The sequence below is a fragment of the Lissotriton helveticus genome, chromosome 3_1 (genome assembly GCF_964261635.1).
Source record: "Lissotriton helveticus chromosome 3_1, aLisHel1.1, whole genome shotgun sequence".
Lineage (NCBI taxonomy): Eukaryota > Metazoa > Chordata > Amphibia > Caudata > Salamandridae > Lissotriton > Lissotriton helveticus.
In genome coordinates this window covers 363,606,573-363,750,751 of record NC_136061.1, presented here as the reverse complement: position 1 = coordinate 363,750,751, position 144,179 = coordinate 363,606,573, and positions in this window count along the sequence as shown.

Genomic DNA, 144,179 nt, shown 5'->3' with positions numbered 1-144,179 from the left:
CCATACTTTTCACACATATACTAACACATACTTACTCTCTTATACAATCACTGATACAAGTACACATTAATATGCACAGAGTCACACACCTCCCAGCCAGCCACACACACACTCAGTCTTCCATACATCCACTCATTCTTCAATATGTAAAACATATTTAAACTTTACAAAAACACACAGACACTAGATGATGTCATCAGTGATGTCATTTGAGATGTCATCAGTGATGTCATTTGAGATGTCATCAGTGATGTCACTGACCATGTCATGAATGATGTAATATGTGACATCATCAGCAGTGGATTGCGGGTGCGCGATATATAGTTAGTGCAACTAACTATATATGGAATTTCATTGGTTTTATGTCAATAAAATGTCCAGCTAACTATATATGGTCTCTAACCTATGGTTTTTTCAGTGAATATATATATATATATATATATATATATATATATATATATATATATATACATATATTGCTCTCTATCTCCCCATGGAACCTAACTAATAGGTCCCCAAAAATTGTTTCTTACAGCAAAAATGTATCTAATGAGCAGGTGGCAGGATCTTCTTGAAGTAACACGAGGTATCCTTAAGGAGGAAATATGATTAATTAATACAATTCTGAGTTCATTAGTCACCTAAATCCCACTTCTACTTCCCAATACTGAAAACAACATTACACTTTGCAGAATGTACTACTCTAAATAAATTGCGAAACATAAAGTCTAGAGGTGCACGACAAACAGCCAGGTATTTAAACACAAATGTTGCTCGGAAGCCGATGGAGATGAAATCGAGACAGTACAATAAAGTTCTTCATTCTTTATTTTTGCTTCTTATGAGTGTTCTTAAAACCAGACAACATGTTTTGTCCACTTAGAAAACGGACTTCGTCAGGGCAAAAATAATATTTTTTCTGATCAATGGGAAATCAAGTCCTGTCATGACCTCGATAAATAATAATTTTCATAAGGAATTTACTTTCTAATGGTGCAAAACTCTATGCTAGCTGCTTGGCAATGTAAGTACAAAGTAGAGGAGGTGAACTATCCCATCCATGTACACGGAAAAATCATTAGTATTCCTTATCGTTATTTTGTACGGCGCAAATAACGCCTTGTGCAATGCACTTTATAAATTTCGTCCAGCTTCCCCCGAGGTGGTTTCTATAATGCCACAAATGATAAGGCAAGCAAAAATTGCATTCTGTTTCCACTTGAGCCATAAAACTTAACATGTATAACTGTGTCTAAAGAACTCTCAAGTCAATAGGAAAAAAAGTTTATGTGCATAGAAATATATGACCATATTTCACAACCCCCCTTTTTGTAGGAGGACAATTCTCTAAAACAGTTCAACAGAATTTGGCCTCATCATTTACTTCTTTATATCTTCATTGTAACCTTCCCTATGATCCTCAGAAGGAGCAAGCATAAAAGTATTGGAAGTGCCTATGTTTTTCCAAAAGCAGAGGATGGTGCACTTTATTAATTTTATTGATAAAAGACAAACGCATTTAATATTATTACAATGATTGATTCAAACGGTTTAATTCCCCAGGATCCACAGACTCCCTCCACCCAAATCCAGATGCTGTTGAGACTTAATTCTGTCCTACTCTCTATCTTGTGTAGTTTCCTGGCACTCTCTGTAATGTTAATGTATGCTAAGGGAGGTTTTGGACAGATGGGTGCAACATTCAGTACCTACACCAGCGCAACCCCCCGGCCCCTTTAGCCAATAAAACGTAACCTAATGCTGTTCTGTTTTGAGTTAGAATCTTGGCATGGGTGTCTAGTTAATCTATCACTACTACTAAAGCTGTTGAGGTGGAATAAGCATTTTTTTCTAAGATGTCTGCATTTCTTATTTCATCTAAATCAACAGTTATTTCATGAATGGGAATTAAGGCAAAACAAAATCCAGTAGATGTTAAAACAGCCGACCTACCCCTCCTTCATTCTAAAGAATGATCTTCAAAGTGTCTTATACTGGTAACAATCGAAGAGCAGTCAAGGGTAGGCTTGAGACCTGCACATGAAATATGCTTGACCTTCTTGCTGGTGGCACTCACAAAGCAACAATCCATAAGGAAAACTGTACTCCATAGGAGGTAATTGCTCAGTCTTGCTCAGTCATTGCAAGCTAAGTCACATCTGGCATGTCCTGGTTCATGACAGTTGGTAACCATAGTAGAAAAGATGAAGGCAACTGTCTTTATTACTGATGGGTACTACAATAAAAGAAATGCTAACCCTGCATCAATAGGAGGAAAAATGGATTGTCTGTCTGTGCTTTTTCCAACATCAATAGAAGTTACTTCTATAGGCAGAGCAATGGACTAAGGAAGGGAAAGTTCAATACAGTTCCATCTCAGAATAACTCCCATAGTACAGCAACAATGTATCCCACTACCAACCAGACACTCACAGCAGGGGCAAAGATAGCAGCCCAGTCCCACTGTGGAATCTGGTACCTAGAATGAGGAGGCCACTTAGCTTGGGCGGAGTTGGTAACGATCAGAGGTTGTGGGGTCACATCAGGTAGTGGTGGTGGAGCAGGCAAAGAACGTGGACACGAAGAACTTGAGCCACCAGCATTCAATCAATCATATCATTTGTAAAGCGCACTACTCACCCGTGAGAGTCTCAAGGCGCTGGGGTGGGGAATGCTGCTAATGCTCGAAAAGCCAGGTCTTGAGGAGTTTTCTGAAGGTCTGCGGTAGGGAGGGTGTTCCAGTTTTTGGCAGCGAGGTGGGTGAACGATCTGCCGCCGGATGTCAGTCTTCGGAAGTGGGGGACTGTGGCGAGGGCGTGGTCAGCAGAGCGGAGCTGGCGGGTGGGGGAGTAGAAGCTGAGTCCTCTGTTGAAGTACGTTGGTTCGGTGTTGTGGAGTACCTTGTGTGCGTGGGTGAGGAGCTTGAAGGATATCCTCTTGTTTACTGGGAGCCAGTGCAAGCCTCTCAGGTGGGGTGTAATATGACTGCGGTGAGGGATGTCGAGGATCAGGCATGCAGAGGCGTTCTGGATGCGTTGGATCTGTCTCAGGAGTTTGGCCGAGGCTCCTTGGGTAGAGGGCGTTTCCGTAGTCCCACCTGTTGCTGACGAGGGCCTGGGTGACTGTTCTTCGCGTTTCAGTGGGGATCCACTTGTAGATCCCGCGGAGCATTTGGAGGGTGTTGAAGCAGGAGGGGGAGACAGCGTTGACCTGTTTAGTCATGGAGAGGGTGGAGTCGAGGATGACCCCTAGGTTGCGTGCGTGGTCGGTGGGTGTTGGAGCGGTTCCCAGTGCGGTCGGCCCCAGGAGTCGTCTCAGGCCGAAGGTGTGGATCCGAGGATGAGGACCTCCGTCTTGTCCGAGTTCAGCTTCAGTCGGCTGTTCCTCATCCATTCAGCGACGGTCTTCATTCCTTCGACAAGGTTGGTTTTGGCAGTGTGGGGGTCCTTGGTGAGGGAGAGGATCAGCTGGGTGTCATCGTCGTAGGAGATGTTGTTGAGGTCGTGCCGACAGGCCACGTGGGTGAGCGGTGCCATGTGGATGTTAAACAGAGTTGGGCTGAGCCCTGGGGTACGCTGCAGATGATCTCGGTGGCTCCGGAGCTGAAGGGGGAAGGCAGACGCTCTGTGTTCTGCCAGAGAGGAAGGAGGTGGTCCAGTCCAGGGCCTTCTCTTGGTTCCCGGCGTGGTGGAGGCGTGTTCGTAGTGTGTGGTGGCAGACCGTGTCAAAGGCGGCTGACAGGTCCAGGAGGATGAGGGCCGCCGTTTCTCCGTTGTCCAGCAGGGCCTTAATGTCATCAGTGGCGGCGATGAGGGTAGTCTCGGTGCTGTGGTTACTGCGGAACCCGGATTGGGAAGGGTCCAGGATGTTGTTCTCCTCGAGGTAGCGGGTCAGTTGTTCATTGACGGTCTTCTCGATGACCTTTGCCAGGAACGGGAGCAGGGAGATGGGCCGGAAGTTCTTGAGGTCCTTGGGGTCTGCCTTGGGTTTCTTGAGTAAGGCGTTGATCTCAGTGTGCTTCCAGCTCTCCGGGAAGGTTACTGCCTCGAAGGAGGTGTTGATGACTTTCCGGAGATGGGGTGCGATGGCTGTGCTGGCTTTGTTGAAGATGTGGTGTGGGCATGGGTTTGATGGAGATCCGGAGTGGATGTTGTTCATGATCTTTATGGTGTCGTCATCGTTGATGTTGTTCCAGGCGAGCAGGCGGTTGATGCGGATGGTGGAAGTGGGGCGGAAGTCTCAGTGGTTGTCAGGGCAGTCGTGGCATTGAAGCTGTTGTGGATGTCTGCCATCTTGCAGTGGAAGAAGGTGGGCAGCAATATAAAAGGACTGCAGCAGGAACTGTTTGACAGGGAATCTGATGCCTGCACAGGTCCTGAAGCAGAATCACCATTATCTCTAGGTAGAGCAGCTCACTTTGAGTGAGATGAGTGTATCCAAGTCATCAGACCATGACATTTGACAGCTGAGTTTGTGATAAGCAGGATCTGACAACAACCACACCAGCAAGTCTGCAATATGATATTCCTCTGTTTTATACTGACATTAACCCACTCATCACGCTACAGAGTGGCATCCATCAGTGTGATACGAAGGTATGGTTGGCTGAACCTGGGGGGTGCTAGTGGACGCAGAGCAGGATGGCTGCACCGTAGTGCAGCTCTGTCGGCCGTCTCCACATTCCTTCACCCATCCTGCTCCCTGAACGCCATCCATGCCTGTTAATGAGAGGCAACTAAGCTGTACTGGCTGGCAGTCCCGCTCAAGGCTTCTGGCTGCAGTTGCGAGCCCCTACATGTGCATAGCGGGTATTCTGAAAGATATTAGGGGACAGCTTGCAAGGATAGAGGCTGCACTAGAGGAGCTTGAACATGAATACATGGCCAAACTGAGTAACACCAGACTTTCCCGCATCCATGAGCTGATTTTAGAGCATGATAAAATAGCAGAAACCGAGGTACGATATCTCTCACGTAGACATGTAGCTCGGGCCTATGGAGAAGGCGGTCAAATGTCATGCTGAACATCACAAACATAGTGGATACACAAGACGGGGAACACTACACACCCCAGGATATAGTGGACCAATTTCGTGATTGTTACGGCACCATTTATACATCACGAAGGACAGTGCCGGCTCTTGCTGAATATTTTTCAGACTTTGCTTGTACAAGGTTAGCGAACAGCTACCATGATTACCTAAGCCAACCAATTGAAGCGTCTGACATCCAGGCGGCGATATGCGCACTACCGAATAAAAAGGCGCCAGGCCGGATGACCTCACTGCCGAATTCTATTTGTTGAACTATTAATGCCCCATTTGCTAGAGGTATATACCAAGGCACATGACACTGGTATATTGACGCCGTTGCTTCGGCAAGCTCTGATTATTACATTGCTCAAAAAAGATAAGTCACCCGATCACTGTGAGTCATATTGCCCCTTATATTTGATTAATCTAGATACAAAAATACTTTCGAAGATCCTGGAGACCTGGCTTCAGCCCTTAATGCCCTGTCTGGTCTTACCGGACCAATCTGGTTTTATACCAGAGAGATGTATGTCACATAATCTACTAACTATATTCCCAATGTTTCATGTCTTGAACCCTGATCAACCCACTGCTGCGGTGATATTGGATGCGGCAAAAAGCATTTGACTCTATAGAGTGGAGTTATATGTTTCAAATCTTACAACGTATGGGGTTTCCTGAGTTGTTTATTGGCTGGGTGCGATTATCATACTCTGACCCTGAGGGCATGTGTGTGCGCAACATGAAACTTTGAAAAATGCACAAAAGTGCTTTTTTCAAAAGTTTTAGCAAATTACCATGAAGTCCAACTTCATGGTAATTTGCTCCCCCTGTTAGCGAATTCGCTATTTTTTTGACTTTCATGCATTGCATTTAAGGAATCTCAAGGAATCCCAAATTGAGATTCCTTAAATTGTGATTTTTGCATTTGGGATGATGCATCCCAAATGCAAAAATACCGGGAGCAAAGGGGCAGATTCTGAGAATCTGCCCATTTGCTCCCGGTATTTACTTTGATGCATATGCCTGATTAAGAATTTAGTATTTTTTACCGAATTCTTACCTACATCTGAAATACCGATTTCTAAATACCGAATCGGTAAAATTCGGTATTTAGGAATTGGTATTTCCCTTTTACCTACATCGGGCCCTTGGTATATTGTAAAGAGAACGTTGAATTATATGCAGAAGAACTTCCATCGTCGTCTAAACCTAAAGATATCTGGGCACCACTGCATCAATATCTTCAATCACAGTCCCAAAATTGATCACAATCTGATGTAGAGTGATGTTAATTTGTATATGTATCCTTTTCACTGCAGATCTTGTCAATGTATATTTCCAGAAGTTTATGACTGGATGTATAGACTAAGCGGTCAATCACATGATGTTTTGTTCTTTTTGTTTATTGTTTGAGCTGCCTTGCATGGCAGAGATGCTGCATATGTCATTTTGAAACTTCAATAAAGAGTATTAAAAAAAGAAAGGTTGGTTGCACCTGAGAATAGACACTGTAAAAACATTGTTTAAGATTTCTTTAATATTGTAAAACTGCATCATCATCTAAATTTAAATCCAGCTTGGCAGTAGAGACTGGGGATTTGAGGGAAACATGGTTAACCTATGATTATTTCATATAGGCTAATTACTTTATTCTGGGAGGAATTGGTCTGAGGGACCATAATACTATGGCAGGTAATCTGTCCATTTTAACTGGGTTTCTGAACATATCCTTGACCTTGATGTCTGGTCCTCAGGGGTGCATTATTTCTTCCATCTTGCTTGAGGACTCAGGGTGATATGCACAATGAAAATGCTGGTCGATGCCTAAACAACTGGTCTATGCCTGCGCCACTGTTGACACAAAGCGAGTTCTCCGGTGACTACGGATTCAGTATGTTACCTCACGAGAAGGTTAAAATCTCTGAGTAATCTTGTAGGTACTGTAATGGCATCAGCACAAGTACAGGGATACACTTCTACCTATCCTGAGAGCATATACACAAGAACTAAGGCATTTTAATAAATTGCACATGTGGATGAATGTCCAATGTGGTTGTCCACAAAGGGTTCCCAAGGAGGAGTGTGAGCAGCGGGGTGGCCTTAATCCCTGTTCTGATATTGTGTAACCTGCAGATGGCACAGGTTTGACAATAATTCTTGGCTACTGAGGAAAAGGAGGGAGCATACCATTAGGTGGCTGTGGCATTAATTATGCCACCCCTACAGATATTGGCTGCTCCTTGAAACAACCCAGCAAGGTTGGTGGGTAGAAATTTCAGGGCAACTTCACGCCCAGTGCGTTCTCTCCATATCCCGTCAGGGTCACCTATGCATTACTGCTTGATCCTAACCATTTTTTTTTTATTTCAGAAGCTTGTTCCTGCAATTGAGACAAGTCTTTTAACATTGCTACAGGAACCAGATCAGTGCTCATAATATAGCCTTATAGCCGTCCGTAGCAGGCTATACCAGCTATTAAAGGCCCGCTCCAGCATTAACAAGGGAGTGGGACTTTAATAGCCGATATAGCCCAGCTATGAAGGGCTATAAGGCTATTAGAACATTCTGCCACTAGATGGAGGATAAATTAAACAAAGACCTCTCAGAGCCCACGGGGATAGAAATCGAATGTTGCTCTGCTGGCCTTTACCAGACTATAGAAGCACGGATCCCTCCATTGTCTGCAATGGAGTGCTCCATATTCCAATGTTCTAATAAACATTGCAACGTTAACAGCCTTAGCCAAGGTGGTAGTTTTAGCAGTTGGATCAGCTACAGCATTGCTCCTTGAGACATCATCCATCATGAGGATGATGCTGCGCTGCACACTTTACCAGTAACACCCTCTCTGGTAATTATAAAACATTGACAGGTTTTAGGACATATTGTCCTTTTTAATAGGGGTTCTGGCTGAGGTTAAGAAACCTGTTAGAATCAGTAGGAGCCCAAAGTCATGTGCTTCCCCAAAAGGGTACTTTGAGTTCATGTATACAGTTGCAGTCTTTTCATTGGCTAGGAGGCAGGTTCAATTGAGATCATTAAGCTTTGTGACTTGAGCCAATTTAACATTTGGTAGATGACAACTGATAGGTTTCATTTTCCGATGCCCCGCCCACTTACATTTACATTTATGAGTTAGCATAATGTGTCTAACTAATGATGTATTCATTTATGCATTTACGTTTATATTCTCCATCTCATTATTCATTTATGTGTGTGACATTATTCAATTTTCTTAGCTTAGCTTGTGTGCCACCATTTTGGGGTGCTTCTCTCTGCGTGCGAGTCGCACTCGCTCATTCCCCCTCCCGTAGGAATAGGAAAAACCCTAGACGCAGCAGTTTTCGTTTCTTAGCAAACTGTGATCGAACTAATAACAAAAATCCTAATCAATAATGTTCTCATGCGCTGGAGATGCTGAGGCCCGGCTCCGCGGCCTTGGGCAGAGATAACCAAATGTTGCTATAGCAGGTGCAGATGCCTCTTGTGTGAGGCCATTGTTCGCCCTTTCTGGGGTCCAGTACTTTTCCAGTATGAGCGTGTTTTACTTTGCTATGCCATGTTATAATGCTTTGCTGTGATGAGATGAGTCAGTCCTCTCGACGCACTCCTATGGGTGAGGTCGGACAGGGCCCTCTCATATGGGAGTTTGTGGCCTAATAAAATACTTTGTTTATTCTTCTCCACTGTCCGGCTGACTTCTTACTTGGTAATTATAGGTGAGTGCAGTAAGTCACTCGGGTGGATTTGAGCCATGCTTATCAGATGGCGCCCGAACAGGGACCCCGCGATAAGGATCTTTCTCACCCGTAAGTGGGCAGCAGAAGGCCGGGGACCCTCTGGTCGGCACGGTGGATGGATGGATGGGTTTTTATATAGCGCAATATCACCGCCAGGTCTCAAAGCGCTTTGCATTGGGAACCCGTCCTGTTTTTTCCCTGTGAGATAGCCCCTACTGGGTATCCCCAAGGTGAAAGCCAGGCATCCCGCCGCGGGGGGGCCGTAGTGGAGATTAAGCAAGCTATTGCCCAGAGTTGCAGAGTGTGAACCTGTGATTCGAGTAGGCACCGAAGCGAGAATTACTGAGTCCGTGGACATTTTGGGCTCAAGACCCTGCCTCGTCGGGAATTGAACCCTGGTCCCAGGTCTGATCTCAGCGTCCGGATCTGCCTCCTCTAACCAGTGAGCCACACTTCTCCACGGTGGGTCCGGGTACCCATTTGATGCCGAGCTTGGTTCTTGCAGCGCTGCCCCACCCTGCTGATCGGGAGAGGTCCCGGTTCATGATCTTGCGCCGGGGTCCGGAAGGCGGAACTTTGGAGCTGACCGCGTTGGTCCCAGCAGCCGGCGGTGGAGAACGGTAGAGGTCGGTACCGCGTATAGAAGGTGAGTGGTCCGACTGTTGATTGAGGGAGCTGGGACGCTCCAAGAGACTGGTGTGTCTCTGAGACCGGCGTGTCTCTAGTGGTTGGAGGAGCCCGTGTGCTCCTGGGGATAGTGTGCTCCGGGGAACTCAGAGTGCTCTAACAGACTTGGCGGAGGCTGGGTGGACGTTTGTTTGTGGTCATCCGACCGGGTGGTACTGCGGTCGAGGCGTGGCTCATTGCGGGCGGATTCTGGGACTCACCCGAACCCCTAGTGTGTGTGGTTTGTTGGGAACGGGTCCCGGGTCTCCCATGGTAAAGTGCGCAGCGATCTGTAGTGCCGCTCGGGTGGCGGATGTGATCCGCAACCTCGGAACAGTGAGTGTACTGTTCGGTCTGCGGTAGGGTCCAGGTTCCCCAGGTTCGACGGGCCTTGTCCCATTTTGGTAACACGTGTTTGGCAGGGATTTGATGCATAGGAAGCGCGAATATATGTGTGTGTCTAGTAGTGATTGTGCGGTCTGAGTGTTGGTGAGAGGGTGAATGTGAATTTTGTGTTGGTGTGTGATTGAGTGGGTGAAGATGCCGTGTTTCAGTAAGCTACGGTGCCTCGGGTGCTGCTGCGACGCCTCGGACACTAGATTGGCTGAGAGCCAACCCGCCCCAGTGGAGGGCTCACCTAATTTTGAGATGTATGTTAAACATGGATTGACTCCAATTTTGTTTAATACTTTGTGGCACAAGTATACCAAGGGTAATGTAGATTTGCAATGGCCGTTGACTGGTTCTTTCGATGTGGCAAAACTAGATGATTTGCAGGACAGATTATTTGCTAAGCGTAGCCGCCAGAGTATGTTCGATTCCCTGAAGATGTAGCAAAAAGAAGTAAGGGAACGACAGATGAGAGAGGAGAAGGTGGCTCAGAAGAGAGCAGCGCAGACGATGGCACAAAAGGCGAGAGAACATACTAAGAAAGAGAATGAGAAACAGATTGAGCGCACAGACAGACTTCATAGGTTACAGACGGATAAAAGCTATGTAGTAAGAGAGGAAGAGCAAGATGAGATGGAGGACATTTTGAATGTTCGGCCCCCTCCCCCGTATGCTCCGCAATCATTGTACCCCGTGTTGACAGGTTCTGCTTCTCCTGCGGTGGTTTCAGTTCCACAAACGGTTGCTCTTCCCTTGTTCGGCACTTCCTCTGTTTCGGCCTCTACTTTGTTGAGAGATGTTGTCATGTATTCCTATAGGTTCTGAATCGATCCCCCTATTCCTGACCCTATTCTGGTTAAACTAACTATCAAGTTAACTAACAGTCAGCCCATGAGGCAAGAAAAGCCCCCATGATGCAGATACCGTTATCTGACGCAGTCACACTACGGCACAGGAACGTGTTATCTGATTAGGTCATAACGCTTGAGATCTAATTAGACAAGCGACATTCCTCCAGCCCCTGATAAGGCATACGACGTTCTCATAACAAATCAAACCTATGACAACCTGGAAAATCCGTGCGGCCATTGTTTTGATTTCACAGAGAACTTTAGTAAAGAATGTGCTAACGAGCAAGTCGTATGACATCTTTATTGACGTATCTATGTCCATCCTTACGTCAATCTCGGCACCTTTAAGGTATAAATATTGCCGATCTTGCCCTATGCAAACACACGCGTGGTGACGAGACGGAGCAGCCATACTTGCCGTAGCCGAGAGCAGAAGCAGACCCCGCTGGCAGCAGCCCCGCCTTCCTGACGCGCTGAGAGACGCGCTGCTATCTCAAGCCGAGAGACCCAGCACCGGCGCTTCTGGGCAGCCCTCGCAGGCAGCCTGGAATATCGATAGCAGAGAAAGAGATACCATTCCTCATTCATCCTAAATTCCAGGTACAGAACTGAATAACCCCTCACAGAGAATTCTTTAGTTATTCACTTGGCAAAAACAAACTTAACTTAAACTGTAACTTTCTATTCCCGCCCACGCATTAGACTTAGGTCAGGTACACGGGGTAGGCGTATTTAGAAACACCAGTTGAGTACGTTTAGTCAAATGTATATGTGTATGTAAATATATTTTAATCATTTTAAACATCATATGGCTCAGAAACCATATCAATGTTTTTACAGTATTATTTTATACTATTGCTTTTAATGTATGCACTTTACTTAACTATAAGTATTGCAATAATATCGATCCATTTCTCTTGTACGAGAAAAGAGACTGATCAATAAATAACACCTTTTTATTGAACACGCCCGTCTCTTCCTTTTCTCTACAATCTGATGAGACTAAGAATGCACGTACTGACTGAGTAAAATAATTGCCTTGTGCTCACACGACTCTCGAGATTGACTCTTGATTAGGGGAGAGCAAAGTTGTCATGTTCTATGGTTGTCAGAAACTAAATCCCTTCTTGTCTAATCAGGGGAGTTAATTCTTTCCTGAACATTCGAGAAAGTTTCTAGCGAACTCTGAGCTACGCTGGCAAACCCAAAACTTAAGTCTAGTATCGACAGTAGTAGACCTAGTTAACGTCTGGCCTAGGCCTTTACTGCTGTAGGTATTATTCCAATGTGCAGAGCCTATTGGGAAGATAGGAACTACACTACATGGCGCCCAACGTGTTTGGAAAGGGCGATAAAACTAACGTAAGACATTTAGATTAACTCAGACCCCTTTTCCCAAATACTCCAAAGACGTCTGGAGTGGGTGAAAGGTAATATCCTCCAAAACCTCGCAGGAGGGAACTCCTATGTATGGTTCTTGGTACAGTCAACGTTGAAGGATACACTGTTCCAAAATATTGTGCTTCTAATCTCTGTTTCCATAAGAAACCTGATCTGCAAACAAAAAGAATAACCTTTCTAACAGTAAAATGTCAGGAAGTGATGACGAAAGAGAGGCAGTTAGATTAGCAACTGAACTCGTAGATGCTGATGCTACCATGCAAGCAGCAGACGCGGATATAATACTCATTCCGGTCATCAAAAGAAGATCTATAACTCTAAAACTTATAGAAAATGGACTGACACCTAGAGGTGGCACAGTCATATTCGTAATTGAGGCACACGAATATCGGCAGACAGAGGTATACTATTCATGGATACATTTTCCAGCAGCAAATGCTGTAACAAAGTACTTCCACTATTACAAAATAGAGGAACGTCCTAATGAGTACACTCCTTTCGAGGAGGTGGAAGTACCACTCAAATTCCAAGAGCATTTGCTCTTATTTGATGGCGCCCTAAAACATAACAATCACATTACAAGGCTCGGTCCTTTAGGTAGACCAGGAGCAACGTGGCTGGTCTTAGCCGGATACACACCACACCCAGACATCGAAGGAATGTCTACAGGAGAGCTGTTAATACAGCTAAAACAATTACTAAAAATTCATAGACAATTAGTTCAGTATGTAATGCGGACTTCAACAATTCAGCCAGCGATTAAACTACCACAGCTGACCCCTCACCAGGGGAACACAAATAAAATCACACCACAGAACATCCAATCCTGCCTAGGTAAAGTTCCGGCTAAACGGGAACAGATACCATTCTGGTTGGCACAGAAAATCACCCAAATAGAGGCGGTGTTTCCTGACACCACCCCGCTAGAAAAACACAGGATTCTGACTATATGTCTCCCAATGGGAATCGCACCACACATAGAGGACTGTGACACTTGGGGTACAGTCTTTGCTTCCATCTACACAAAAACGCACGGTGTTCCATCCATTTCGGTGATACCAGATGTGCTAAAACAAATTCAAGATGAATACGGTCCAGAACCAGCTTTAACTCTTGGTATGAAATTACTGAAAGACTTCAAGCAGGTCTCGGCTATATTACTAGCCAACATAAAAGGTGAAGCAGCAAACGTGGCGATCCGCCAGAGGTTAAAAGAGACAGATATAGCAGACCAACCAGCTGAAATTGCCAGAATCATAGAAAAATCCTATGAGGAACTAGGTAGAGATAGTTTAGGTGGAATACCAGTAAAACCGCAACTGACTGAAAGTCCAGAAAAAATATTTTTTAATAATAATTCACCAAAAAAGAACTGGGATGGAAACAAACAATCCAATCCTAAAGAAAAGAAATTCCAGTCCAGAGGAAGGTCTCCTAGGCGAAGAGAAAAATCTCCAAACCGAAGACAGAGGTCACCGCAGAGTGACCCCTCTGGGAATAGATATAACCTTAGAAATAGGGATAATATTAAAAAACCTGATAGATATCAAGACATTGATACACGTCCCTCTCAATCTTTTCAGACTTCCTCGCAGAAATCGGAAAGAAGAGGACGATCAGAACAAAGAGAAGAGCACGCCAAGTCCAAAGACAAGGAACCTGCTCAGCTAAAAAAGAAATTACAATTTCCAAAAAAGAAGGTAGCCAGTATCAAGGTAGTTAACAATGCCGAGAATACTGAGGACACAACTGAAAAACGGAGAGTGGGCTCAGACAATGCTAGACAGCGCAGCAGAGGTGAGCATAGCTCGCAAAGTCCTTATGAATCATCTGGAGACAGTGGACACGAATGAATATCTTCAAGTGGAAACTGCAGACACCAGAGTTAGCAAACCCCACAAGATATACGAGATAACATTACGTATAGAGGGAGATAAGACTAGGAAAATAAGGGGACTATTTTGGGATAATCTCTCCAAGGGCTATGATATCCTTCTAGCTGAAAAAGACTGGCCACCAGAGTTTGTCAGGGAGTGCCCTCATGGCGAAGAAGTAATTATGCCTGCCTTCTCGAATCAAATCCCGATTCATAAAAAATACACACTTGCTAGAAAGTGGGCAGTGGCCTTAGCACCTGCTTTATATAAAAATCATGTAGGATGGGATGAGGATTCTCCTCCTCACAAAATCCAGTTAAAATCACAACCTACTGCACAAAGGCAGTACCCAATTAAGCAAGAAGCTAAAAAACAGGTAAATGAAATACTAGATCAGCTAGAATACCAGGGGGTGATTGAAACTTGCACCTCACAAATGAACAATCCTTTGTTTCCGGTCTCCAAACCAGACAACTCATATCGTCTAGTTTTGGATTACCGACACCTTAACACATGTTGCAAAACCTTTGCAGTGCAAAACTCACACAGTGCTGCACTAATGAATAACATAGTGCGCAAAAAATACAAAACAACCTTGGACATCTCCAATGGATTCTTTTGTCAAAACATAGCACCTGAGAGCAGATATTTAACTGCATTCTCAGTAAATGGCACTCAAAAGCAATTCTGTCGGTTAGCCCAGGGGTACAAGAACAGCCCGGGGGTATTCTCAGCGAGAGTAACAGAATTACTACAACTATATGATGATGAAGCATTATCTTATGTCGATGACATTTACTTAACAGATGATGACTTGGATACTCACTTGAAAAGAGTGAACTCCATAATACTTGGGTTCGCAGCAGAGGGTTACAAATTCAACTTTAAAAAGTCCAGAATTGCCCATCTGACAGTCCTGTTCTTAGGATATGAGTTATCAAGTGAAGGTAAAAGCCTGGCAGACAATTTCCTAGAGAAATGTGCCGTAATCCAAGCTCCTAAAACACTAAAAAACCTACAGTCAATTCTAGGCTTCCTAAATTTCGGAAGAACATACATTGCAAATTACGCAGAAAGGGTCAAACCCCTTTATGATCTAATTAAACCAGACTTTAAAAGATCCAATTGGACTCAAACACACACAGAAATTTTGAGATCCTTACAAACAGACATGCTAATTAAAACAAAATTAGAAACACGTGATAACACACGCAATCTTGTGATTCGAGTCATCCCAGGGAGATGCGGATTCACATACCTGACCTCTAATGAGGGAGAAAAGGTACCAATTGCATTCAAATCACACTTGTATACAGAAGCTGAACAGAAATTCAGTAATACAGAAAAAATCATTCGTGCAGTTCAAACCGCAATAGCTAGAGAAAAAGACATAACTGACGGTAGACATATCACAGTAAGAACAGCAGAATCAGCCTTTGAGGCATTAACAAAACCGTGTAATTTACCAACAACAACATTGAATCCGGAATGGATACAATGGGTGAATTCAATCACAACGGACAAAGTATACTACTACTTTGATCCAGAACTAGAAGAATTAAAAAATCTAAAATATGAAAAGACGTATCCTCTGCCAATCGACATTCTGCCTCTAAGACATTACGCCTGTGTAATCTATACAGACGGACATGCTCAACCCTCCATTTGGGGAGAACAAGCATACAACCCCACATGTGAGATTACAAAAGAAGTGTGGCGCGGAGGTATATTAAAACCTCTATTAACAAAATCACACTCAGTAGAAACTAATTCAGAACAACAAACTGAAATAATAGCATTGAAAATGGCGCTAGATAATGCGGATCGCGAATTCCCGACACTTATAGTGTCAGATTCATATTACTGCGTCAAATCATATAACAACGATTTGCAGACATGGATTCAAAACGGTTACAAAGATGACACAGATGCACCAATAAAGCAGAAACTGCTCTGGGAACAAATAGCTCTTTTACAAAAAGAACTACCAATGACTCACGTGACTCACTCACTGAGTCATCAGCGTGATGGCGTTCACGTTGTAGGGAATTCATTGGCTGAAACAGCCGCAGCGGCAGCCACTAAATCGGCTCCCGTAGTTCGAAAAAAGCGTACATTAAAATACATTGACGGTGAAACAATGCTGGCGGTGAAAACGTCATCAAAAGGCGACTGCTCAGCGTTACCGATCAACTATCCACTCAATTATACATACATAATCGATGCAAACTCCGTCCCTTTTGCTCGAATCCCTGGAGTGGGGGATAGAGTGATTCCAAACATGGACAGGAGAAACTTGTTAATCGCAGACGCACACATGGGCGAGGGTCTCAGACACCTTAAACTGAAAGATTCTCTGGAAGAATTACAATCACGGTACTGGTGGCCAGGCATGAGCCTGCATTACACCATGTTTGTAAAAAACTGCCCAAACTGCAACAGAGATCGCAGTGGGGAGAGAAACAGTTTAATACCTTGTCGTATCAAGGCAGATAATATGACCAATAAAAAGCAGGGCTTGCGATTAACATATACAGGCTAGTTTCCACTTATAATGTAGATCACCAGCACTCGGCTGACGTCCGGACTATTATACAAAGATTTGCGAGTCTAAATGGCATATACGCTAAGAGCATGCTACGTTCGACCATTGTTTTCACTCAAGCCCACCAGCCTGGGGGGAAACATGGCCGAATGAGCACAGTCCAGCGGGAATCTTCTCACTTCCTTCCTGAGGGTACGGGATGGTGTAAAGAAAAAACCAAGGCAGAAAGCAATCTATAATGGAAAGGATATTAGGTTCGGGAGCTGGGTGGGTCAAACATCTAATAAGTGTCCAACGTAGTTTAAATAACTTGCCAAGAAATTCTCTGAAGGGATTCAGTCCGTACGAATTATTATTTGGAACTAGAATGATTATCTCTGACCTCGACAGTCAGACTTCAGTGGTTAAAGAAAAAAGCTTTGATGTCAAAGACCGTTTGGCTATTTTGCAGGACTTAAACAAAACAAGAAAAGACCTGAGCAACATACAGTTGAAACAACAGCCAACAACCACTGAAGAATCACCACCTGTCCCAGCAAGACCTGTCTGGATTCCAAAAGTCGGGGATCTAGTCAGGGAGAAGATCGCGGTAAAGAAGGAATTTGGGCCTTCTTACAGAAAAGCAGTTCCTGTCTTGTCTGTCAACGGGACAAGATCAGTTGTACTACCGCCACTTGCTGGTAAAAAGGAGAACCGAGTTGTATCCATCGACCTGGTAAAACCACAACATGTGGCCGATAACAAACAGTAGGCCAAGTGGACTCCCAATAAGTAGCAGAACACCAAGGTTTGCTACCAGTACAGAGGTCCTAACAAAGAGGCTCATCACATTCGAAACGCCTACAGAAGAACAACAAGGACTATGCAACAATGCAATAGAACTCAGACCTCTGACAACCCAAATAAAAACATTTAGCAGAGACACACCAATCTACAATGAAGTACCAAGTGACAATGCAAGAAACAAAAATCCTGAACCAATTGGAACAATTGACAGAACTGCATCCGGCTACTTCATCAACTTCGATGATTCCTCTGAAAGCCTCAGTGAATCAAAGACACAGCCATCATCAAAATCCTTTAAAGACAAAGCTAAGGAACTATTGAACCAACTGAAAGAAACATATCTGATTTCTCCATGGATTGAATTTTGGGTGGGTTTTGGTGCATTTATCCTCATACTTTGGCTCATCATGGTATTTACTTTGGGACGCTTCATTGAGGGAAAATATGCTAAAATGGACACAGCAAGTCAGAACATCAATTTGGTCCTCAAACCACACACATCTTCACACGTCGAGAAAAGAGAACTTTCTTCAGCCAACTTCACAGCCAATCCGATACCTGGTGGGGTAGCCTGGGACAACACTGACTATGAAATTTATGGTCCGGTCGAGATCCTGAAATATCCACACCAAATCAAGATCTCCTTGAGTGACTTTGCAAAACCAAACTCATTTGCTGATGATTGGGACTTCGAAAACATTAATAACATGATGTCTGACTTAGTAATGTCTGCTAAATTTACAAAACATGATTATTTGCAAGGTTCTACAAATTATGATAGTATGTATTGCTATAACCACTATGGTAACCACTTTTTACATAAATCTGCACAACCTAGAAATGTTTTAAATTATAATCAATGGGAACATTGTGCTACACCTCCAAAAGGGAGCTCAAGAACCGTTTATGACAAATATTCATATTTTTCAGGTTTTAACACAAGTAATGCTGAAACATTTTATTTTAAAATGTCAAACAAGACAGGGATGAAAACCATGATAACCAACACAAAATTGATATATTCAGATTCATTCTTCGAAAAAACGAATACTTTTGGATTTGATTATTGGGACAAAAATGTTGATTTGAAAAGTGTTTGGGGTACAAAAGATTGGCAAGTACAGGGTTTAGAAGCTTTGTTTAGAGCCTGCATGATCCCAGAACAAATGATATTTTTAAATGACACTGTTCAACAAACCACCTGTCTTGGCTTAGCCAAAATCAAAGATTTAAATAAACCGTCTATTCCAAAGCCAATAATGTTTAGCAATAACTCTGTAACAGATGAAGAGATAGACGTAAACCATATATTAAACCAAAACAGAACACATCCTGATTGGAAACAATGGTTGATCTGGCCCACAGATACAAATAACTGTCAAGATAGATTCCTGAATAAAACACAGGGTTTCAAAATGACCAGGCCAGACCCTAGATATCCCCAAAGACATCACCCAGGGATAATAACAACCTACAGTGTGGGCAAATTATGCCTTCAGTGGCTACAAACTTCCACACTGCCTGAAATTAAGCAACACCTAACTTTACTTACTGATGGTGCTGACTTGCGTGATTTCATACTGGGACCACGCAAACAGCGTCAAAAGTGTTTCATAGCAGCCTCTGTATATGCAGCATACAATGAGGCCTGGAAGGTTACTCAAATTGAGACAGCAGAGAGAATACGGGAAATTGACCGTATTAATTTGGAAAAATCACTTTCTGTAGTGGACAATGGGTTAATGACTCTGTCCTCCAGAATTTTTTCTTTGGACAGCATTGTGTCTTCAGCAATCGACATATTATCGCAAGACTTACTGTTATTACAACATGGTCAGTCACAATTGCGTTCTATTGTACAGCTTGGCTGAACGTTACAAAATCTGCGTTCAGGCTATGTGCCTTGGCGTTTAATCAACACAACGTCACTATTCCAAATCTTTAACCTTACTGATAGACAAATCGGTATGGCGCAAAAGGGTGCTGATTATACAATCTTGAGCATTGAAAAACTAGAAAGATTACCAATGACAATGTCAGAACGACCTGTCAGTGAATGGATAATCCACGGAATCATAAATATTCCAATCTCAACCTTCAGGTTTCAATACTGCCAAAAATATATACAGGCTGGCATGTACGAGAAATTGGGAAAGGGGTACCTTAAAAAAACTTGGAACCTGCCCTATTCACATGCATGTGTCAGTAATAAAGGACAGAAAGTGTTTCTTAGTGGCAACAATTGTGCTATGTCACTAAGCGGCACGCTTCTGTGTAACGGAATTAGTTTGCATGGAGCCTGTGAAGGGAATTCATACAACCTTTCATGTCACCAGCAAGGCGCACCTGCAACTGAAATAGAACCATTCTTTCAAAGACTCTATAATGGGAGTTACATTCTTATTGTAGACCGCAGATGTTGTAGTCTTATGCCCGGGACTCCTTATCTAGTCACTACGACTGCGAAGGTCAAGTGCTGTGGACGTTCTTTGTTCCCCAGCTCCTTTCCAGACAGGGAGGCAAGGGCATGGCCCAATTTGAAAATTACTTCTATTCGAATAGATACTTTAAGCAGAATGAAAACAGTGCTTCTTCAGACGCCTACAAGGCTCACGTCATCAAAAGAAACGTATGATCTACAAGTCGCAAGGACGACTGCAGAGATACATACATTATTATCGACTAATTCCCCCGTACATTTCGCGGAAATCCTGAGCGAAATCTTAAATATTTCTGATACCACTGGGGTCTCAAAGGTATTTAAGACAGTATTTTCGATGGCATTAACACCATTCAAAGCCATACTGGGTATTTTTCCAGATTTCGTCCATTCGATTTTTGGCTGACTTCCCCTGATCCTGGGACTAATTGCAGGAATCCTATTCTTAGTCCTTATTTTTCGTTATGGCAACCCATGTCACAGATCAAACTCTCGCGACAATGGAAGATACGATCCTAGCCATTGGATACCGGGACCGGATATCAAAAATCCTGGGACTCTCCCGGCTTAGAGACCTAAACATGACTTGGTTTCTATCATTTCGACCAATGTGGCAAAGGTGTGTTTTACCTGTACTAAGGTGTCTGCTATGCGGAGAAGAATGCGTGTTAGACACCTGTCTGACGCTACAATCGGATGCGCCAGTGGATGCAGATACATTGTTGGTTCCTACCAAGGTTCACGCTTTGTGCTGCCCTCAAAGGCTGCCAATCCTGATGACGGCATTCGTGGAATCTTCACCACTACGATTGAAGAGTAGTGAAGTACAAGATGAAAGCAGCATCGAACAGGTACGGCCTTCTGTCAGCAATGCGAATCAGAATGTCAATGCAGACAATCATGCGCACGAATGCATGGTTACACCTATTTCCGACTTAGTGGAACTTTCCCATGAAGCTGTTGACAGTTTTTTCGAAAGCCTTAATGATATGATGTTCTCTCCAGAACAGAAATAGAGACTTTTGAGCAAGCTCGCACACGGCGTTCCCTGAATTCGGCCTTCAACTTTAAAAATAAAGTCACATGAACAATTTTTCCCACCAGTTCACGGACAGCAATTTTTTAGCAGCCCAAATTATTTTTTACAAAATTTTCGGGACACTTATCTTCTGCTTAAAGTAAGAAACTATTCCTAGAGAACTAAGATTTCTATTTTTAGTTACTTTATAAACTTTAGTTGCCCGCTGGGATGTTCACGAATATTTTATTATGTGATGAAATGGTCTCGCACTTCCTTTCTGTATAGCTATATTAAGGGCCATTTCATGTGTATTTCTCATATACCAAATAAGCAATAATGCATACAAATGCGTGTTTACTTTAGCGTTTAATTCATAGCTTAAGTGCATACAATATATATGACTGCAATTTTTCAGTATATTTGAAAATTTCAAAATGCATTAATGTATTTTGGGGTGGTAAGGTATACACTATACTCTATAGTATGTTGTACTATGTTATACTATGCATAGATTAGTAAATATGACCATAGTTAGCGTGGAGTGGGTGTCATGTATTCCTATAGGTTCTGAATCGATCCCCCTATTCCTGACCCTATTCTGGTTAAACTAACTATCAAGTTAACTAACAGTCAGCCCATGAGGCAAGAAAAGCCCCCATGATGCAGATACCGTTATCTGACGCAGTCACACTACGGCACAGGAACGTGTTATCTGATTAGGTCATAACGCTTGAGATCTAATTAGACAAGCGACATTCCTCCAGCCCCTGATAAGGCATAGGACGTTCTCATAACAAATCAAACCTATGACAACCTGGAAAATCCGTGCGGCCATTGTTTTGATTTCACAGAGAACTTTAGTAAAGAATGTGCTAACGAGCAAGTCGTATGACATCTTTATTGACGTATCTATGTCCATCCTTACGTCAATCTCGGCACCTTTAAGGTATAAATATTGCCGATCTTGCCCTATGCAAACACACGCGTGGTGACGAGACGGAGCAGCCATACTTGCCGAAGCCGAGAGCAGAAGCAGACCCCGCTGGCAGCAGCCCCGCCTTCCTGACGCACTGAGAGACGCGCTGCTATCTCAAGCCGAGAGACCCAGCACCGGCGCTTCTGGGCAGCCCTCGCAGGCAGCCTGGAATATCGAGAGCAGAGAAAGAGATACCATTCCTCATTCATCCTAAATTCCAGGTACAGAACTGAATAACCCCTCACAGAGAATTCTTTAGTTATTCACTTGGCAAAAACAAACTTAACTTAAACTGTAACTTTCTATTCCCGCCCACGCATTAGACTTAGGTCAGGTACACGGGGTAGGCGTATTTAGAAACACCAGTTGAGTACGTTTAGTCAAATGTATATGTGTATGTAAATATATTTTAATCATTTTAAACATCATATGGCTCAGAAACCATATCAATGTTTTTACAGTATTATTTTATACTATTGCTTTTAATGTATGCACTTTACTTAACTATAAGTATTGCAATAATATCGATCCATTTCTCTTGTACGAGAAAAGAGACTGATCAATAAATAACACCTTTTTATTGAACACGCCCGTCTCTTCCTTTTCTCTACAATCTGATGAGACTAAGAATGCACGTACTGAGTGAGTAAAATAATTGCCTTGTGCTCACACGACTCTCGAGATTGACTCTTGATTAGGGGAGAGCAAAGTTGTCATGTTCTATGGTTGTCAGAAACTAAATCCCTTCTTGTCTAATCAGGGGAGTTAATTCTTTCCTGAACATTCGAGAAAGTTTCTAGCGAACTCTGAGCTACGCTGGCAAACCCAAAACTTAAGTCTAGTATCGACAGTAGTAGACCTAGTTAACGTCTGGCCTAGGCCTTTACTGCTGTAGGTATTATTCCAATGCGCAGAGCCTATTGGGAAGATAGGAACTACACTACAATGTTGAACAAGCATTGTCTTCTGTCACCTCTTCCGTGACCGCGCGCCTTCAGACCCTCTGGGTGAGTAGTGCGCTTTATAAATGCCTGAACTTGAACTTGAACTTTCTTTGCGGCGAGCCCACCTGCCCCTTCTGCGATCTCTTCTGCACTTCCCAATGTTTCTGCTAGCACTACGCCCCAAGGTGAGTTGACGACCCCGACTCGAGGTGCCGGAAGGGGGATACTTACCCAAGTACGTAAGTTGCTCACACGCTCTACTGTTGGGTTGGATGAAAAAACGATAGAGTCCTATTTACGCACTGGAAGACATCTGCTCCATAATGAAGGATTATGAGCCTCTGATGCAGAAGCATGCTTTATGGCATATGTCAACGACGCTGATAGCGTTGTGGGAGCAGGGTTATGGTGGAACGGCGCCCCAGGTTCTTTATGACATTAAGGACAGAGCCTATAGGGCTAAAACTAGTGTGAGGGATGTGTTACAGAATCTGCGGATTTTGCTGGAATATTGTCCGGAGCCTCGGTCCAATGCTGGACCAGGTAGAGGTAGAGGTCGTGGTGAATTTCGCAGGGATGACAGACAGTTTGATGAAGGAAGGCGACCAGGGAGAAATTGCTTTGACGGAGAGAGGGATCGACAACATTTTCAAACTGAGGGTAACCATGACAGAGACAGACAGTACTACCCCGACGCATACGCATTGGATGACATGACTGGCTTCTCCCATAACTAGGACAGCGTAGGACAGAGCATGGGACCAGTCTCTGTGGATGTTGATCAACGAGGACCCTATGTGACTGCGGATTTGTTGGGGTCTCCTCAGAAATGTTTGGTGACACGGGTGCTATGAAAAGTTCTGTAGCACGTTCTCAGGTCCTAGGGGCGGTTCTGTCTGGCAGGAATAATGTTTCCGTTGGGTTCTCAGGTACTCCGGTAATTAGCCCCATTTCTAAGCCTCTTACACTTACGATTGGTCCTTTCACCGTTGACTCTCCTTTCCTTTTGACTTCGAATTGTGGCGAGAATTTGCTGGGTTTGGATTTGTTGAAGAGATTGTATTCCACTATTTACTGTTCTCCGGACGGTGTGTACGTCACTTTGGGTCCTACTGTCGCGCGTGCGCAACAGTGCTTCTCAAAAGACGAGCCTCTTCCAGCTGAGTTTGTGGGGATTCCGGAGACTTTGTGGGCCAGTGGTGATACTGATGTGGGAAAGGTGGATATTGCCCCCGTGTCCATCAAGGTTAAGGTGGGAGCCCGATTGCCCTGAATACCGCAGTATAAAATATCTAGGGATGGTGAAACGGCTTTGCTACAAATAATACAGGATTTGATACGGTCGGGTGTAGTGGAGGAGACGGCCTCTAACATTTGTAATAGCCCTATTCTCCCGATAAAAGACCCTCTGCTGATGCAGGTGATGGTGCACCTGATGTTTATCGTTTTGTGATTGATTTACGCCACATTAATAAGGTGGTTGAACCCCAATATCCGGTGGTCTCTGACATTACAACGATTTTGACAATGATCCCTTCCACCGCCAGATATTTCTCTGTTTTGGATTTGAAAAATGCTTTATTTAGTATCCCGGTACACCCTGACAGCCGTCATCTTTTCGGATTCTCATTGGCTGGCGGCAGCTTCAGATTTTGTAGAATTCCCCAAGGCTATACAGAGAGCCCCAGCATTTATAGTCAGGCTTTGAAGGCTCAATTGGATGATTTGGAACTTCCTAAGGGCAATGTTTTATTGCAATATGTAGATGATCTTTTAATAGCATCTGACACCGAAGATGGGTGTCGAGATGCCACGCTTAAATTGTTTCACCATTTGGCTCGAAATGGACACAAAGTGTCCCTTTCTAAATTTCAATACTGTCGACAGGAGGTTACCTACTTAGGTCATCTCCTATCGAAGGAGGGGAGGAGGTTGACACCGGAGCGCATCAAGGCGATAACTAACATAGCTGTACCTAACACACAGCGAGAGGTGCGCGCGTTTTTGGGCATAACATCGTATTGTCGCCAGTGGATACCTAATTATGCCTTACTAACCAAACCCCTCCTGTATCTGACTACTAAAGAGGTGCGCGAACCCCTACCCTGGACTCCAGCATGTCAAGAAGCTTTTGAGTCACTAAAAACTGCTTTGTGTTCTGCACCTGTTTTAGGAACTCCTGATTACCAGAAGCCTTTTGTGCTTTATGTACATGAGACGGAAGGTTGCGCGTTATCTGTCCTAACTCAATGTTTTGGAGGGAAACAGAGACCTTGCGCTTATTTTTCTGCTATGCTTGACAACGTGGCGAGAGCGTTGCCGAGCTGTCTAAGGGCTACAGCGGCTGCTGTGGTCTCAATTAGACAATCGGCGGGGCTCGTGCTGGGTTCTGATTTCACAGTAATGGTACCGCAGGCTGTGGACATTTTATTGAACAGAACGCAGACGCAGCATTTAACTAGTGCTCGTCTTACTGGTTATGAGATCACATTATTCGCACCCCATGTTACGATTAAAAGATGTGCCACTTTGAACCCGGCCACGTTACTACCCATCCCTTCAGATGAAAAGGACGATGAAGTCCATGATTGTTCGTTTCGGACAGAGGAGGAGACGAAGGGAAGGATAGATTTAATGGACACCCCCCTAAATGATCCCGATGGGGAGCTGTATGTTGACGGTTCCTGTTTTAAACTTGCGGATGGTACCTCAACTGCAGCATACGCAGTCACAACATTGAAAACAGTGGTGGAGACTTCTAGGGTCCCGTACCACTCAGCACAAGCTGCAGAAATAATAGCATTGATGCAAGCGTGTGAATTGAGTGAAGAACTGGACGTGAATATTTACACTGACAGCCAATACGCCTTCGGCGTGGCTCATAGCTATGGGCGACTGTGGGCAGAGAGAGGGTTTTTGACATCACACGGACAAAGGATCCAGAATGGTCCCTTGATATTATGACTATTGACAGCATTGACGCTTCCCAGACGACTGGCTGTGATCAAATGTAGTGCACACAAAGCGGTGGTGGATGATGAATGCATTTGCAGATCAGATAGCTAAGGAGACAGCTAGGACAAAACTCTCACAAATGTTTGTGGCAGGACCAGCTAGGTGGGTACCGGACGTTGACATGTTCATGAATACTGTACAAAGTGTGCGGAACATACAAGAAAAAGCGACTGAGGATGAGTGGAGAACATGGAAGGATGGTGGGGGACGGTTGGACTCGGATGAGTGTTGGACGGATGTGTCAGACAAAAGACGATGGTTACTCCTGGACGCATATGTCCTCCCAGTGGTGACAATGGCTCATGGGCCAGCTCATATTAGTGCGAAAGGAATATGTAAATTACTAGACCCAGTGTGGAGTAATAAGAACATTTCCAAGATGGCAACCCATTTAGTGCAGCAGTGCATTGTTTGTTTAAGACATAATCCTGGAAAGGGAACACCTGTTCCGGTTGGCAATTTTGCTCCCCCTTCTTTTCCTTTTGAAGTGATCCAAATGGATTATATTGAAATGGAGAGAGTCAATAACCCTCAAGTACGTCCTGGTGGTGGTATGCTCCTTTAGTAGGTGGGTGGAGGCTTTCCCAACTAAGGATTGTACGGCTATCTCAACAGCTAAGATGTTAATAAAGGAATATTTCTCTCGCTACGGATTGCCCCGGGTGATCTGGAGTGATAACGGCACATCTTTTAATGCCGAATTGATGAAACAGATATGTAAGGGACTACAGATATCACAGAAATTTCATGCAGCCCGACACCCCCAGGCTGCGGGTTTGGTAGAGAGGTTCAATGGGACTCTGAAGTTAAAGATGGCCAAGATACAAGAAAGTACAGGGTTACGTTGGCCAGACGCACTCCCCCTGGCTTTGCTTTCCACTAGAGTGACAGCCAATTCCACGACAGGTGTCTCACCCCACGAGGTCATTTTCGGCTATCCGGCCAACGTGTGGGGTGTCCCTAGACCTAAATGTTTCTCGGAAATAGAATACCCTTTGTTGATAGATTACCTGTATGCTTTGACTAAAGATCTCCGTTCTGTTCATCAGCAGGTAGCAGACACCCTGAAGCCGCTGCCGGAGGGGAAAGGACACACTATACAACCCGGGGACTGGGTTGTCGTTAAGATGTACCAGCAGAAGTCCTGCTTGGATCCAAGGTGGTCGGAGCCGAGGCAAGTACTCCTCACCACCCGCACCGCACTTCGGATCCAGGGCCGCAAGGCGTGGACACATGCGTCCCACGTGAAGTGCGTCCCACTGCCACTGCCTTATGATGAATGGGTGAGAAACGGCGTCGCTGACGACGAATGTGAAGTAGTTCCTCGGTACATACCCTTCTTGGATGCTTTGTTGAGGGGTGAGGAGCCGGATCAAAGAGAGGAGAGGCCGGCTCTGATTGCAAGTGGTGAGGCCTCTCCTGATCACAGTGAGCAAACGTCAGCGGATAAGTCCCCTGCCATTGAGCCCCCCATTCTGTTCACAGATCCAGAGGTGCGAGGGAGCACTCGTTATAATCTGTGGCCCAGGAAGGGAAGGAAGAAGAACTGAGCACTGGAAGAAGGGCTGAGCTAGGGATTTAGAAGAGAACAGTGCTGAAGAATAGTTAAGTGTTAGGGACGGACTGCTGGTAAGAGCCCTGGTGCACTGTCGAGACATTGTCAGATGGGACACTAGGATTGCGCCTGGGCCCGGATTAAGTGCTCCTGAGTTGCAAAAGCTGTTCGACTCCGTCGTGGGATTAGGGAACGAACAATAGAAGCCTGCCTGTGAGGCTTTAACGGACACAGGGAGAAGATCCCTTCTGAGGGTGAAGAATCCCCTGGCCGGCTTCGGTGTGACTGTGACGTTTGATTACCTTTTAGTTTAGTTTTGGACTTTTAGTTAGGGAACATGTACCACTTTGGCCGTCCCATTCCTGAGGAGGAGCAGCCTTTTGCAGCTCCTCGTAGACCAGAACCCGACTCTCCATGGCTCGCTCTGTCACGAAAAGGAAAAATTGTGGCCATTGTAATATTCATCATTGTATTTCTAATAATTCTTGGAATACTGTTTTTCCTAGATGAAGCCTATCCTGTTCATATGTTTATCCCTACCCCTTCTGCCCTTCCCGAGCACCATATGGTTACTGTTGATTATGGTGAACAATGTTTGCGAAAAGGTTACCGTGATAATGTTTTTATCAAGACTCTACATCATGCCCATGCTGTGTATAATGTGACAGATTGTTGGGTTTTTGGGTTGCTACCTTCTGCTGCCTATAAAAAGGATAGATTGCTGGCACTCCCTTTAACCCCTGTGAATAGTTGTGTGGGATGGTACTCTTCGATTGGCATGGTGAAATTCTTTCAACAACCTGATTTTCTACATCCTCGATTACCTAGTAAAGGATCTACTTTGACAATGCGAGTACGCCCTATGCCCACCTCTTCTCTTGAACAGTTGTTTACTGACGGACGTTTTGATCAAACATTTCTGGAAACATGCTTGAAGAAAGTGGGACGATTTGTGACTCCTAACGACACTGACAAAGTTAGGGAGAGTTTCCTACAGTTGAACTCTTCTCTGGCTTATAGACACCCTCCTGTGATAAACGGTAGTAGTCATTCTTTGGTGCCCCTGGCAGTTGTTGGGCCCTCACTATTATTCTGTATCCTGGGGAGAGTCCCTATAAAGGTTGGGAACAGTTCTTGCAATGTGACAGTTTCGATTCGCTTGCTCCTTAGTCCTTCTTTGGTCACTCCCCCGAATATCTACTTTGTTTGTGGAGATAATGGATACCTTTGGTTGCCTGAGGGTTGGAGTGGGTTCTGCTATCTGGCTTATCTGCTTCCTCCTATCTATGTAGCACCCTCAGACTATCATAAGACTCATCGTCGGTTTGCTATAATGCCTGGACAACGTAAAAGGAGGGCACTCCAAGTTGAGGATGTAGATCAGACTGATACTTCTTTGCAGCAATGGACAGATTTTTCTAAGGGTTTACTGCCGTTCTGGGGTCCTATATTTAACAGTAGGGCTATTCGGAGACTGTCAAGGGGGATGGAGAAAGTAGTGAATACTGAGGCAGACATTGCAGCTAATATGTCTGTTGAGATGCAGGCTATGAGATTATTTACGATTCAGAATAGGATGGTGCTTGACGTCATTCTTGCTGATAGGGATGGAGCCTGTCGCGTCATCGGGATGTCTTGCTGTGTGTACATTCCTGACTCGGCCCCCACTGTTAACTTAGCTGTACAGAAACTTCATAGATTAGCGACTGAACTTCATCAGGACACTGGTACTTGGTCACTACAGAAATGGCTGCGGGGTGTTTTCTCCTCTTGGGGCTGGAAGATTTTGATGGGTGTTGTAGGAGTAGTGGGTGTATTGCTAACTTGTTGCCTATGTGTTTATTGCCTTCCCCCTTGTTGCTCCATATGTGCCAGTAATTTGCTATATCCTAAAAGACCGACCCGCCAGTATCCTGTTTCTAATGACATGGAGCTCCATGATGTTAACTGGTTGATGTTTATTGATGATGATGTTCTTGATTGATATGTTTTCCCCGTCACTAGCATGATGTGTAAAGACCTTATCTTTTAGCTAATAAAGGCTACGCCCATGTTAGCCACATAATGCTAAAAGGAGGGACTGATAGGTTTCATTTTCCGATGTCCCGCCCACTTACATTTACATTTATGAGTTAGCATAATGTGTCTAACTAATGATGTATTCATTTATGCATTTACGTTTATATTCTCCATCTCATTATTCATTTATGTGTGTGACATTATTCAGTTTTCTTAGCTTAGCTTGTGTGCCACCATTTTGGGGTGCTTCTCTCTGCGTCCGAGTCGCACTCGCTCATTCCCCCTCCCGTAGGAATAGGAAAAACCCTGGACGCAGCAGTTTTCGTTTCTTAGCTAACTGTGATCGAAACTAATAACAAAAACCCTAATCAGTAATGTTCTCATGCGCTGGAGATGCTGAGGCCCGGCTCTGCGGCCTTGGGCAGAGATAACCAAATGTTGCTATTGCAGGTGCAGATGCCTCTTTTGTGAGGACATTGTTCGCCCTCTCCGGGGTCCAGTACTTTTCCAGTATGGGCGTGTTTTACTTTGCTATGCCATATTATAATGTATTGCTGTGATGAGATGAGTCAATCCTCTCGACGCACTCCTAGGTATGAGGTTGGACAGGGCCCTCTCATATGGGAGTGTGTGGCCTAATAAAATACTTTGTTTATTCTTCTCCACTGTCCGGCTGACTTTTTACTTGGTAATTATAGGTGAGTGCAGTAAGTCACTCGGGTGGATTTGAGCCACGCTTATTACAACTGTTCACAAATTGATACACAGTACACACAGCATAACCAGCAACTAGGACAACATTAATATTTCTGATTCTTGAGACAACGGCCCATTAACAAAAAATGAAATACAGTTGTTCTGGATACATAAATCAGTTCCATAAACAGATTCAATGATCAGAGTTTTCAATTTTATTACCATAATTCGATCAAAAAATTTAATTACCCCAGCCGGAATAATTTCAAAAACCAAAGATCAAGAGCGCAAACAAACAATGAACTAAAACAAACAATAGCCCAAAAAAAATAATGCACAGAAAAACAGGTGTTACAAACTGACAATGAAAGACATATAAACACATACAGGCAGGAAAACAGTGACCAACATTAATACACTCAAGTCAATTAGGGCCATATGTATCTAGCCTTTTCCCGTTTGCAAACGGGCAGATTCTCAGAATCGGCCCGTTTGTAAATTGGAAAAAGCCTTTTGGGATGGATCATCCCAAAAGGCCATCGCAAAACAGAGAATTGCAAAATTTGCGATTCTCTATTTTGCGAATACAATTAAGGAATTGCAAATTGCGATTCCTTAAATGCAATTCTGAAAGCACCAGAAATTTGCTATTTGGCCTTAAGGAATTGCAAATTACCAAAAATTTCAAGTTGGTGGTAATTTGCAATTGACTTTTTTGATTTTTTAAAAGAGCCATATGTCGCACATACATGCCCTAGGGTATGTATATGCGCAAAAAGTGCACACATGCATATTTCAGGGGTGCAACAGGGTGTCCTTTTGGCACCCTTTCAACCTTGAAATTGCATTCTCAATTTGCAATTCTCTAATTGGTAATCACAAATTGAGAATGTCTTCCCATTCATTCCTATGGGCCTCCTAACCCATATGAATGAATGAGAAGGTATTCCTTATTTGCGAATCTCAATTTGTGATTCGCAAATAAGGAATATGTAGGATTCACAAAAGTTTTAGCAAATCCTACATACACTGCAAATTCGATTCTCTAATTGCGATTCCCTAAAAATCGCAATTTGAGACTCGCAAAACTCTTTTTTGATACATATGGCCTTTAGTCCCTCACGATTTTTGGGTTTCCCTGTGTACATATACTACTATTGATATTTCTGACACATGACTTTTCAACAAATTGCATTATTTCACAGTTAAAAACTGCCACTTCCCTTAAATTAATATAGGATTTGGAACCTTGGGTAGTGACGAAGATACCATAGTGGGGCACCCAATCTTCACTGGTGGGCATAAACGAAGCAGGGCTCAAAGCGGGGCACTGGACAAGGATGATATGGGAAGCAGGCAGCACCAGTATTTTATTTTGAGACAATCATACTGTAAAGAGGTGCTGGTTTTTTATACTGAGGAGCACAACAATAGAATGCAGCACAGTAACAGCTAAACTTTCAGATGCTTTAACAATATTTGTAGTAGCCGTCACAGACCGTAAACATTGTGAGAGCCCAGCCACAACTGGATCCAGAAGTGGAGTATTCATCTATGGGTTTTTGTGATCCAGGACTTTGTACCAACACTTCACTTGCAAATCCATTATGTTTATGACAATACAAAGTAAAACATTTGGTATAATCTGGGAGTCCTAAAGCAAAAGCAGAAGTCAATGCTTGTTTAGTTTTCGCAAATGCATTTTTGGCTTCTTTAGACCACTGCAAAGGTTCAGGGATGTCTTTTCTGACATAATCTTTCAAATGCAAAGCCCAGGATCCACTATTTACAATACTCGTCCCCTCCCAAAAAGATGGATACCTGGAAGATGGTTACAGTGCGGGGTAAGATACAGATGGCTTCACACACTCAGTGGACAGGTGACACTTACCAGCTGAGATTTCTTGACCGAGGTATCATGCTTGGTAAATGCAGAACTGCCCTTTCTCATTTGAATAACAATAACAATGGTAACGGTTATATAGGAGCGCACAGCGTGTATAAGAATGTACGTATAGAAAATAGTAATTTAACCAGTTGGTGCTCAAGGCGGAGTTGAGTAGGTTAATGAGCCAAGGCTTAAAGTAATTCAAAATTCCACCAAGCACTCAAATTGTAAAGTTCCAATAATCCAAATCAAAGAGTATCTCTGAATGATCAAGTAGTGTTCATTTCTTTGCTTTATTCCAAATTTTCAGCGTAGCTTTCGAGACACAGCCAACACGTGTTTCGTCTTGTCAGTCACAGACAAACAGACTTCTTCAGGGCTGTAAACAAGTACATTAACCAATATTCAAATATCATCGCTAGATTAAACAATATCGTAATACCACCAAAATTCACCACGTAGTGTGAAAAGTAAAAAGAGTAAAAGAGCCCTACACCAAGAAGAGAGCTAGAATCACCTCAGATGTGTCAAAGGACCAAAGGACAGTACCAAAGTACATAGTTCTATAAGCAAATATAAGTTGACTAGTAAAACATACCACCAACGAAGGTTCAAAATTATTCAATTTTCTTCATTGACTTCAATAAGCTAACCGCTGTAGAGTATTCTAGATTACACAAAGGAAGTAAAAACAAAGCCCCGGTCACAGATAGGCTCTTCCGAAAATAACAAGGACTAGTATAAAAAGTAATTGTAGATTGACTCACCATGTAAGTATATGATAAGTCATGTAGCACGAATGGTAAAGTTATGGTAGCAAGTTCGGTAGTTTCCAACTAGTATTATAGTAATAGGGTAGCAAGTCCCGTAAATTCCAAATAGTAGAACAACACTCCACTCTGTAACCAAATAAATATCATATAACAGCCAAATAAACATCAGAGTATGGGTCTCAATGGCCATCTAAAAAATCATAATCTTACCCGAGTCAAAGCTCTGTAAATCATCCAATTCACAAATAATCCAATAATCCGTCAATAAATCCAATATCTAGAATAGTAAATAGTAGAATCCTTAGTATCAGATTCCCAACAGTATACTGGCATATAAGTCTACCGGCATATAAGTCTATACCAGCGCATACCGCAGAAGAGAACTCACCGCATATCTGCTATAAGTGTTCGTAAGAGGCTCCGCGTGCTACACGGGCGCCATCTTACAATGGCAATTTATAATAAGTCACTGTGCGCGCCATCTTAGAACGGCTAAAATAATACCTTATTACAGAGCGCAAAGTGTTGTAACATACTTATGCTCCGTGAGTACATCCAATTTATAAAACTATGTATAATGCACTGAGCAAACGTGATCCCTCAAATCACAATAACTTACAAAAACTAATAGAATAAACACCGGACGCGCCTTGTTTGCGTAACTAACATGTCGCGTAAAGCACCACGGCATCCTGAAAGTAGTAAGTAAATAAGCGCCATCTTGGAGTGGTAAATAATAGCGCTCAAGTTAAACCTTCATATCTAAATCGAGAGCGCACCTTCTCTAATGTAGCCTGATGCACCAAGGTATAAAGCTACACAAATACTAACTTGAAGGGCGCCATATCAGAACGATAAATGATAGCGCTAGTAATATCCTTAAATAGTAATAACAAATTCTCTATATCATCCTAAGAAACCTGGTATTTATCGCTCAGTGCATAACAATTAATAGTTAGAGATCAAAAGTCATGATACTATAATAAGTATATTCAAACTATGCCCAGTAATAGGGGCGATAGATACGTCGTATGGATTAAGTAACTGTAACAGAATACAATACGTCCTCAATATTCCAAAAGTGCTTATCTCCCCCGGGGGTGTCAGATAATATACAGGGAAAGTAAGCAGAAAATCAGAAAGAGGGGAAGGAAAAGTAGCAAGGCAAAAAATATTGCATGCATATCAGAACAATTCCAACTCACAACAATCAGTAACCTTAGATATACAGTATGACCACTGTCACATAAATACATTTTTTCATAATTTACAATTTCAATCATTAGGGACAGTTAAAACTAACAGCAATCAGTAGCTCTGGATATACAGTATGAAAGCTGTCACATGATGTTGTACTCATATTGATAACAGTAATCATTGTTTACAGTTTCAATCATTCCCTAGATAATATTCCATTTCTTGATCTATATTTAAACCCAGCTCAACCGCTTTAAGTTTCATAAGCCACAGTACCTCTCTACGTCTCAGTTGTAACTGTCTATTCCCACCTCTTGGGTTTCTTACGATATGATCAATACCATGGTAACTGAACTTATGTTTCTCTTTCTCATTATGATGTTTAACAATGTGAGAAGCAATGGGATAGCGGGTATCGCCTGTTTTTAACGCTCTGAAATGTTCCACCATTCTTTCTTTCAGTTTCCTGATGGTGCTGCCTACATAAATTTGTTTGCAGGAACACACTATAACGTAAACCACAAATGTGGTATCACAGTTAATAAACATATTTATTGAGTAGTCGCCAGTATCATTGTAGTTAAAAGTCTTCACTTTAGTTTTCGCCCATCTACAGGAACTGCATTTACCACATTTGTGGAAACCTATTGTCCTTTCAGTAAGCCAATCAGGTTCTATTTTCTTTACTGGGTAACTGGGACTAACAAAGTTAGACAATGTGCGTCCCTTCCTAAAAGTCAATCCAGGTCTATTTCCAATATGGGACTCAAGGTCCTTGTCCATACTCAAGAGGTGCCAATGTCTATTGAGTATACTATATAGTTTGGCACTATCACTACTGAAATTAGTTATTAGGCGGATCCTTTCATCCCTGTTCCCACAGAGTTTTTTGTCTAAGGTTTTAGATCTTTTAAGTTTTTTAGCTCTTAATAGAGCATTATCAACCACTTTATTTGGATAACCTCGTTTAAGGAATCTCCGTGACAAATCATTGAGGTTTTTATCAAATTCATTATCCATTGAGCAATTACGCCTTGCCCTCACCATTTCTCCATAGGGAATAGCATTTTTTTGGCTAGCTGGGTGACAGCTGCGGGCATGTAGAACAGCATTGCAGCTGGTAGGTTTTCGATACATTCGGCTGCAAATCTTGCCCTCTTGAATATATAATTCAATGTCCAGAAATGTGATGCTATTAGCGTCATAATGTGTAGTAAATTCAAGATTAAGTAAGTTATCGTTAAGGTAATCAAAAAAACCCTTAAGATCATCCACCGATCCGGTCCAAATTAAAAGGCAATCGTCTATGTACCGCCCCCAATAGTAAATGTGTTGTATCCATTTTTTGCCTGATGGGCCCCAGATTTTCTCCGCCTCGAACCACCCCATGAAGAGGTTCGCGAAGGACGGAGCAAATCTGGAACCCATCGCAGTACCAAGACGCTGTCTGTACCATTTACTATCAAAGAGAAATACATTGTTTTGCAACACCAATCTTGTCATCAGTAGTATCATCTGATTATGATCAAAAAATTCAGCAGGCCTGTTACTGAGAAAGAAATCAATAGCACTAATACCAAGTTCGTGATCTATGTTGGTATAAAGTGATACCACATATAATGTAACCAATATCATTCTCTCATCCCATGTTACATCATTCATTAGATTCAATACATGTTTAGAGTCTTCAATAAAAGACGGTAAATTCTTCACATACAACTGCAAATAGGTATCCACATATTGGGATAAGCGTTCTGTAGGCCCCCCAATACCCGAAATAATCGGTCTTCCAGGTGGTTTGACCCTGGACTTATGAATTTTTGGCAGTATGTACATGCACGGTGCTTTAGGTGTAACAACCTGTAAATAAAGGTACTCATCGTGATCCAGTAACGTCAAATCATACCAGGTTTTTAGTTGGTCATTAATAGTTTCAGTAAGAGATAGCATGGGATTAGCAGATAATTTTTCATAGTATTTGTTGTTATTCAATTGTGAATAAACTTCATCATTATAATCAACAGTATTAAGAATAACAACGTTCCCACCTTTATCTGCTTTTCGTATTGTAATAGAAGGATTACTCATAAGTTCCTTGAGTGCAAGCCTTTCTCCGGGTAACAGATTATCATTATACCTCTTGTTTTTCTCACGACATTTAGCATCAATAATCTTATCAATATCAAAATTGACTGCTCTGTAAAATGCCTCTATAGTATTGCCGGAAGAAATTGTGGGTGTCCATTTTGATCTTTCTTTCAACCCACTACCTTCAGTAAGAAATCTATCTATCTCAAGGTCATCTAATAGCTTGTACAAAGTCACCGGGTCATCTTCCTTCTCAGTAAGGGATAGTAATAATTGAGTCTCTTTAAGTTCTTGAATTGTGATATTGCTCAAAGGTTTTAATTTCTCATGTTTACTTTTCTCTGGTACATTGGCAAAGTACTTTTTCAGTTTAAGTCTCCTAACGAATTTAAACAAATCAATTTTAGTTAAGGACCAATCTGCTTCGGTCATAGGACAAAAACCCATCCCTTTACTGAGTAAGCTGTTCATATCATCAGATAATACAATTGAAGACAAGTTCACAATTTCAATATCCCCACAGTCATCAACATCTTTTTCAATTATGGTTTCCAAGATCTCGTTCGCATCCCTACCCTTCCTCCTAGACCTCCTCCCGCCTCTGCCGCCTCTCCTGGTTTTTGTACATTTGAAACTCGATTCCTTTCTGAATCCCTGTTTCCCCGGCGTAACCTGTGCACCTCTACTAAAAAATTATTCTCAGGTGTGGGGAGGGAAGCGGAATCAGGAATATCATCAGTATCGCTACTAGAGATATTACTAGAGCCAGGGTCACTATCACTGGCTGATGGGGTGCCACTCTTCTGTTTTCCTGTAGGTGTTTTAACCATCAAGTAATCGTATTTCCTTGCGAAGGTATAGACACGACCAGAGCGATAATCTCGTTCGTCGCGTTTGATTTTCCTAGCCTTCCTTTGTTTGATGTAATTCTGTAAATCTGTAAGTTTTTCATCTAAAACAGTATAATTTTTAATAGTAGCCTCTGGCAGGTTCATCTCCTTAATTTCATCCTCAACCTTTTGAATCTCAATTAACAATTTAGCTATTTTCCTTTCCGCATTTTCAATCAGAATGTTAATAAGATTTCTAGAGCTAGCATTAAGTTCTTTCTCCCAAGTCAAGTAAAGGTCAGGCTCTAAATCCTCATAAGTAGGAATGATTTGGGATCTCAATCCACGCGGGATCCTATTAAGTTTTAAATACTGTCTTAGAGTCGCAGCATCCCACCATTTATTTAGTTGTGTGCGTTTGAGGGATTCTAGCTTCACAAACTTGGCTCTAAGGCCTTCCTTCTTAGTCTCTTTAGCAGGTCCCATGGCGGCTCCTATTGTTCCACCCGCCACTAAGTTGTCAAAAAGTAATTCCGCTTCTTTGTCTCTATTCATGTTCACTTATGCGGCTGCTCCTAAACCACAATACAATAACAATAACAATGGTAACGGTTATATAGGAGCGCACAGCGTGTATAAGAATGTACGTATAGAAAATAGTAATTTAACCAGTTGGTGCAGATATGCGGTGAGTTCTCTTCTGCGGTATGCGCTGGTATAGACTTATATGCCGGTAGACTTATATGCCAGTATACTGTTGGGAATCTGATACTAAGGATTCTACTATTTACTATTCTAGATATTGGACTTATTGACGGATTATTGGATTATTTGTGAATTGGATGATTTACAGAGCTTTGACTCGGGTAAGATTATGATTTTTTAGATGGCCATTGAGACCCATACTCTGATGTTTATTTGGCTGTTATATGATATTTATTTGGTTACAGAGTGGAGTGTTGTTCTACTATTTGGAATTTACGGGACTTGCTACCCTATTACTATAATACTAGTTGGAAACTACCGAACTTGCTACCATAACTTTACCATTCGTGCTACATGACTTTTCATATACTTACATGGTGAGTCAATCTACAATTACTTTTTATACTAGTCCTTGTTATTTTCGGAAGAGCCTATCTGTGACCGGGGCTTTGTTTTTACTTCCTTTGTGTAATCTAGAATACTCTACAGCGGTTAGCTTATTGAATTCAATGAAGAAAATTAAATAATTTTGAACCTTCGTTGGTGGTATGTTTTACTAGTCAACTTATATTTGCTTATAGAACTATGTACTTTGGTACTGTCCTTTGGTCCTTTGACACATCTGAGGTGATTCTAGCTCTCTTCTTGGTGTAGGGCTCTTTTACTCTTTTTACTTTTCACACTACGTGGTGAATTTTGGTGGTATTACGATATTGTTTAATCTAGCGATGATATTTGAATATTGGTTAATGTACTTGTTTACAGCCCTGAAGAAGTCTGTTTGTCTGTGACTGACAAGACGAAACACGTGTTGGCTGTGTCTCGAAAGCTACGCTGAAAATTTGGAATAAAGCAAAGAAATGAACACTACTTGATCATTCAGAGATACTCTTTGATTTGGATTATTGGAACTTTACAATTTGAGTGCTTGGTGGAATTTTGAATTACTTTAAGCCTTGGCTCATTAATTTGAGTAGTGGTAACCTACTCAACTCCGCCTTGAGCACCAACTGGTTAAATTACTATTTTCTATACGTACATTCTTATACACGCTGTGCGCTCCTATATAACCGTTACCATTGTTATTGTTATTGTATTGTGGTTTAGGAGCAGCCGCATAAGTGAACATGAATAGAGACAAAGAAGCGGAATTACTTTTTGACAACTTAGTGGCGGGTGGAACAATAGGAGCCGCCATGGGACCTGCTAAAGAGACTAAGAAGGAAGGCCTTAGAGCCAAGTTTGTGAAGCTAGAATCCCTCAAACGCACAGAACTAAATAAATGGTGGGATGCTGCGACTCTAAGACAGTATTTAAAACTTAATAGGATCCCGCGTGGATTGAGATCCCAAATCATTCCTACTTATGAGGATTTAGAGCCTGACCTTTACTTGACTTGGGAGAAAGAACTTAATGCTAGCTCTAGAAATCTTATTAACATTCTGATTGAAAATGCGGAAAGGAAAATAGCTAAATTGTTAATTGAGATTCAAAAGGTTGAGGATGAAATTAAGGAGATGAACCTGCCAGAGGCTACTATTAAAAATTATACTGTTTTAGATGAAAAACTTACAGATTTACAGAATGACATCAAACAAAGGAAGGCTAGGAAAATCAAACGCGACGAACGAGATTATCGCTCTGGTCGTGTCTATACCTTCGCAAGGAAATACGATTACTTGATGGTTAAAACACCTACAGGAAAACAGAAGAGTGGCACCCCATCAGCCAGTGATAGTGACCCTGGCTCTAGTATTATCTCTAGTAGCGATACTGATGATATTCCTGATTCCGCTTCCCTCCCCACACCTGAGAATAATTTTTAAGTAGAGGTGCACAGGTTACGCCGGGGAAACAGGGATTCAGAAAGGAATCGAGTTTCAAATGTACAAAAACCAGGAGAGGCGGCAGAGGCGGGAGGAGGTCTAGGAGGAAGGGTAGGGATGCGAACGAGATCTTGGAAACCATAATTGAAAAAGATGTTGATGACTGTGGGGATATTGAAATTGTGAACTTGTCTTCAATTGTATTATCTGATGATATGAACAGCTTACTCAGTAAAGGGATGGGTTTTTGTCCTATGACCGAAGCAGATTGGTACTTAACTAAAATTGATTTGTTTAAATTCGTTAGGAGACTTAAACTGAAAAAGTACTTTGCCAATGTACCAGAGAAAAGTAAACATGAGAAATTAAAACCTTTGAGCAATATCACAATTCAAGAACTTAAAGAGACTCAATTATTACTATCCCTTACTGAGAAGGAAGATGACCCGGTGACTTTGTACAAGCTATTAGATGACCTTGAGATAGATAGATTTCTTACTGAAGGTAGTGGGTTGAAAGAAAGATCAAAATGGACACCCACAATTTCTTCCGGCAGTACTATAGAGGCATTTTACAGAGCAGTCAATTTTGATATTGATAAGATTATTGATGCTAAATGTCGTGAGAAAAACAAGAGGTATAATGATAATCTGTTACCCGGAGAAAGGCTTGCACTCAAAGAACTTATGAGTAATCCTTCTATTACAATACGAAAAGCAGATAAAGGTGGGAACGTTGTTATTCTTAATACTGTTGATTATAATGATGAAGTTTATTCACAATTGAATAACAACAAATACTATGAAAAATGATCTGCTAATCCCATGCTATCTCTTACTGAAACTATTAATGACCAACTAAAAACCTGGTATGATTTGACGTTACTGGATCACGATGAGTACCTTTATTTACAGGTTGTTACACCTAAAGCACCGTGCATGTACATACTGCCAAAAATTCATAAGTCCAGGGTCAAACCACCTGGAAGACCGATTATTTCGGGTATTGGGGGGCCTACAGAACGCTTATCCCAATATGTGGATACCTATTTGCAGTTGTATGTGAAGAATTTACCGTCTTTTATTGAAGACTCTAAACATGTATTGAATCTAATGAATGATGTAACATGGGATGAGAGAATGATATTGGTTACATTATATGTGGTATCACTTTATACCAACATAGATCACGAACTTGGTATTAGTGCTATTGATTTCTTTCTCAGTAACAGGCCTGCTGAATTTTTTGATCATAATCAGATGATACTACTGATGACAAGATTGGTGTTGCAAAACAATGTATTTCTCTTTGATAGTAAATGGTACAGACAGCGTCTTGGTACTGCGATGGGTTCCAGATTTGCTCCGTCCTTCGCGAACCTCTTCATGGGGTGGTTCGAGGCGGAGAAAATCTGGGGCCCATCAGGCAAAAAATGGATACAACACATTTACTATTGGGGGCGGTACATAGACGATTGCCTTTTAATTTGGACCGGATCGGTGGATGATCTTAAGGGTTTTTTTGATTACCTTAACGATAACTTACTTAATCTTGAATTTACTACACATTATGACGCTAATAGCATCACATTTCTGGACATTGAATTATATATTCAAGAGGGCAAGATTTGCAGCCGAATGTATCGAAAACCTACCAGCTGCAATGCTGTTCTACATGCCCGCAGCTGTCACCCAGCTAGCCAAAAAAATGCTATTCCCTATGGAGAAATGGTGAGGGCAAGGCGTAATTGCTCAATGGATAATGAATTTGATAAAAACCTCAATGATTTGTCACGGAGATTCCTTAAACGAGGTTATCCAAATAAAGTGGTTGATAATGCTGTATTAAGAGCTAAAAAACTTAAAAGATCTAAAACCTTAGACAAAAAACTCTGTGGGAACAGGGATGAAAGGATCCGCCTAATAACTAATTTCAGTAGTGATAGTGCCAAACTATATAGTATACTCAATAGACATTGGCACCTCTTGAGTATGGACAAGGACCTTGAGTCCCATATTGGAAATAGACCTGGATTGACTTTTAGGAAGGGACGCACATTGTCTAACTTTGTTAGTCCCAGTTACCCAGTAAAGAAAATAGAACCTGATTGGCTTACTGAAAGGACAATAGGTTTCCACAAATGTGGTAAATGCAGTTCCTGTAGATGGGCGAAAACTAAAGTGAAGACTTTTAACTACAATGATACTGGCGACTACTCAATGTAAATGTAAATGTATTTGAGCTTGTAAAGCGCACTGCTACCTGTCCATAGGTTTCCTGGCGCTGTATAACTCTGGGGAACCCGTCCTGGCTTTCCCTGTGGGATGGTCCCTGCTGGGAGTTCCCAAGGTGGAGCCAGGCATCCCCGGAATTGATGGGGCCGTTGTGGAGATTAGGCAAGCTAATGCCCAGAGTTGCCGAGTGGAACCCCTGATTAGAGTAAGCACCGAAGCGAGAATTATCAAGTACGCTGACCCAAGTTTATTAACTGTGATACCACATTTGTGGTTTACGTTATAGTGTGTTCCTGCAAACAAATTTATGTAGGCAGCACCATCAGGAAACTGAAAGAAAGAATGGTGGAACATTTCAGAGCGTTAAAAACAGGCGATACCCGCTATCCCATTGCTTCTCACATTGTTAAACATCATAATGAGAAAGAGAAACATAAGTTCAGTTACCATGGTATTGATCATATCGTAAGAAACCCAAGAGGTGGGAATAGACAGTTACAACTGAGACGTAGAGAGGTACTGTGGCTTATGAAACTTAAAGCGGTTGAGCTGGGTTTAAATATAGATCAAGAAATGGAATATTATCTAGGGAATGATTGAAACTGTAAACAATGATTACTGTTATCAATATGAGTACAACATCATGTGACAGCTTTCATACTGTATATCCAGAGCTACTGATTGCTGTTAGTTTTAACTGTCCCTAATGATTGAAATTGTAAATTATGAAAAAATGTATTTATGTGACAGTGGTCATACTGTATATCTAAGGTTACTGATTGTTGTGAGTTGGAATTGTTCTGATATGCATGCAATATTTTTTGCCTTGCTACTTTTCCTTCCCCTCTTTCTGATTTTCTGCTTACTTTCCCTGTATATTATCTGACACCCCCGGGGGAGATAAGCACTTTTGGAATATTGAGGACGTATTGTATTCTGTTACAGTTACTTAATCCATACGACGTATCTATCGCCCCTATTACTGGGCATAGTTTGAATATACTTATTATAGTATCATGACTTTTGATCTCTAACTATTAATTGTTATGCACTGAGCGATAAATACCAGGTTTCTTAGGATGATATAGAGAATTTGTTATTACTATTTAAGGATATTACTAGCGCTATCATTTATCGTTCTGATATGGCGCCCTTCAAGTTAGTATTTGTGTAGCTTTATACCTTGGTGCATCAGGCTACATTAGAGAAGGTGCGCTCTCGATTTAGATATGAAGGTTTAACTTGAGCGCTATTATTTACCACTCCAAGATGGCGCTTATTTACTTACTACTTTCAGGATGCCGTGGTGCTTTACGCGACATGTTAGTTACGCAAACAAGGCGCGTCCGGTGTTTATTCTATTAGTTTTTGTAAGTTATTGTGATTTGAGGGATCACGTTTGCTCAGTGCATTATACATAGTTTTATAAATTGGATGTACTCACGGAGCATAAGTACGTTACAACACTTTGCGCTCTGTAATAAGGTATTATTTTAGCCGTTCTAAGATGGCGCGCACAGTGACTTATTATAAATTGCCATTGTAAGATGGCGCCCGTGTAGCACGCGGAGCCTCTTACGAACACTTATAGCAGATATGCGGTGAGTTCTCTTCTGCGGTATGCGCTGGTATAGACTTATATGCCGGTAGACTTATATGCCAGTATACTGTTGGGAATCTGATACTAAGGATTCTACTATTTACTATTCTAGATATTGGATTTATTGACGGATTATTGGATTATTTGTGAATTGGATGATTTACAGAGCTTTGACTCGGGTAAGATTATGATTTTTTAGATGGCCATTGAGACCCATACTCTGATGTTTATTTGGCTGTTATATGATATTTATTTGGTTACAGAGTGGAGTGTTGTTCTACTATTTGGAATTTACGGGACTTGCTACCCTATTACTATAATACTAGTTGGAAACTACCGAACTTGCTACCATAACTTTACCATTCGTGCTACATGACTTATCATATACTTACATGGTGAGTCAATCTACAATTACTTTTTATACTAGTCCTTGTTATTTTCGGAAGAGCCTATCTGTGACCGGGGCTTTGTTTTTACTTCCTTTGTGTAATCTAGAATACTCTACAGCGGTTAGCTTATTGAATTCAATGAAGAAAATTGAATAATTTTGAACCTTCGTTGGTGGTATGTTTTACTAGTCAACTTATATTTGCTTATAGAACTATGTACTTTGGTACTGTCCTTTGGTCCTTTGACACATCTGAGGTGATTCTAGCTCTCTTCTTGGTGTAGGGCTCTTTTACTCTTTTTACTTTTCACACTACGTGGTGAATTTTGGTGGTATTACGATATTGTTTAATCTAGCGATGATATTTGAATATTGGTTCATGTACTTGTTTACAGCCCTGAAGAAGTCTGTTTGTCTGTGACTGACAAGACGAAACACGTGTTGGCTGTGTCTCGAAAGCTACGCTGAAAATTTGGAATAAAGCAAAGAAATGAACACTACTTGATCATTCAGAGATACTCTTTGATTTGGATTATTGGAACTTTACAATTTGAGTGCTTGGTGGAATTTTGAATTACTTTCTCATTTGAAGCCTTGTGCCCTTTATTAGCCAATTCAATGAGGAAATTGCATAAGTCCTCCTTGCAATAACCTAGACCAGGGTTCTCCAATGTTGATCCTGGAGTGCTGGATCCCTGCAAGATTTTTATGATAACTACATTTATCTAACTGTGGATATGCTACAAATCTGCCATTGATCTGGTCCTCCAGGACAGACATTGGAGAACCCTGCTCTAGACCAACAAATGGGAAAAGTAAGTCAACACATTGAATGTAAATAGAGCACCAAAGGAAAATCAGTGTATCCTGATCATTCTCCAGTGCCTGGGAAAAGGTTGAGGGAGACTCCCTAATTCCTTGTTGAAGTCAGGTCCATGAAAGCTAAGATCCTCACAATGTGAACAAGGAGAGATATTGACGCTGCTCATTTGTGGGAATGGAGAGGAAAGCGTCCCAAAGCACAACCATTGCAAGCCATTAGTTGTTTGTTTGGGTGCAAGAAATGGTTGTGACATGGTTGGGGACCATATAAGCTTTTGATAACCCCATTATGAATGACCCTGAGGCCCTGGGGCGTGGCTACACGGGTAATGGAGTCAGACGTGCTCAGTTAGAGCTCCGTCGCTGGCTCCCCTTCCCAACCACAAATATCTGTCATTTCAGGAGCCTCTGGGTCGGGGCTAGTTCAGTCGAGGAGAAGACCTGCCTGGCCGGTGCAGTGAAGATTATGATCAAAACGGGCGCCAGGGTCCGGAGCCGGACCACAGCGGAAACACCGCACAGGACGACAAGCAGCCCTGAAGCCGACATTACGCAAGCCTGGGGATGTGCCGCGCCCAGCAGGCCGCGCAATATGGTGGCAGGTGGCGCACTAATGACTCACCCCTGGCAGACGGTGAACAAAGCCTGTAGATAATAATTGGCTGACACCCCAGAGGATCTGGCATACCCCCGACCCCAGCGTGTGTCTACTCCTAACCAAACACGGATGGCATTGTGGAACCTGTCGCCACTACAAAACCCGGCACAGCTCCATTGTGAGACGCCTCACCCCAGAACTGAGTACAAGACGGCACAAGAGACGAATGGGCACTGGGACCGATCACTGTGTCTGATAACCGCCGAATCTGCAGGAGGTTCCGTCGAGGATCAAGAGACGGTGATCACTCTGGGGTGAAATACAGGAAGCTTGGAGGTCGCCCAAGTGTACGTCTGAGGGGGGCCACCACCCAACAGACCAAAACACAGAGCAGTAAGTGGTACTGTTCAATCCCAGGCCCCAGCAGACGGCTGCCCAGACCCAGGGGAAACATGAAACAGCCAGGGCGAGACAACACAAGGGTGACACTCCACGAGGCATGCAAGGACCAACCTAGACCGCAACGCTCCCCTGCGGGTCAACTACAAATCTGAGGGTGCACAGGAAATAATACCGGGAGTGAATTAAGGCCTAAGGAACACCTGACAATGGGTGAGCAGTGCTTGGCGCAGTTACACGAATGGTTGCTAGTGGATGAGTAGAGAAAGCCATGTTTACATCATACCAGGCGAAAGCTCTGGAGACTGGAGAAGATAATTCAAATATATTTGTGCCCTGGCAGCACATGAGACTATCGCTTGCAGTTTGGCAAGTACTTATGGCCAAAAAGGTGCTCTTGTATGTGATTTGGGTGACTGATGTAAAGATGAGGCCCATACAAGGAAATACACTGTGTACTGAACGTTAGAAGAAGATCATATACTTTGGTGCCCACTGTTGCCACTTGGATACAACCTTGAGAGCTGGAACCAGCTACCAGATACCCTGGGGTGGTTTGAGTTGCTGAGGGGGACTGACTGCTTGTTTAAATCATTGACTGAGCCTAGGAAGTCATATTGAGGAGAACATTGTGACCCACTTCACTCTGAATCTATGTCGCGTAGTGGAAGAACATAAACCGGGCACTGGGGAAACACTGACCAAACCTCCCTTAACCTGCACCCAATTTGATAAGATGCCTGGAGAGGGGACACCTGACCCGATGCCTAGCAAATTAGATGCTGTGTTAGCAGCGGTGGAAAAACTGGGCGAAACTATGAATCAGACCCACACTTCTCTGGAGAGTAAGATAGACAAGGTGGCTATTGACCTGAATCTTTTGCACACAGACCACTGCAAACTCGCAGACAGGACATCTGTAATGGAGGCCACCATCACAGAGATCTCTCCCATCAAATTACAATGGCAGAGAAGCACATTACCGAACTTATGAATAGAGTCGAATATCTGGAGGGCAGGGCTGAAGATGCGAAAGGAAGGTTGAGAAGCAACAACGTACATGTAGTGGGCGTTCCGGAAGGCACGGAAGGCAGAGACCCGGTAGCCTACACTGAATCCTGGCTGCGAGCATTACTACTCAAGGATACACTCTCCCCACATTTCATAGTAGAAAGAGCACACAGAGTGCCGGCTAGGCCTCTGCCTCCAGGGTCCAATCCCAGACCTCTCCTGATAAGATTGCTGAACTATAGGGACAGAGACACTAAACTTCAGGAAACCAGGAAGCTGCAAGAAGTGCAAGTAGACAATCATAAAAGTATGTTTTTCCCGGATTTCACGATAAAGGTACAGAAGCAGCGCTACTCTTACATGGCAGTAAAGAGAAGGCTCCGGAAACAAGATTTGCAATATTCCCTGGTGTTTTCAGCCCGTCTGAGAGTGGTGGCAGGTGGCAAAACTCACTTCTTCAATACCCCAGAGGCGGCAGGGGATTGGTTGGACTTACATGGAGCTGCGGGAAGAACTACTGTGAAGACAGGAACAACCGACTCTAACGCTGGCAACCCTCACAGACGCCGATGGAAGGGGAAGAATCATACGAAGCTTCAAGCATCCCAAAACCTTGGACCCAATCCAGAACAGATGCTACAGGATCAACGCAGAGCTCTTCAAGCGGTCGCAGACATTGGAGGAACACATGGCGAGACAACCTCGGTACCCAGCCACCAAGAACAAGATAGTGAGGAGAAACTTCCCGACGAAGTCCTAAATTCACAAAACTCGTGGGAAGGTCACCCTGCAGACGGCGGACGATATTGCTTAGCTCCAGATGTAGAATACAGGACAGACTTCAATTGAACCATATTGCTGTACACACAAGTATAATAGGATCTCATTATTGCTGCCTCATAGTTCGGATATGCTGCACAGTATATGTGGGTTGACATTCAATATAGCGCATGAAAAACACATGAAGATGGGGTTGAATACCTGGGCGGACTCATGCTGTGCGGGGCGGCATGCGCTCCCCGGTGGCACAGACCTACATTTTATCACTTTAAGACCTTGAACTGTGCTAACTAAATCGGGGAACAGAGAGCCATCTTGATACCATATCTTTTGTTTAGCAAACACTCTCTGCTTGCGTTAGAACCCCTTCCCTGTCATTGCCTAAATGTTGTTTTTGTTTCTTGTTTGGATGATTGTTTGTTGCATGTTCACCCTTTTGGTATTTTTAGTTTTAGTTAGTAGTATTTATGCCATCACACACTCACAGGGTCTAACAACACTGAATGCTAGCCATGTAATAATGTGGCAATAGTTTTCATTCCCAACAGACATCTTCCTGATTAAATCAAATGCCAAACCACCAATGGCATATACGCCAGTAACTAACTTGATACTATGGCACCAATTAAATTATGTATTGTAGTGATTAATTGGCAAGTGCACAGCTGGGTTCGCTAATAGTTTAACAAAGTTTTTGTCTATTAAGTCGGTGCTCCTAAGGTGTCGTCTTCCACCCGGGAGACGAGTGCAGAATAAATGAAGAAATGTGCTGTCAATTGAAAATTGATGGCATCCCTTGGGGCACACGAATATCAGGGGTACTATTCCTCTTTCCAATGTTAATGAAATAAATCTTGATCAGTTGATTCAAATTCATAAAGCTTTTTAATTGGTTATCATCATTGTCATATGTTTCTTCACATACTTTTTTTTTATATTTCTTTTTATTGAAAATTAACAAAGAAAACAGCAAGGTGTCAGATAGTTACATCAAGCAAAGAGACTGTGCAATGGCGGATCCTTAAAACAAGCAGCATGTCACTCAAAATTAATAAAGAAGGGGTAAGGGGAGGAGAGGAAGAAAACAAAAGGAAGCATTCAAACATCATATAGCGTGATGGTCAGGGGGAATGTGGGAGATCAAATATCACTGTTTCAGGTGGTATACATATATCTCCTCTATAGCGATTCCAGTTGGCCCAGATCTTCTGCCACCTCCGGGGGCGGCCCCGAGCTACGTACACTGTCTTTTCCCTAAACATGCACCAATCCATATCATTCATCCAACCAGGGTCGGCTCTAGGCTCATGGTGGCCCTGTGCAGGGAGCGTAGGTGGGGGCCCTGGAAGAGGGGGTCCGGACGGGGCAGAGCTCAGGAAGGTGTTTTACTAATAATACGTCCAGAAAAGTCGTTAGATAATTGACCAGTACCTGAGCGGCTGCTCCTACCCTTCCGAATTCGTCTTAGAACGATACAATTTAGGAGGAGGAGGGCATTGTGACACACGGCCTGAGGGACTGGGCGCACCAAAAAAATTTATGGAAGGAAATTTCTGAACCGAAGAAAGAGCTCCTCTAAAGTCCTGTACACTCCCATAGGCCACAGATTGGACCCTCACTGTTCTCTTGTGTTATTACAAAAAATGGAGACATGCGACTCTCATATTTGCAAGGAAAAATAAAGTAGGGAAACTCGAGTTCACACACTACTGAACGTGCACTCTTAAGTGCATCAGCAGTGCACTGTGAATCGGAGCGTTTCACAGGCCTGTCACAGATAAGAAATGCTATCAAAACAAAATCTTACAAAATAATATACTACTAGCCGGCAGCAACTCATACCCGGACAACGTTGGGACGGGCTGCTATTAAATATAGTTTGATGTGATTGCTAGACTGCAGTGACCTTAGTGGTACTTCTGTTTCTTCAAGCTGGTGATGTCTGGGCAAGAATGATATCTGTTTTTTTTGTCTAAAACCTTTTAATAAAAACACATTTTTATTTTCCTCCAGTTTGCAGTTTGGCCTTTTTAATGTCTATCTTAATACAGAACCATTAGTTGGGGTGACACAAGGAACAGTCTTACTCTCTTCTCAAAAGCAATTCAGGCACCTCACACATACACACGTGAACATGCATATTGAGATGGAGTTTCCCAGCGTATGCCTGGCAGTTTACATGCTGCTCTATGGTGCTGGCACATAACTCACTAATCTCACCATTATATGGCAGGAACCCTCATTTTTGTAACCAACAGGTAACTGAAGGACCTATTGCAACAACAGCAGCAACACGGTGGTCAAAAACATTCAAATCTATCACCTGCGTGTTATGCACTGTGCGGGGGAGCAGGCACATAATCCCTCCATGCTAGCTTATGGTGAAACCTGCTATTCATCTGCATACACCCCTCCAGGATTTAGAACGCACCAGAGTGGTTGGGGGTATCTATGCTAATAAGACGTTATTGCTACCCAAAGGAACCCTTTTAGCAACCTTAGAGTAATGACAGATTGAGAAAAAACACATTAAGGTTCTAAACCTTTGTCTTGCAGGTTACATGCAACTCCTTGATGGAGCTTCATAGATCACTGCAATATTCAAAGGATTGGAATTTATGAACTCCAAGTACAAAAGCATCTCAGTGTCAAAAGTAGTTACACACTTCCCTAGAAATATAAAATACAAGTACATGATCTGCAGGCTTCACAACCTGATTTGCAGTAGGCATGTTAAACGTATAAGCTACTATGACTCAGAACTGCATGAGACAAAACACATATCTCTTCAGCAAGTGCATTTACCACCAGTTATTTTACCGTTATTAGCCCTGGAAAATCGCTGGGCACACAAGATCTCTGCAGGCTCAGGTGCCCCAACCCATAAAGTATTTTTCTAAACATGGCCTCTTTGTTATTCACAGAGAACAGGTGCACAGTCACATTTGTACTTATTGTCAACTATTTCTTTGCTGTAGAGTTTTTTTTTTATTATAAATTGACTGTCAGACTCTGTTCTCGTGACCCCGCCCCCTTTCCACCGCCAGACCTTGAACCCCAATTTATGTCTTCCCAGACCCGGAGTAAATGTTTTCCATTTCCGGCACTGCCCAACACCCCCCATTTCCACATTATGAGAAAAGTTTCACCAGACTGCAAGACACCTTTCTCTCTTTCATCTAATCAAACTAGTTACCTTAGAAAGAAAGTCTATGCAGAATATGTATTTGCAAGTTTACCTCTTGGACAGTTTTTTTTTAACAGAATGGCCTTGCACAATAATAAGTGTTTACTTGGGGCATGTTTTATTCCGTACTACTATGTTAGTGTTAGATAGGAATACGTGGGCAATTACATTATTGCAAAGGTTACGGCTTCGACACTAGTAAGTGGCGCTATGAAAAACTTTGAAGCATAACTTCAGAGCGGTTGCCGAAAATAACAAAAAACAAACTTTGTAGCTTTGCACACCCATTGTGTTTTTGCCTAATGTGTGCGCCTTCTTTCAGCCAGACTTTCGATTGCAAAATGTTTGTAACTAACCACGGAAGAGAGCCGTCGTTTCCTTTCTGTGGTGTTTACTACTTTTAACCACAGTTTGAAAAGCAGCTGCCGTGGATGGGGTAACACAGTGACATTCATAAGATCACACTGTGCGCTGACGGCAGGAAGTGCATGCATTAATTCCGGAGCAGGCTTTCTCCAATGTGACTGGGCCTGTACTTTATGGGGAAAGGGGTTATACGGGGAGTAGAATCCGGAGCCTGGCCTGTAGCTGGAGCCCCCCAGGCCCCCGAAAGCATGCACCCTCTGCAGGTTTGCTTACCAGAGGGTTCCCGCGCTCCCTGTGCTGAAGGATTCTGAGTGAATCAAAGCTCCTCATAGTTGCCAAGGTTTCAAATTGCTATGGGTGACATTTTCATAATTTCAAAGTAATTATGAGTGACATTTTAACGACTATGACTGACACATTCTTGCGTGCAAAATAAAGCCACAATCCAAGGTGATCAAGTCTGGGCTAAGTCTAACTTTGATCCATATAGGAAATCTGGTAGCCTGTAAGTGGTATGTACATGGGACCTCTCAGCTCTTTGGGTATGAACATCATAATATAAGGACAGTCATTATGTTGTCTGGGGAGTGGGGGCCAGGAGCATGAGAACCATGTTAAAGGTATGCTCTTGCTTGACTTTCCTGTGGTGCCCCACAACAAAATCAAAATCATTCAGGATCCTGCACCCTGCCTGGTTCGATAGGGGGAAGCACCTAGAAAGAACGTCAGCAACACATGCAGAGCACTAAGCAACTAGACACAGAGGTACAAGGCGTGTAGAGTAGTACTATAAGGTACATTATAGGACGATGTCTAGGGTTAAATCAAATATAGGGTTAGTGATATTGCACATGTTACAGTCTGTTCAAGGCTTAGTGTAAAGATTTATAGTTCACGTGTGGTTAAGGTTTGAATTTGGATGGGTTTTCAGTGAAGATGATTAAAAATATATGTTACAGAAGAGTCAGTTGTAGATTGTCCACCGTGGTGGGTAAAGTAGTGGTAATTAAAACATCGGTTTAGAGCCTCTTTGTGACGGATTCTTAGAAAATTGCCTCCTGGGTAACGGCCTCCTGGAATGATAAGGACCCCTTGCACAGTGCTGCTCCTTCAGAAGACACACGGCCGAAAATGTCACCTGACACATGTGTTTTTCCTCTGCACTTAACTTTCCATTTGGAGTGCTCTGACCCTACTGTCCGAGGTGCTAGTTGTAGATAAAGACACTACGTGGACTAAAGTAAACCCCGAAATAAGGACAAAAAAGCACACAAGCACTGCATTTAGACCTACACGAACAGCTTCCACTCGTGGTATGACGTAATAAGCCACCGGGGTTCCAGCGTAAGACAATTATTGTCAAGCAATTGGTTTGCCTTTTGCTGTCCCGATTTCGCCACAGGCCTCAGAGAACTTACTTACACAACAGCCGAAACACTCCCTCCCCTTCTCCTCCCCTCTGCCACTCTAACCGTCAGGAGACGCTGGCTGTCACTGACTCTCTGCTGTACTGTCCCCAGTGCCCACTCACCTCTCTGCTGGCCTCTGTACCCAGTGCGGCTGGTAAACGCGGTCGCAGGTGCGGCACCCCTGCTAGTAGTTTGCCAATGCCATCATCATACTGCACGAGTAGCCGGCTAGTGAGATGGGATGGGGTAATTTCAATATTTGCGGCCACTGCCAGAGTGACGAATCGACGCACTTAGTCTTCCAGTGAGGCGGGTCGGAGCGGCACGACCACAGCACCGCGACGCGTCACTGCTGAGCGGCTAAATTGCGCACCGCGCACAGCGCGCGGGGGCTGTCCCAGGGCCGTCACGTCATCGTAGGGCTAAGATTGACGTTGACGGCCCTGGGACCCAACTGTCTGCTGGCTGGCTGCCTGGGGGGGTGAAACCAATTTAAACAACAACGCTCACACGCGTCGCTGCCATTGCCCGGAGGCCGCCAAATCCTGCCAGGGGGCCGCCAGTGATCCAAGTTCCGATCCGATCCTCGGCTCGTCCGTCGGTCGTCGTGGCGGCCCCTGGGGTTTGGCGGCCCTGTGCAGGTGCACAGTTTGCACATGCCTAGGGCCGGCCCTGATCCAACACTCAACAGTACGAAGTCGTTGGGATCCCCACAGCTGTGTAATATTACGTTTGGCGATCATTGTTCCCAAGGCTACCCACTGAGTTTGGGCTACATTGTGATCGGTGGGCTCCCAAACATTTAAAATACAACGTGTGGCTTCAGGTAAAAGTGCGATCCCCGTTACCTCCTGGAGTACCCCGTGGATCCTACGCCAATAATCAATGATGCGGTCACACTCCCAGATGATGTGCAGAAAAGTGGCAGCCGGCCACACCCCAGCCTACACGGTCCCTCTTCCGAAAAACCCATCTGCACCAAACGAGGGCCCGTGACGTATACTCTGTACAGTATTTTAAGTTGCACTAATCGAAGGCGAGCTGGTATCGCCACCTCCTTCGGGGAGGAGATCGCTGACTGCCAGTCCTCATCATCAAGTTCAAGGCCATCACGGGTCCACTGATCCCGCAACTGGGCGAGAAGGTCCACTCTATGATTAATCCATTTTTTATACACCAGAGAGTAATACTATCCGGTATATTCCCATCCAGCACACAATCCTCCAGCGGGGCAGATTCAGGTATCTCCGTCCCTTTAGGAAAGACCGCATCAAGTGCATGACGAATCTGAGCATAACGGAAGAACTCCGATCCACCCAGTTTGAACTCGGCCTGTAGGGCCACAAAGGACTTCACCTGTCCCTTCGCCCAGAGGTCCCCCACCTTGGAGATACCAATGAGGTCCCACCTTCCTTCGTATTCCACAGTTTGCCAAGCCGATCCGATCCAAACAGCGGGGTAGCCAGGGTCAAACGATCCCTCCATCCCAATGAACAAGTGGCAACCTGCCAAACACGCACAGCCGTGCGTGTCGGCCCTGTCAGAGATCCCACTACCGATTTAGAATATAATGCCCTATTGTAATTACCTCCGGGAAGCAACCACCTGTCCATAGCGAAACCCGGGTGAGGCCCGGGACAATATGTACCATGGTTTATAGCTCCCAGCTGCGATGCCCAATAATACCGTTTAATATCAGGAAGGGCAATACCCCCATTGTACCAGGGGAGTGTCAATTTGGCAAGAGCAATTCGGGGCCTACCATCCCACAATAACTCCCTCTGTAGACCCTCAACCACACGGAAGTAGCTACCAGGAACCAAATCTAGAGTATTTTGCAAGGCATACAAAAAACGAGGAAGGGACATCATCTTAAAAAGGGCCGCACGCCCGAGCAGAGAAAGCGGGAGCTTTCGCCACCCCGCCACATCCCGTCTCAACTGCGCCAAAGGTGGGAGGAGGTTTTTCTCATATCGGATCAAAGGGTCCATGGAAATAAAAATACCGAGATATTGAAACCCCTGTTGTGCAATCTGAATGGGACAACCATGCAGCAAAACCGGCGCATGACCACTGAGTACATAAAGGGAGGACTTCGCCCAATTGATGATCAAACCCGAATTCTTACCAAAAGAGACCAAAACGTCACACAACACTATCAGGGATTTTCTGCGGGAAGTGAGATACAGTAGGATGTCATCCGCATACAAGGAGATACAATCTTCATGTTCCGGGGACCAGTAGATACCTCTCATGGAAGGTTCCCAATGGATCCACGCAGCCAGGGGTTCGAGCGCCAACGCGAATAGGAGGGGAGAAAGCGGACAACCCTGACGAGTACCACGCCCAAGAGCAAATGTGTCAGAGGCGTGGCCATTAACCACTACCTGAGCGAGGGGGTCAGCATAGAGAAGTCGTACCCAACTGATAAATTCAGAGCCGAAGCCGAACTTGGCCAAAACCGCTCACAAGTACGGCCATTCCACCGTATCAAACGCCATGGTGGCCTCAAGAGACGCCAAAACGGCCGGTTCACGCAGCGTCCCTGCCCTAGCGATAACACCGTGCAACCACCGAAGATTCAATGCAGTATTTCGGTGCGGGATAAAACCGGATTGATCTGGGTGTACTAAATCACTAATAACCTTAAGCAGTCTATTGGCCAATACCTTAGCCAAAATCTTCGGCTCGGCATTTAACAACGAAATCGGCCGGTATGACGCCATTTATTCCGAGGCTTTCCCTCCTTATGTATAACAACTATAGTGGCCAGCCATTGATCGCGGGGGAGAAATCCACTATCGCGGGATTCCTTGAACATATCCCTCAAATACGGGGCAATACTGTCGGGTCGAAGCTTGTATAACTCAATTGGCAAACCGTTAGGGCCCATTGCCTTACCCGAGCGCAAGGAACGCAGAGCCAATGCTATTTCGTCCGCCGTAATCGCCGAATCCATTAAATCCCTATCGTCCTCAGAAAGACTTGGGAGGGCAATATCCCGAAGCAACAAACGAGAGTCTTCCTCTGGCCTATCAGACACAGAGGAGTACACAGTGCGAAGATGGGTGGCGAAGCACGCCACTATCTCCCGCGGGTTAGTAACTAAAACTCCCTCTTCCGTCTCGATTTCTGGCACCACACGACTTGCTCTATCTTTCCTATCCAACCAAGCAATCAATTTACCGGCCTTGTCTCCAACATCATATATACGTCCCTGTTGCTCCCGGCTAAGAGCCTTCGCCGCATCAGACGCTAATGATTTGTATTCAAACTGCTTCAGTTGTAAAACATGCAGTTTTGAGTGGGTCACCTCTTGTTCCAACGCCGATTCCAAATCCAGTATTTCAGTCTGTATCTTCACCACTTCCTCCTCTTTTTGCTTTTTGGCGCCAGAAATCAACGATAGGGCCTGACCCCTCAAGACGGTTTTAAACGCCTCCCACAAGGAGATTGCGGAAACAACCGAGCCTACATTTTCTAGGAAATAATGATCAAGCGCTTTCACCAGGTCAGTACGAATTTTGGGGCTACGAAGGTACCAAGGGTTAATCGGGGCCACCCGACCCTCGGCACCCGGGACCAGATCCAGTCGAAGCCATAGTGGAGAATGATCAGAGATCCCCCGAGCTAGGTGGCGAGCCTCTACAACGCCAAAAGCCTGCGCAGCCGGCACTAACAAATAATCAATCCTGGAGAGACTACCATGGGCTCCAGAGAGAAACGTATATTGCCGCTGAGTAGAATGGAGTAAACGCCAACAATCCACCAGACCCAACACCTCGATGAAATCAGACAGCCAGCTGTGCGACCCTTTAAGGTCCCTGGGTGGATATCTATCAAGCCCTCCGGAAACCACTGCGTTAAAGTCCCCACCCAGGATCAAAAGCCCAGCGGGGAGATCAAGTAACACCCGCCCCAATTCAGAGAAAGTAGTCGACTGTAAACCCGGGGGAACATAAGCAGAAACTACGGTGAGGATGCGACCCTCCCACCGCCCAGAAATTGCCACATAGCGGCCTCTTTCATCAATGACAGTGGAGTTCACTTCAAGCGGGAGAGCAGTCTTCACAAGGATCCCAACCCCCCGCGAACCAGAGGAGAACCCAGCATGCGCTACCAGCCGATATCCCAGTCTATTCAGAGCGTGACATGTGTGCCCGACCAAGTGTGTTTCCTGAAGAAGAACAAGATCGGGTGAATGGCGTTTCAGGAATTGCAGTACCACCCCACGTTTAATCTTGTCCCCCAACCCATTAACATTCCAGCTAATCAACCTCAATCCCCTACCCCCCATCATAAAAGAGAAAGAAGATCCAGCCAAGAGCAAAGCCCAATGCCTCAATGAAATCGTTCAACAATATGGCACCCTGCAAAAACAACAAGCAAAACAACCAAACCCCCCCCCCCCGGTCCCCAAACAACCCATTACAACACCCCCCACCCTGCACCCCTGTGCGAGACACTAGAAAGCCACCCCAACTTGCAGTGTGCCTGTCGCCCTCAGACCCTACTAAACTACGAAAAGTAAAGCTGAGGAGGAATAAGCCCCAAAGATATCCCCACAACCCCCAAGCAAAATAATATTGACAGTAACAGATCAGGTACGGAATCATCACAATAAAAGTTCTGTCATCGACCCCGGTGGAGCCTACTCTTGTTCTTCAAGTCCTCCCTCGGCACCGCCCTCGGGGAGTCAACGTGTCCAACCAGTCCGCCACAACTTCAGGCTTATCAAAAAAGTACGTTAGTTCGTTATGTTCAATTCTCAGTTTGGCAGGAAAGAGCATAGCGTATTTCATGTCCATATCCCAAAGACGTCGTTTGACCCCCAGAAAACTGAGACGCTGCTTCTGTACCATCTGTGTGAAGTCTGGGTAGAAGCTGATGGAAGAGTTTTCAAACTTGAGAGGACCTCCCACACGAGAGGCCTGCAGGATAGCATCCCTATCCCGAAAATTAAAGATCCGTGCTATCAAAGGCCATGGCGGGGCTCCCACCTTCGGTTCGGCCACCTGCGACACCAGCAATGTGATGTACCTTTTGAAATGTCCTTGTGGAAAAACTTATATCGGTAAGACTGAGCAAAAAATCAAAACACGTCTAAATGAGCACAAGTCAAACATTTGCACTAAGAATATAAAGTCGACAGTTGCGACCCATTTCCATGAAATGAATCACAACGTCTCTCAACTGAAATACATGATTTTGGAAGTAATTGAATAAATTGAGCGAAGAGACAATAAATAATAAGTATTTACTTCAAAGAGAAAATCATTGGATATATAGACTCAAATCTATGAAACCATTTGGTTTAAATGAACGGATTGAATTTTCTTGTTATCTTTAATACTGTGTGACATCCCTGACATGGGATCATTTGTTCTGAACTGTTTACTTACTGCCGTACCATGTGTTTATATTTTATCAAGACTATTTGTGATTTAATATTTTTGCTACGGTTTTTTACCCTACACAACTGTGTTAATAACATTTCTCCTTATTTTACTTTTTTCGTTTTCACCACCATCACTACCAGTCCTCTGTTTACCTCCTTTGTTTACTCTCACACTTCCGATCATGTGATCGACATACCCGTTTGGTTTATAACAGCCGCGCTAGTTCGGCGTCTTTAACATACTAACCGCCCAGCGTTTGAGTCATCAGGAATTCACTTACAACCCACAGCTTATTCTAACCCCTGCCTTCGAGCGTAAGTAACCTTTCATGGACTACATTGCATGCTCTTTACACCGAAGCCCAAAACTGCTACCACAAACTCGTTTTCTTTTCTATATTATCACGGAAGCTGCATGCACCCATTAATCATCAGTCACACTTCAAACCATTGCGCAGTGAGATTGCAATCATTATTTATGTTCCAATGTATGTTGAACAGCGTAACTTTTTCACTTCGATTCTCCCATCACTAGCTGCATAACTGTTTCATTATTAACACGAACTTTTTAACAGCATGTTACATTTTCCTTTGGTACACAATTTTTACATTCGAATCATTGTGAGGATGAATTAAGACTTTTTCTTGACACATGATGACTTTATTTAGTAAAACAGCATAGTTTACAGCTTTGTTTTAACAAATAGGAAGAAATTATAAGCATGCTTTATGTCGTTTTTTTAGATGCTCCCAGATGAAGGGCAGTGGCCCGAAATGCGTTGGGGCAGGAGGAAATAAATTGTGGATATTGAAAGCTAAAAACTTTATTAACTACGTCAAGTATGTGAAGAAACATATGACAATGATGATAACCAATTAAAAAGCTTTATGAATTTGAATCAACTGATCAAGATTTATTTCATTAACATTGGAAGGAGGAATAGTACCCCTGATATTTGTGTGCCCCAAGGGATGCCATCAATTTTCAATTGACAGCACATTTCACCAATTAATTTATGCACATGGAATTTGAGAGGCATTCATAGCCAGTCCCACAGATACCTTATTTATTCATATCTTAAAAGACACCATGTTCAGATTGCTCTCCCTCAGGAGACTACCCTACCAAGGCCTGAGATGGCACATTTACAGAGGAGATGGAGGAGTCAGCTGTATGCTATGGGCTACTCAGCATATGCTAGAGCAGCTCTAATTTGGGTTAGACTAGGGACTCCGATCAGCATAGAAGATTCACTTATTGACGTAGAAGGCCGTTATGTAATAGTAAAGGGTTAGCTAGATGGCTGACCTGTAGTCATTGCATCCATATATGCACCAAACTCTGATCTAGCTGCCTTCCTGGAGTTACTGTAGTGTAAATTAGCCGTATGGCATAGCGTCCCAATGATAGTGGGGGGTGATTACAACAGTGTTCTTGATGTTTCATTAGATTGATCCTTTCCCATGCTCCCTGGAGCACCTACATACGCCACCATGAAGTGATTACCCAAATTGGGTATACAATGGCACTTAACAGATGTATGGAGGCACAGAAACCCACATGAGAGAGTGTATTCATTCTATTCTGGGGCACACGGACTGCATGTTCGACTGACCATAAAATGGTATCAGATGACCTCTTGACAGCTATTTCCTAACCACAATGCCTTGGTAGGACACATTCTGATCATAACCTGCACACACTGAATATAGAGTGGATTAGTGGCACACCACCCGTTCCAAGATGGAGTATGCAGCCTGACACACTACTAGATGCAGCATTTCGGGAGTCACTGGCAACAGCTGTGACACAATATATTGAAGAGAATACAAACACAGCCTCGTCGCCATTAACAGAATGGGACGCCTTTAAGGTAGTCACTAGAGGGAATTGTCTAGGCATGCAAGCTGGCATGCGCAAACAAGTGGAGACAGACCTCACTGCTATAGAGAGAAAGCTAGCATCTAACAAACGAGAGGCAATAGAGGGCTTCAATAGACGACTGACTCAAGATAGGGAGGAACATGCCCGCTTGCAAGAACGACTTTGCTGTCTTAATTATGCAGCACATTCTGCAAACATGCACCACATGGGAGACAAAGCTGGTAGATTATTAGCATGGCTGATACGTCAAGATGATACAACATCACTCGTCGCATCCAGACGTTCTACGCAGGGCGCTTTAGTATATTCACCACAAGATATACACAGGGAGTTTATGAAACACTATGCCTCACTATTTGAATCCCATACCTTGGCCACTTCACCAGAAGTTTGCAGGTACCTGGAAGATATTATCTTGCTACAGATCACACTCGAGCAAAAACCTGAGTTAACCGATCACATTCTCTTAGATGAAATTAGAGCAAGTATACGTTCGCTAGCTAACGGTAAGACGCCAGGCCCAGCTGGCTTGCTGGCAGAGTTCTACAAAGCTTATACAGAAGAGCTGGCACCCCAACTCAGGAAAGTATGTGAAACCGCAATAGGTGAATCCACCCTTTCAGACACGCAGAATGAAGCGCTACTGATTTCTCTCCCCAAGCCCGGCAGGGACCCAGAATCTCTGAGCTCATACAGACCACTGGCACTACTCAACACAGACTACAAGGTTCTCGCATCTATTTTGGCTGCGCACTTAGCTCCATTACTAAGGAAACTGGTAAATACGGACCAGAATGGGTTTATCCCCACGAGAAGTACGGCGCTCAACATACGCAGGCTTTTCAGGGTGCAACGTTATGCGATAGATAGATGGTCACGTTCAAGTTGCCTGGTCTTAGGCCCAGAGCAGGCCTTTGATTCCCTGGAGCAGCCATACCTCTTTGAGGTACTACGGAAATATGAACTGGGCGATGACTACCTACAGATGGTCCAATTACCATACAAGAGCCCCTCTGTCAGGGTCCGAACAGGCCGACTTATATTGGACAGTATACAAATCAATAGAGGCACCAGACAAGGTTGCCCATTATCCCCGCTTCTCTTTTTTCTAGCCATGGAGCTATTAGCTACACGTCTCCGTAGGGAGGGGGAGACCTGGCGTATCCATCTAGGAGATAAGCTGCATGCTGTCTCACTGTATGCAGACGACCTGCTGCTATACCTACAAGACCTGCCGTGTTGGAGGGAAATCTAATTAGAGCTATATCTGCTGTCAGAGCCCAGATCCAGTTCTGGAAGTCACTTCCATTGAGCATGATGGGCAGAATAACCCTAAAAAGATGATAATATTACCAAAACTGCTGTGTTATTTCTCGAACCTCACGGTATATGTTCCAGGCAAAATATTTTGGGACCTTGAGCAGTTACTCCGGGACCTTATTTGGAACAAAGGTTGACCTCGTATTGCATTATGGAAACTTCATGCTCCTGTCAGTAAAGGAGGCCTAGCGGACCTAATATGGAGCTATACTACTTGGTGTCAGTTACAATGGGTAACTAGATGGCTGGCAGGCATGGTATTGGAAGACACAGCCACCGGACATCCTCCCTGGTCTCAATCTCAAATATATAATTCATTCCACCCTATTGCACGACGGCCGCGCCCATCACAAAACTGTCTGGCCTGGCACACTGGTGTTACAGGAGGAGTCTATACCTAACCAAAGCTACAACTCCCTATGCCCCGTCGATGCCGCTGGTGGGAACACCCAGAGGTAGAATGGGCACCACTAACAAAGCACTTGCGAGCTGGCACGAAGTAGAGCTAGATACACTGGGTTACCTCTATGCAGATGTTGCCTTGGTACCGTTTGAGACACTGGCGGCGGACTGCGGCCTGCCCGCAGGGCAATTCATATTGCACACCTCAATCACAAGGTCACTGACAGCGGCATGGGGAGACATAACTACTGAACCAGAAACAAATCTCTTAATGCAATACTTACATGTTTTGGGCAGAGGCTCACACATTGTACACTGGTTAGTTGAGGCATTACTACACAGACAATGAAACCCATGATGGACCTTCAGACACAGTGGGAAACAAACAGAGGTCAGCAATGGACAGACCAAGAATGGAATACATTATTAGGTTGCTCCACATACATACCAAGAAGCTCAAAGTTTAAACTTATACAAACTTATATAACACATAGGGATTACCTCTCTCCGGACAAAATAAACAAATATTTCCACACTACCACTTCGGCATGTCCACACTGCCTACAGGTAGATTCAGATATCCTACATATGTTGTTGTTTTGCAATACCCTAAACACATACGGGCAAGCGGTCACTGAGACACTTGAAACCTGTACTGACCAGCCAATAGCACACACCTGGGAATCCTGAATACTGGGCCTTTATCCTAGATCTAAGAAGAATAAGGTCACCTCTAGATTCATTGATATAGGACTGATTGTAGCATAGGGGCTTATTACCAAGAGATGGAAACACACTGACCTGTATTTGTTAGTTGGAAAAAGTCGCTCTTACTGTGGCGCCAGGCAGAAAGTACATAGCTGCATAGAGAAGAAATAGCTGGACTGCGTAAATACCCAATAGCACAATACTGGGTCACTATACTTACAGAATGTACGAGTACAGACAGGGAAGCCAGAGGCACTTCATCACAGGAGGGTGAAATGGGAGGTGATGATGCAGCGATTTAGATGCACAATACTCTGCACATATGCTGAGACAAAAGACCAACAACGAGATGTAGAACGCGTTTAACAGCATGGTTTCTCAAGGAAAGTCTATCACAGCATGTAGGGCGTAGTGAATCCGTAAGAAAGGAACGATGAATGAGATATGTATATTACATACACCTTGACCCAGGTGTGGAAAGTAGAAGATAGCACTGTCATTAACCCCCTCACTGCGGCGGCTATTCCGCCGCAGTGCTAAGTGGGTGGGGCGGCCGTGCCGCGGCCGCAGGCTGGTGACGAAACCGCTCCGTCACCAGCCGCAGTTGAGCTGTGCTGATGATGGAGCGGTTCCGTCATGGCCCCGCCCGCTCAATAGAACGCCCAGCGCAGGCGCAGAATCCGCGCCACGCAGGCGCGTCGGGCGGGCCATGACGGAACCGCTCCGTCATCAGCACAGCGCCACCGCAGCTGATGACGGAGCGGTTCCGTCATCAGCGTGCAACGGGTTAAGTTCACTTAAACAATATATCTTGTCTTGCCTTCTCCTGTTGTTTTATTGACAAGTTCAGAGGCAGATATTTGCGAATACTCTAAATTGGACGCAATGATGCAGAAACATACCAAAACAGAGGAGATAACTGTTGTGTTTCTTCAGGCAGAACTTGCAGATGTAATTTCCTGGACAGTGATATGGGAAAAAAGGACACATAAAACACGTGGCATAAATATTTACGTTGATATCTGAAACGAAAGTAGAAATAACATACGGCATGTACATGTGGTGTAAAACCAAGAGTTGAAAGTTAATAACCTGTAATATGAAGAGTATTGTCCTCTAGCGCGTTTATGTATGTAATCATTTGTAACTCTGGAATAAGTTTGTAAAAATGCATTAAAGATATTTAAAAAAATATGAATGACCCTGAGGCCCTGCACAAACATGATGACTTTTCTCGACATGTGTATCAGGAGATTCAGGGTATTACATCTACTAACAAAAATGCTAGAACCCCTTGCTTAATCAATTCTGCTATTACTGGACGGCTTCCTTCCTCCACCTTCGGTTTTAGTGAGTACAGAGGTATCCTGCATTTCTTCTTCTGATGGTCGACCTTTACATTTACAAGTTCCATTGAAGGGATGAAGCCCACATTCTTGGCACTTTTGGACCACAATGTGGACAGGGCCTATGAAAGCAGTTGAGTTAAACAGGGGACATAACAACTATACCCACTTTATTTGGGCTACATACGCTTTCATGTTAAAGTGTAAATACATGATTTCCCTGTTGATAAGATATATTTAAGAACAACTTCTCCGGGGTAAAAAACATAGGCAGTTGATCTTGGACAGTATGTCCCCTCCTAACTAATTTGTCGGGGAAGCTGGACTAAGTAATAGGATTTTAGACAGGAGTCAGCCCGAACTGGTGAACGGGATGACAACAACTTTGGCTGAAAGGTAGATCTTGGTCAAGAAACATCTCTTTTTGTAATGTGGTATAAATCTGTTCAGTAGTTTTAAATGTATTAATAATTAGGAACGCTGAGGTTCAGCTGATCCAATAGATCTCATGCTGCTGTCTGATTGGTTACCACCACTTCAACCAGGAAGTGGTGGCAGCCATCTTGGGAACTGACCGAGTCCCAAACAAATGCAAAGAAAAACAAAACAGCAAGGGAGCAGTGTAGGAATACCCTGATTTTGTAGGCCTAATCCCACAGGGACCACACCTGAGGCCAAAAATCTTTTTGTTTTCATTTTGCAGCAAATTCGCAGAGGATCCGAAGCAAAATAAAAAAAGCGCAGTATCCTGCACTTTTTTTTTAATGCCCTCTGCGTAGGTCAGGCCCCGGGAGCCTAGCTGTAATTGACAAGAGTGGGGGCATTCAGCCCCCTCCCGAGACAATTTTGGTCCCTGGTACCTCATTCCCAGGGCCCAGCTGATTTAGTAATAGAGAGGCGGATGCTCAGGCCCCCTCCCCAGGCCGTTTTCAGCTCAGGGAACCCCATCTCCTGAGGCCTGGCCACAATTTTGAAAGGGAGGGAGGCCACGCAGCCCTCCTTCCAGAGCCATTAATAGACCTTGGGACCCCACCCACTAGGGCCGACTCCTGCTATATCCCAGGGTGCCCACTCCATGGGAGATAGCGGTTCCCCTGCCAGCACTGGCACAGGAAGGAAAACCTGTGTTTATTCTTGCTTGACGGGAGGAATTCCAAAACTCCTGCCAAGCATGAGCAAACAATATGGGCTTTATTATGAGAACGGAGTTCCTCAGCACCATTGTACTTGTGGTGGTGGTCCGACCACCACAGGACCTCTGCCTCTGCCGGGATCCAAGATCCTGCAGTGGTGGTGGTGCGGACAGGGGAAGTAATATGCTGGCGGTGCCGATGCTGGCACCACCCAGCATATTACGACTTTTCTCTCCTCCACCCTTTCCATGGCAGGGAGCCTGCCATGAAAGGGGTTGCTGAGATGAAGTTACGGGGGCTCTGAAAGGGCCCCAGGCCACATATGGACTGGGGGGTGCATGCGGGGGCCCATGTTGTGCCCACCCTACAGTTGCACCTTCTTACCTGTATGGTGTGGTATGCACATGCCACACCATGCAGTAATGTGCAGTTGGCACTCTCGTGGCAGCAGTATGCATGGTAGGCTCTCCTATGAGCCTAACATACCACAGCCACAGCATCGCCTGCCCGCCCTGGATTCAGCTAGGATTCCAGCAGGCAGGTGCAAAACTGCCTAGGTGGTCCTCCTGTTGGCACGGCGGACCTGCAGGAGGACCACCAAGGTTTTAATAAGGCCCTAAGTGGTGGGAACATGCTCCCATCCAGTGAGATCGGACCTTTCATCTGTTTCCTTGCCCACACTGAAGTTTCCATGGTCTGGATAGCAGCCTGTCTGTCTCAAAGAAAAGTAGTATTTCCTGAAGCCTAACCTTGGGAACAAATGATGCTTACAGACCTTCTCAGAATAGAGCCATGGTGTTGTTTAATTTTTTTTTTTCAGGCCCCAAGGTTGCACAGTGTTTAGAAAATACTAGATTTCTGACACCCTACTTGCAACAAAAAAACCAATTCCTCAAAACATGATTGAAGGTCCTGGAGCTGACCTTGAAAGAACAATTTAGTAGCAATTAATGGCACAGTAGTTTAAAGGGTTATTGTGTCTGCTGCACAGGCCAAACAATAGTAGATGAATACTGTGGAACAAAAAAATTAACATGACATAAAACATTAAAATAATACAGAACATCCAAGAGCAAAAAGTAAAAAACAAATTGCAGTTTTGCTTATTTTGACGTAGTGTTAAATAAGAAGGTAAATGCCAAAATGTATTTTTTTCTATGCTTTATCTCCCAAACTCGTGGAGCAAGGGGAGTTATATAAAGTGAGGCATGGTGTGCAGTAACAGGCCTAGTGCGCGCCATCACGAGTTTACATGCCCATTTACCAGCAGCATTTTTCTAGTGGTAATTGAGCAGTGTATTTGCATGCTGGGATATCATTTTACCTTGTTACTGATGTAGCAAAACTGCCTCACACAATTGTTTTTACGGCTTAGCTCTTAATGGCCTCAAATGGAAATATGGAAATATGTACAGAAATCCTTTTCCTGCACATAGTTGACATGATTTGCATGACCTGTAAATGAGTGCAAATGTGAAGAAAGATAAATAGAATTTTCTATCAATTATACATTGGACTTGCAGGCAAACAAGGTAATGTTAGGGTTTCACTGCTCTCAATTATAAACGGAACTAGGACATGTTAAAAACAAAATACTAAGGGCCCTATTAGGATGCGGTAAGTAATAGGAGCCATCCTTACTGCGTCGTAATCTCCTGTTTGAAATAAATTCTGACCAAGCCATTTTGATTGAGACTGTCGGAAATTATTACAAATAGGAGTTCCAAGGGCTGACGACGGGCTCAGAGAGCCCTCCCACTGTTCGGAAGGCCTTCCTCAATCCCTCGGCTGTCTCTTTCTGGCTGAGGGATCATGGTGGCTGTTTCGCACTGCCTTTCTGTGCTGGCATTTCCGACACAGAAAGGCATTGGGAAGCTGTCTTTGGGGGCCCCCAACAGGGCCCCATGGGTACAAGGCCGCCGAATGGCAGACTAGGGACCACCTATGATGCCCTCCTGTTGATCTCTGCACCCGCTGGCAGGCACCTAAGGTGCCTGCCAGCGGGTGCAAGTAAAAGGACTGGCCCTTTTACTTTGGTTATTACACGGTACGTCTTCATTAGTCTGTAAGCACATTTTTCTTTAATGGGTTTCTTATACTGCAGGAGAGTCTCTCGTGGGCAGTTGGCTTCTTTATTTAACTAGTATCGAAAGGGGAGCTCTTCAGGGGCCATGGGATACAGAAAGGGGCAACTCAGCGATGCCTTTGTTGTAAATATATCACTTACTTTCTCAACTCTATGATCTCTATTTATCTATGCTCTGATTCTGTATTCTAGAACTAAATTCTCACAATTCTCACAATTTTAGTTTATGTGTACACATTATGGCTCAACAGATAAATATTCCCATAAATGTCATTCTTCCACCTCCTTTTTTGACTGATGTTGGAAATCCACGAATTCCATGTGAGGATTGGTTTATCATATTTGACAATTACCTGGAAGCATTAGATGGGCAGGAATTTTCTGCAAAGCGGAAAAAAGCCATTCTACTCAGCTCATTGGGCAAAGAAGGTCAGAGAATTTTTCGGTTTTTGCCTATAGCTCTACAAGCGAATGGGCAGGCTATGCCCGATGAATACAAAGAAGCCATTGCTAGGCTTGAGGTAAGATTTTCAAAGGAAGATAATCTTGTGATGAACCGTTATAAGTTTTATACACAACATCAAAGAGAGGCTGAATCTGTAGATGACTTTGTGGCACGTCTAAGAGAATTATCTATCAAATGTAAATTTGGAGCCATGAATGATGAGCTCATAAGAGATTAACTTATGGTTCAATGTGCTAACAAGAAAATTCAAGAGAGATTATGGGCAGCTAAGAACCCGCCATTGAAAACAGCCATTGATTTGGCCAAAGTCAGAGACTCCCATAAGAAAAGCACATCACAACAAGATGTCTCTGAAGTTTCTGTTAAAAAGAGCAATCCGGAGTGTGAGCATTGTGAGGAAGAATCCATTGCCGTTGTTAAAAATAAATCTAAATATTTCCAGAGAAAGAACATTCCCAGCAACAAACAATGTTCAAGGTGTGGTAGTTATAGTCACTCCTCTGAAGCAAGATTTTGCTTTGCTGCGAACAAAGAGTGCCTCAAGTGTGGCCGTGTTGGACATTTCTCAAAAATGTGCAGAGCCAAGACCAAACAAAGGGTAGCCGTTGTGGAAGACTATATACGTGAAAATGGTAATGAGAGAGACAAGCTTCTTGTTGTCAATGATGTTGTCACTGTCAGTGAAGAAAAACGTCAGAACAGACCCAAGGCACTTTTTCTCATTGATAAACACGAAGTGTACTTGATGGTAGACACCGGATCTCGTTACACAATCATACCACAGGATTTGTTTACAAGCATATGGAAGAACAAATATCTTGTTCAGAGTGATATTAATCCTACTGGTTTTCAAGGAGAAAAAATTGACATTATTGGCTATTTTGACTCTGACATTGTTTTTGAGAAAAGATCTATCTCTGGTCGAGTGTATGTTTCGGTGGATGGCCCACCCATCTTGGGATGGGTACATCAGTACGATCTGTATATCATTATTAATCCCAGAGCAAAAAACCAAGTTATGGTCATTGAGGATGAGAGTGTTGACAGTATTCTAGAAGAAGTTAAAACTGTTTTCAACAATGAATTGGGTGAACTTAAAGGATATTCCCACTTCATTAAACTAAAGAAAAACAGTATTCCAGTTCAACACAAATTAAGGAGGGTACCTCTGTCTATAAGGGATGATGTGAAAGTTCTGATTGATGAAATGCTGCAGAGTGGTGTGATTGAGCCAGTGGAAGCCTCTGCTTGGGTTTCTCCTGTGGTGATTTGTAAAAAATCGGATGGCAAACTGAGGTTCTGTGTGGACCTCAGGTCATTAAACAAGTGTGTGGTAGCAGACACTTTCCCCTTGCCCAATATAGGAGAAATGGTATCTACTCTTCAAGGAGCTAAGTTTTTTTCTAAGCTTGACTTGAAGAGTGCATATCATCAAGTGAGACTACATGAGTCTTCCAAAGAGCTCACTGCTTTTGTGACTACGGAGGGAATTTTCCAATTCACACGGCTCCCTTTCGGTTTAGTTTCAGCAGCCAGTGTGTTTCAAAGGATGGTGAGCGAGATCTTCAAGGGAATACATAATGTTATCTTCTTTCAAGATGACATTTTGTTTTTTGGTGACTCTGTAGCTGGTCACAATCGTGTACTCAGGGATGTTTTGCACAGAGTTAAGGACACTGGTCTCACATTACGAAAAGAAAAGTGTTCTTTTCTTGTCCAGAAAATAGACTACTTGGGCCATGAAATATCAGCCGATGGTGTCAAACCTAAAAGAGATCTTTTGGAAGCCATACGGTTGGCTCCTAGTCCTGCAGACAAAGACCAATTACGCTCTTTCATGGGTTTAATTGAATACTATTCACGATTTGTAGAGAAATTTTCAGAAAAAACCATACCCATGAGGGAATTATTGAAAAAAGGGTGTAAATTCAATTGGGCAGTTGAGCATGAAAATTGTTTTATCAACATAAAAAAAGATATTTGTAATGCAAACATTCTAGCACCTTTTGATACCAAGAAAATGTCGACACTGTTGGTTGATGCTAGTGCCACTGGCATCGGTGCTGTGCTCCTTCAGAAACACAAGGAGGGTGATCGTCCTATTGCATTTGCCTCACGTACTTTGTCAGCTTCTGAAAGAAATTATTCGGTCATCGAAAAAGAGGCATTAGCAGAGGCATGGGGTACACAATACTTCCGTACTTATCTTTGGGGTGCCAAGTTCAATTTAAAGACTGATCACAAACCACTTGTCCGTATTTTCTCACCTGTTGGTGCCACTGGTGGTTCTCCTAGGCTTGCTAGATTAGCAGCGAAATTACAAGAGTATCAATTTGACATATCACATTTACAAGGATGGAGAAATTTCCAGGCAGACTGTTTGTCAAGATTATCTGTTGACACTCAGGATGTTAATAATACAGATTTTTGTTTAGAGAGTTGTGATGACAACATTGCTTGGATTGATGATGTTCTTCATTTGGGTGAAGGGTCTTTTTCAAAAGATGAGTGGATTGATGCCATGTCAAAGGACAGTGTCTTAAGAGAAGTTGTTGAGTTATTGAGAGTTGGTTCCAGACGTGAGAGTTGTGTTAACATTAGCGTGAGGCCATTTTTAAAAGTTATTGATGAACTTTCTTTATATAAAGACAATGTTTTGATGCGTGGAGAGAAATGTATTCCGCCCTCTACCCTGAGAACTAAATTAATAGCCTTAGCACATGAGGGTCATTTGGGACAGACGTTAACACAACAAAGGTTAAAAGTCAACTTCTGGTGGCCTGGTCTGGACTCTCAAGTTTCTTCTTGGGTTGAGACATGTACATATTGTAAGGAAAGTGAGAAAAGGTTGAAAGTTGCTGTTGGATCTAAAATAGGAAAATTACTTCATCCTGAGTTACCTTGGCATACTTTATGTTTTGATTTCATTGGCCCCATGGAGGAGTTGCCATTGTCTCAACGCTTTGCTATAGTCTCAATTGATGTTTTTAGCAAATGGCTTTCAGTTGAATTTTTAAGAGACATTACAACAGACACAACTATTAGACATTTGAAGACTTTGTTTCAACAAGAAGGCTCTCCTAGCGTTGTTGTCACTGACAATGGGACACAATTAGTTTCTCAGTCCATGTGTTGTTTTTTGAGCAAATTTGGCATTAAACACCATAGAACCTCTCTCTATAACCCACAAGGAAATGGTTTGTGTGAGCGCTTAAACAGACTTGTGAAAGGCACTATTCAAATGGCCATCACTCAAGGTGTTCCTGTTAATGACTTAGTACAACAAATGGTTTATGCTTATCGCACTTCCACTCATGGTTCAAACAACAAATCTCCGTTTGAAATCATGTGTGGCAGGGTTCCTAGTACTAAATTAACACCTTCGTGGCTCAAAAGCTTATTATGTGATAATATACTTTATGAGGGTATATCCAATCCACTACCTAATTCTTCCAAAATTGAAGAGGGTGATTTAGTTAAAGTGAGACCTGGAAGATTCACTAAAGGCTTGTCAAAATTTAGAGGTCCTTTTACTGAAAAATATGTTTTTCCTCATTACCTTACTCTAACCAATGGTGAGAACTGGAATTTAAGGAGAGTAGCTTTATACCAGAAAAAGTTTCAAAGTGGTACTGTGTCTCTTGAAAATAATATTATCAATGGGGGGAATAGTGGTTATATGTTTGCTTCATCAGAAGATTCTACTGTTTCTAATACATTTCCAGTCCAGAGGCAGTGTGACGGTAGTGGTGATGCTACTGACTCGCAATGTGGTAGTTTTTTTAACTCTACTTCCATTCCTTCTGTTGCAAGTTCCGTAATCATTCCTGGGAATGTCAGACACTCAAGGTACCGCAAACCACCTGTGTACTTGAATGATTATTGTTGTGATTAACTTGCTAATTTCTGCTTAATAGTTTTTGTTTTATTAATCTTATGTTTTCTTTTCTGTATTAATGAGAGAAGATGTGTTGTAAATATATCACTTACTTTCTCAACTCTATGATCTCTATTTATCTATGCTCTGATTCTGTATTCTAGAACTAAAGAGGCTCTGACTCATATAGAACCTTAGTGGAGTCAGATTGTGCCTGACCAGCAAGCGTTTGGTAGACTGCTGTTTGTGCTCCAAATAAATTACTTATTTATTTATGAATAAGTTGTCACTCCTTACATACAACAGCCTTCAAGCATTTGGAATGCAATCGGTCTCGCATTTGTGAGAGTTTAAGATAGTGACATTGTAAATGGCAATGCCTTTTATTTATGTTTTAACCCCTTTGCGGCGGCACGAATTTCGCTGCGACGTGGGGGGTGAGCGCGGTGCTGCTGTGCTCATGACGGAACCATGCCCTCATGAGTCACAGGGGGCATATGCTCATGACGGCGTGGTTCCGTCACGGCCCCGCCCGCTCATTAGTTCGCCTGCACAGGCAGGGAATTCATGCCGTTTGGGCGGAGCAGCAGCCGCATGACGGAACCACGCCGTCATGAGCACACGCCGCCCGTGGCTCATGATGGTGTGGTTCTGTCATGCGCAAGAAAGGGGTTAAAAACCAAAACATAAATAAAAGGCATTGCCATTTACAATAGCTCAAACTCGCATAAATGCGAGACCTATTGCATTGCAGATGCTTGTTATCCCCCTACTGCTTTGTTTCTTTTAACATGTTTCCTCTTGTCCTTCCTTGTTTCTACCTTTTGATTGTGGATGACTTTAACCTCATTGTCCTATTTTAATGTAACTGTATCCCACTGCTTCCTCATTCTACCCTTCCCTGCTGAATTTGCCTGTCTCTAATCTGTTGCAGTGCTATGCCCCGGCACACAAGATGCAAAAGTTTGAAAAGTGCTTGCTCTGCCAAAACTGTTTGCTTTTTTGTTGCTTTTGAATGGCATCTACTAACGCTCATGAGCTCAGCTAGGCACCTGCGTATTCTTTTGGTAAACCTATTGGTTTGTGATCAATACTAAAATGTGTTTGAGAATATATTTAGGCTCTGCCTCATGTGAACAACTTTATTCCTATGGCCAAAGTATGGAGGGCCCTTGTCTGTAATCTCTGTACTGACAGACTAATAATTATTACAATACTTTTTCAGACTTAACCAAAAACGTTAGAGGGAGTTTTTTATACACTCTTCTTTTTCCCATCTCCTATGTTTCCTTATTTCTTTCTTTTTTATTTCCTTCTCTATTTCTCGCTCTGACATTCTTTCATTTTATTTTCCGGCTTCTGTCTACCTTTGTCCTAAAATGCCTTATTTCCATTTTGCGTCCTCTTTTATTCCTTTGTTTTTCCTTGCTTCTTATTTTCTTAATTTTCCTCCCTCTTTATTTATCTTCCCTTTTCTATCATCCTGCCTTCCCCTTTTTACATTTTCATCTCTCTTCTCATTTCTCTCTTTTTTCTGCTTTTCTTCCTTTCTCTATTGCTTCTCTGTATATTTCTCTTTATTCTTTCATTTTAACACTCTTTCTTTTATTTTTTGTTTTTTATTTTTTTGTCTTTTGTCATAACTTTCTCTTTATCTCTTTTAAGTTAAACCTTCCATCCAACCATATATCTTTTTTTAATGTCATTTCTGTCTCAACTCCTTTCTCTTCTTTTAGTCAGTGCTTAATTTGAGCTTGTAAGTTTACCACATAGTGGCGCTGTGCATATCTGGGACATTCTTGCAGGTTTGGGTGCCCAGGAATAGTCCATATTGACACATTTGTAAGAGTGTGATTGTAGGCAGTGTTGGTACTGGCATTTGGCAGAACTGACATGGACAGTGGGTGGTGCAAGCTACAGTGGCCTTCTGAGAAATATCTTGGTCCTTGGCACTTATGTTATTTACAAATTAGGTACCACTTTTCTTTTACAATCTCCTTATCACCTTTTCTTTTTCTTCATTGTTTTTTATTTTCTGTCACTTTTCTGTATCTTTCTTTATATGCTTAATATCCCTGTGCCTACCAAAACAAAACTTAAATGAACGTCCTTGAGAAGTCTAACTGGTTCCCATGTAAAGCATTCCAATACCTTTGGTTCGAGTTTGTGCTATATAAAACTGCAAAAAAAATGAAAACCATCTCTTTTTAAACTGTCTCAAAGCCAAGAAGTCAATCCTGAGAGTGTTATCAACCTGATCTTTCTTGACCTTTCTCAGTCTTTGGTCTTTGATAGCTGATTATGATTTAGACTTCAGAGCACAGTTTTGCATTGACTCAGGCGCTTACTTATTAACTGACCCTCAGCACTCACCCCTTTCTACAATCAAATCTGCATCTATCCATAAACTTTTTTTGGCTTTGCAAAATCTCTTGTAATGAAAAAAATAAATATTAAAGGGGCTTACTGTCTGCCCAATACATACCTTTACTTACCATTGGTTGAGTCCAACGTTGCTCTAATTTTCGTGTATGTGATTGGTCACCTTGTCATCTGCTTTTATTTGTCAGGCTTCCTACTCTGCTTTGCCTGTCCATGCCATGGTGTCGAGATTGGCCCAAGTACAGCTTCTGGGAATTAGTCACTGGCTAGTGGCTAATGTCCTTCCACTGGCTATGCACTCTTGAGGCACTTTTTTGTTTTGTTTAATCAAGCACTCCATACGAGTGCATCTTCAGCCCATCTTCTCTCCTCCCTGACTTGTTAACCCACCGTTGTTTTTAACGAACCCCCAGCTACTTTTAACCCACCACATCCTCCTTCTTGCTCTATGTTCTTTTACTGTCTTCCCTGCCCCAGCCACCCCCAGCATTCTCACTTGCGTCCACAAAGATATTAGAGAGCTTTACATAAGCATTATTTTGATTACACTTAAACACTTCATTTTTTGCACACCATGTTCTCTCCGCCCTAGCATGTTAACCCACCACCTCTTCCCGCCATGCCTATTTTTAAACTCTGAAAGGGTATTGTTTTGGCTTATACTGGGTGCTCCTCCCTTGTGTCTGGACAAAAGCTATACCTCTCTGAAGAGCTCTAATGAGAGTGAAACACGCATCAGGGGTTGCTTTTGTTCCTTTCAGGTTGGCTTGGTTGGTATTGTACCAATCCAGAGCTGTAATACTGTGCCTGGATTGGTAAAAGGGCTTTCATCATTTTACAGCTCGGCATGAATAGCACTGTGCTAATCCCATGCGTAAAAACGTTGTTGTAAAAATGGGATTTTATTGGTATCATCAATTACTGAGACAAAGCAGCACCCACCAGAGGGTAAAGAAAGCAAGCGCACTCCAAATCCCAGCATGCAACCCACCAGAGGGAGTAAAATATTACCTACTAGAAATGCCTACTGAGGCGAAAGGTTTTAAGGCTTGCCACGTGACGCTTTGAAGCTGCAGAGCCTCAGTGAACGCCCGTGAAGAAGGAGCAGGAGGCTCCGAAACCAGTCAGCGTTAAAGAACTGTGCCAGCAAGTTGTTTTCACCTCCGAATAAAGGTTCTTCAGAACAGCTACTGTGGTGTGCGTTCCAATCTCCTTTGGGAACTTGTTGTATATATTTATATATATATATACATATATATATATATATATATATTCACTGAATAAAACATAGGTTTCAGGGATGTTATAGTTAGAAATAGTTAGAAATTAGCATTTACAAATCCTTTGAAATTCACTTAAAAAAACATAGGTTTTAGGGACATTATAGTTAGAAATTAGCATTTAAAAAAACTGGGACGTTATAGTTAGTTGGACATTACACTCATACAAAACCAGAGAAATACGGCTGTTATAGTTAGTTCAGATAACTTTAACTTCCGCCACTGTAACTCTGTGCAGAGATGTGTGAGTAGGTGAATCACTGGGTGTAAGGGTTCAAGAGTGTATCTGTGAAGGGCTGTATGGGTGGGTGAGTGTGTGTATGGGTGTGTTAGTGAGTGAATTGATGTCTCAGTGGTACATGTGTGAGTAACTACATATGTGAAAGGCAGTATAAGTTGGAGTATATAAATGACTTTATGTGAGAGTGAGTGATTGTGAGAGTGGCTGTATGGATGAGTCTGTGCTTGTGTCAGTGATTGTAGAAGAGAGTAAGTATGTGTTAGTATCTGCATGAATAAGTGAAGTGGTGTGTGTATAACTGTGTAGGTGAGTAAATGGGAGTGTGATTGATTCTTTGCATGACTGACCAGGTAACTATGGATGAGTGGGGGTATTTCAGTGTCTGTATAGGTGCATGAGTGCATATGATAGTGCTGTATTGATGAGTGACTGCATGTATGAGTAACTGTATGGATGAATGAGTGGACATGTGTGAAGACCTAGGAATCAGTGAGTGGGTATGTAGTAACTGGTATTGATGTGTTTATGGTTTCGAAAATGGTAGTCTGTATTTTAGAGTGGGTGTATTAAAGGTTATATTAGGGTATGAAGAGGTGCATCAGATTATCATGTGGATGATGTCATCAGTGATGTCATTTGAGATGTCATCAGTGATGTCATCAGTGATGTCACTGACCATGTCATGAATGATGTAATATATGACGTGATCAGCCGTGCATTCCGGGGCCTCGAGTTATAGTTAGCTGAACTAACTATAACGGCGGAATTTAAACCAAAGTTGAGAATAATTTATAGTTTGGAAAAATATAATCAATATTTTTTTATATGTTTGACAGAAGTCGCGCACCCTTCATGATGGCTGTGCACATCTCACTACCGCACATTTTAGAAGTTGCGCCGGGGTGGCTACTTCGGCGTAATTTGAAAGTATGAAATATCATTATAGAAATTATCAATACATTTTTTGTTATAGTGTTTGACTAATTTACTTAAGAAAACTGTTTATAAACTACTTTTTTCAGTGTAATATTGAGGATACAAAATTTTATGACACCGTGACGTATGTGCGTACGGTGCGCAACCCCTCCTCGCACGTATTTCTGGGGTCGTGCCGGGATCGGGCCGCGTCGTGGCTTCGCCATATTTTCAAAGTTTTAAATATTGCTATTGAAAATCAGAATACCAAATTGAAATAAAGAGTTTTACTAATATCCCTTTTAAAATAGTGTATAAACCTTTACCTACAGTCTATAATTATGTATACTATATTTTACTGGTGCGCAATGCGTAAGCGACGGGTGCTCACACCCAACGTGACTTCATGTCAGCAGAAAAAGAAAGAATCTGATTGGTTTAAATCATTGTCATTCTGTAAGGGGAGGGTCCATCCTTGTGATATTCCTCTTATTATTTGGCTTTGTTAGTGACAAGACCTGCTTCTTGTAACTCATCTTTTTTTCAAATTGTGTGTGTTTCTGATTTTTTTTTCAATACTATGGCTTCTAGTCAGCATGATATCAACCCCTTGGATGTGGGGGAAGAAGAAATTATTGAACCCGTGAAGGAGAGGAAGGATAGTATTGTATGAGTCTTCTTCTCAGTACCAGAGGGCGAGAAAAAAGTGAACACCCGTAAGGTCACTTGCACAATCTGCCAACGCATTTTATCCAGAGGGTCAGAAAAAAAATACTCATGCGGAACCAGCAGCATGAAAAAGCACCTGGAAACTCTGCACCCGGTTCACCTGGCTAGAGAGGAGAGGAGGAGAGAACTTAATGAGGCGGCACAACAAGATCCAAACACCCCTTCTACCTCTTCGCAGCAAGTTCCTACAGCGCCAAGACCCCAAATCATCCCTGAATTTTTTGAAGTGGCGATCAGCTGTGAGAAGTGTGACACCAAACTCTGCATTGCAGAACAATGCATCGATGTTGTTACAGCTGCCATAAAAGCACATAAAGGTAAAAAAATGTTATAATGTGCTTTTCTTTTTGTGAAACAGCTTGTTTGCTGTTTATAATTTTATGTTCTTAAAAAAATTAAAAACACACAAAAAAAGAAAAAAGGTTTAAAAAATACAAATTTGTTTTATAATTGTTTAAAAAAGAAAAAAAACGATTCTTATGGTACCACATCTATTGGTTCACCCCTTCGACGCTCATGACGAGCCCAGCTCGTCATGGAGTTTCCATTGACTTCAATGGAAATTACATTCAAAGCCATAAAACACCTTAGCATCCAAGTGGTTAAAGTTTTTATTTACCTGAGTGATTGCATGAGAGCAAGGACACTGTGTGGGTGATTGGAAAAGTTGAAAGGAACTGCGTTGTTATTTTATGAAGGTTTGGGTAGTGGTGGTATGATCAAATGATTGTATGGATAATGGTTGGGTGATTGTAGGAGTGCATGGGTCGTACATAGGTAATTGAAGGAGTGAATGAGTAGTGTCTAGGTGATTAGAGGACTGCATGGGTAGTGCACAGGTGTTTGTAGCACTGCATGGTTAGTGCCTGGGTCATTGGATGAGTACATGGGTACTGACTCAATGATTAGAGTACTGCAAGGAGAGTGCATGGTGAATTTATAAGTGCTTGGGTATTAGTGGAGTGATTGGAGAAGTACATAGTAATGACTGGGTAATTGGAGGAGTGCATGGGGAGTGACAGGGTGATTGCTGGAGTGCATAGGTACTATCTGGGAAATTGAAGGACAGAATCAGTAGTGTGTAGGTGATTAGAGAACTACATGGGTAGTGCACAGGGGATTGTAGCAGTGCATGTCTTAGTGTGTGGGTCATTACATGAGTACACGTGTACTGACTGAATGATTAGACTTCTGCAAAGGAGAGTGCCTGGTGAATTTATAAGTGATTGGTTTACTGCATGACTACATGGGTTGTGCTTAACTGATTGGGAGAGTGTATTGGTAGTGCCTGGGTGATTTCTTCATAACTGTTTAGGTAGTGGCAGAGTGATTTCATGAGTGCTTGGAAACTAACTAGGTGATTGCACAATATGGAATCAGTCAATCATTACTCAAGTAGCTTTAAAATCACCTACTCACTACCTTTACACTACTCTAATTGGTCAGGCACCTCTCAATATATTTTACTAGGCATACATATGACTATAAATACAATCTGAACACATAGATCAGTCATTACATATTATCTAGTTAAGTAGATAAGTACAACATGCCGGCAAGGCTAATATGTGGCTGTTTACTTTTGAGCTACACCTTGACCATTCTATCTACAAATATGTGACATCATTAAAGTATAACTCTCAAAGGACTTAAATAAAAAGGGTAATTAACAACACCTTTTATGAGCATTTTTAAAACTACACTTTTATTCTACATGTTCACCTTTGTATCTAAAATTATATGGCATCATTGAACTATACCTTCATTTAGACTACAAAAAGAAGGCTAATTTACAGCAGCTTTCTCCACCATTCAATCTTAAAATACATGGCATCATTTAACTTTACCTTTGTACAAACTAATAAAAGAAACGTTATTATTAACACCTTATATGATCATCTTTTCTAGCATGGGTACATGGGTACTGACTGAATGATTTGAGTACTGCAAGGAGAGTGCATGGTGAATTTATAAGTACTTGTGAACTGGCGGAGTGATTGGATAAGTACCTAATACTGGCTGGGTGATTGGAGGAGTGCATGGGGAGTGACAGGTTGATTGATGGACTTTATGGGTACTACCTGGGGAATTGAAGGAGCGAATGAGCAGTGTGTAGTTGGTTAGAGGACTGCATGGGTAGTGTACATAGGATTGTAGCAGTGCATGTGTTAGTGCCTGGGTCATGTAATGACCCAGGCACTAACACATGCACTGAATGATTAGAGTACTGCAAGGAGAGTGCATGGTGAATTTATAAGTGTTTGGGAATTGGTGGAGTGATTGGATGAGTACATAGTACTGACTATACCAAAAACAAGAGAAGAAAATACCTTAAGACAACACTCCACTGAATGTGCATTAAACATTCAAATTCACAAAGATGTCTATGATCAAGTGTAGAAGTATGGAATGAATGTAGGGTCAGTGATTCCCCCTTAGGTCTATATTGATCATGTTCTGGGACTTGAGTCACATGGTGTTAAATCATCGACTGTGCTCCGGGTGTCACCGACATTACAACAGAGACACATCCATTAGTTACTTCCTTGTCCATCCCAGGACGAAACCACACCCAGAGCCCCGGGGTCATTGTTCACACCCCTGTGCTGGACTGGCATATGCCAGGCCAGGCCAGCCCACTTCGCTTATGCGGACAATGGTGTCTTTCCAAAAGTCAAAACCATGTCTAGACAGTTGGGCAATAAAGTATACAGAATAAATCTGTTTTGTACTTGTTAATATACATCTCTAGGCATTGCAGATTTGTGCAAGAAATGATGACCATAATTGTTATACCAATACATTTGTTCATAGTCTGATGAACCCTCTAAATATTCATGATTTGTGAATACTGCTGACATTTCTAGATGAGACATAATATTATTAACAGTCTCGAAGTCCCAATCATCAGAAAAGGTTGCTTGAGGTAATAAAGTCACTTAATGAAATCTTGAATAAGTGTGGAATCTTCAACAGCTCCGACAGACCAAAAATGTCATATTCAGTTCTGTACCAAACTACACCATCTGGTATAGGAACGGCTGTGATGTTCACTGCTGACAAGTATCTTTGTTCACGATGGGATGATTTGTGTGGCTGGAGAAGTTCACTTTTTTACTGGCTGTGTCCATTTGAATATATCTTCCATTTATCAGCATACCCAGAGTTATTACCAAAGCTAACCAAAGTAGAAAGAAGAAAATTCCCAAAACAATCCATAGTTCAATCCATGGTAAAACCAGATAAGTCTTTTTCAGGTGATGAAAAAGGTCTGTTGCTTGTTCTTTGAAAGTTCCTTGTTATGGCGTAATTTCAGTTTTGCTGGGATCCTCAGAAAACGTATCAAAGTTAATGAAATAGCCTGAGGCAGTTTTGTCAATGGTTGGAATTGCATCAGGATTCGTTGAAATAGCTGGAACCATTTGATCACTTGTTACTTCGTTGTAGACAGGTGTATCAGAACGAACTGTTATTTGGGTCTCAAGAAGAACTAGTGCCATAGCTTTGTTGCGTAGTCCTTCTATTCTCACTGTAGAATCTTTAAAGGTGATGAGTCTCTCAGTTTGAACCTCTTGTATTGTAGCTAGCGGAGTGCGTCTGCTACATTGGCGGACACCACTTGGCCTACTGCTTAGTATCAGCCGCATAGTGGGGTTTGATCAGGTCAATAGACACAAATCGTCTCTCCTTTTTACCAGCAAAGGGCGTCAGTAAAACTGTTCTTGATCCGTGGATTGCTAGGACAGGTACTGGTTGTCTGTAAGAAGGCCCAAATTCCTTCTTGTCCATGATCTTTTCCCAGACCAGATCACCAAGCTTTGGGATCCAGACAGGCCTTGCTGGGACGGTTGGTTTTTCCCCAGTGGTGGTTGGCTTCAGGAACACGTTGCTTTGATTCGATCTTAGTTCATTTAAGTCCTGTAAAACAGCCAAACGATCTTTGATATCAGATTTCTTATTTTCCACCACTGTTCCATGACAATCAAGGTCTGGAACCAACATTCTTGTCCCAAATAGGACCTCATATGGAGTGACACCCCCTAGAGAACTTTTTGGCAAATTGTTTAGACCATCTTAATGTTAATGTAAATTATACATTCATACTGGTGGAGGCAGAGGACATTCGTGTTCATATTGCAGGAATGCTTGTGTTCTCAAATATCGATCAAAAACGTATTCAACATCAGTTGCAGCAAGAGAATTAACCCATTATATCCATCCTGGATGTAAAACTTTTGCATTTAGAATGCTAGCTTTTGTAACTGCCTTTCAGGCTGGTACAGGAGTTATGACCATAATGCGTTTCCCCTGTGCTAGGACTCTTTCATTTGTTTGTGTATACAAATGTGATTTGTATGCAATTGGTACTTTTTTACCTTCATTAAAAGTTAAGTAGATGAATCCGTATTGACCTGGAATGATTCGGATCACTAAGTTGCGTACGTTTACGCGTGTTTGTACATGTTTTGTTGCTAACATGTCTGTTTGTAGCGAACGCAAAATTTCTGCGTGTTCTTTTATCCAATGTGTGATTTTAAAATCAGGTTTGATTAATTCGTTGAGAGGTTTCACCCTGTCTGCATAGTTTAGAATGTAAGTTCTTCCAAAATTCAGGAAACCTAGAATTGACTGTAAGGTTGTCAGCGTTTTTGGAGGTTGGAGCAGCGGACAGTTTTCTAAAATGTTGGCTGCCAGGTTTTTCCCTTCACTTGTAAGTTCATATCCTAGAAAAAGGACGTTTAAATGGGAAATTCTTGATTTTTTAAAATTGAATTTATAACCCTCAGAGGTGAAGCCCAGTATAATGGTGTTCACCCTCTTCAAGTGCCTGTTCAGGTCATCGTCTGTCAGATAGATATCATCGACATATGACAATGCCTTGTCATCATAAGTTTGTATTAACTCTGTTACCCTTGCTGAGAATAACCCCAGACTATTCTTGAATCCTTGAGGAAGATGACAGAATTGACTCTGAGTCCCCATTATTGAGAAAGCGGTCAAATACCTACTTTCCGGTGCACTGTTTTGACCAAAAGAAACCGTTTGAAATATCTAATGTGGTATTATATTTTTTACGCAAAATGTTATTCATTAATGCTATGCTGTGTGCATTTTGCACTGCAAATGTTTTACAACAAACGCTTAGGTGTCTGTAATCCAAAACTAGATGATATGTATTGTCTGGTTAGGAAACAGGAAACAAAGAATTGTTCATTGATGAGGTGCAAGTTTCAATCACCCCTTGGTATTCAAGTTGATCTAAGATCTCCCTGACCCGTTTTGTAGCTTCTTGCTTAATTGGATACTGCCTTTGTACAGTTGGTTGGTTTTTTAACTGGATTGTGTGGTGAGGTGAGTCCTTATCCCATCCTACATGATTTTTGCATAATGCTGGGGCTTACGCAACTGCCCATTTCCTGGCATAAATATATTTTAAATGTACTGGAACATGGTTGGAGAAGGCTGGCATAATGATCTATTCACCATGTGGGTACTCCCTGACCAATTCTGGGGGCCAGTCCCGTTCTGCTTGAAGTATATCATAACCCTTTGAAAGTCGCTCTCAAAAGAGTGCTTTCACTTTTCTTGGTATGTCACCCTCCATCCGCAGTGTTATTTCATATAACCTATGTGGAGAACTAACCCTGGTGTCTGCAGTCTCAACTTGAATGTCTTCATTCAGGGCCACTGTCTCCAGAAGTCCCTTCAGGTTCTGGCGAGCTATTGTTACTTCTGCTGCGCTGTCCAACATTGTCTGAGCCCATTCTCCGTTCTTGAGTTGTGTCCTCAAGATCCTCGGCGTGTCTGATCTTTAGACCTTCTTCCTTATTGGAGAATTGAGGTTTTGTTTTGTTTTTCTGAATGTGTTGATCGTCTATGGACTTCACGAGTTCCTCTTTTTGATCTGACCATCCTCTTCTTTCGGATGTCTCTGACGATATCTGAAAGGTACCAGAGCAACGTGTAACAGTATCTTGATACCTGTCAGGTTTTCTCAAATTATCCCTATTCCTGAGGTTATACCTCCTTTCAGAGGGCTCCTTTGGAGGAGAACTACCTCGGCATTGAGAGTCTTTCTCTTTTGGATGTTTGTTATTTTTCACTTCTTTTTAGAAGAGGTAGGAGTGTTTTTAGTAAAGGCCTTTTCAGGACTTTCAGACAGTTGTGGTTTAACTGTATATTAATCTTTGGATATTACTAAGTAATTCATCGTCCGACATTTCTTCAATGTCAGGGTCAGGTATATAGCGAGCTAAAACCAGCCATGTTGCTCCAGGTCTGCCTAGTGGACCGAGCCTGATACTGTGATTTAAATGTTTTAGGTCACCTTTAAACCAGAGCTCATGCTCCTGGTATGTAAGTGGAATTTCGATATCCTCGAAAGGAATATATTCCTTAGGTGGATCATCTTCTTTGTAGAAGTGAAACACATGTGTTACTGGATTTGATTCTGGGAATACTATCCATGAATAGAATACCTCTGTCTGGTGATATTCATGTGTCTCTATCACAAAAACTGCTCTACCACCTCTTGATGTTAGGCCATGCTTTATAAGTTTTAGGGTGACGGCTCTCCTTAAATTTGGAGGAATGATTATAGCATTCTCATTGGTTTCATTAAAACCTGGTAAATTAAAAGCTGGTACGGCGTCTCCTGTAGCTCCACCGGTTTCTGTGTTATTGTCCTCGGACATTGTTAAATGAAAATTGCAGAGCAAGATTCAAGGGAACAAAGATAAGGTGCACAATATTTTGGAACACTGTACCCTTCAACGTTGAACAAACCAAACAGCTAAGACATAGGATTTTCGTCCTACTCGGCTATGGCGGATACTATCCCTACCCACTTCAGACGTCTTGTGGAGTTTTATGAGTAGGGGTCTCTGAGAAAAGCACGACTGAGTTACTTCAGTATCTAGCGTTAAATTAGTGCCTTACCAAACCGTTGTGCGCCGTGTAGTTCCTATATCCCTGATAAGCTCTGCGCATTGGAATAATATACACTATAGTTTTGACATAGGACTGAGGTCAGTATGTCTCTATCGTGTACATTACACTTAATTACTTGTGTGTGCCAGCTAACGCAGAGGTCACTAGAGACTTTCTCGAATGAACATGAAGCGATTAGTTTCTGACAACTGCATAAACATGACAACTTTGTTTCCCCTAGAATCGGAACAGTATCTTCAGAGTCGTGGAAACAATAGATAACCGTTTCACTCAGTCAATTGTGCATTCTTCGTTCCTACAGAGTTGCACAGAAATAGAGAGACGGACGTTTCAATAAAAAGGGTTTATTGAACAGTCTTATTTCTCATTCAAGAGATATGAACTGCTAAAATTGTTTGACAGAATGCGAAGTATAAAATGTACAGTGTTAGCAGATGGATAAAATAATACTGTAATAGCATGTCTTGTAGCTATGACATATATTCATTAAAATACATACATAAATAAAACAGGCTAAAATACTCAACTGGTGCTTCTAAAATAATCCTACCCCAGTGTACCTAACCTAAGTGTAGTACGAGGGTAGAAGTAGGTGCTGTCTTAGTCTGGTTTAGTTCTGCCAAGAATTGCCAACATTTTCTCTAAGTTCTAATCAGCTCCATACCTTAGAATGAGAGAGGTTGGTATCTCTTTCTCGGGACTCGATCTCTAACACCTCGCAAGGGGAGTCAGAAACACTGGAGCTGGATTCTCTGCGAGGAGGATGAGAGTGTCTGGTCAGTGCGTCAGTTGGGGACTTGACTTCCTTCGGGACTTGCTGTGGCGAGCCGCGTCGTGCAAGTTGGTAGTTGAACCGCACCGTGCCTTGCCATAGCAAGTGAAGGCATATTTATACCTCGAAGGTGTTTAGGAATGTCAGTATTGACGTAAAAGTCGGGCATAAGAACGTCATGAATGAATCCCTAAGGAATAGATGTTTATGAATAATAAATTAGTTTGTGGAGAAATCAATATCCAAACAAGGGGAAATCTTAAAGGCTTAAGAGCCTGGTTTTCCAAGAACTTGTTGTGACGAAGAGGATCGGATGTAGTTGACCATGCCTGTATTTGGTTAGCGTGAGCAATGCCTAAATAAGGACTGGATTTCTATGCCTAAATAAGGGCAATGTGAATTATACCTATATAAGAGCATGAATCGGGAAATCTACAATATCTAAATCGACACACAACAGTTGCTTTTGTGGACATGCATCCAAGACATGTGTGAGGAAGATTAATAGGGCTGGCTGTAATACTACTCTGACTCTGGCAGTTGTTGGTTGGAAAGTACCAGGTGCAGCACAGCCAGCAGCTTTGTCTGTGGGGGGATGTTAGTTGTCCGCTGTGTTGGTACCGTCAGCCTGTGGGCAATGTGGCAGTGTGCACCAACTTGCGAATGGGGCGATCATTCTTTCTCCACTTTTGCTCCGTGAAAGGGCCGATAACTCGGTGCTAATCCCCACTGTTGGGTTATAGGGTGGCTCTAAAACAAGCCCTTGTGTTTATTAGACGTTTGTTGGAGCTACATGAGAATCACAAGAAAAGAGATAAAAAAAAGGTGCAAAAACCAGAAATGTGGGCAGCATACAAACACCCAGACCCCCTAGGCCTGCTCAGGGGATCCCACAAGGACCCACAGGGCCAAAAAAAGCAATTTAAAAAAAAAGTGTTCGAGTTATTGGCACTTTAGTGGTGAAAGAATTATTGTTCCATTCTCAACCTGATGCAAACTGCCGATATCGACAGTTTTCCAGCGATAGCTTCCACAAAAAACATTGCCACGGAAGAGAGTGACCTCTAACGCTAATGATATACAGCGTAGGCGTTCCTGCGCAAAAACAACACGAAAACACCACTTCGTGATTTTTTCAACGGCCTGCCAAATCTGCGATGCGATCCAAAAACAGGCGATAAGCCGCTTTAGCAGTAGGAATCTAACACCTGCCTTTAACTTGTACCCCCGACTACCACTGAGGCAGCACAGAACAGGACAGCAGACAATACGAAAACAGCATGGCTCCTCAGCCACACAATAGCTGAATGCTGGGAGAGGTGGGAACTAAGTATGTGGGAAGGAGGCAAGTCACCCATATATAAGAATGCACCCAATGACAAGTGTGGCGGTGATGTGCTGGACAGCCCTCACTATGCAGAGCACAGACCTCTCCATGTGGACATATAGTGCTAGTGCTTGTAGTGTTGAGGACAGTGGACACAACCATGTTACCTCAGGCAGTGGGGATGATCTCAGTCACGTAGCTGTGTTGTCGTCCCCTGTAAGCGTAAACAGAGTGGGTTGAGGCAGAATTCAGTAGGCAGAAGACATTGCTCCCAGGGCGGCCCACCCGGACCTCTCATCATCGCTGGCTGCACAGAAGCTGACTGCTTCACGTGGCACTAACTCAGTGCACCACAAGTCACCACCACGTGGCCTTATTGAGGCAGAATTCATTAGGCAAAAGACATTGCTAGCAGTGCAGCCCGTCCAGGCCACGCATCATCGCTGGCTGCGCACACGCTGAGTACTTCAGGTGCCACTAACTCTGTGCAGCTCAAGTCAACGCCACGTGGCTGTGCGTCATTGCTGACTGCTGACTCCGGCTTACACTGCGGTCATCAGGGCTCACATTCAAATTCAGTCTTGATTCATTAATTGCAGAGTCCAGTAGGCAAAAGACATTACATCCAGTGCGGCCCGCCCGGACGACATATCATCGCTGGTTGCGCACACGCTGAGTGCTTCAGGTGCCACTAACTCAGTGCACCACAGGTCACTGCCATGTGGCCTTATTGAGGCGTATTCATTAGGCAAAAGAACACTCGTTTTAGACTATTGTTCGTATGGAGCCTAAAACAGGTAACAGCTGCCTCCATAAGATTTACAAAGGAAGAGTTGTATTTTTACCTTTAGATTAAAAAAAATCTTGAAACTATTGGTGTAGAGAAAAAGGGGCTGAGTCTGTAGTTATTCTAGTTAATGGTGTTCCTACGAATAGTCGGAAAATATGGCAAGAATTAGTCGATCAAAGCGATACAAAAGGGGATGATGGACGGAGCGTTTGAGCATATCAAACACTCACCCCCAGTCAACTGATCTGGGTTTAATCCATCACCATTCTTTAGCCCACTCAGCCACCCCATTTCAGACATGGCTATATGCAAATCAGTCTGACCCTGTGCCTCATGGGAACAGTCCAGCCCGAACTGCCAAGCCATGTCTTCCATGGACCGGAAACAAGCATCCTGGGACCGGTTTCGGATTCATAATCCTCATCAGCCAGGCTATCTTGAATCCAGTGGCCAAGTGAGCAAGGGACTCACGTCTGAGCATACCCTGCCACACTTAGGGCGAACAAAGCGATATAAAAGGGGATGATGGACGGAGCGTTTGGGCAAATCAAACACTCACCCCCAGTCAACTGATCTGGGTTTAATCCATCACCATTCTTTAGCCCACTCAGCCACCCCATATCAGACATGGCTATATGCAAATCAGTCTGACCCTGTGCCTCATGGGAACAGTCCAGCCCGAACTGCCAAACCATGTCTTCCATGGACCGGAAACAAGCATCCTGGGACCGGTTTCGGATTCATAATCCTCATCAGCCAGGCTATCTTGAATCCAGTGGCCAAGTGAGCAAGGGACTCACGTCTGAGCATACCCTGCCACACTTAGGGCGAACAAAGCAATACAAAAGGGGATGATGGACGGAGCGTTTGAGCAAATCAAACACTCACCCCCAGTCAACTGATCTGGGTTTAATCCATCACCATTCTTTAGCCCACTCAGCCACCCCATTTCAGACATGGCTATATGCAAATCAGTCTGACCCTGTGCCTCATGGGAACAGTCCAGCCCGAACTGTAATTTATGAACATTATAGTGTACACCCTTTACATTCAAAGGAAGTGATTGGAAATAATATTGAATTATTTCAAATGAAGAAAGCAAAGGGAACTCCCATGGGTGTTTGGGAAAGAGGTTTGGAAGCTCGTTGTTTTCTACAGCTCTTCCCCACTGGAAAAGGTGGACGATATGACAAACGACCAGTACAGATTCCAGCATCAGCATATCGTACAACAAGTTTGTACTCAGATGATCGAATAATTCGACAATGTATTCCATATATAGTTCATCTTTTGTTCCATACGTCTACACTGCGCTCCCAGGGCTCACAATTCAAATTCAGTCTTGATTCATTAATCGCAGAGTCGCTGCCTGCGCACAAGCTGAGTGTTTCATGTGCCACTAACTCTGTGCAGCTCAAGTCAATGCCACGTGGCTGTGTGCCCTTGCTGGCCACTGCCTCCGGCCTACACTGCGGTCAGCAGGGCTCACAATTAAAATTGAGTCTTCATTTATTAATTGCAGAGTCCAGTAGGCAACAGACATTGCATCCAGTGCGGCACGCCCGGACGACGCATCATCACTGGCTGCGCACACACTGAGTGCTTCAGGTGCCACTAACTCTGTGCAGCTCAAGTCAATGCCACGTGGCTGGGCGTCCTTGCTGACCACTGTCTCCGGCCTACACTGCTGTCAGCAGGGCTCAAAACTCAAATTAAGGCTTGATTCATTCATTGCAAAGTCCAGTAGGCAACAGACATTGCATCCAGTGAGGCCCGCCCGGATGACGCATCATCACTGGCTGCGCACACACTGAGTGCTTCAGGTGCCACTAACTCTGTGCAGCTCAAGTCAATGCCACGTGGCTCTGTACCCTTGCTGACTGCTACCTTCGGCCTACACTGCAGTCAGCAGGGTTCACAATTCAAATTCAGTCTTGATTCATTAATTGCAGAGTCCAATAGGCAACCGACATTGCATCCTGTGCGGCCCGCCCGGACGACGCATCATCGCTGGCTGTGCACACGCTGAGTGCTTCAGGTGCCACTAACTGTGCAGCTCAAGTCAATGCCACGTGGTTGTGGGACCTTGCTGACCGCTGCCTCCGGCCTACACTGCGGTCAGCAGGTCTCACACATATCCAATCCAATCCTGACCTACAAGGACACGCCATCATCGCTGGCTGCGCACACCCTGAGCTCTTCAGGTGCCACTAACTCTGTGCATCACAACTCATGGACCCTTTATGATTGACATTCATGCTGTAGACACCGGACTCAACAATGTCACCTCAAACAGCAGGAATATCCCAAAGGGTCATTAACAATTTCTTCACATGACCACGCTCATCTCTGGTGCCCCTACCTCAGTGCACCACAAGTCATAGACCCTTTACGATACAATCTTTTGTGTGTGATTTAAGATCTGGTGCCCCTACCTTAGTGCACCACAAGTCATGGACCCTTTATGATTGAATCTCTGTGTGTGATCCGATGATCACTGTTGTAGTTGTTGCCAGCACCACCCATTCCCTGAGGGCTGGCTTACACTCACCCCACACGCATCCAGCACAGGCGTCACTGGACATGTGACCGTGGTAATAAAAAAGGGGACAGGCGCACATGCCCGTAGCCATTTCCACTATCTATCTAACTGTGTCCGTGTGTTCATTATGTATGCATGATGGCCCCAGGCCCTACCACATTACATTGTGCTGTGGACAGCGGATTCAACCATGTTGCCTGTGGCAGTGGGGAAGACCTCGGTTATGTAGCTTTATCCCCCCCCCTGTAAGCGTAAGTGGAGTGAGCAGAGCCAGCGAACGCCAGTACATTGTAAGGGTGTGCAGAATTTGCCCAGGGCTCTGGCCGCGGTTCAGTTTTGGGCTCAACAAGAAAGTAACTAATGCGTGTGTCTGTGTTATCATGTCAGCACCACCTGGCACACAATCGACAATGTTGCAATGTAGCATGCACCTGGAGGGCGGGCTCGCACAAACGGAGAAATGAAGGCAAGCAAGAACGCTCGGGATCTTGGCTCATACATGCCAAGTGCTGTGTGTATCTGTATTGAAGCAGCATGAGCCACATGCCTAGCCCTACTCACAGTGTAACTTCAGCCAGGCACCAATTCTACATCTGTGGCCACCCTATCCTTACCATAAGCTTACACTCATGTGGCCGCCTACCTTCAACGGCCAACATCAGTGTGTCATTGCGTAGAAAAGCATGACAATGGTGTGCCGTAGGAGTGCAAGTGATGCAACCGCGCAATGCTCGGAGGGAGGGAGGAGCAGCTGTGAGGCAATGTGACACACAGTAATGCCGCACATTTGCCACATGCAAGACATGTCAAACATGAGTTCCAAAGTTGCACACATTCTACCCACCCCCAACAAGCCACATCACATTGCCTGAATGCAAGCAGATGACAAACTAACATTAGGGTTGAAATCTCCTTTGTCTGAACCATCAAGCAGCAGCACATCTATTGGTTACACATAATAACCCTTAGCAACTAACTTCTATCCCCATTCTGCTTAATGCCAGTTTCCTTAGTAACAGTTCATGGAACATTCAACTGAACTGACAGGTCGCAAGTTAACCATATTTTCAACTTCACCACACAACGTTACAAATGCAAACAGCAGGTGTGGTTGACTTTGTGAAATATGACTGTATCCTTTCTTTGTACCTTTTGAAACATTTTTTATTAACCAATAAAAAACCTCTTTTTAAAGAAAGTAATATGCACCCTATTTTTGAATACACAAAGTTCTTAAACAGTCAATTCTCTTCTTTCTTGAAAACAGCTTCTTGTCCATCATTTTAGATGCCTCTCATTCAACCAACTGACTACTTCAGCTACAGACATCTTTTCCTTCCTTCCAGTCATCCCTTCAAGATTATCCCTGGGTGAAGTACTACGCTACCCTCGCGTAGTTTGCGAAGTTTGTGCTACTTCGGACTACGCGAATTGCACGTAGCACAGTGCAAACATCCGTAGCGTAGTTCAGCCGTCATTTTTTGCTTGCTCGGGTCCTCAATGGCAAGTTGGGAACTGCAAGTGAGGAAAATGACATCCCAGCAAGACTTTTTCCTCGTTCGCGATCAGCAACATCAAGTTGCCGATCGCGAGCATGGACAATAAACCTCCCGGCGAGATTCTCAGTGCGGGGAGGTCAGGTTTCTCATTGCGGGTGGTCACGTATGCTCGCAATCGCTCGTTATGAGAAACTACCAGTCCGATTGAGAAATCTGCCGCTCGAGTAGAAATCTACTCGAGCGGCAGAAAAAGATCGCTTGCACTGTGCAAGATGCGGGTTGCACTGATTGCACAGTGCGGATAAGCATCAGTGCAATCAGTGTGAACAGCATTTTGCACAGTGCACTACGCAGTTCGCGTAGCTACGCTTGGCTCGCGTAGTGCACTTCGCGTAGCAACGCGTGGCGCTACTATGCGAACTACACCCAGGGTTATTCATGATGTTTTCAGTGTGAATTGTTGGGCACAGCTATGTTTTCTGGTGCAAAAGGTATGCTGAACGCAGAGGTATTGACAAAGACCTAGCTTTGTCAAATGTAGACATTAAATGGGTTGGACAGAGACGATTAAAGTGGCATCAATTGATGCCTTTGGATAAAACCTTTTTGCATCTCCAACCCCCTGACCTCACGATTGTACACTGTGGTGGCAATGACCTAGGCACATTGACTGGGGTAGGTCTGGAAATGCTAATGAAGGACACCTTTTCAGAATTGATGTTGCTTTTCCCCAAAACTGTCTTTGTATACTCTAACATATGCCAAAGACAGAAATGGGACTGCTCCAATCAATTTTGTCCTCAGATTGAGAAAGCTAGAAAAAATGTCAATAAATCTGTTTCTGCTTACCTCAGAGACCATAGGATGGGCTCCATCTATAACAACAATCGACATTTCCATATGGATGGCATCTACAGAAGTGATGGAGTACACTTCACTGATCAAGGCAACAGTGTGTTTCTCAACAACCTGAAGCTCTGCATCCGCATTTACATGTAGCTACAACAATCTTCCAATGAAAACAAGGGCTCTTTTTAGAGCCACCCAATAACCCAACATATAACCAAGCTTTTTAAAAAAGATCGTAATTATTTTTGCTTGGTGCCGCGCACCCATCGCGTTCACATTAGGGGACCACGCTGAGCTCCACGCTCGGGGTGCTACTCGAAACATTGGTGAATAAAAATCATCTACTTCCATTAAATTATATTCGACCTGGGGACCCCATCACCCAGGGCACCCCCAAATGTTTATTTTTTTTATTAAAATGAGAGTAGCCGAGTGGCCTCCCTCCCGGGCCATTTTTGACCCCGGGATCCCATCACCCGGCCATGGCCACTCGTTGAGGACCGTGGGGGGAGCCCCAATGCCCCCACGGTCCCGCCGGCGCCCCGCCTCCTGCGGGAGCCGGCAATTGCTTTTAAGGAAGGGGAGCTGCTCACATGCAGCTCTCCTTGCCAAAAAGCAATCCTTCTTAGCTTCATGGGAGCGAGACGAGGTTTTCCTGCTCTCGCTTCAATGAAGCAAAGCAGAGTTTGCTATTGCAGGGCATGAGCCAAATGGCTCCTGCCCTGCCATAGCAAACAGCTGTGTCCCGGCGGTGGGCACCCCAGGACATTGTAGGAGCCGGCCCTGGTGGGTGGCGGTCTACAGGGCCACTATGGGCTCCAGGAGGGGAGCCATGCAGCCCCCCCTACCAACATTTCTTATGCCCCTGGGAGGTGGTGGTCCTTAGGGCTTAAAGGTCCGTAACGGACCTCTGAATTTCAATTTTAAGTGCCCCGGGGAGGTGGTGGTCCCAGGGGCATGTGGGGGTCTCTTTCCCCCACACACATAATTTTTATATTAATACTGAGCCCCGGGGAGATGATGGTCCCCTGGACTGCGGGGGAGACCACGTGCCCCCGCAGTTTATTATCAAAGCCCCGGGATGTGGTGATCCCCAAGTCATGCACCCAATGCAACTTCTAATTTTTTTAATAAAAAAAATTAATTATGAGAGGCCCTGGGGGTCCTTGTCGGTCCCCCTGAGCAGGCTTAGCGGATCACGGTGTTCCTATCCTGCCCCCTTTTCTTCTTTTTCAACCTTTTTTCACAGCCGGCAGTGGAGAACAGTGGCTGTCGGGTTCCGCGAACAGGAGGTGAGTGGTCCGACTGATGATTGCAGGAGCTAGGGTGCTCCGAGGGGCTAGGGTGCCCCGGGGAACTCAGAGTGCATGAGATGCTCTGACAGACTGTTTGTGGTTTGGTGGAGGTTCGGGGGGGCATCTGATGTTCCTATGTTGTGGAGCATCTGGCAGACGGTACTCGGACGGTGTAGCGGTTGATCTTGGTGAACACTGGGAAAGGACCCAAGCCTAGCCCGGAAGGGGGGTTTGCTGGAAGGGCCCCAGGTCTCCCAGGGTGCATCCGTGTAGTGGTCCGTAGTGCCGCCCGTGTGGCTGACCTGTCAACCGGTCTCCGGAACGGTTTCTGCACTGTTCAGTGTTTATTAAGTCTGCGGTAGGGTCTGGTTCCCCAGGACTTGGTCGACGGGCCTTGTCCCATTGTGGTAACACGTGTTTGGCATGGTGACTCGATGTATGCCATAGGAAATATGTGTATGTAAGGACATGAGTGGTTGCTTGTGGAAATAGCTGTTGTGTCCCTTCTTTGTGTCTGGGTGCATGTGAGTTCTTCGGCGGTGTCTGATTGTGTGAGCAAGATGCCGCGTTTTAGTAAGTTGCGATGTTTTGGGAGTTGTTGTTGTTCAACTGATGCTAGATTGGCTGAGAGTCAGCCCGCACCTTTAGATGGCACTCCCAATTTTGAGATGTGTGTGAAATAGGGACTTACCCCGATTTTGTTTAATACTTTGTGGCACCGGTATACCAAGAGTAATGTGGATTTGCAATGGCCGTTGACCGGTTCATTCGATACAGCTAAGTTAGATTACCTGGAGGATAGATTGTTCGCTAGGCGCAGTCGTCAGAGCATGTTCGATTCTTTAAGGATGTGGCAGAAAGAGGTTCGGCAAAGACAGATGAGAGAGGAGAAGACGGCCCAGAAGAAAGCTGCCCAGTCAATGATACAGAAAGTGAGAGCCTATAATAAAGCAGAGACAGAGGCAGGGATTGAGCGCGCAGATAGGCTTCATAGGTTGCAAACAGATAAGAGTTATGTGGTAAGAGCTGAGGAGAAGGATGAGATAGAGGACCTTTTGGATGCCCGACCCCCGCCCCTCTATGTACCGCAATCAATATCTCCCACGCTATCTACTTCTCCGACTGTTCTGTCGGCTTCTGACTCTTCACAGGCACCCTCTTCCTCTGACCCTCCCGCTATGCTAGCCTCTGCTTCTAGTGTTTTGAAAGATGTTGAAGCTGCATTGACTTCCGTAACCTCGCCCCTCGTTTCTCTATTGTCTGCGGGAACTTCAGTCCCGTCTGCCCCCCTCGTGGCTACACCACTATCTGCATCTGTGCTACCTACGGCTTCGGCGAGTGATACCCCTCTGACTATACTTAAGACTCCGACTCGAGGTCGAGGGGGGTTGGATGGGCATACGATATTCGACCATGTGCCTGAATTGCTTATGCGTTCTAACGTGGATATGGAAGGGAAACAGGTTGTGGCTAACCAAGCATGTCACTGGGCTCGGAATGCTATTTATACAGTGGAGGATATTTGGTCTACGATGAAAGATTATGAACCTTTGATGCAGCAGCATGCTTTGTGGCATATGTCAGTGACGTTGATATGGTTGTGGGAGCAGTGCCCCAGATTATCTATGATATCAGGGACAGAGCTTACAGGGCTAATACTAGTTTGGGAGAGGTTTATGGGAATATGCGTACATTGGTTGGCTACAGAAATGAATTGCAGTCTTCGGATTCCTCTACGTATGGGGCACACCCCATGTGTGAGGTCCACCCCGTCTTTCACCCTGAAATAACTGAATAGGTGGATCCAGTAACACATGCAGTGACAAGGGCGCAAGTAGAGGCTCGCTTTCAGGAGCAATGGGTTTATGTCCTCTGGAAGAGGAGTGAGGTGTTGGCACTGAAGGGACAGTTACCTGACTCTAGAAAGAATCCGACTGCCTATTATAAGGAATTGACTGAGGAGGCTACTTCAACGGTCATGACATTTGCAGACATAGATTTATTCTTTGGCTTATTGGTTCCAGTGGATGTATGGAGACAAGTGAGTGGTACTGATCACGCAGCTGAGCTGGGGGGCACATGGCAGGAGTTTAAGGATTGGGATAAAGAAAGGAAGTTGGAGATAAACCGACACAGGAAATTTTAGCCCTGCCTGGACGCATCATTAAGTATATGCATTCCCTTCTCCCACCGAAGAAAGTGGACTGGGATAAGTTGACTGCATGTCGTCAGAAGAAAGAGGAGAGTATGTCTGACTTCTTTACTTGCTTTGAGGAGGCATTCCTGGATTTCAATGGTCAGGATTTGTCGCAGGATGGTGGGGTGCGACTTTTTGTGAACAGATTTGTGCATAATTTGTTACCGGAAATATCGGCCCGGTAGCAAGCTTCTGAGAGCACGTGGACCACGTCCACCCCTTCTGGCATTTTGAGTATGGCTCAGTATTATGAGAATAGAGAGAATGAGAGTAAAGATAAAGCAGAGAAGAAAGCAAAGGACCTGAAAACGAGAGTGTTGTTGCAGCAAGTGGACAGGGACTGGGACGTGGGGCCCCGCCCACTGCGGCCGGGCAAGGTGGAGTTGGATATGGTCGTGGAGGACGGCAGAGTTCGTCATTAGGGGAGAATCAGTGTGCTAATTATAAGAAGGAGGGTCACTGGTGGCGGGAGTGTCCGGAGCCGTTGGAGGTATACAGAGGATGGGGTAGAGGCAGAGGTCCCGGGGAAGTACGTAGGGATGACTGGCAACATAGTGAAGGTCGGCGGACAGGTGGGAACTATTTTGATGGTGACAGGGACCGACAGCATTACCGAGGAGATTGTGACGGGGAGCGGGACAGACAGTATTATCAAGATGACTATAACGTAGACGAAGTGACGGGTTTTTCTCACAATTAGGACAGCGTAGGACAGAGTAGGGGACCAGTATCATTGCAGGTAGATCAGCGAGGGCCCTAAGTCACTGCGGACTTGCTGGGGTCCACCAAGAACTTTTTAGTGGATATGGGAGCTATGAAGAGTTTCGTGGCACGTATCCTGGTCCCTGGGGTGGCTCTGTCTGGCCAGAATAACATCTCCATTGGGTTTTCAGGTACACCGGTGATTAGCCCCATTTCTAAACCACTCACTCTCATGATTGGTCCTTTTACTGTTGATTCTCCGTTCCTTCTCACGTCTCATTGTGGTGAAAATCTTTTAGGTCTGGATTTGTTGAAGAGATTGCATGCTACGATTTATTGTTTGCCGGATGGTGTTTATGTCACCTTGGGCCCCTCTGTTGCACGGGCTCAGCATTGCTTTTCTAAGGATGAACCTCTCCCACTGGAGCTTAAGGAGGTGCCATAAGCTTTGTGGGCAAGTAGTGACACTGATGTGGGTGAATTGGATATTGCACCCGTCTCCATTGAGGTCAAGCAAGGAGCTCGTTTACCGCGTATTCCTCAGTATAAGATTTCACAGGAGGGTGAAAATGCTCTCTTACAGATAATTCACGATTTGATACAATCTGGAGTGGTGGAGGAGACGGTTTCCAATGTGTGCAATAGTCCTATTCTTCCGATTCTTAAGAAGCCTTCTGCTGATGCTAGTGGTGATCAACAAGATGTTTATAGATTTGTGATTGATTTGAGGCAGATTAATAAGGTAGTTGAGCCCCAATAACCGGTGGTTTCTGATATAACTACAATTTTGACAATGATTCCTCCCACGGCCAAGTATTTCTCTGTTTTGGACCTTAAGAATGCTTTTTTCAGTATCCCTCTTCATGCTGATAGCCGCCATCTTTTCGGATTCTCGTTATCTGGCTGTAGTTTCAGATTTTGTAGAATTCCCCAGGGCTATACTGAGAGCCCTATTATTTACAGTCAAGCATTGAAAACGCAATTGGATGATTTGGAACTCCCTGCGGGTAATGTGTTGTTGCAATATGTAGATGACTTGTTGATTGCGTCTGACGCGGGGGAGGGTTGTAAGGAGGCCACTGTCCGACTTTTGCATCATTTGGCACGTAATGGACATAAAGTCTCACTCTCTAAGTTTCAGTATTGTCGACAGGAGGTTACCTACCTAGGGACTCATCTCCTATCGAAGGAGGGGAGGAGGTTGACCCCGGAGCGTGTTATGGCGATAACTAATATGTCTGTTCCTAAGACCCAACAAGAGGTGCGCGCGTTCTTGGGCATAACATCGTATTGTTGCCAGTGGATACCTAACTATGCTTTACTAACCAAACCCCTCCTTCAGTTGACTACCTAGGAGGTGCATGAGCCTTTGCCTTGCACTCCCGCATGTCAGGAAGCTTTTGAGTTGTTGAAAACTGCTCTGTGTTCTGCACCATGCTTGGCACCCTTGATTACCAGAAGCCTTTTGTACTTTATGTGCACGAGGCGGACGGTTGCGTGCTCTCAGTGTTAACCCAGTGTTTTGGGGGGAAGCAGAGACCCTGTGCGTATTTTTCCGCTACACTTGACAAAGTGGCAAGAGCGTTGCCGAGCTGTCTTAGAGCCACAGCGGCTGCTGCGGTGTCGATTAGACAATCGGCAGGGCTCGTCCTTGGCACTGATCTCACAGTGATGGTACTGCACGCTGTGGACACCCTATTGAATAAGACACAGACACAGCATTTAACTAGTGCTCGTCTCACAGGCTATGAGTTGACGTTGTTTGTCCCTCATATTACAATTAAAAGATGTGCCACTCTGAATCCAGCCACGTTACTACCCCTCCCTTCGGACGAAAAGGACAATGATGTCCATGATTGTTTGTTTCGAACTGAGGAAGAAACGAAGGGACGGATAGACTTGACAGACACTCCCCTAATTTAACCCCAAGGGGAATTGTATGTCGATGGCTCGTGTTTTAAGATGGCGCTACGACTGCAGCCTATGCTATAACAACATTGCAGAAGGTTGTGGAGACATCTAGGGTCCCTTATCAGTCTGCACAAGCTGCGGAGCTGGTAGTCTTGTTACGAGCGTGTGAATTGTGTGAGGGACTGGATGTGAATATTTATACTGACAGCCAATACACCTTCGGCGTGGCTCAAAGTTATGGGCGACTGTGGGCACAAAGGGGTTTTCTTGTTCCTGCAATTGAGTCTTTTAATGTTGCTACAGGAACCAAATCAGTACTCATAATATGCATTGCAATGTTAGCAGTCTTAGAGTCTGAGTCTAAGTCTTAGAGTCTTATTCTTGGAGGAGAAGAGTTGGCCTAACGGCTAGGGCGGTCGCCCTCGAATCCGGGGAACTGAGTTCGAGTATCGGCAATGGCGCTGAACATCCTGTGATTCTGAGCAATTCACTTAATTGCATCGTGCCCAACAAAAATGAATGGGTCCTCATGTAATGATACTGGTGCTATGTAATGCGCTCTGGTACCTGATTCGGGTCAAGTTTGCGCTATATAAAACTCAGTAAAATTTAAAAAAAATAAAAAAGGTGGCAGTTTTAGCAGTTGGATCAGCTAGAGCTTTGCCCCTTGAGACATCATGAGGATGCTTCTGCGCTGCACACTTTAACAGTGACACTCCCTCCGGTAGTTATGAAGCATTCAAAGGATTTAGGAATTATTGTCCTTTTTCATATGATTCTGGTTGAGTTTAAGAAGCCTGTTTGAATCAGTAGGACCCCAAAGTCATGTGTTACTCTAAATGCATATTTTGAGTTCATGCGCATAGTAGCAGTCTTTTCATTGGCTAGAACGTAGGTTCAGGTGAGACTATTGAGCTTTGCAACTTGAGCCAATTTAACATTTGATAGATGACAACTGTTCACAAATTGATACACAGTGCACACAGCATAACCGGCAACTAGGACACCATTGCTATTTCTGACACATGACCTATCAACAAAATGCGTTATTTTACAGTTCATAACTGCCACATTAGTTAAATTAATATAGAATTTGGAACCTTAGGCTGTGATTAAGATACAACAGTGGGGCTCCCAATCTTCACTGGTGGGCATAAACAAAACAGGGCTCCAAGAGTGATGTCGGAACCAGGCAGCAACATAATTTTGTATTAAGACAATTGGGCTGTAAAGAGGTGCTGGGTTTTTGTAGTGAGGAGCACAACAACAGAATGCAGCAAAGTAACAGCTAAATGAGAGTGCAACACAGAACTTTCAGATGTTTCAAAAAGATTTGTGGTAGCCGCTACAGACCGTAAACATGGTGAGAGCCCAGCCACAACTGGATCCAGCATTGGAGTAATGAGCTATGGGCTTTTTCTGATCCAGGACTTTGTACCAACACTCCAATTGTAAATCAATTATGTGTATGACAACACAAAGTAAAACATTTGGTATAATCTGGGAGTCCTAAGTCAGGAGCAGAAGTCAATGCTTGTTTAATTTTCACAAATACATTTTTGGCTTCAGTAGACCACTGCAAAGGTTCAAGGATGACTTTTCTGACAAGATCTTGCAAAGGCAGAGCCCAGGATCCACTGTTTACAATACCTAGCCCTTCCCAGAAAGATAGATACCTGGAAGATAGTTAAAGTGCGGGGCAAGATACAGATGGCTTCAACTCACTCAGTGGACATGTGACACTTACCAGCAGAGATTTCTGGACCAAGGTATCAAAGTTAGTAAATGCAGAACTGCACTTTCTCCTTTAAAGCCTTGTGCCTTTTATTAGCCAATTCAGTGAGGAGATAGCCTAAGTCCTCTTTGCAATAATCTAGAGCAGGGTTTTCCAATGTTGGTCCTGGAGGGCTGGATCTAAGCAAGATTCTTATGATAACTACGTTTATCTAACTGTGGTTATGCTAAATATCTGGCATGAATCCGCCCCTCCAGGACTGACATTGGAGAATCCTGATCTAGACCAACAAAGGTGAAATGTAAGTCATCAACTTACTGAATGTAAATAGAACCCAGAGGGAAAATCAGTGTATTCTGATCCTTCTTCTGTGCCTCGGAAAAGATTAAGGGAGACTTCCTAAATCCTGTTGAAGTCGGGTCCATGAAATCTAAGAACCTCACAATGTGAACAAGAAGAGATACTAACTCTCCTCATTTGTGGGGATGGAGAGGAAAGCGGGTCGAAGCTCAGCCATCATAAGCCATTGGTTGTTTGTGTAGATGCAAGAAATGATGGTGACAGGGTTGGGGTCCACCGATAAGCTCTTGATAATCACATTATGAATGACCCTGAGGTCCAGCGATACCATGTTGACTTTTCTCGACATGTGTATCGGGAGAATCAGGGTATTACATCTACTAACAAAAGATGCTTAAACCCCTTGCTTAATCAAATCTGCTATTACTGCTCTTACTGAACTGATTTCTTCCTCCACCTCATTTTAGTGAGTAGTACAGATGTATTCTGCATAGCTTCTTCAAATAGACGACCTTTACATTTATAGGTTCCATTGAAGAGATGAAGCTCATATCCTTGGCCTTTTTGGACCACAATGTGGACAGTGCCTGTGAAAGCAGTTCCGTTAATCAGGGGACATAATAACTATACCCACTTCACTTGGGCAACTTAAGCTTTCATGCTAAAGTGCAAATACATGATCTCCTTGTTCCTAAGATATATTTAAGACCACCTTCTCCAGGGTACAAAAGATAGTGCAGTTGAGCTTGGACAGTATGCCCCCGCGTAACTAATTTGCTAGGAAAGTTGGGCTAAGTAATAGGGAATGCTTATTATTAATGGGTCCTATAGAAATCCATACAGGATCCGTAATATAATGGGGAATTAGTTTGTTAGGAATGCTGACTGCTTCTATGGACATGCCCAAGAGAGTTAAAGAGGGTAATTTGAAGGTTTTTTGTTAAAGCAAAGCGACTAACACCTATTTTAATAACGCAAGTAGTATGTGCACTATAGATGACACAATTCACAAAAGGACCCTTCTGATCTACTGAGATTATGGTATGCATAAACTGTCTAAACCTCTCAGGCTGCCCTAAATCCAGGGTAAAGATGTGGGGCAACTTGATGACAACTAGGCTGGTAGGGGAGACATGGTGCATGATATGCAGTATTAGAATAATCTTGTTGCCCTAGCTGGCTGACAGCAAAACAAGAACCTCCCACTCCTAGGGCCTCCCCTCGGCCCCTTCCATTGACTGTCCCAGTTCCCTTGCCTCCCTGTCCTTCCTTCCTTTCTTTCCACCCTTTGTGAGGCTCCTTCTCCCATTCCGTTGACTGCTGTTTGCATATTTTGCAGTTTTAGTGATGCTAATTTCAATTCAACATTCTCTTTATTTCTCTCGTGTGACGCCACACAATGACTTGCAACTATCACCAATTCAGCCAACGTCTTGGTCTGCAATCCAATGTATACTGGATTGCTACATTCGGTAACAATCCCTACACAAAAGCAGAACCTAAGCAGAACCCACAGCTTCCTGGGTCATTTCATTCGGGGGAGCGATGCCCTTATACCTTTCAAACACGTCCTTAAGTTTGTCCAAATTATCAGCTATTGCCTCACACTTATTTTCTTTATAATTTGAGATGTTGGGTCAGTCAGTTTTCACTGGACACAGGTAATCCAATTCAACAATTAATTTGTGGCTTCTCCCAATTTTCTGTCGTTTCTAGAGACCACTATCGGCCATGGCACTTTCTCCACCAGTCTTTCTCATGGCTCACTCGACACCACCAATCATAATAGCTGATTCACATACCCCCTCTCATTTGGGTCTTTACATCTCAAACGCAATTTTTAGTTCCTCTCTGAATTGAGTGGGATTCTCCTGAATATTAGGTAATTGTTTCTTTATACTCATTAATTTGGATTGGTCCATGGAACGTGGACCATGATTCTATCCCTAGTCACAAGATGGTCCCTGAAAGGGAGAAGGTTAGAAGACAAAGGGCCCTCATCTTGTGCATCACATGGATGGGCATAAGGAGACATTTGCTAGACAATAATTCCGAAGTCTGCCCCAAGCTTCCTAGGATAATAGTGTGACTTCATTCTTGTTGGTCTCTACTTCCCAGGACAGACTGTGTATGCACTCTAAACCTATTCACGGTAGTGGAGTCAATCTTTTGCCTGCTTACTCACCTTCCCTATCTAGCACGTGCTGTACTGTCAGTCTGTCATATTGCAGCGCTAACTTGAGTTACCTCCTTGTGCTCCTGTCGGTGGTGACACCACGGGTGCTGCTGCTTTTCCAGGTGCCTCAGCAGTTGCACCCCCAGTCCCTTTTGTTGGCATGAGGAACATTTCCAACAGATCCTCCTCCTTTGTGTTATAGCGGTCTTCATCCTGTTCCTGTGGTTAAACATCAGACCATTATTTAAAGAGCTCAAGTCCTAACTTTGTCCCTGCAGTGATTAATTCTGTATTCCAATTTCTGCTGGGTATCTATCATACCATGGAGTTTAGATTCATGCTTACGTTTGTGTGCCTCCTCAAGCCATTGTGTGAGGAAAGGTGACTGCTTCTATCGTATTTTTACTACCCTTCAGTTTCTTTTATTCTTCTATATCAAATATACCATGTTCCGAAAAGGATTTTTTCTAGTCCTCGTTAATGAGTCCTATCAGTTCTCGTAAATATTTGCATGTATGTTTACCATATTGTGGGTACATAGTATGGGCAAGAGTTCCTTTGTGTTGGGGCTGGTGATATTTCCATTGCTTGACCCCCATAACCATGCCATTGCAATTAACTCATACATGTGTAACAGGGAAATGGTCTGCAGTCTGTGTACCCGCTGCTCATTCCAAGGAGCAAGCTAGGGAAAGCGAGATAAGGTTCCCTTTAGTTATACTTCTTCTAAATTATCTGGCAGAAAGAAGGGCTCAGGTATCGTGCACTCATATCCAAAGATCGTTTCTCATTCTATGGACATTCAGTCAACACCAGAGACCTTGCGAAGGGTCAGGGTGGCTAGATGATAGGACATCTTTCTCGTACTTGTTTATCCACCAAGGGTTTGTGCTTTGATTCCTGGTTGTTCTGCCTTTCTTCTTTTTTACCACATTATTTCTATAGCGCGCTTGCTCTATACCGTAGGTTCACACTGATACTCATTTTCCTTGTCTTGACTCCAGCTAGTCCTACCAACCCAATCAATTTTATATTCTCCATTATCTCCTTCCTGGATGAAATCGGTGCTCACCCTTTTTGACAATATATTAACCACAAATCAGTGTAAGCCAGGCAAAGCAAGCAAAACACATGGTAAGTACAGTTAGACTTTATCTTAACTTTTGGTTTAATTCTTTCTCACACCTTCAGCCAATTCATTCAGTCCAACGCTGGACTGTTCTCCATCCCAGTTCCCATGGAAAAACTCCTGTTACCTCTGACACCTGGGGTCATCGCAAGGAGCCAAGTCAAGCGCTCCCCTCTTTTCTATCTGTTGAGGTGATTCCAAATGCCACATTCAACATTCACCATCTGTAAGAAATAAAACACGTTTGGCCTCTTTCAAGTCTAACATGCATGTAATGTCAAAATAGCAAGCAGCACAGCAAATAATAAAAAGACAATCGTAATTTCAACCAACCAGAACTCTCGCTAGAAAAGGTCAGTTGGGGCCTAATGGAAAAATTCATGAAATTTAGGACAGTTTGTGTGTGTTTTCTGTCAATGCATGTATATTGAACTTAATCAGGTGACAGGCACTTGTTACTTTCAGCATGAACTGGCACACTTCTCCTGAAAGAACCAAGAAATATCCTTGAAGTTCATCATTTTACTAAAATCCTGCGTCTAGTTTCTAACATCGAAAATGAGGTCGAACTTTGCAGAAATGTGCAAATGTACTACTCTCAATAAAATGGCTTTTGGGCCTATTAGAGCCTTGAAATTTAGCAAGCAAAAGAGAAGCTAGAGAACGCTTTATATCAATAAGAGACAATATCCATATTTTATTATAAAATATGAAGGTATCCAAAGTGATATCATATATAGGGCCTAATTTCCATAGTGAATGCAGTTTTTGTTTTGCTAATAACTTTGGCTTCATTTGACAAATCTTCACAATCATTTTCAAACTTGTGTGCCATTCACTTCTGCTTCTGTTTGGAACATTTCAGGGTGGTTCATCAAGCTGGGGCAGAGGAAAGGGGGATACCAAAATGCTTTTCCCCCCAAGCAATTTCCCGTAGGGATTTAGACAGGAATCAGCCCGAACTGCTGAACAGAATTACACCAAATTTGGCAGAAAGATCTCTTTTTGCATAGTGGTATAAATCCATTCAGTAGTTTTGGAGTTATTAAAGAATAAATATCTAGGAATGCGGAGGGTCCGCGGATCTGACAGATCTCATGCTGAGGTCTGATTGGCTGCCACCATTTCAACCAGGAAGTGATGGCAGCCATCTTGAGAGTTGGCCCGAGTCCCAAACAAATGGCAAAAAAAGAAAATCACAAAGGGGAAGGGTAGGAATACCCTGAATCCCTAGGGACCCCGCCTGAGGCCAAAAATGTTTGATTTTGTTGCAAATTTGCAGAGGAAAGTTTTTAAAAAAGAGAAGCATTGTCTCCTACACTTGTTTTTTTTTTTTTTAATGCCCCTGGGTAGGTCAGATCCCGGGATCCTGGCTATAGTTGGCAAGCGGGAAGGGCACGCAGCCCCCCTCACCGGCCAATTTTGGTCTCTGGTACCCCATCCTCTTGGGCCCAGCCGTATTAGTAACAGTAATAGTGACGCTCGCACCCCCATCCCCAGGCCGATTTCAGCCCCGGGGACCCCAACTCCGGGGGCCTGGCTGTACTTTTGAATAGAGGGAGGCCCCCATTCTGGAGGTATTAATTGACCTGGGGACCCCATCTCCTAGGGCTGACTCCTGCTATGTCCCAGGGTACCCACCCACTGGAGATAGCTGTTTCCCTGTCAGCACTGGCACAGGAAGGAAAACCTGTGTTTGCCTTCACTTGGGGGGAGCAATTTCAAAACTCCTGCCAAGCATGAGCAAACAACAAGGGACTTTTAACAAGTACGGCAGTCCTCTGCACCATTGTACTCATGGTGGCGGTCTGACCACTGCAAGTTCACACGCAGTATTCTGGTGTGGCGGTCAGACCACCACAGGACTGCCGCCTCTGCTGGGATCCAAGATCCCGCAGCGGCGGCGGTGTGGACAGGTGAATGAAATTTGCTGCCGGCACCACCTAGCATATTACAACTTGTCTTCACCACCACCCTCTTCATGGCAGGAGCCCGCTGTAAAAGATTGTAGGGATCTGTTAGCATGAGCTGAAAGCCATTTTGTACTTGGCAGCCATTTTAGTTAGCCATGTGCTCGCCATGTGCTTTTTCCCTCTTCCAGAGCCTTGCACATGCTCAGTGGGGCCTAGCTAGTAGAATGCACCTGCTCCTAGTATATAACTGTCATGCTATTCTTACTAATGTGCTCAGTTTGGACTCTCCTCCCACTTTGTTTAGCAAGCAAATCTTGTATACCCATATTAGTCATTTTGCATGCTGGTACATGCCAGGACCTCCCCTTGGTTTTATGCTGACTAATGTAACCGACTAATGTAACCTAAGCATATATAAGGTCTCTGTTTTCTGTACTCCTTAGAATGCCTCCTACAGTTCCTGAGGGTACTGTGTGACTTAGTCTGCCTCGTCTGAGGTGAATAAAAGATGTCTTTCATATTACAGCTTCTGTGCCAATCTCTTTTTTGTTGGTTTAAAGAACCAGGTGTATCAGTGAGACACCTGAGAAGGTTTCTATTTTCTACGCCCCCATGAAAACGGTGGTGGAGATGAAGTTAAGGGGGCTCTGACAGGGCTCCCAGACACATAGACTGGGGGTGCATGCGGGGGCCAAATGTTCTGCTTCCCTTCAATTGCACCTTTGTTACTGCATGGTGTGGAATGCACACGCCACACTGTGCAGGAATGTGCAGTCAGCGCTCTCATGGCAGTGGTCTGCATGTTAGGCTCTCCTATGCGCCTAACATACCACCGCCCTGCTTGTCCTGGATTCAGCTAGGATTCCAGCGGGTGGGTGCAACACGTTCTTGGCTGTCCTCCTGTTGGCACAGCTGTCCTACAGGAGGACTGTCACGGTCGTAATAAGGCCCTAAGTCTGCTCCCTGCAGGCAGGGACATGCTCCCACCCACTGGGATTGGACCTTTCATCTGTTTCCCTGCCCACACTGAAGCACCAATTTCCATGGTCTGGATAGGAGCCTGTCTGTCTCAAAGAAAAGTAGTATTTCCTGAAGCCTATCCTTGGGAGCAAATGATGCTTACATACCTTATCAGAATAGAGCCATGGTGTTTTTTCATTCTTTGTACAGGCCCAAAGGTTGTGCAGTGTTTAGAAAATACTAGATTTCTGACACTCTACTTGCAACAAAAAAATCAGTTCCTCTAAACATGATTGAAGTACCTGGAGCTGACCCTGAAAGAGCAACTTAGTAGCAATAATGGCACAGTAGTTCAAAGGATTATTGTGCTTGCTGCACAGGCCAACAATAGTAGAAGAATACTGTGTAACAAAAAAATAACATGACATATAAAACACTAAAATAATACAGAACATCCAAGAGCACAAAGTAAAAAAAATTGCAGTGTTGCTTATTTCGACGCAGTGTTAAATAAGGAGGTAAATGCCCCCCAACATTTTTTTATGCTTTATCTCCCTAACTCGTGGAGCAAGGGGAGTTATATAAAGTGAGGCATGGTGTGCAGTAACATGGCTAGTGCACGCCATCGCAATTTTTCATAGCCGTTTACCAGCTGCATTTTTCTAGTGGTAATTGAGCAGTGTATTTGCATGCTGGCTTATATTTTTACCTTGTTTCAAATGTAGCAAAACTGCCTCACACAATTGTTTTTATGGCTTAGCTCTTAATGGCCTCAAATGGAAATATGTACAGAAATCCTTTTCCTGCACATAGTTGATATTTGCATGACCTGTTAATGAGTGCAAATATGTATGAAGAAAGATAAATAGAATTTTCGATCAATTATACATTGGACTTGCAGGCAAACACAGTAATGTTAGAGTTTCATTGCTCTCAATTATAAATGGAACTAGGACATGTTACAAACAAAATACTAAGTCAGAGAGGTGTTATACGTGTATTCGCCACCCAAATTTGCACTAATGAGCCTTGGTTTAGGTCACACTTTTAATAACTTTGGCGCATATTATAAAATTATCGCCGCTTTAGCGGCAGAAAAACTGACAATTGAAGCCCATGTTAGATGTGAAGGACATCTAACATGGGCTTCAATTGGAATTCCGTAGAGCATATTATCAAGCCCATTATCGCCGTTTTAGCGGCAGTTTTCGGCCGCTAAAGTGGCGATAATTGTATCTCCTGTCTTGATAATATGCCCCCCTATTCCCATGGCACTGTTGAATAAAGAGAACATGTGTTTCCTATATGTCTCTCTTGCTGTTGATATAGTATGAAATAATTGTAGCATTCAGGTGTGTAATAAATCCCCCCGCCCTCGCAGCATCTGATTAGCACTGAGATTCAAGTACCCAATAAATGAGCAAAGTGCGATATTTTTTCATTGAGAAGTAAGTAGTCTGTCAGTCTCTCTTTCTTAATTTCTTTTTTCTTTCTTTAATTTTTTTTCGTTCTTTCTTTCATTGTTTCTTTATTTCGTCTACATCATATCGTATCTCTTATTTTCTTTCCACTCTTTAACTTTCTAGTTTACTACTTTCTTCCTCTTTTTAACTCTTTTTTCCGTTCATTCCTTCTGTGTTTTTCTTGCTTTCCTTCATTCTTTTCCCTCGCTAAGTTTTATTTCTGTCTCTACCCTTTTTTAATCCTCTATTGCTTTGTTTCTTCTGACATGTTTACCCTTGTCCTTCCTCATTTCTCCCTTTTGATTGTGAAGGACTTACCCCACATTGTCCTATTTTAACTGTATCCTGCTACTGATCTGTTCTACGCCCTGGCACCCAAGACGCAAAAGTTTGAAAACTGCTTGCTCTGCTAAAACTGTTTACATTTTTGTTACTTTTGAATGGTATCTACTAACTCTCATGAGCTCAGCAAGGCACTTGCTTATTCATTTGGGAAACATATTGGTTTATGAGTATATAGTTGGGCTCTGCCTCGTGTTACAACACTATTCCTATTGCCAAAGTTTGGTGGTGCCCTTGTCTGTAATCCCTGCTACTGACAGATTAATATTATTATTAAAGATTTGTAGGGCGCGTAGCTACCCCAAGGGGTTTCCCAGCGCCAAGCCTGGTAAGCCAGTACAGAGAAAAGGATAAGTGAAGAAAAAATGAAGTTAAAACAGCCAGGTTTTCAGACCCTTACGAAAGGCACAGAGAGAGGGCTCATTTTGCAAGGGGGCTGGTAAGGAGTTCCATAAAGTCGGGCCCAAGTATGAGAAAGACCAGCCTCTCATGCGAGCAAGTCTAACTTTTGGGACAACAAACCGGTTATGTTGGGCGGAACGGAGGGGACGAGAGGGATGGTAACGTTCAACCAAATCCTGGATATATTTAGGGGCCGTGCTTGTTTTGATTCTAAACATGTAGCATAGGGTCTTGAATTTTACACAATTTGGTACTGTCAACCAGTGTAAGTCCCGAAGAATCTCCGAGACAGAGGAGGACTTTGGTAGATGAAAAAGAAGTCTAGCTGCTGTATTTTGCACCAGTTATAGCCTCTGAATAGTTAGTTTATCAGCTCCCAGATATAAGACATTTCCATAGTCAGTCTTGACGTGACCAGAGCATGGATCACAGTCTTCTGTGCTGGGTGAGGGATCAACCATAAGATCTTCCTTAGTCATTTCAGGAGTGCAAAACAGGTGGATGATACCTTGACTACTTTTTGTTTCATTGACAGCTGTTCATCTACAATGAAACCCAGGTTCCGCACCTTGTTTATCGGCACGGGTAAGACCCCCAATTCTGGGGGCCAATGTTTTGGTCCCCAAAGTTCATGTCTTTCCCACGATCAAAACCTCCGTCTTATCCCCATGTAGTTTGAGCAGACTGTTTTGCGTCTAGAGCACACATTTGCTCAATCCTAACTTAAGGTCTGGGGGCTCTTGTCCTAGTGACGAAGAGAGGGAAAAAATAATCTGGGTGTCATCCACGAACGAGAAAAAGGACAGTCCTGCATTTTCAACAATCTCAGCTAAGAGGCAGACATATATAAAGAATAGCAGTGGGCTCAGCACTGAGACCTGTGGGACTCCGTATGGCGAGGCATGAGAATTGGAACAGGCCGACGTTGAGGACACCTGAAACGTCCGGTCCTTGAGAAAGGAGTGAAACCAGTTCAGCGCCATTCCTTCCAAGCCTAGAGACTGTAGGCCACTCACAAGGATGTGGTGGGACAATGTGTCTGAGATCTAGTAGGGTGAGTGCCGCAGTTTCCCCTTCATCTACACGGTGCATTAGCATTTCCGTTACCCCCAAGAGAGTGGATTCAGTAGAGAAACCAGCTCTGAAACTGATTGAGTGGTGTGAAGAAAGTTCTGGAATTCAACAAAGGAGGTCAGCTGACCATGTATATGTTTCTCCAAAAGTTTAGCAAAGGTGAGGAGTAGCGAGATAGGGTGAAAGTTGGAGGGAAGGGCAGGGTTAGAATGACTTTCTTTAGAAGAGGGAGGACCATGGCATGTGTCCATCTATTAGGGACTCGTCCCTCTTGAAAGGAGGCACTTTGAAGATCGATTATCGTCAATAATATGGAAGTGCCAAATTGACTCAACACATGTGGGGCAAGAGGGTCAAGGGGTAGCCAGGTTTATTATTATACAGAAGGTGATTGAAGGACGTAGAGTCCAAAGGGGCCCAATTGTCTAATTTGAAAAGAGATCTAATATTACTTGTGGGAGCATTTACATCGGGAGCCCGTCTAACATTAGGTAAGTCCATACCTTCTGACAGGGTATGCAATGGGTTTTTGTTTAGAGAGTGTATGTTTTCAACTTTGTAATTATTACAATACATTTTCAGACTTGACCAAAAACGTTAGATTAGTTTTTTTCGATACTCTTCTTTTTCCCATCTCTTTTGTTTCCTTATTTCTTTATTTTCCTTCTTTATTTCTCACTTTGTTATTCTTTCATTTAATTTTCCGGATCCTGTCTACTTTTGTCCTAAAATGCCTTTTTTCCATTTTGTGTCCTCCTTGTCTGCTTTTTATCCCTTTGTTTTTCCTTTCTTCTTCCTTTCTTCCATTTCCTCCCTCTTCATTTATCTTCCTGCCTCCCACTTTCTTACATTTTCATCTCTTTTGTCATTTCTCTTTTTTCTGCTTCTCTTCATTTCTCTTTCACTTCTTTATCCCTTCTCTGTGTATTTCTCTTTATTCTTTCTTTTTAATGCTGCGTTTCCTTTATTATTAAAAAAAATTCGCTCTTTTGTCATGACTCTCTTTAAATCTTTTAATTTATATCTTCCATCTAACCATATATCTTTCTTTTATTTAATTTCTGTCTCAACTCCGTTCTCTTCTTTTACTCAGTGCTTCATTTGAGCTGGTGTTTGCCATTTAAATGACATACTACCACATAGTGGCACTATGCATCAATTTTTGACAAGAGAAATTCAGGAGCAAATTTAAGAATTAAATATATTTTCGAAAGGTAGTGCTGCCAGTGTATCTGGGACATTCTTGCAGGTTTGGGTGCCCTGGAATAGATCATATTGACACATTTGTAGGAGTGTGATTGTTAGTAGGCAGCGTTGGTACTGGCGTTTGACAGCACTGGCATGGACACTGGGTGGTGCAAGCTACAGTGGCCTTCTGAGAAATATCTTGGTCCCCGGCACTTATGTTTTTTTACATATCAAGTACCACTTTTCTTTTACAATCTCCTTATCACCACCTTTTCTTTTTCTTCATTGTTTTTCTATTTTCTGGCACTTTTCTGTATCTTTCTTTATGTGCTTAATCTTCCTGTGCCTACAAAAACAAAACAAAAATGAAAGTCCTTGAGTAGCGTAGCTGGTGCTCATGTAAAGCGCTCCAATACCTTTTGTTCGTGTTTGTACTATGTTAAGCTGCAAATAATGAGAACCATCACTTTTGAAACTGTCTCTTAGCCAAGATGGTAACCCTGAGAGTGTTATCAATCTGGTGCTTCTTGACCTTTTACCGTCCGTGGTCTATGACAGCTGAATATGAATTGGATTCCAGATCACAGCTCTACACTTTTTAGGTGCTTACTTATTAACTGACCCTCAGCACTCACGCATTCTACATTCAAATCTTCATCTATCCATCATCTTGTTTACGTTTGGCAAAATCTCTTGTAAAGGGGCTTACAATCCACCCAGTGCTTAATTTTACTAACATTCGCAGATTCCAACTTGCTGTAATTTACGTGCTTCTGATTGGTCAGCACGCCATCTGCTTTCACTTTCCAGGCTTCCTGCTCTGCTTTGCCTGTTCATGCCGTGGTGTGGAGAAGATTGGCCCAAGAACAGCTTCCGGTCATTAGTCACTGGCTAGTGGCTAGTGTCCTTCCACTGGCTAAGCACGCTGCAGGTACTTTTATTTTATTTTATTTGTTATCAAGCACTCCATACCAGTGCATCTTCTGGCCATCTTCTCTCCTCTCCGACTTGTTAACCAACCACCCCCTGCCCACCGCCGTTGTTTTCAATGAACCCTCCTGCCTGCTCTGAACCCACCACGTCTTCCTCCCTGTTCTTTTACCCACCCCCGACTTCAAACCACCTCCAGCGCCCTCACTTGTGTCCCCAAGGCATTGGAGAGCTTTACATGAGCATTATTTCCATTACACTTAAACACTTTCAGGTTTTTTTGCACACCATCTTCTCTCCTCCCTAGCATGTTAACCCACCACCCCCGCACATCACAGCTGTTTTTTACAAACCCCCCTTTTAACCCACCACTTCCTCCTCCCTGCTTTCTGCTGTTTTACTCACACCCCTGCTTTAGCCACCTCCCGCGCCCTCACTCCTGTTCTCTAAGGTATTGGAGTGCTTCACATTAGCTCCAGTTACATTATACATAGACACTTTCATTTTGTGTTTTTTTCCTACCACACATGGGGTGAATAAGTGATTTGCCCAGGATGTTGAGGCAATGCCAAGACCCTAACCGTCTTCCCCTGTTCCAAGGAGGAAGCACAAATGAGGACAACCCACAATTGTTATTCGTATTATGTTTGTTCCTGATCCCACATGCATGATGCTCACCACACCTGCAAACACTCTATTCCACCCATTATTCTTGTTTACTTGTCGCTCAGCCCTTCAATAAAGCATCCACTTATAGATTGGTTTACCACGCTTTGTCGCATTTATATTTCAACTTTAAAGTACTTACTATGTTTTACCAGCCCAATCCATGGTTTGTACTTGTACTAGGGCCACAGACATAAATCGTTTATCCAAAGTCTACCCCATGCCAGTTCGTATATCTAAATGTTTACACAATAGTAGCAAAGCCATGCGCACAAGAAGACAGTTTGCATAATTATAGTATTTATGTAGCTTGACACCTGCTCTCAAGCAGCAGCACGTTTTTGTTTGCAGAGAAGGCCCCAAAAAAAGGAATACATGAACCACTGGGGCGTTGTATTGTGAAGCATGAGAAATAGTTTGCAGTTATGCCCAAAATAAAAGCCACCAGCAAATATTGTTCATAACTGTGCTAGCAATATGAATGCAGGCTTTTGAAGACACGGAAGGTGTGATGTCTTGAGAAATTTCTCAAAGGTACCTACTGCATCGCTTGATAGGATGCGCATCTTGCTGTCAGCCAGCCTGCTCTGCCTTTGACATGCATACGTTGTGTTAACTCACCATCCCCCGCCCGCAGCCATTGCTTTTAACGCCCCCCACACTTTCCTCCACTCTCTCTTGATTAACCCTGCCTCCGCTGCAGCCACCTCCCGCGCCCTCACTCGTGTCCCCGAAGGTATTGGAGTGTTGTACATGAGCACCACTTTCATAACACTTAGACACATTAATTTTGTTTTGTTTTTTCAATTAAGCAGTGGTGGTTTAAGTGATTTCCCTAGGATCATAGGAAGTTGAGCAAATACCAAGACTTGAACTCGGTCCCCCAGTTCCAAGATCACAGCTCTGCCTTGGACATGCATTAGTTGTGTTGACCGACCACCCCTTGACAGCCGCCATTGTTTTTAACATCCCCCCTTGCTTTTAAAACACCACCTCCACCTCCCGCTCTCTTGACTAACCCACCCCTCATCTCCACACAGAAAAAAACTCATGCATAAGTAGAAGTGCTTAAGCATATAATCCTAAAATCAATATTCCCTGAATACTCCAAAACGAGAATAATACAAGCATTGACAAAGACAATAGATCTTGCATAGGCGAAACCTGTTGGGTTTGCCAATGCTTGTTTTAATGTCTGCTTATAACTTCTGATACCTCTGATAAAGGCTCACAAACAAATGTGGTAAATTTATCAGCTGCAGCGGCAATACTGTGGACAATTTTGGGCAATGACTGCAAGTCATTAACATCTGAAGGTGTCTTAACCAGCTGCAATTGATCCATCAAATGAAGCAGAACGATTAAAAGACCCACAATCACATCTCTGGTGACCTTCTGTGTGACTGTCAGTCTTGGAATAATGCCTGACTTTAACTATCCAAGTCAATATCTATTCATCCAAGGACTGACAATGAAGCACAAGATGCAACCGTACAAAAGGTTGGCTCTTTCCTTCTCTGGTCACTCTGGAAATTGGTTCCATATTTACCAGGGAGAATGAGCATGATATTTGCCTTTGTTCTCGTATGCTTAGATCATACCCAAGGAATCTATTTGCGCCTGTCCGCGAAACCTAATACAAAATACAAAGACAATGATGCCTAGGGACCAATAATCCAACCAAATAACGGAAAAGATACCACTGGTTATCTCTTCCTAATGTGTTTACTCACTTATGAAGTAAATCTATAATTTTAACCTCTTCAAACAATGGCAACCAGAAAAGAATTTTTCAAATTGTCAAGTATTTGTTCTATTTATTTTACCTATTTTTCAAAAATATATAGTTTTTGTCACTATTTTGCAAACACACATATATATATATATACACAACATCAATACAAATATACATATATATACAATATACACACACGCAACATTATATACATACACACACTGTATTCATATTATTCACAAACTAACATACATATATTTTGGGGGTATTTTTGAACCTTCAAGAGTCTTCGCCCTTAATAGTTTTAACAAAAGGATGCTTCCAAACCAAATATAAACAAAGGCATTCCTTATAAACAAAGGTCACCATTCCGAAATGAGAGTATGAGAGATATATCCATAAATCTCTATTATTTTTTTATATACTCTCTCTAGTTTCCTTTATAGGTTCCAAAATTTTAACTGGTGCCTTTAAAAACAAAGGTGTCCACGAAACCTAATCATCTATTACCAGAGGCTGCAGAACTCAGCAGTCCACCTTTCTGGCACAAAAAGATTCTGAATCCACAACTATGTCATGGTGGAGTGACTTTAAAGTGCTTTGCTTCTCACACCAGAACTTCGATAGCAGAGGGCGCTGTTTCCAAGATGTAAAAATTAGACATTTTATTCTTTCAATATTCTTGAGATCATTCCCTGCCCTCTTTAAAGGTACCACCAATAAGTAAGTTGTGCCTTGGTGGTAGAGCTGCTCTTGCATTCTCCCCACCAGTGGTACATGGAATGCACATCCCTCCCCCAGAGCTTTGCAGCAGGTTCATAGCTTCCACTGTTGCAGCAGGTGCCGCGGCATGGGGGCCCAGAGGCTTGAGAGGACCACCATATCGTGATTATTTGCTGTATTTTTCAATTCAAACAGCAGCCAGAGGGCCCATTTCCTTCCTTGCACTAGAGCCCATGACACATTGGCGATGCTACTGCTTTGCAGAGCAAATTAATTTCCAGGAGACATCAAAGATGACACGGTTCACAAAATAAACAATGTGGTCACTATTTTCACTCATCTGCATTGTTTTAGCACAAAACACCTGTTGAGGTAGAGACATGTTTATGAAATATTGGGAAATAGACCCAGATAAATTAAAAAATATATATAAGCCTAGCAGCCATATCTATTCCTTAAATAGATCCGTCTGCCCTAGATAAGGCCTGCCCAGGACAGAAGCCCCATGTTCTTCATTTGCAAACCCACCCGCCTTGGGTACGATCAGGATTCGAGGCATTGGCGAAGGGATATTGTAAAAGGATGGTACGATCTTAACATGCACATGTTGTCACAGGTGTGCAGTGGAATCCTGGGAAAGGAATGCACGAGGCATTGTTTTGGTTTTAGAAAATGGTTCCCCGAACACCATAGGAATAAGGACCACTTGCTTTCAGAAGGCTCTGGAGGTTGAAGTGATTGTGTTAGTTTGTATGGAGACATTTTACACCTTCAAAGGATGTAATCACAGAGCACTTAAAGCCCAGCCATCCCCGCTTTTATCCTCTTGTTCGAGGCGCCTTTTTTTTCTGGCGCTTTTTTATCTTAATTGCTGTAAGTGTCTGCAGAGCTGTTGTGGTACAGTGTGGCTGATTTCCTCCTAATGAGATGCAGATTGGGTGCGTGCTGAGCCGCAGCAGAATAATGTCTTGGGTGATTTTCGTGTTTATTATAACACATGCCACCCACGCCCACTTCTGACGCCTTCTTGAGAACTCGATGTCGCCCCTAATGAGGTTTATCCCAGTAAAATGGTTACTAGTTGACGCTGGAGTTGGCTCACTGCAGCAGAAGTGGGTGCTGAAAATGCACAGATAGATACTTGCATAATACACTCATCCATTATGCATGTACACAAAACAATGACTGAAAAGAACAAGCTGGTCTTGTAGGCCTACGAAGTCCTCCAACCATGTCCGTAGAACTTGACCAGCTCTGCGTTTCAGCTTCCGCCTGCCGCAAGCCAACTCTGAAGTCTTCAGTCTTTGTGGTGTTTTTACGCTAGCGGGACAAGGTGGGCTTCCGGTTTCAGAACCAAGCTAGGCTTTGTGTGACACAATGCTTATTTGTTTTCTTGTCCTGGTGAAGGTCAGAGATGTTCAGTCAGGGCCGGAAACAGGCCAGACGATGGTGGAAAACGCTACACACTGTCATACTCTGTTGCCAAATTTCAGTCTGTTTCGAAATATATCACTAAACTCCACTGGCTCCCTGTCAGACAGAGGGTCACCTTCAAGGCTTTATGCACCGTGTTTAAGGCACTGCGTGGGAAAGGCCCAGACTTCCTGGGGAGTTTCACTTGGTATCACCAAGTCGGTCTTTGTTCTCTGCCTCGGCCAAATTGTTGTTAACACCCATATTCAGATATTCGAATTGGGGAGGCAGAAGTTTTGTGTTGGGATTATCTAAAGCATAGAGTGCCCTTCCTTTACACATTAAATCCAGGCTAATCTTCTGGTTTTTAGGAAGGCGCTAAAAACGTGTCTTCTCTCTACATGCTAATCTCCCTCTTTGACTTATTCCTGCATCTGTTCACTCCTAGCGCCAAGACGCCCATTTGGGTATGTGAGCCCTCTATAAGAACATTTAACCTTAACATCTACAGTAACTCGGCGGTTGGGAATTCTGGGGTGGATGGCAGTTCTGATAGAGGAAAGGTGGAATTTTAGGGCGTGCAAGCGGCTGAATGAGTCCTATATAACACTGCAATGATTGCAATGCTTTGCATGCTTTTCTCATACTTTGGCCTACCTATGCATCTGCTTGCTTGCTTTGTATGTTTAATTTTATTCCAAATATCGAATGGCCTGATCCAAAACTGGAAGGACCCGTCCTTACTGAGACAACAGCAGCGTGATCGGTGGTGGTGGTCTTAATGTGGACAGGAAGCCACTCTCTAAGCGGTTCATCAAGGGCACCGTGCAACCTGTGGGATCATTCTGAGACTTTGTTTATAGAAAAATATGTGCAACCACTGCATGATTGCGACATACCAGCCTGTGTGAACTGTTTAGAAGTAAAAATCTGCTTTCCAATCTCCTACTGGTTGTGGGGGAACCCACTGCAAAGTAAATGGGGACCCCACACCTAAGAACGCTTTCATAAATAAATGGAAGCAGTTGCAGAGCGCCATTTTTATATAAATGTAGCTGGTGAAGGGTGAAGATGACAGGTGGCGGAGGGCCTTCACCCTGAAACTAGAAGCCTGAGACCTGTGCATCGTGGTCTAGGAGGGTCCCTATGTTACACCACTGCTACTACCTGTCCCTCTTTCCCTTTGCATCTCTGTCTTTTAGTGTCTCACTTTCGACTTCCTATCCCTTTCTCTTGCTCTCTTGCTTTTATCTCTCTCTCCCCTTTTCTCTTTCCCTCTCCCTCTCTCTTTTCTCTGTGAAATACCTGTGCATCCCCTATCTCTCCCTCACTATTTCTCCTTCCTTGCCCCTATCTCTTCCAGCGCAGGAAACGATCTGACAGCTGTTATTGAGCCAAATCCAGGCCCCTTCCCTGCCCCAGTGAAATATGCTGAATATGTCCCCGTTGACACATGATGCAATGCCCATACTTTGTCTGCTTTCCATTCGGAGCAGCAACCTTCAGAGGGTGAGGAGCGTTTCTTTAATTTCCCTTCCAGCTGAGCTCAAGACACAGGCTTCACTTAAAGGGCCATCAGCCCTTCTTTTGTAGGAGTCTGATCCTACAAAAGGATCAGACTCCTACAAAAAGAGATTTGCCCTGATAGGTACTGTAGCGAATTTAAGGGCAGGGGGCTCCCTATGCCATATCACAGAGTGAACCCACCACCTCCGTAGCTACAGAGGAGGGGGACAGTGTATCAGAGTGCGGAGATAAGTCCAGCGTGCTGGGATTTTTTATATGGTCAATCTGGTTTAGATCATCCTCACAGCGAGCTGCGAGAAGGTCCTCAGACCCCTCCCAGCACCCTCCTTCGGTCAGGAATTGGAGGCAGGACAAGGCAGGCTCCATATAATCTGGCCCTGGAGGCAATGACGCCGTGGCCGGCGCCGATGACCGGCGCCGAGGCTGTGATGCAATGGCGTCACCGACGCCGATGCCGGATCCAAAGCTGAGGCAGGAGCCGATGCCGGATCCGAAGGCGGCGCCGAGGCCTGAGCCGATGTGGAATCCGAAAGCAGCGTTGAAGCCGAAGTCAACTGCTGCGCCTAGGCCAATGGTAGTGCCGTGGCCGGAGCCACTGGCCGCGCCATGGCCGGAGCCGGCGGCTAGGCCAGAGCAAACGGCTGCGCCGAGGCCGGAGCCACTAGCACCGCCGAGGCTGGAGCCAACTGCAGTGCCGAATCTGGAGCCAATGGCAGTGGCGGCGAGGCCGGAGCCAACGGTGCCACAGGGTATCTTGCCGGCGTAACTGGGACCAAAGGCGGCAGCACGGGGGCAGAACCACCCAAGGGGTCCGCAGGGCCCAAAGGTGCTCCGAAGGGACCCGATGGGACAAGGAAATGGCCTATGGCCGACAGAAGTACCTGTACTTCTTCCGGTAGCACGTACGGTCCCCAAAAATGCGGGTAAGCCACAGGCCACAACGATGGCCCCAAAGGAGCCGTGGGGATTGACCACCCGCCCCCTCCACCGAGTCCAGCAACCGGTGAGGGGTAGACGAAGAGCGACGCCACTCCTTGGAATTTTAATGGTGCTTGAACTTACCTGTCCCGATTCCGATGAACGATGGTGTCGGCTGCGCCAGCGATCCCTTGACCTCCCACTGGAGCGGGACCTTGAGTGGCGTGGTACCGAGTACCGGGCCTCCAACAACTTCCAGGAACACTCCCGCAATCCTTCTGCGCCATGGCCGGACAATTGGGGCACGTCTCGGGGAGATGGCGTGCCCCAAGCAGAAGAGACACACAGTGAACGGGTCCGTCACCGACAAGGTCCGACGGCAGTCCCAACAGGACCTAACTCAGGCATCCCTACTGCACCAAAAAGTCGAATTCTCGACAAAAACATGAGACAAGTCTCATAAACAAGTCAAGTTTATTGACTAGAAGTACCACTCTCTCTCGGATCTGCGATTCCTGGCGCGGAAAATGAAAGAACTGACAGCACGCATGGGTGGCGCCTAAGTAGTCTCCGTGACGTCATCTCGGCGCTTACGACGCCAGCGACGAACGCGGAGCTGCTCAATGCCACCTACCGACGTGCAGGGGTACTGCTGATGAAAACATTTCCGCATACAGTCTGACGCATGGGGATATTCTAAGGTAAGGAATCTATCACTACCGTGTCTCTTTCAGATGTATGTGATCCCAGAGTAAATGTTTTCTAACTCCAGCACTGATCTCTTTTCTACTTCCCTCTCCTCCACTTCCTGTTCTCTTCTCGCCTCTCCTTTTCACACCATTCTCTTCCTCTCTCAAGACTGTCTCCTTTCCCTGATTCCTGTCTCTCTCTCACAAAACATACATTTACAATGTTGCAATTTTAATTTAGTTTTTTTGCTTTTAGCTCGGGCAAAATGTCTGAGACTTCTCCAGACTGAAGATCCCTCTTCAAGAGCTGAAATTGCAACAAGTGCAGAGGGGACTGAAGGACCCCGTCCACAAAGGGGAAGCCTGGTGCACGGGCGTGTGTGATATCCCAGGTTGTGTGAGTGGTCTATAGTAATACTTCATAAGTTCAGTAAGTCTTGGCAAGAACTTGAGAAGAGCTGAGGGTCTCAGGCCTCCAAAGACAGGGGTTTAAGAATGAGACAATACCAACCATGGGCCTCAATGTAGGAATAGAAGGAAAGGATATAGGCCTCATGGATACAAGGGTGCAACTGGTTTTCACTGGGTTGAGCCACAGAAAGTAGATTCTTTGTACTGTAGGACAGTGATAGAGATGAAGAGAAACCCTAAGGAACCTGAGTCAATGGCATGCCTTGCAGATACTAAGAGGGAAATGCATGTCAGTTCACCACCATGGGATGATTAATTGATTGTGTTGATTCTAAGAGTTTGGTTTTGTCTCAAACTGCGCTCACAGCCAGAGGTCTAGCAACTTCAGGCCCTCCTATCAGCATATATGATCCCAATAGCTTTAGAACTAGCATTCTGCACACTTATAGGTCGATTCCGATCCGGTAAAATGCGCTCCGAATCGTCGTACGGAGAGTTTTTTCCCCATACGAATCGTACCCGTAGACGTCCCGTACGTACGACGAAGTACGATCCGTACCAGGTGCCAAACTCCGTACGAGTCGTACAGGACTCCGTACGACTCAAATCTCCGTACGAGTCTCACTCGGAACCGGCTGTACGCGACATCACTATGGTTCGCGGCTGGTTTTTCCGACCCAGCAAGTACGATTCGTGTTGGGTACGCGCCGTACGACCCTTTTCCTACGGGAGCCGAAAACAGTCGTAAACGCAGAGTTCGCGCCGAAACAGGTACGGAACGCCCCCCCCTGGGTACGGCACGTACCCCCATGATCGCAGGGGTACGCGCCGTACCCCTGTGATCATGCGGGGTACGTGCCGTACACCCAGCGTACATGGGGTACGCACCGTACCCCATGTACGGTGGGTGTACGGCACGTACCCCATGTACGCTGGGTGTACGGCACGTACCCCGCATGATCACAGGGGTACGGCGCGTACCCCTGCGATCATGGGGGGTACGCGCCGTACGGTGTGTAGGTGATCGTGCGCTTTTCCGTACGAATCGACGTGTACCGTACGAATCGCGTCCGGGACGGCCGATCGGGATCGGAATCATCCGGTCGTAAGGCGTCCGTAGGAGTCGTACGGAAACGGCTCCGGATACGATTCGAACAGACGGGGATTTTACCGGATCGGAATCGACCCCTTAGAGTGAGGTGAAGACCCCTAAGAGTCCCTGTGGGAAAATAGAGTTCTTCCTGCATCCAAGAAAGGCAGCATCAACATCTGAAGGCGATAGTGCATCTTTTGAGGATGGCTGAGTGCAATGAGACCCAGATGTACATGAGAGAATGTCTGTCGCCCTGATCAGTTTCATCTTGTTTAAGGTGATCCAGTAAACTAAATGGACACAGGGCCCCTTCCATAACCATAAGAAGTTAATTGTATGACTGTAAACTAGGGCTGGAAGATAAATTCCGCCCGAGGTTTCCTCATTCTGCGTTATGCTTGTTTTTTTTTCGTGCACGACTCGCCAATGTTAAGTTGGCAAGATCGAGTTGGCATCCTCTAGTGTGATTTTCGGGCGCTTAGATGGCTCCCGGCGAGATATTCGGCAGTCGCGGGCAGTCATGACCATTTGCGATGAGAAAGCTGAAGCTCGAGTAGAAAATCTACTTGAGTGGCAACAAAGAAGCAGCACCCCCTGTTGTGCCACGTGTTGCCATTCTCACTGATATTAAAGTGCAAAACAAGCCAAAAATGAGCGTGATGTGCAAATTCTACCCGCTCGCAGTACTCTGCAGTATCTCTCTGAGTTTTTATATAACTCCATGGAATTCCCCGGAGTGAAACTGCATGTTCCACCCACCCCTACTGTAAACTGCACAAGAGATCTAGTTAGCCCCCACTGTACCTCTTTAACTGGGTTGAATGCAATATAGAATGTGTCAATCTACTCACCCTGGGCGAGTCTTTATATTCTGTCAGTGTTGGACTGGAACAGAAAATGAACCCGGGCATCAAAATAAAAGTGTCCCCCATTAGCTAATGACAGTGTTTTTTTAACTTTTAATGACATGATGTATATGTGTTTTGCAATTATGGAAGACTGCATGTTTTATGCCTGCTGTTTGGGGTAATATCAGGGGAAATCAAAAGTTAAAACTAGCCACCAGACCACAAACCATTGCCACAAACAGCCAAAAAGCTGGGCCACACATTGAACTGTCAGACCAGCCCTTGTGGCACTGCCAGATTGCCTTACAGGCCAGTTCAGTCTTCTTTTCTTTTTATACAGGGCAGCTGGAACTGATGACCCAGGTGGATCTACATAAAATTTAGTTTAGTTATTAATTTTTACTTTACCCTACTACTCTCAATTAGAGTACTTGAACCGCAACCCAAAACGCAAACTTGCTCCTGCACAGGTTAATGTAAGTCACTAGCAAAACAGTGTACCGCCTACATGCATTTTCAAGGGTGAGCGCTGTCTAGAGGAGCCATGGGCTACAGTTTTTCAAGGTTTTGGAACAACAGTAACAATGTGGTATGTGAAGCACGACGCTATGGCCAGAGGCTAGAGGCAGTGACAGGACCAAAGGACATACTGTTATTAATATGGGAACACAACTTGGCAGGTGAGATGTGTGGAAACGTAATTCTATGTTCTTATGTACTTCAAACGTATTGTTTTTTTACACATTTAAATCTGCATACCACTATGTGTGCGGATATATTTTGTAATCAAATATGAATGTTGTTTCTTATTGCTCTAAAGTGTCCCTTAGCCTCAATTATGCTTGCTAAGTTTCATGGCTTTGGTAGGTCCACATGCCATTTTACTTAGGGTAGTCAATTTGAACAATCTGCAAAGCGTAACCTTGTTTCTTGTGTTTGCAGACAGAAGCTGGATTTTAGGAGAATAATGAACTCAGTATTGTATTCATCGATGTTACCTTCTTCTCAAGGACGTCTGACGCTTCCTTCAGGAGAAGATCCTGTCACCTGCTCATTGGATAGGTTTTTGCTGAAAGTAACACGTTTTTGTCAGGTGAATAGGTTCTGTAGACATGTATTCGGAAGAAACATATATACACTGAACTATACATCATGTATTGTTGCATTAGGCTCCAAGTGACCCATTTCTAGTGAGAGCTGTGGTCAGTTGAAATGTCAACTGTCTTTTGTTTATTTGCTGTGCTACTTGCTGTTTTTGTATTGAACATATATTAGATTGGGGGGCTTCCCGAAGTGTTCTGTTTATTTTTAACAGAGGAGTGCTTGGATTTGAATAGAGTTAAATCCAATGCTGTTGCTTGCATTTCGCATAGAAGCACAGAGACCAGGTTGAAATGTTGGCCTGCTTTCTTTTTGGCAGTAGCTGATTAATGCAGCTTCCAACATCATCCTAAGTAACTCCAGTGTAAGCTGTCATTGTGCTCATCAAAGCCGTGATGATTTGCCTATATAAATAAATGTGTAATTAATGATTTCATCTCCATCTATCTTTCTACTATTTCTGTTATGCCGTGGAGAATCGTGATGTAAGGCATCGTTGTACTATGTTATAATAGACTATATGTTCACTGAATTTATTGGAGATGGGTATGTTGGTGCAGAAACACCAAATGTATATGTGAAATGAGGAATGTGTTCTAAGATGTCTGATGGACAGGTGGCAAGGTGATGAGTTCCCCACAACCACCCATAATCAGTGTGCCATGTGTGGGTTAAGTTTCAGTGGCAGTCAGTCAGCCATCTTTTCTTTGCAACATATTTTCCGTGATGATGAAGTAAAAGACCCAATAGGCGCATCACAGCAGCATTGGTGAGCTCAGTGTCATGCAATTCTTGCAAAAGCCCATCCCAGTAGAAACCCCTGAAATAGGAATAATGGAAATATTCCATAGCCTGTTAATTGTAGGTAGACACGCCAGAGGCATTGGCTGTTCCTCTACTTTCCTTTCTCCTTGTTAACACCCACATGTTGTAAGAGCTTATGGCATAATTAGCTCTCCCATGGAAGATCCAATAAAGTTCTAAATTCTGTTGGGTGATAGGGGTTCATCAATGTTGTGTTCCTTTTATCATGGGAGGCTACTATCCCCATGACCAAACCAATGGACAACTAATGGTTGGTGGCCAGTGATTAACATAGATAGAGGCCTTGTTTTCCTGACTTCCCCCAAGTGTTTGTGGTGATTTAGTAGTGATTGAGTTTATGAGATGTGAGGTACCACAGCTTGCCCTTCTTTTTTTCCGGAGTTTTATATAGCGTGAACTTGAACCACAGGTATCAGAGTGCTTTACATGAGCACCAGTTGTGTTACACAAGGACACTTTCATTTTTATTAGGCATGGGTAGATTACGTGATTTGACCCAGAATTACAGGATGTTGAGCGTCATTGCCGGGACTCAAACCCAGTTCTCCAGATTTGAGATGGACCGTTGTTGCCGTTAGGCCACATCCTCTCCCCAACATTCTTCTTGTTTAGGTAACCCATAAGGTTGCATTGCCTTGCAGTTTAGTGGGAATCAGAACTGCTATTCCCCCTTTTCATTACCTGTTACTCCACGCTGGTTTTTCTTTTACCCTTTCCCTCAGAAACCATTGTTACAAAAGCTGAAGCGCCTGGTTTCAAATCACATTAAAATCAATGGAGAAGTAAGATTCATTTGTGTTACTTTCCCTAGACCAAGCAGTTCATGCAGGTCAAACTGTGGCTTGAGAGTCACAATAGCTGTACAAAAGACTGTTGTCAAGGCTGATGGCAGTCACGGCCGGCATGAATCACGGATGGGTGGGAGGGGAGTCGTGCGGGGTGGGAGGAATTGTGCAGGAGTAGATATGGAGGGTTTATTTATTTAAAAAAAATTATTTTAAACTCTCTGATCCCGTGTCGCATTTAGTCTCGTCTCTCTGCGCGCAGGAAGCAGAAGCAGGCAGCCTCCCTCTCCTCCCCTAAGCCAATCACAACACTGCAATGGAAGCGTTGGGATGGGTTAGGACGCCGACCCCACAGGCGTCTATGGGGAGGCCATTTTCTCTATGTAGGCTGCGTGCAGCCTACATAGAGAAAATAAAGAGTGCTTATAACTGGTTTGGTCGGCACTGGGGCCGACCACACAGTCAGCACACTCAGAGTGGGCAAGCCACACCTCCCCTGGATTCCTGCAGGACCGCCCACCCCCAACCAGACATACCTTTCTGCTTTCTCGCAGTGCGAGAAGCAGGAACATAAAATGGTATTTAAAATACTATTTTAATTTTCTGCTACTCGCACTGTGAGAACGCAGTGGGCCGACACTCCTCCGCCCACGTGGAGGAGCCGCCCCTGGTTGATGGTCAAAGCTCCCTCCCTGCACACTGAGAAGAACTGCCTGTTCCCCTCTGAATCCTGTCACCTTCTCTGCTCTAAACACTAGCATCTAGCAACAGCCTCTGTTTGGACATAGGTAGTTGGGTTACAAACTACAAAATCAGAGCATTTATTCAGTGGTGTAGCAAGGCAGGGTGGGTGGGGGTGGTCAGCCCCGGGGGGCACAAGTTTTTTAGGCGGTGGCCTCCTCCCCCCTCTTACATGCGGTCGTGCACGCGGGGTGGCAAACGCAGGATTAGTTTGCCAGCACCCCCCTCTTACGACCACCAGGGGGGGGGGGGCAAAGGCTGGCACCGCCACAGGTGGCAAAAGGACTAGCTACGCCAATGCATTTATCCCCCTTGGTAGTTTGCATAGAATCATATCCTACCGGAAAGAAATACTCTTGTGAATGGCTCCATCCAAAAGCCTGGCGGCAACTTTTAATGTGATGGTTATTTGGCTGGAGCTAATACACCACTGTTTCTGGATATCAACTCGCCCGTCCGGCTGATTTAAAATTTACCTTTTTACTTGAAAGAACTTTGTGCTGTGAAAGAGTGCAGCCAGAGGCGGGAATCCTTGTCTTCCCTGAATCAGTAAAGAACATATTCCAGGATGGAGGAAAATACTTTTCTGTGGCTGCAACCTGACAAAGAGATAAAGTCAGACTATCTATGTGCAGAAAATTTACCTTAATTCATCCCAGAGGAAGACTGCAGGTGTCTCGTGATCTGCCACGAGGGTGCTTAGTGCTACAAAGACTTCCAAGATTGAAAGCTTGTAACCAGGGCGCAGTCCAACACAATGTTTGATATAAAGTGAGTTGAGGCATCTGGGGAGCGAATGAAGGAACTGCTGGGGCAGGCTGTTAACAAAGAACATGTCTGTATGCTCCCTCTGTTTTTCTATTTCCTTATTTGGAGCATGAGGGTTTATGAACCTCCACTATTATACTGTCCCATGTTGTTTCCACTGTTATGGTGCCAACATGAGGATCTGCCCTCCAAATTCCTTAGTCTAACTACTCTTGTCCTAAACCAATTGCCCAAAGTGAGAGAGTCCTGCGAAGTCAAGGTGAACGACCAAAATATCAGATTAAAAATATTATATGGCATGAAAATCATGTCAAAAATATTGTGACTACCAAAATAATACGGAATAGATATGTAAAAATATCGTTTATTTTGGCATATTAATTTTAAGGAAACTGTATTTAATATAGTTTACTTTAATCTAGTTGCAATACATTTCGTTTTTATTAATTTAATATATATTATAATATTAGTTTTATGCTACTAGTATTGTTAGTATATTTGTTAAGATATTTTAAAGCATAGTTTGCAATTATACATTAGTATTTTTTATGTCATTAATAATTTAGAGTGTAGTAGCTGGGTGTTGGATTTGTAGTGGAATGGGGGAAGGTAACATTATAAATAATTTAATTTAAATGTTAAATATTTTTGTGTGAATTAAATATGTTATTGATTACTAATGTATTCATTTTGTAAATTAATTGTTATTTTATATATTTAAGTTAATTGTTTATTTAAATTTTTACATTTTTGTTAGCTATTTAGATTTTAGTTGGGGTTTTTGGTTTTTAGGGGAAAAGGGTATGAAGTTAATTAAATTATAATTAATTTAATTTACATGTAATTTAACCCCTTCGCTGCGGGGGTTATTCCCCCGCTGTGCTGGGGGGGAGGGGGGCGCGCACAGCGCCCCCATGCTCATGATGAGCTCAGCTCGTAATGAGCTACGGCGCTCCGGTGCTCATGACGAGCTCAGCTCATCCGGTGCATTGGCTCCCGTGGAACGCTCAGCACAGCGGTGGAATTCTCCCCGCACCTGAGCGTTCCACGGCCCATGACGAGCTGAGCTCGTCATGAGCACCGGAGCGCCATGGCTCATGACAAGCTCAGCTCGTCATGAGCGTCGAAAAGGTTAACTCTTTATCATAAATCAAATATTTAAATGATTAATGTTTTTAAATTGTTATTGTATTTTTATTGTATTTATGTAAGTTTGATTTGTCATTTATAATCTATTTTACATTTTTTAAACATTTATTAGTTATTTGCATTTTAGCAGAAGTATGTGTGGGGTTTGTAGAGGAATAGGGTGGGAACGTATTGCTATTATATTTTTTTAAAATAATTAGTAATCCTAACATTTTTATTGACAAATATACATATTGTTAATTATGTAATAATTATTTAAATGACATGCTTTATTTGATTTATTTATTAATTTATTTGTACAGGTTTATAATATTAATAATTGCAAATTGCATTTGTATTATTTTTATGTAATTCAATTTGTTTTATTTAAATAATGTTTCCATTTAAAAAAAAATTATTTACATTTTTGGGTGTTTGTGCTTTTTTGGATTGCATGGAGGGAGGGAAGTGAATTCATTTTTTGTTCATTACATTTTTTGTATTATTTTGTACTTTTGTATTTTTTGGGATTATAACTGTATGCATGTTCTATATACAATATGATTTAAAATGTATTGTTGTTAGGTATTTCAATGTTTAATAACAAATATTTATGAGTTGGTAACCCTTTCCAAGTTCTATACTTTCTCTACTGTTGCATACATTGGAGTGGGAATAGTAAATTGAACCCCTCTGAAGTATAACACTTTCCCTACTGAAGCTTAGCGCGGAGTGGGAATAGTAAACCTATCTTCTCTAAAGTCCAACACATTCCCTAATGTTCCATAGACTGGAGTTTAAATAGTAAATCTAACCACTCCGAAGTCCAACACTTTCCCAACTGTTGCTTTTGGCTGGAGTGGGAATAATAAATCAAGCCTGTCAAAGGTCCAACACCACCTCTACTGCTGCTTAGACTGGAGTGAGAATTGTAAATGTAATCCTTCTGAAGTCCAACACTTCCCTACTGTGGCATGCATTGGAGTGGGAATAGTAAATCTAACCCCCTCTGTAGTTCACCACTTTCTCTATTGTTGGTTAGACTGGAATTGAGAATAGTACATCTAATGGAATGGGACCAACGCCTTCCCTACTGTTGTGTGAATTAGATTGGGAATAGTAAATCAAACCGCTCCATACTCTAACTCCATAATGTTGGTCACAGTGAATTTATATTAATTTTAATATTGTTTTTGAATTTTATTTGCTTCATAATATTTTGTTATTTAAATGTTTATATTATTTTTAGAAATATAATGTCAATAATTTTTCATATTTATTATCTCACTCTTATTAATACTTTTTATGTACGTCTTTTTTTTGTTTCTGGTAGTTGTATTTTTGTAATGTTGTTAATTGTTAGATTATTGTTTTCATGCTTTTTAACAGAAATATGTGCATATTATTTCTATATTTAGACTACAGTATTAAATAAAACTATTTTATATGTTTAGTGTAATATTTAAATTCAGTCAATCAATCAATGAATCAATCAGGGATTTGTAGAGCTCACAACTCACCCGTGAGGGTCTCAAGTCACTGGGGACAGAGGGGGGTTAGGGCAGCTCCGGGCATTCGAAGAGCCGGATCTTGAGGCTCTTCCTGAATGCTTGCTGTGTCGAGCATCGTCTGATGTTGAGGGGGAATTCATTCCGGATCTTGACCGCGATGTAGGAGAAGGATCTGTCTCTCGTTCTGGCTCTCTGGATGCGGGTTATTTCAGCCAGGCTAGGTCGGCAGAGCCGAGCAGAGGTTCCTCTTGGGGGCGTAAGAGATTCATTTGTTGAGGTATTGGGGTACGGTGTTGTGGAGGGCTTTATAGGCGTGTGAGCAGCTTGAATGTTACTCTTTTTTTTCAACGGGGAGCCCCTGAAAGTCTAGTAGGTGCTGGGTGATGTGGTCTTGTCGTGGGATGCTGAGGAGTCTGGCTGCAGCGTTCTGGACGGTCTGGAGTTTGTGGAGTAGAGATTTGTTGATTCCGGTGTAGAGAGCATGTCTGTAGTCCAGCCTCCTGGTGATAAGTGGGTGGGTGATGGTCTTCCTGGATTCGGGGGGATCCATCGAAGGTTACATATTTGATTTATTTTAATGTTAATGTTAATATTTAAAATTAAATGTATTAAAAACGCAATATATTGTTATATGTTGTGAGTAAATATGCATACATTTGTATATACACTTTAAATATATATATATTTTTTTCATATGTAAATAAATACATAAATATGTGTTTGTATATATATATATATGTACATAAATGTTTACAAATATTTAACATATCATTTTTAACTAATTAACTATTTTAAATGACTTACTTCAAAGCCGATTTTTATTAACAAAAATTATACTCTTACCTGTTTCTGGTTGATACTCTCCCTCTACTATAATTTTGACACACTATTTTGGTTGTGCCCATTATAAGTATTTCAATACAATATTATGGTAAACAATATTTTTGACACAATGTTTGTCTCTTTCAATATTGTTTATCACAATATTCCATCAGGGAACCTGGAGCCCATGATACTGCAATCAATCAATCAATCAATCATTTTTAGAGCGTGCTACACACCCGTGAGTGTCTCAAGGCGCTCAGGGGAGGGGTGGAGCAGCTACTGGTCGAACAGCCAGGTCTTGAGACGTCTCCTGAAGGTCAGTAGGTCCTGGGTCTGATGCAGGTGGATGAGGAAGGTGTTCTATGTCTAGGCGGCGAGCTGGGAGAATGATCTTCCGCCAGTGGTCATTCAGTGGATGCGTGGGATGGTGGCAAGTGTGAGGTCGGCAGAGCGAAGCTGGCGGTTCGATGAGGTATGCTGGTCCGGCATTGTGGAGTGCTTCGTGAGCGTGGGTGAGGAGCTTGAAGGTGACCCTCTTGTTGACCGGGAGCCTATGCAGATCTCTCAGGTGGGTGGTGATGTGGCTGTGGCAAGGGAGTCCGAGGATGAGGCATGCAGAGGCGTTTTGTATGCGGTGTAGTCTCTTCTGGAGTGTGGCCATGGTTCCTGCGTAGATGGTGTTGACGTATTCCAGCCTGCTGCTGACGAGAGCTTGGGTGACCGTTCTTCTGGTTTCACTGGGGATTCATCTGTAGATCTTGCTGAGCATGCAGAGGGTGTTGAAGCAGGAGGAGTAAGCTGTGTGGACTTGCTGGGTCATAGAGATGGCGACCGCGCGGCGCAGGTGAGTGTGACCTGTCCCAGGACACCCCCGCGCCGCACGGCCACCAGCTGCTGCGTGTGCTCCTCACCCCCACTGCTGCTCGCAGAGCCTGCCTCGACTGCGTGTGCTGTATTTCTCTTTCCCCTTGTTGTGCCGTATTTCATCACTCTCTTTGTTTATTTCACCATTTGTGCCGTATAATCACAGTTTTTCCCTTTTCTGCTGTTAACCTTTTCATCCCCTTATTGTTTTTCCATTTGCATTCTGTACCCCAGTGCCGTGATTGTATTGTATTTGCCCGCCCGGTCCCCGCCGCCGTGCTAGCGGCCACGCCCCCTTTGCCTTCTGTGACCTCCCCGCTCCCGCCTCCTAGCTGCTCCTCCCTCCCTCCCACTTCGCCATAAATGGCGTCCGCGCGCACGTGCAGCGGTCACGCGCAGCAGGCGCGCCGATTGTGCGCCAAAGGCGCGCCAAAGGCAAGCCCGTCTGCGCCCGTCTGTGCCTAGGCCGCGACCAGCGCCAGGACCCCTGGCCCCCACCGATGCAAGACGACCCGACGGACCTACGACGCCGCCACCCTCAATGCACTCAATGCCGGCCGGAACCCCGCCTGCTGCCGAGCCACCCCGAGACGCATCCACGGACCCTTCACCTGCAAAGCCTGCAAATTCACCTGCCTCCGAACTTGCACCACACCCGCCAAGCCAAGCACCAGCAGCAACCCCCTCAAGTGCATCCTGCTCAACACCCGCTCCGTCCACAGACACGCCGTGCAACATCACCAGACGTCAACAGACAGCTGGCCGCCTTCCTCGAGACGAACGGATCCCTCGACCCCTCGCAGTCCGGTTTCCGAGCCAACCACAGCACCGAGACCGCCCTCATCGCAGCCACCGGCGACATACGAGCCCTGCTCGACAACGGGGAAACTGCTGCCCTCATCCTCCTGGACCTCTCCGCAGCGTTCGACACTGTCTGCCATCGCACCCTAGTTCAACGCCTCAGCAACATCGGCATCCAAGAGAAAGCACTGGAGTGGATCACCTCGTTCCTCGCCGGAAGAACACAGAGAGTCCTCCCCCCGTTTCGATCCGCGGCTACCGAAGTCATCTGCGGCGTTCCGCAAGGATCCTCACTCAGCCCCACCCTCTTCAACGTCTACATGAGACCTCTTGCAGCCATCGCACGCCAACACAACCTCAACATCCTCTCCTACGCCGACAACACTCTGCTGATCCTCTCCCTCATCAGAGACCCCGACACCGCCAGAACCTGCCTACACGAAGGGATGAAAGACGTCGCCGAGTGGATGAAGAACAGCCGCCTGAAACTGAACTCAGACAAGACGGAAGTCCTCATCCTGGGACCATCGCCCTCCGCCTGGGACGACTCCTGGTGGCCCCCCGCCCAGGGCACAGCACCCAAGCCAACCGACCATGCACGCAACCTGGGCTTCATCCTGGACTCTTCCCTCTCGATGACCAGACAAGTCAACGCCGTCTCCTCATCGTGCTTCAACACCCTGCGTATGCTCCGAAAGATCTTCCGATGGATCCCGACCGAAACCAAGAAGACGGTCACCCAAGCACTCGTCACCAGCCAACTAGACTACGGAAACACCCTCTATGCCGGAACCACAGCCAAGCTACAGAAAAAACTCCAACGCATCCAGAACGCCTCCGCCCGACTCATCCTGGACATCCCCGACGCAGCCACATCTCTGGCCACCTGAAAGACCTGCACTGGCTCCCCGTCAACAAGAGGATCACGTTCCGGCTCCTCACCCACGCACACAAGTCTCTCCACGACCTGGGCCCCAAATACCTCAACGACCGCCTGACCTTCTACACGCCCACCCGCCAGCTACGGTCCACCAGCCTCGCCCTCGCCGCCGTACCACGCATCCGAAGAGCCACCGCCGGAGGAAGATCCTTCTCCTACCTGGCTGCCAAGACATGGAACTCCCTCCCCATCCACCTTCGGCTGACTCAGGACCATCTCGCCTTCAGGAGACAACTCAAGACCTGGCTGTTCGAGCAGTAGCAACCCCCTTCCCCCAAGCGCCTTGAGACCCTCCCGGGTGAGTAGTGCGCTATACAAATGTTATGATTGATATGATTGATTGATTGATTGAGAGAGCGTTGAGTCCAGAATGACCCCCAGGTTGCGTGCGTGGTTGGTGAGTGTGGGGGCAGCTCCCAGCGTGGTCGACCACCAGGAGTCACCCCATGTGGAGGGGGGTGGATCCAAGGATGAGGACCTCCGTCTTGTCCGAGTTCAGTTTTAACCGGCTAGTCTTTATCCATTCTACGATGGCCTTCATTCCCTCATGGAGGTTGGATTTGGCACTGGCCGGGTCCCTGGTGAGGGAGAGGACGAGTTGTCGTGGGCGTATAAGACGATGTTGAGGTGGTGTGCTCGGACAATGCTGGCAAGCAGTGCCATGTAGATGTTAAAAAGGGTCGGGCTGAGGGATGAGCCTTGGGGTACGCCGCAGGTGATCGTGGAGGCTTTGGACCTGAAGGGGGAGGCAGACCTTCTGCATTCTGCCAGTGAGGAAGGAGGTGATCCAGTCCAGGGCTTTGTCTCGGATCCGTGCGTCGTGGAGGAGTGTGCGCAGGGTGTGGTGGCAGACTGTGTCAAAGGCGGCCAAGTGGTCCAGGAGGATGAGGGCCGCGGTTTCGCCGCTGTCCAGTATGGTCCTGATGTCGTCAGTGGCAGCGATGAGGGCGGTTTCGGTGCTGTGATTGCTGTGGAAGCTGGATTGGGAGAAATCCAGGACATTGTTCTCTGCCAGGAAGTGGGTCTGTTGGCTGTCTTTTCAATGACTTTCACTGGGAATGGGAGCAGGGAGATGGGTCGGAAGTTCTTGAGGTCCTTTGGGTCCGCCTTGGGTTTCTTGAGAAGGGCGTTGATTTGGCGTGTTTCCAGATTTCTGGGAAGGTGGCGTCTCGAAGGAGCTGTTGATAATCTTTCGGAGTTGGGGTGCGATGATGGAGCTTGCCTTGTTGAAGATGTTGTGGGGGCAGGGGTCGGAGGGTGAGCCTGAGTGGGTGGTGTTCATGATTTTGATGGTGCCTTCGTTGTTGACGTTGTGCCGGGAGAGTAGAAGGTTGATTCTCTTGGTGGGTGTAGAGTCGGGGGTGATGGTGTCTGTCGTCAGTGTCTGGGTGTCGAAGCTGTTGTGGATGTCTGCGATCTTGTGGTGGAAGAAGGTAGCCAGGGAGTCGCAGAGTTCTTGTGATGGCGGTATGTCATTAGAGTAGGATCTGGGGGTGGCGAGTTCTTTCATGATGTTGAAGAGCTCTCTGCTGTTGTGTGCATTGTTGTCGATGCGTTCTTTGAAGGAGGTTCTTTTCGTGAATCAGATGAGTTGGTGGTGTTTGCGTCTGGCGTTCATGAGGGCTGGGTGGTTGTCTGGTGTCTGGTCATTGTGCCATTGTTTCTCGAGTCCTCTGCAGGTGTGCTTGGAGTTCTGGAGGTCGGCAGTGAACCAGATGGCTTTAGTGTCGGTGTGCCTGTTGGAGGGTTTTCTGATCGGGGCGAGGGTGTTGGCACAGTCGTCGATCCATTGTCTGAAGTTGTTGGCTGCTGCGTCGGTCTCAGAGGGCTTGGGTGAGTGTGGTGGTGAACTGGTCTTCGGTGACTTTTTTCCTGCCCAGCTGCGGTGTGGGATACGTTGTGATTGGTTGTGTGCGGTGCGTTTCTCGAAGGAGAAGTAGATGCAGTGGTGGTCGGTCCAGTGGAGTTTGGTGGTGTGGCTGAAGGTGACGTGGTCACTGACGGAGAAGATGGGGTTGAGCGTGTGACCGGCAGAGTGGGTGGGTGTCGTGACATGTTGTTTGAGTCCAAGGTTGGCGAGGTTGTTGATCGACGTTGTGGAGTTGCTGTCGTTGGCGTTGTCGAGGTGGAAGTTAAGGTCTCTGAGGAGATTGTAGTCTGGGGAGGCGAGGGTGTGCGTGCTGATGAGGTCGGCGATGGATTCGCTGAACTGAGGTCGGGGTCCCGGGGGTCTGTAGACGAGTGTTCCTCTGAGGGTGGTGTTGTGATCGAAGTGGATCTGGAAGTGTAGGTGTTTGTCCATTCTGAGGGAGTCTTCGGTGTTGGTTGAGATTCTGATGATGTTCCTGTGGACGATGGCTAATCCTCCTCCTGGTTTGTTGATGTTTCAGTCCCTGCGTGTGATCTTGTAGCCATCCGGTATGGATATGGCTATGTCGGGCGCCGAGGAGGTGTTCATCCAGGTCTCTGTAAGGAAGGCGATGTCTTGGCGGAGGAGTCGAGCAGGTCCCAGAGTTCGACGGCGTGCTTGTGGACTGAGCGGGTGTTGAGTAGCATGCAGCTGAGGTAGTTGTGGCCTGCAGTGTTGGGGTGGGCAGGACATGCAGGCATGCGCTGGCTGGTGTAGCTGCAGTTTCGGCAGGTGAAGGGTCCGTGGGTGAGCTTTGGGGTGGCCTGGAAGCAGGTGGAAGTCCGTCCGGTGTTGAGTGCATGGAGGGTGTTAGCGTCGTAGCGGCGACGGATCTTGTGGTGGTCACGGGGGCCAGGGGTTCTGGTGCTGGGCGCGGTCCGGTCGCGGTCCAGGCGCGGACGGGTGCAGATGGGCTTGCCTTAGGTGCGCCATCGGCGCGCCAGTGGCATGCCCACTGCGCGCGTCCGCTGCGTGACCGTGCAGCGGTCGCCATAGGAAGGGGAGGGAGGGAGCAGAGGAAGGGAGGCGGGAGCGAGCAGGAACGGGGGTGGGGCCGCAGGGGCAGCAGCGGCGGGAAACTGGCAAAAATGGAGCGGAATACCGTAAGTAAAGGAAATAAACTAAGCGGGCGACAATACAGGCACACTAAGGGTTAAAAGAATACAGTAAGGAAAAGTAGAAAAAATTACACTGAGTGGACGCCAAAAACAGGCACAGTGGGGTGTTTTGCAGGCAGGGGACTGCGGCGCAGCGACGGGCAGCAGGCTCGAACCCTGACCGGCGAAGAGCTGGGCTGGGAGACTGGAGGGCGGCTGATGGCGGCGCTGCTGGGGAGAGTGCTGGCCTTGAACCGAGGGTCAAGGTTTCACACACGTTCCCCCGCAGTGATCGCAATATGAAGGGGAGGGGGGTGGGAGCTGAGGACAGGAGGCCGGAGCAAGCAGGATCGGGGGTGGGTCCACAGGGGCAGCAGCGGCAGGAAACTGACAAAAAGGGAGTGGAATACCGTCAGTATAGGAAATAAACTAAGCGGTCAACAATACAGGCGCACTAAGGGTTACAAGCATACAGTAAGTAAAACTAGAAAAAATTACACTGAGCGGACGCCAAATACAGGCACACCGGGGGCGGACTGCAGGAACGGGACTGCGGTGCAGGGACGGGCAGCAGGTTCGAGCCTGACCGGCGCAGAGCTGGGTTGGGAGACTGGAGGGCGGCTGACGGCGGCACTGCTGGGGAGAGTGTTGGTCTTGAACCGAGGGTCAAGGCCACACGTCCCTACAGAGACAGTGATTAGAGCCTGTGCCTCGCCATCCTCAAACCATCAAACACTCCTGGGCACTCTCAGAGTGACAAAATAGAGCAGATACCATGTCCAACCAGTGTATAGACATTGCCGTCCTATCAACACACAGAACAACAAACTATGGGCCTAATTACAATGTCGTGTGGAAAGCCTCCGAACACCAGTTGGAGGCTTTCTGTCTGACATGATAGGTATTAACTCCAAATGCCGTGTTAGGATGACCCGGTTGGAGTGAAACCTGCGGGGTGATTCCAACGTGTTTCTGATGGGCTGAAGGAGCCCATTAGTCCGTTGGACAGACCGCTGATGGCGGCTCCGCTGTTGGAATTATTATGTCGGTATCCGACAGCCATTCCATGTCGGCCTTTAAGACATAGAAAGGCTATCAGAAAGTGACATTGGGGGCCCCTAGCAGGACCCCCTTACCCCCTGAACCTCCACAATGAGGCCGAAATATCCCTGCACCATGTGGCAAGCACCGCATGGTGCCTGCCACACAGTGCAGTGATGTTTCAAAACCTCATTTTCTCCCTGGAAGCTTGTGCTGTGGGGCTCTTTTACCTGCAGCACAGGCTTCTATTGAGAAATGGAGGTTTGCTACCGCACCATGGGCAGTCGCATCAAAACACTGCGGTCAGGATCGCTAACCTGAAGTCGGGTGGTTCCTTTCCACAACAATGTTGTCCGCCCAACATCGTAATAAGGCCTTTAGTGTGTTCAATGAACTGTAAGAGAGTTAAATAAATTGAAATTAATTGTAAACCCCTTTGTCAATTAGAAATCAGATGCTGTATTTGGCTTGAAATATTGTTTCAAATTGTGTATGTTAGATATAGAGTTTCCAAGGAAAAATGTGTTGTACATGTGCCACCTTCATTTCCCCACCTCATTGTCCCCAGCTGAAGCAAGAGGGCTTCTGACCCTCCCAGTTGCTTTTAGAGTGAAATACTTTGCAGTTAGGTCTAACAGTTTACCAACTCGCTCCTTTGGTTACAGGTAAACCCAGGAAGACCCGTTCCCTTTCTGGATGGTTTTGTGCCCACCTTGTGGACCTAAAATGTTCTCTGGAATACGCCCTGTAGTGAACATATCAAACAACCTTAAAAAATTAATGACTTAGGTGTAACCATGCATATAAACTGAGTCGTAAGAGAGCAAAGCGCTCTAATTTGTTGAAAAAGAATTTCGGTCCCTAGCATCAATTTTTTAGGCTTAATATGGAATTTTCAATTAAAAAATAATTTTTATCTCTCTTACGATAGACAGTTGGTCAGAAGAACTATCCTAGGTGGCCACTACTTTTTCTTTATTCCTTCAGAGGAAATTGTAATCAGAATTCCACCCTTTGAGTGCAAAATACTTCCTGTCTCTAATTTATAGTAGCAGAACGTAGGGTTCACCTCTGCTCTTTTATTTGTACGAGGTTCCTCTAGCTTATCTTATCCAACCTCATGCTTTTGGTTTGAACATGCTAATGATACGCAAGTTGCTCTGGATTTTGTTAATAATGTAGGGGCATATCATCAAGGGCCAGGCGTTAAAATTATTGCCGCATTTGCGTCCGTTTTCTGGCGTAAAGCGGTGATAATTTTAACGCCCTATCAGAATGGGCACGCTAACACGTGAATCCATGCTGTAGCTCCCATTATCTTTTTGCCTCGCCTCGCTAATGAGATGCGAGGTAGGTGTTCCTGTGTGAAATACACACGAAATACAGTGAAATTAATCGCTAACAGAGGTTCTCCCTATCAGCAAGGAAATCGCTAACCGGCCTACCAGCATTTAAACTAGCGCTAACCGGCTATATCGCAGGTTTCTTACGCCTGCTAATTTTCTGACTTGGCTATGTATATAAAAATCGTTGCGAATTGTATTCACTTAAATTATCGCTTTAATTAGATACAGATCCCGCAATGAGAAGAAGTTCTAAAGGAAAACAGTAAATAACATATCGTAAATTTAATGATAGAAACCTTACCTTTGGTATTGTTAAATACCCTTATCAATTGGGTTTCCTTGTTTTATATTAAGGTCCCGCCCTTCCCCTTTCGTTCTGTTGGAGACAGCATATATACTGCTTAAATTAGGAGATTGTGCACTGTATTTAATTCTAATTAGGTCATGGTGTTTGTTGTAATTACAGATGAACTTTTTTATTAGTAATTATGTTTTTGTAATTAATAATTATGTTTTTGTATTTAGGTTTTTGAATATTTTGTCCTTAAGAAGGCGCTGGTCGCCGAAACGCGCTTCGACGAGACACTCCTTAAATTTTTATTCTATGATTATTGTATAATTTGAATGAAATTGTGTTCTTGATATATAATTAACTTTATTGTCACTTTTTTGTCATTGTTTGTATGATCATGCATGTAATCCATGCTTTTTAAAGTTTTATGTTGTGATTTTGTTCCACGTAAAAAATGTTTTTAATATTGTTAAATAAAAACTGTCTCCTTCTTTTACGGAATTGGTGCTGTGTCTTATCACTATTATGTGGACAAGTTCCTGGGTTGTTACTTTCACCTTATTATGCTGAGTTCACATCTTCCTATCAGCAGTGTTTTTGTCTAACTCTTTTTTTATCGCAGGTAATCCTGCGATATTGCCCCTTATCGCCGCTATTGCCTGGATTTCTATCGCCTCGGTGATGCGCGTTGCTGATAGTGCGCTCAACGGCCAAAAGAATCCGGCGATAAGCGGCGTTAATTTTCTGCACGCTAAACACGTCCAGCGATAATTACCGCTGGCCGTTGATGATATGCTCCATAGCCTTTCTCTCGTGATTGTCTGTCTAAGGTGGAGACATGGACAAACTATTTAAAATTAAAAGGTGAGCATCCAAAGATTCTGTGCCCTTTGGAAACGTTAGCTATTTGGGAGCTGCCTTTTCGGAAAACTCTCTGAGGAGGACACCTGTCCCCACTTGTGCGAAAACCCTTGGAGTGAAAATCGACTCAGCATTATCCATGAATCGCCAAATTATCTTGTTGGTCAGTTCATGTTTTTTCTAGCTGCGGTCTTTAAAGAGTATTTTACACCTGTTCTTCTTTTTGAATAAAATGCCAAATATGAAAGCTTTAATCATTTCCAGATTGGATCATTGCAACTTTGTTTTATTTCAGATCTCCCTCTGTATTTGTTAAGCAAGTTTCCATCGATTCATAACTATGCGGCCTGATTAGTTTTGGGTTTGTTGGAACGAAGGCTCCTAGTGTTTATTGGCTCGATACACTTTGTTCTTATCCAGACACATGTTGTGTTCAAATTGATGTGCCTGGTTCCTAGCACACCATGGCATGTGTTCTCTCAATCCTGGCCAGCTTTTCTATCTCTACAATCTACAATCTAGAAGATTTCACTGTGTCAATTCTAGGATGCCACTGCGTCAAAACCTTACGCCTTCTTTAAGCAGGCGTAAGGAGTGACAGTGTAGTGGCATGGCTTGGCAGTTCGGGCTGGACTGTTCCCATGAGGCACAGGGTCAGACTGATTTGCATATGGCCATGTCTGAACTGGGGTGGCTGAGTGGGCTAAAGAACGGTGATGGATTAAGCCCAGATCAGTTAACTGGGGGTGAGTGCTTGTATTGTCAACGCTCCGTCCATCATTTCCTCTGGTTTTTCTTTGTTCGCCATAAGTTGGCAGGGTATGCTCAGATTTGAGTCCCTTGCTCACTTTGCCACTGGATTCAAGCAAGCCGGGCTGAAGAAGGCTGAAATGAAGGAAACCGGTCCTCGGTAGTTTCTTTCCGGTCCATGGAAGGCATGGCTTGGCAGTTCGGGCTGGACTGTTACCATGAGGCACAGGGTCAGACTGATTTGCATATGGCCATGTCTGAACTGGGGTGGCAGAGTGAGCTAAAGAACGGTGATGGATTAAACCCAGATCAGTTGACTGGGGGGTGAGTGCTTGTATTGTCAACGCTCCGTCATCATTTCCTTTGATTTTTCTTAGTTCGCAATAAGTTGGCAGGGTATGCTCAAACGTGAGTCCCTTGCTCACTTTGCCACTGGATTCAAGCAAGCCGGGCTGAAGAAGGCTGAAATGCCAGAAACCGGTCCTCGGTAGCTTGTTTCCGGTCCAGGGAAAGCATGGCTTGGCAGTTCGGGCTGGACTGTTCTCATGAGGCACAGGGTCAGACTGATTTGCATATGGCCATGTCTGAACTGGGGTGGCAGAGTGGGCTAAAGAACGGTGATGGATTAAACCCAGATCAGTTGACTGGGGGTGAGTGCTTGTATTGGCAACGCTCCGTCCATCATTTCCTTTGGTTTTTCTTTGTTCGCCATAAGTTGGCAGGGTATGCTCAGACGTGAGTCCCTTGCTCACTTTGCTACTGGATGCAAGCAAGCCGGGCTGAAGAAGGCTGAAATGCCAGAAACCGGTCCTCTGTAGCTTATTTCTGGTCCAGGGAAGGCATGGCTTGGCAGTTCGGGATGGACTGTTCCCATGAGGCACAGGGTCAGACTGATTTGCATATGGCCATGTCTGAACTGGGGTGGCAGAGTGGGCTAAAGAACGGTGATGGATTAAACCCAGATCAGTTGACTGGGGGTGAGTGCTTGTATTGTCAACAATCCGTCCATCATTTCCTTTGGTTTTTCTTTGTTCTCCATAAGTTGGCAGGGTATGCTCAGACGTGAGTCCCTTGCTCACTTTGCCACTGGATTCAAGCAAGCCGGGTTGAAGAAGGCTGAAATGCCAGAAACCGGTCCTCGGTAGCTTGTTTCCGGTCCAGGGAAGGCATGGCTTGGCAGTTCGGGCTGGACTGTTCCCATGAGGCACAGGGTCAGACTGATTTGCATATGGCCATGTCTGAACTGGGGTGGCAGAGTGGGCTAAAGAACGGTGATGGATTAAACCCAGATCAGTTGACTGGGGGTGAGTGCTTGTATTGTCAACGCTCCGTCCATCATTTCCTTTGGTTTTTCTTTGTACGCCATAAGTTGGCAGGGTATGCTCAGACGTGAGTCCCTTGCTCACTTTGCCACTGGATTCAAGCAAGCCGGGCTGAAGAAGGATGAAATGCCAGAAACCGGTCCTCGGTAGCTTGTTTCCAGTCAAGGGAAGGCATGGCTTGGCAGTTCGGGCTGGACTGTTCCCATGAGGCACAGGGTCAGACTGATTTGCATATGGCCATGTCTGAACTGGGGTGGCAGAGTGGGCTAAAGAACGGTGATGGATTAAACCCAGATCAGTTGACTGGGGGTGAGTGCTTGTATTGTCAACGCTCCGTCCATCATTTCCTTTGGTTTTTCTTTGTTCGCCATAAGTTGGCAGGGTATGCTCAGACGTGAGTCCCTTGCTCACTTTGCCACTGGATTCAAGCAAGCCGGGCTGAGGAAGGCTGAATTGCCAGAAACTGGTCCTCGGTAGCTTGTTTCCGGTCCAGGGAAGGCATGGCTTGGCAGTTCGGGCTGGACTGTTCCCATGAGGCACAGGGTCAGACTGATTTGCATATGGCCATGTCTGAACTGGGGTTGCAGAGTGGGCTAAAGAACGGTGATGGATTAAACCCAGATCAGTTGACTGGGGGTGAGTGCTTGTATTGTCAACACTCCGTCCATCATTTCCTTTGGTTTTTCTTTGTTCGCCATAAGTTGGCAGGGTATGCTCAGACGTGAGTCCCTTGCTCACTTTGCCACTGGATTCAAGCAAGCCGGGCTGAAGAAGGCTGAAATGCCAGAAACCGGTCCTCTGTAGCTTGTTTCCGGTCCAGGGAAGGCATGGCTTGGCAGTTCGGGCTGGACTGTTCCCATGAGGCACAGGGTCAGACTGATTTGCACATGGCCATGTCTGAACTGGGGTGGCAGAGTGGGCTAAAGAACGGTGATGGATTAAACCCGGATCAGTTGACTGGGGGTGAGTGCTTGTATTGTCAACGCTCCGTCCATCATTTCCTTTGGTTTTTCTTTGTTCGCCATAAGTTGGCAGGGTATGCTCAGACGTGCGTCCCTTGCTCACTTTGCCACTGGATTCAAGCAAGCCGTGCTGAAGAAGGCTGAAATGTCAGAAACAGGTCCTCTGTAGCTTGTTTCCGGTCCAGGGAAGGCATGGCTTGGCAGTTCGGGCAGGACTGTTCCCATGAGGCACAGGGTCAGACTGATTTGCATATGGCCATATCTGAACTGGGGTGGCAGAGTGGGCTAAAGAACGGTGATGGATTAAACCCAGATCAGTTGACTGGGGGTGAGTGCTTGTATTGTCAACGCTCCGTCATCATTTCCTTTGGTTTTTCTTTGTTCGCCATAAGTTGGCAGGGTATGCTCAGACGTGAGTCCCTTGCTCACTTTGCCACTGGATGCAAGCAAGCCGGGCTGAAGAAGGCTGAAATGCCAGAAACCGGTCCTCTGTAGCTTGTTTCTGGTCCAGCGAAGGCATGGCTTGACAGTTCGGGATGGACTATTCCCATGAGGCACAGGGTCAGACTGATTTGCATATGGCCATGTCTGAACTGGGGTGGCAGAGTGGGCTAAAGAACGGTGATGGATTAAACCCAGATCAGTTGACTGGGGGTGAGTGCTTGTATTGTAAACAATCCGTCCATCATTTCCTTTGGTTTTTCTTTGTTCGCCATAAGTTGGCAGGGTATGCTCAGACGTGAGTCCCTTGCTCACTTTGCCACTGGATTCAAGCAAGCCGAGTTGAAGAAGGCTGAAATGCCAGAAACCGGTCCTCGGTAGCTTGTTTCCGGTCCAAGGAAGGCATGGCTTGGCAGTTCGGGCTGGACTGTTCCCATGAGGCACAGGGTCGGACTGATTTGCATATGGCCATGTCTGAACTGGGGTGGCAGAGTGGGCTAAAGAACGGTGATGGATTAAACCCAGATCAGTTGACTGGGGGTGAGTGCTTGTATTGTCAACGCTCCGTCCATCATTTCCTTTGGTTTTTCGTTTGTTCGCCATAAGTTGGCAGGGTATGCTCAGACGTGAGTCCCTTGCTCACTTTGCCACTGGATTCAAGCAAGCCGGGCTGAAGAAGGCTGAAATGCCAGAAACCGGTCCTCGGTAGCTTGTTTCCAGTCCATGGAAGGCATGGCTTGGCAGTTCGGGCTGGACTGTTCCCATGAGGCACAGGGTCAGACTGATTTGCATATGGCCATGTCTGAACTGGGGTGGCAGAGTGGGCTAAAGAACGGTGATGGATTAAACCCAGATCAGTTGACTGGGGGTGAGTGCTTGTATTGTCAACGCTCCGTCCATCATTTCCTTTGGTTTTTCTTTGTTCGCCATAAGTTGACAGGGTATGCTCAGACGTGAGTCCCTTGCTCACTTTGCCACTGGATTCAAGCAAGCCGGGCTGAAGAAGGCTGAAATGCCAGAAACCGGTCCTCTGTAGCTTGTTTCCGGTCCAGGGAAGGCATGGCTTGGCAGTTCGGGCTGGACTGTTCCCATGAGGCACAGGGTCAGACTGATTTGCATATGGCCAAGTCTTAACTGGTGTGGCAGATTGGGCTAAAGAACGGTGATGGATTAAACCCAGATCAGTTGACTGGGGGTGAGTGCTTCTATTGTCAACGCTCCGTCCATCATTTCCTTTGGTTTTTCTTTGTTCGCCATAAGTTGGCAGGGTATGCTCAGACGTGAGTCCTTTGCTCACTTTGCCACTGGATTCAAGCAAGCCGGGCTGAAGAAGGCTGAAATGCCAGAAACCGGTCCTCGGTAGCTTGTTTCCGGTCCAGGGAAGGCATGGCTTGGCAGTTCGGGCTGGACTGTTCCCATGAGGCACAGGGTCAGACTGATTTGCATATGGCCATGTCTGAACTGGGGTGGCAGAGTGGGCTAAAGAACGGTGATGGATTAAACCCAGATCAGTTGACTGGCGGTGAGTGCTTGTATTGTCAACGCTCCGTCCATCATTTCCTTTGGTTTTTCTTTGTTCGCCATAAGTTGGCAGGGTATGCTCAGACGTGAGTCCCTTGCTGACTTTGCCACTGGATTCAAGCAAGCCGGGCTGAAGAAGGCTGAAATGCCAGAAACCGGTCTTCGGTAGCTTGTTTCCGGTCCAGGGAAGGCATGGCTTGGCAGTTCGGGCTGGACTGTTCCCATGAGGCACAGGGTCAGACTGATTTGCATATGGCCATGTCTGAACTGGGGTGGCAGAGTGGGCTAAAGAACGGTGATGGATTAAACCCAGATCAGTTGACTGGGGGTGAGTGCTTGTATTGTCAACGCTCCGTCCATCATTTCCTTTGGTTTTTCTTTGTTCGCCATAAGTTGGCAGGGTATGCTCAGACGTGAGTCCCTTGCTCACTTTGCCACTGGATTCAAGCAAGCCGGGCTGAAGAAGGCTGAAATGCCAGAAACCGGTCCTCAGTAGCTTGTTTCCGGTCCAGGGAAGGCATGGCTTGGCAGTTCGGGCTGGACTGTTCCCATGAGGCACAGGGTCAGACTGATTTGCATATGGCCATGTCTGAACTGGGGTGGCAGAGTGGGCTAAAGAACGGTGATGGATTAAACCCAGATCAGTTGACTGGGGGTGAGTGCTTGTATTGTCAACGCTCTGTCCATCATTTCCTTTGGTTTTTCTTTGTTCGCCATAGGTTGGCAGGGTATGCTCAGACGTGAGTCCCTTGCTCACTTTGCCACTGGATGCAAGCAAGCCGGGCTGAAGAAGGCTGAAATGCCAGAAACCGGTCCTCGGTAGCTTGTTTCCGGTCCAGGGAAGGCATGGCTTGGCAGTTCGGGCTGGACTGTTCCCATGAGGCACAGGGTCAGACTGATTTGCATATGGCCATGTCTGAACTGGGGTGGCAGAGTGGGCTAAAGAACGGTGATGGATTAAACCCAGATCAGTTGACTGGCGGTGAGTGCTGGTATTGTCAACGCTCCGTCCATCATTTCCTTTGGTTTTTCTTTGTTCGCCATAAGTTGGCAGGGTATGCTCAGACGTGAGTCCCTTGCTCACTTTGCCACTGGATTCAAGCAAGCCGGGCTGAAGAAGGCTGAAATGCCAGAAACCGGTCCTCTGTAGCTTGTTTCCGGTCCAGGGAAGGCATGGCTTGGCAGTTCGGGCTGGACTGTTCCCATGAGGCACAGGGTCAGACTGATTTGCATATGGCCATGTCTGAACTGGGGTGGCAGAGTGGGCTAAAGACCAGTGATGGATTAAACCCAGATCAGTTGACTGGGGGTGAGTGCTTGTATTGTCAACGCTCCGTCCATCATTTCCTTTGGTTTTTCTTTGTTCGCCATAAGTTGGCATTGTATGCTCAGACGTGAGTCCCTTGTTCACTTTGCCACTGGATTCAAGCAAGCCGGGCTGAAGAAGGCTGAAATGCCAGAAACCGGTCCTCGGTAGCTTGGTTCCGGTCCAGGGAAGGCATGGCTTGGCAGTTCGGGCTGGACCGTTCCCATGAGGCACAGGGTCAGACTGATTTACATATGGCCATGTCTGAACTGGGGTGGGAGAGTGGGCTAAAGAACGGTGACAAATTAAACCCAGATCAGTTGACTGGGGGTGAGTGCTTGTATTG